This window comes from Mustela erminea, chromosome 10, assembly GCF_009829155.1.
Source record: "Mustela erminea isolate mMusErm1 chromosome 10, mMusErm1.Pri, whole genome shotgun sequence".
In the NCBI taxonomy this organism is placed as follows: Eukaryota; Metazoa; Chordata; class Mammalia; order Carnivora; family Mustelidae; genus Mustela; species Mustela erminea.
The window spans coordinates 54296973-54441151 of NC_045623.1; the positions used below are offsets into that span (position 1 = coordinate 54296973).

General features: G+C 43.6%; 1 protein-coding gene and 2 long non-coding RNA genes across 3 annotated transcripts; 1 reads left to right on the plus strand and 2 right to left on the minus strand.

The window, feature by feature from the left end:
- The first annotated feature begins 377 nt into the window (after positions 1 to 377).
- On the plus strand, positions 378 to 5970 carry LOC116567447. The gene is made up of 4 exons (XR_004276222.1): positions 378 to 449; positions 1270 to 1384; positions 4345 to 4498; positions 5050 to 5970. It is a non-coding gene; the product is annotated as an uncharacterized LOC116567447 (long non-coding RNA).
- A 19-nt stretch (positions 5971 to 5989) lies between these two features.
- GADD45A (growth arrest and DNA damage inducible alpha) lies at positions 5990 to 9151 on the minus strand. Its single transcript, XM_032302502.1, has 4 exons — positions 8887 to 9151; positions 8240 to 8341; positions 7750 to 7987; positions 5990 to 6673 (listed from the first exon to the last, which is right to left on the minus strand). The coding sequence occupies exons 1-4, from the start codon at positions 8928 to 8930 to the stop codon at positions 6560 to 6562; spliced, it is 498 nt and encodes a 165-aa protein (XP_032158393.1). The 5' UTR covers positions 8931 to 9151; the 3' UTR covers positions 5990 to 6559.
- A 3811-nt stretch (positions 9152 to 12962) lies between these two features.
- Positions 12963 to 85855, minus strand: LOC116567448. The gene is made up of 4 exons (XR_004276223.1): positions 85579 to 85855; positions 33557 to 33648; positions 24160 to 24232; positions 12963 to 13442 (listed from the first exon to the last, which is right to left on the minus strand). It is a non-coding gene; the product is annotated as an uncharacterized LOC116567448 (long non-coding RNA).
- Positions 85856 to 144179: the final 58324 nt, after the last annotated feature.

Consider the following 144179-nt stretch of genomic DNA (forward strand, 5'->3'; position numbering starts at 1 on the left):
CCTTTCTGTGGGCCTATCTGGCTTACTGGGGGCTTTTCCTTTTTCTTTGGATCACCCTCTAGTTTACAAATACAGAATAATTACATAGAATACATACATAGCATGAATACATAGAAAATGACTCATGGGAGATATAATTATCTTTAGGTTACATATAGCCAGTACTTCCAGGAACCGACCTAAGTGTTTTCTACACACAATTCCTTTAATCCTCAGGACAAACCAAGGAAATATGCCTTGTTTGTTTTCATTTTGTGGGAGAAATAACTGAGACTTAGAGAAGTTACACTAACTTTCCAAAGTTCTAATGAGGATCAAAGATCCAAGCCCAGATCTTTCTGGCTATAAAAGCCCATGGTCTTAACTACTACACTCTTTGGTCTTTATTTTTGCCAGCTGAGTCTGTAACAGACCAAGAGGCGACCTGAAATCAGAAGGCTCTTCTCCAGGTGAGCCATTTCTTGTGAAATGATTATTTTGATGATTGTAATACAATTGTAATAGGGTGACATAATCCGGTGTTAAGTGGCAAAACTAAGAAAGTTTGCTATTTCTGTGCATAGTAAGTTCTTTCTCAGACACTTAATTGTAAAAAAAATGTGTTAGCCTAAAAGCGCCTTAGGAACATACAGATCACTTTTCCCAAGATGAAGTTCCAAGATGAAAGAGAACAATTCTTAGAATTCCCTCCTGGTTTCTGTCTCCTTTTGTTTTCCTGAGGCTCTGTCCCACTTATTGGATAAGTAAGTGATGAGATCCAATTAGTTTCACCCTCCCCCAGTCTAACCTCTGCTGTCTTGGTTGGCCTCTTTGAGAGACAGCTCCAGGATACAGAAGACTGAATTCACAGTAAAACTCTCTATTCTTTTTCTTCCTTGCCCTGTGACTCTGGAGGTGTCTCTGGACCTCTCTAAGCCTCCGTTGCTTTAGCAAGGAATCAAATTAATAAATGTGAAAGCATGCTCTAAGCCTGAAAGTGCTAATTGATAGAAGAAAAATATGATTTCAATTCACTTCCCAAACTCCTATCTTGTGCCTGACACTGAGCCGTACTCGGGTTGTTTTGATCATGCGGTTTGAGTTCTTCCTTGTCTCACTCAAAGGGCTCAGCACTGTGCCCAGCATCTAACAAACAGGTCTGTTGGTCAGCCATTTCAAGGCAGCGTGCTGAGAGCCGTTCTGTGTGTGGACTCTTTCTGCCTCTTGGAGTCATTGTAACTTGTGCAATAAACACCGTAGTAAACTGGTAAATTCTTACTCTGTCCACAGGTAGCAAGTATTTCTGGTTATAGCTCTTCCCTGAAAATAATTCAGCCTTTGCAGAGAAATGTGCGTTTTTCAGCTCCTGGCCAGCCGCATCAGGGAGGCTGGAAACTGTTCAAAGGTGAGCTTCTCCTCCTCCTCTCCCCGCCAAATTGGTAGAATCAGTCTGCTGAAATTCACCTGGAAGAAGGCCAAGAGTGCTTCTCAAACTTCCCGGATAAGAATTACCTGAGGTGCTTGTTAAAAAATAAATTCTGAGCCGTATCTCAGCTCCCACTTAATCTGAAGCCCCCAGGAAGGGTCTTGAAGCTGAATTTTTAAACAGACCACTGTAGGTCTTTATTAGTATGAGAACAATTGAGAAATTCTGATAGTGCAAACACCTCCCTTTACACAGGAAAATTCTGAGCCCCAGACTGAGAGATGTGAATTGTTGGGGGTGAAGGGTGGCCCCCACATACTTAAAAGGATTACCAAGGGAAGCCTAAATGAGTCCAGCAGGCTTGAGTTGACAAGTGGGAGGGGTGAGGTCTGTAGCAAACAGGAAATCTTTGTCTAAGAGAGGAGCCTCCTCTCAGCAAGCCAAGTTTTTCTTAGCTGAGTTTTTGCATTAGGACTTTGTGAGCCATAGCATCTTTTCCCTGCCTCTCACACTAGTGATAGCACTCTGTCTCTTCCCTCAGTGTTAATGGTTATTTTTAAATGGGTTTAAAAATCATTTTAGTAAGTAATCTCTGTACCCAATATGGGGCTCAAACTCATGACCCCAAGATCAAGAGTCACATGCTCTACCAACTGAGCCGGGCAGGAGCCCCTAAATGATTTTCTATCACCTAATTTTAAAAAGGGTGACTTGTAGGACCCTTCCTGGTCTCGTTCCTACCACCCTTCCCACTTCATCACCTATCATTGGAAAATATGGTTCCTGGAGCCAGATTGCCTCAATTTGCATCCTGGAGTTGCTACTTACTAACAGTATGACTGGAGGCAAACTTCTCTCTCTGTGTGTCCAACTCTTTGGCTTCCAAATGGCAGCAATAGTACCTACTTCCACAGAGTTATTGTGAATCTTAATGTGTTACCATCAAGAACTTAGAACACTGCTCAGCATGTAATAGACCCTATGTGTGTTATGGTATATATATATATATAGCCCTCCAAAGCTAGCCTCAAACATGCCTTGAATTCGCACTTTCAGAACCGCAGTCCTCCCCTTCTGGAACAAATGTTCTTCACTGTCCCCTGGCAGAGCTCTTCATCCTTCAAGTTTCACTGATCTGGCAAAGCTTCCTGTCCCCCAGGAACTCTTACGCCTCGAATATAACACTTCACCACTTACCACTCCATATCGCATATGTCAGGCGTTTCCACTAAAGGCAGAGACCTTGCTTTTCCACTTTTGTAGCCCCAGGACCTAACACAGTGCCAGGGACACACTTTCAATAAATAGTGTTAAAGGAATAAATGTGCTGATCTTGATTTCTTATTTGATTATAAACTTAAGGACAAATGCTCCCATTGGCTACATCTTATGTAATCTCTATAGCTCCTAGCAGAATTATATTCAATTGTCAATCAATTAAGTAATTTCTGTGGTTTGCAAAATACAATGCTCACTTCTGATCAAAGAGCTTCCTACCTTTCCTTACTATGCCATCCCCTATGCCCTCCAGAGATTTCTAAGATTTGAACTCCCATTAGTAGTTCACTGGGCCTTTCATCTGTTACTGGGCATTTTTTGCTTTGGATTATATCTACTGATGTCCATGTCTCATTGCTTGGGGCTCCCTGAGGCCAGAGAACTTGCCTGATTGATTGATTGATTGATTTTTGCACACTTCAATACAACCAGCATAGCTCTTTGCTCATAATAAGCACTCACTAAATATTTCTTGGTGGTTTTCATGAATATGATCTTTTCACAGAGTTTCTTGTGTTTTCCTAAGGATTGTTAAAAAGAAAGAAAAAAGGTTCAATTCCATTTGAGGGATGATGGCCCCATGTTAAATCATGCCACTGAGAGTTTGGTTCATTTGAAAGAAACACATCTCACTGCTTGCAGCCTTTACCACATGGAAAAGAATAAAATTTAACTTACATAGTTGAAAATTGAGGAAACCAAGGATTTCACAAGGGTTACAATAAAGCATCACAAAAGATGCTTTGGAAATGTTTCCAGTTGATAGTATACAAATGCTCTTTCCTAGAAAGAACGCTTTTTTTATTTAATTGGGAAGTAATATATGTATCACAGGAGATTAGTTATCTTCATGAGTCCTTTTATTATAGAAGTTTAACTTACTAAGGCCTTGGTTAATTGTAAAAGGAGGAGGCAAGGGTATTTACAACCCTGGGGTGAAGTTGCCGGTGGAAAAGTAGGTATTTTCCAAATACAGCACACCTTAGGTAGATGAAGGGATTTTTGTTCTTGTTGTAACATTTCCACCTACTTGCAAGAAGTAGGCTTAGTAGCATTTAAGGCAATGACTGAAGAATATTAACATCAATTAGAGGTAGAAGTTGCCCAGGTAATTGCACACTTGTTTACAATTAACTGCTTCACGGTTGGGTTTTTCAATGCCATGTTAACTTTGTGTTATATTCAGTCAGGAAAGAAAAGCAAAAGTTACAACTTAAAACCCCAGATAACACTTTTGCATTAATTATTGGTCTCTTCCTGAAACAAAACAATCTGAAGAATGGATACTACCGCTTTCCATCTCTAGGAACTATGAATATAGAAGAAAGGTTTGAAACTCCTTTCTCAAAATTAATAGATTTATATTGCGTTTTAAAGCATCAGAGAAACCCGACTGCCTTCGCCTGCATTTTAGGGATAGACTGTAACTGAGCACCCATCACGTGCCAGCTCATTTGCATTCATTACTTCTCATTCATTGAACCAACAAGTATTAATTCAATGCCTACCGCTTGCTGAGAAGTGTGCTAAATCCTGGGCTACCATTATGAACCAGACATTAGCCCTTAGCTTTAGTTTTATAGTTTTGCAGAAGACAATTGTAGAATCGCCAAAGACATTTTGTAGAGTGATATTCTGGGTCATTTACCTCCATTTTATAGCTGAGGGAAGGAGATGCAGAAGAACTAATGATGATCTTCACACCTAGCAATATGGCTGCTTTCTTCTCTGTGTTCTTGGCTTAATTCACTCAGTTTTGCAAGGGTTTTCAGTCAAGCAACTGTAGAAGAGGATTGAAAATCCTTACTTAAGAAGGTAAGAACATTCTATTCAAAACCCACTGCTCTCCCATCTTTTGGTAAAACAAAGGTTAAGTACCGGTTATGTTTTGGATCAGGCACCAGCTTGAATAAAATACAATGAGCTTAAGGCCTAACAACCCACATTTCTGGCAGATGTGGAAAAACAGAAACTTAACTGTGAGGTGAAGTGCTTCTTGGGCCTGTGTTATTCGTAACACAGAAACTTGGAGCTTTGTATTACTTACTATCAGTTGGTTTGGTTTTCTCTCCTGACTTCTATCTTTTCCTAATGACCTGTAGTCATGACAAGGATGGGAGACACATGGTGGGGGGAGCCGTGGGGGAGGGGTGCCATTTGCCAATTAGGCCAAAAAAAAAGAAAGAAAAAAAAAAATCTATGTTAGGCTTCTCCTCAGTAGGCATTTTTTGCTTTCTTTGGCTATATACCTAGAGGAGATTGTTACAGTTAATTATCAAGTGACTGTTCCAACTAAGAGGGGATTGTTCTGCTAAAGCCTTTCATTTTTGCTCTTTTCTTCCATTTCTCTCATCGAATCCAACCAGACCCCTTGAAACCACAGCGGAAACGTGCAGCTGGAAGACATACAGCTCTAGAGAGAAGAGGGGCACGGGAATTCTTTACCAGGCCACTTCCCTGTTTGTTCCTTAAACATGGTCTGCAAACTGCACAGCCTTGGCCTGGTCCAGTCACTTCCTGATTGGCGTCACCTCCAGCCTCTTATCCCAGTAATCTCTCTTTCATGGGTCCTGAAGTTATCTTCCCAGAACACTGATCACGTCACTCCCCTTGTGAAGGCCTCTGCCGAATCCCCAGAGTTTACAGAAGGAAGCCCTAATGCCCTTCAGAGTCTGGGCCTAATCCCCACCCCCTTTTTTCGCCTTATCTCTCCCTTCTCTTCCACCCCAGAGGCACACAGAATCACCCTTTGTTCCCTGAACCAGGGTGGGTCTTTCAGGGAACCTGCCTTTGCACAAACCAGGGTCACTGCCAGCAACATCCTTTTCCTCTCTAGCTGGGGAAGTGAAACCTGAGTTCAAAGACCATGTAAAATGACCTGCTCTTGCAGGTAACTTTGGTCACTTTTGCTTCCTTAGCATTCTGCATATATTCTTACTATGACATTAATGTCACTGCATGGTAATTATTCCAATGTTGCAAGTGAAATCTCAAACACTTCTTTCCCGAACTGCAACCCCAACGCTTCTTAAATGAGCTTTGGCTTTTGGACTTTGGACATAGTGTAGAGTAAGGCACCAGTAAGATGTCTGTTTAAATAAAGACTAAGAAATAAAATTATGCCATGTCCAGCCCAAATGCATAAAAGTGGAAAAAATAGATACATGACACATGCAGGTCTCTACCTATATAGAGAGATAGACACATATACTGTAGATACATGATTTCAGAAGGGCTTTTAATTTTTCCATATAAAAAAATTTAAGATACATTCCAAGTTAAAAGAAACAAAAGCACACATTAAGAAATGATGCAATTATTCCATACCAGTTTATTGTAGGTATTGTGTTTCAAAAAATTTATAGCATAAATAACTTTTCATGTCATAAAATAACTTAGTACAATTTATAATAAAACTTTTGAGAATTTAACATCTCATCAAAATACAATAAAATATGGTTTTAAAATATGATTAACCCTTTCTGCTTTTCTTTTACTTGAGGGCATATAAACCAAAAATACCCAAACTACTGCAGCACATTTGAACTTTAACAAAGCACATTTGGTTTATGTAAATGTAACTCAACCATCCTAAATTAATACATAGTTTGTTTTCCTTCCTGCATGGTTCTTTGTAATTTTTTGTTCCTTTTGACTTGTATTTGTTGCAACACACCTTCCTTCTTCATTTTCACCTCTTTCCATCTGCAGAGTCATCTTGCTCTGGCCCCCAGAACATGTAGTTGAACTCACTCAGCCCCTTGACATCAGTTTCTGTAATCCTTGCATCAGTGTAGGGAGTAACTGCTTGAGTAACTACAAAGGTATTTCAAAACTTCAGTGCAATTTGGTTCAGTTATTTTCATTCAGATGCCATCACCGTTCAGGGAGATTAATCACTGGAACCCACTGATCCATGTAGCGACTTTCCCGGCAAAAACAAATAAGTTGACTTAGGGCAGGATCCTTCCACTGTGATGAATGTGGATTCTGGAAACGAAATGAGAAAAATAAATTTACTATTTAAAAAAATCAGCATCTGCTAATAATGACACTCATGTCAAGAGGAAGACAACTTCCTCTTGAACATTCTTTACTTTGGCTGTGTGACAGAGACTAGTTACAACCATAAAAAATAAACTTTCTTCTAGGTAGCTGGTTTCCTGCAGAATCATTAAGGGTAATTCTCCACTAACCCATACTCTGAAAGGATGAACACATGCAACCCTCCGAACCATATACATATGGTTGCATGAGACTTACTTAGTTTTGCATGACAGTATCATTCACAGGTTTGTCCTGTGTAAGACACCTGAGTGAAACAGCTCTGAGACATATTTCCATGCTCTGTGTACAATGAGATGAGAGCTGCGTAACAGTTAACAAGAGCTGCCACCTGATATCCTCCCTAAAGACAGAGTAGTAATTTTCCGGAGTAGCAAAATGATTGGGCTGCCACTTAACTAGACCAGCCAAAAGGTAGTGAACTGTAAAAGACAAAGCTATCAAATTTACCTTTGGAAACACAAGTAATTTACCTATCAAAGGCTTTTATCAGAAAAAAAAGTGTCCATTAAAAAAGGCACAATTGCAAAGAAAAAATTCTCACTCCACCCTCTTAATGTATTTCTAGGGAATTAATAAGGTCTGTCTCCTACACCATTTCTATTTTTAACTTTGAGTGGTGGAGACTGAAGCTGACTCCTTAATGAGGGTGAGCCAGGAATTTATTTGGCTTTATCTAATCTGCCCTACTAAAGAATTAGTCACGGGAGGTAGTGCAGATGTAGGTAGGGAGTAGCTGGGCTGACAGTGCTGACTCACAAGGATCTCTTCCGCTGCTGGCAGCCTCCAACGTGCTTAGACATGTTCTGTACCAGAGAAAATCCTGATGATGAAACCAGCACATCTCGGCTGAAAGTCCAGCCACGCTCTAATGGTGCAAAGGCAGCCACGCTCCAGCCCTCCCCCTCACTGCAGATCCGCAGTCAGGCGACTCTCAACCCTCGGCTCACTTCCCTCCAGGACTCTTAACTCGGACGGGCCTGCAGACCCCTTTCGCTTACCGTCACCAGGACGCAGTGCAGGTCCGGGGGCTGCTCAGCGCCCTCGCTCGAGGCTGGGCTGGCGTCCGTCTCCAGGAGCAGCAGCTCGGCCAGTCGGCCCGGGTTGCTGACGCGCAGGATGTTGATGTCGTTCTCGCAGCAGAACGCCTGGATCAGGGTGAAGTGGATCTGCAGAGCCACATCCCTGTCGTCGTCCTCGTCCGCAGCCAGCAGACACAGCACCACGTTATCGGGGTCGCTGAAGGCAGCGGGAGGGGCGGGTGAGCGCAGAGGCACCACCCGTCTGCGTAGACGCCCACAACACTCGCCAGGGCCCCGAGGTCGCGCCCCGGCCTGCTCGCTCCCCGCACCCCACCTCCGGGGCAGGGGGCCGAGAGGCAGATGGGAAGCCTCAGGAAACTGCGCGGCAGGGCGAGGGGTTCTCCGCGACGTCGCCTCCGGGCTGGGGCGGGAAGGGGTGCCACGGGGGACGCGAGAGGGCCCCACTTACACGTTGAGCAGCTTGGCCGCCTCGTACACCCCGACGGTGATGGTGCGCTGACTCAGGGCTTTGCTGAGCACTTCCTCGAGGGCATCGCCCACCTTATCCATCCTATCCGCGAAGAGAGCAAAGGGGGTCCCGTCAGCCCAGGTCCCTTCGGGGCCATCGCCGCCCCCTCACCCGGCACCGCGACCCTTCCTCCCGAGTCCGTGCGCCGCCGCGCCGCTGGGTTTCTGCAAACGCCAAGCCTCCCCCGGCCCGGTCACCCGCACCCCGCACCCCCGTGACCCCTCGCAAGCCCAGAGGCCAGGAGGCCTGCGAAAAGCCCCGACAGGGCCACCCGCCACCCTCCCCCGCGGGCGCTGCCAGTCAGTCCCTGGCGCTGGGCGCAGCCACAGGCTGCCAGCCGCAGGAGCCGCAGGGGCAGGGACGGTGCCTTCTGCCCTTTGCCGAGGCCCAGAGGGGCTCGGCCGGGTTAGGGGGCACGCTCCTTCCGTCCACCGGCGCCTCTGGGAAGGTTCCCAAGAGAGACGGGCGGGAGGTGCCTCTGCAAACTTTCAGCCGCTCGCTCGCCGGCAAACCTTGCACAGCCGGGACGCGCTGCGGTGCGCGCAGTGGGCGAGAAGGAGTTCCGGGAGAGGCTCCGGCCGCCTTACCTTTCAGTCTTCTGCTCTCCAGCCGAGAATTCCTCCAAAGTCATATTGCAACTGCGGGTCCCCCACAGAGAGAGAGCGGCGTGCCGGCTGCTCCTGCCACTGTGAGCGCTCGGGCGCCTGCTCTCTGCACTCCCTCACAGGCTCCTCCAGCGCCTGCCGCCTCAGCGTCGTCCAGCCGGTACTCCCGCCCCACACGCTCGCCCGCCGCCACCCCTCGCCTCCCTACCGGCAGCTGCCTCACAGCCACTGAAGGACAAAGGCCCCGCTCGCCGGAGTTATCCGGATAACCTCCAGCCAACCACCACCCGCCTTATTTGCATATACACAGCCATTGGGTTATGCAAATAAGCCTGCGCCGACAATTTGACCCTAGCCCCTAGAACCGTGGGGAGAGGAGCGGAAGGGGGTGGAGCCAGGCGGAAGGCGAGTTTAGGGGGCGGGGGCGGTGCTGGGATCGCGGAGGGCGGGGTCGCGAGCAGACTCTTGCCCTGTTCGAGTGGCGGGTAGGAAGGTGGGGGGTCTTCGCCGCGGCGGGGGAGAGGGGGTGTCTTCCACTTGAGGCCGGAGCAGGCTGCCAAGTGTTTTTCTAGTTGGTGCACATTTTTTATGGTAGTTTCATGTCCTTTGTTTTTAGGGGTTGCTATTAAAATGTATTTCCAGGGCGAATGCACCCAAGTCTAGTAATTATTAGTAAGCAGGTTACATAAAAAGAGTGTTTCAGACCTCTGGGGCAAAGTTTACCTCAGAAGTGTTGTTTGTGTAAGTCTAGGCAAAGCTGCTTATTAGTAGTAGTATTATTTCGGTGCCCTGATGGCTGGTTTGATTTATTTTTGGAAGGTTGCAAGGGTTGGAAGCTCAAAAAAGAAAAATCAACACATTTGTGTTTGGCGATGGCACGGAACCAAGTTGGAATCTTTTCCACACAAAGCAGAAAGCCTTCCCACCTGCCGAGGGTAACTCTGGAAAACCATGTTCGCGAGGAGCTGGTTACCACATGTGTGTATCCTAGCCTTGCAGATTCACCTTTCTCAGAGAGCTTTTCCCAAAGGAGGATCCTTCTGCACCGCACCAGCCAAGAGACAAATGTCGGACATCCACACACGTCTAAACTCAAAATACTCTCAATACGCCCTAAGCTTCCTTTCATAAGGCAAGTATGTCACTACCTTCCACAGAGAGCCTATGATCTCACTGTGAATTATTGATGTTAGATGCTGAATCATGAAGCTGCAGCTATAGGACCTTTTAGTCATATGCTAAAATTTCACCTTTGAGATAATGGCAACATGGGGGTGGAAAGCAAGCAGAAGTTACACATTTTTGAGAGGCAAACTTCAGTATATAGACTTTGACTTAATAAGTTGAAAGTTCTCACCTTTGTTTTATGAGTATATGCAATAAATGCAAAAACATGTCTTAAACCTTTTGAAGTCACCAAATGTGGTGAAAATGCCTCCATACACTCTCATTCAAAACCTTGCTTGCATTACTAAGGTCTCTGTACAGCCAGAGGTCAAAGAAGTAATTTTTTGCAAGGTGCATAGGAGTTTTTGCACCTGAATGTTTGTATCATTCTAGGCAAAATATTCTCCAGCTCTCTTGATCCTAATTTAGTGGAAAAGAAAAGTGATATGTTGGTTTTCTGGCTCATTTATTTGAGCTGACATTTTGCACTTAATCCTTAACTGCATTGTCAGCAAGGGGCAACGTTTGAGTAAAGGAATGGTCGTGGCCAACGTATAATTTACCCAAGGATGCATGTGTATTTCATATCTGTGCCCTAAATCCTAACATGTGATGCCTTTGTTAAAGAATTCCTTAAAGTTGAATTTTTGGAGGGTGCTGAAATACTTTCAGTTGTGCAAACAAAACATGAATTATACAGTATGGCCTGAGTCATCATTTGAAAATTGTTGAACTGTGTTCTGTGAAACTCCAAGTTTCTATCCACTAGGTATTTCTTACAGGTTCTTTGGAAGAAAATGTGATCACAGCAGGCTCACAAAGAATTAGGGAATTGTGTGAGTTCTTGATAGCAGGGACTGTGACTTCATGAATGTGGTGTTCTCAGCATCTTGTACAATTTCTGCATTTAACAGAACAGTCAGTGTTTATTAAGTTGAATAGAATTTGAGAGCTGAACGAGATCTCAGGATCCTGCAGTCCTGTGCAGTGCATGAATCGTCTCTAAGATATTACACCTGTAACTTTAATTCAAAAATGTTTCTTTGATGTCATACTATATACCAAGAACTATACAATTTCTGATCCTTTGCCTTTAAAGTGCTTGCCATCTAATTGGTATGCCCATGCTTGGATTGGATTTTGGGACAAAATAGTGTGCACTGTCATCAGCTAGCTATGCTGAAAGTCCCATGACTTTAGTCATCTGAACGGAAGCTGTAGGACAGTAGAACCCGTGTATTGTTTACGCCAATTCAAATGAACCATGGCCCTAATAATGCCCCTCTCAAGTCAACTATATACAGTGAAAATGTGGTATAAAGTGGTTATTTCTTAATATAGGCATAGACCCTCACTCTAAAACTGTATTTCATGCTGTATTTGGCCTCATGGGAAGGTAATTTGTTCAAGTGTTGTGGGGTTGTTCTCTGTGAGATAAGCCTAGCTTTCCAGTATTCAAAAATATTCACTTGTCATACTTTCTGACTCAGATGTGTTATATCATTTCCCCTCACTGCTGAGTCTACCTAGAATGTTTCATCAGTGATTATCTTCCAAAGTGGTCCTCTTGGCTGAAAGTGGAGGCTGCCATTTCACTACAGTCAGATTACAGTTATATGTTGATGATGATTGAACACAGATGATTTATTTCATAAACACTTATTAGTCCTAGGGGATGTTGCTATCCAATGACAGACCAAAGGAATTTCCCTAGATCAGGATAGAATATGCATGTATACATATTTGTAAAAATAACTCTTGATATGTGAGATCATTTTAAAAACTACCCCAAGTACTTCAACTGCACAGGACTGGAATGATCTGTAGTAATATTTGTAAGGATGCCAAATGGTTATATTCAGAAACCAGATGAAAATGTACTCAAGAATAGTTAAATTATCTTAGTACTGCTACCTACTTTGTATTTTAAGAGTCTTTTTGAAATTTTCTTCCTTTTATCATACATGTCTTCCTACTAGTGGTTGTACAGAATAACTTTTTTTTTTTTCAAAACTTAGTCCTTTAACATCCAAAAGAAATATGATGCTTATTGTTTCAGTATTAGATGGATCACTGTTTATATTAAAGATCAATTAGATTGTGACATAGTTTTATAAATATAACTATATAGCTATTATATTTTATTAAAAATCATACAGTTTCTGATATATTTTTTGTGTAAGTCTGGTGAAGCTAGTTTCTGAAGTCCAGCTGTGAATTTTCTTCATTTTTTTCTCCCAGAGAAGATTATTCAGCCAAAATTTACTGTTACCTAAAAATGTCATGTTTTTAGGGTCAATATTTCCATTTGAATTTAACATAAATGTTTAGCATCTTGGACCATCACTGTGGTAGGCAAATTCTAAGATGACCTCCATGATCTCTAACCCCTGGTATAAAGCTCTGTATAATCCTCTTCCCTTGAATGTGGACAGAACCTATGCCTTGTTTCTAACCACTTGAATATGGCAGTGGTGTTGCACTAACACATCCACAATGGTATTACATTCTATGGCAAAGGTGAAAGGATTGCAGATGTAATTAGGTCCCTAATCAGCTGACTTTGAGTTAATTGAAAGGGAGATTATACTAGTTGGACCTGACCTAATCATGTAAACCCTTAGGAGAGGGCTTAGGCCTTCTCTGAAGAGAGAATAGAAGCATCAGAGATTCTCCATCACTGGTTTGAAGGAGCAATTTTCATGAATTCTACAATGGCAAGCTAATTAACTTTGCCAACAACCTGAGGGAGTTTAGAAATGGATCCATCCCTAGTTGATCATTCAGAGGAGAATGTAGGCCTGAGTAACACTGATTTTAGCCTTGTAAAATTCTGAGAAGAGAGCCAAACTGAGCTCTGCCTGAACTTGTAACCTGTAGAAACTGTGAAATAATAAATGAGTGTTGTTTTAAACCATGAAGTTTGGGTAATTTGTTACATACCATCAAAACCTAATTCAATCCCCTTAGTGCCATCTTGTGTGTTCAATAAATCCTTACCCTATGCAAATTCTCTTCAGTTATTTATATTCATGAGAGTGGAGTCCTGCTGTTGCTTTGAGCCTTACTCCAAACACCTTGTGTTGACATCACCTGTTCCCATCTCACCAGCTATGAAGGAACAACCCAGTTGAGGTATCAAGGGAAGAGACTCATTAGAACATTCTTCAAGAACCCCCTCGCTCCATTCCTCACCTCCTCACTGAGTGAAGTAATGTCAGAAGGTTTCTATTAGAGTAGGAATGGTCTCTCTGTGAATGTCTCTGAATGGTAGACCAATCACTGGTTGAGGAACATAGGTGGTCTGAGGTGGTAACTGGCCAATGGTAGTTTGTTCGGGTACCTTGAAAAGGATTCTGAATTTTCTATCTCTGAAAGAGAAGAGATAATTCTTTTCACCCATCACTTCATCACAAAGTTTTCTTCTTCCTATCTCTTAATAGCTCCATCCTTGGACCTCTTCTCTTCTCAGTCTATACTCATTTTTACAACGACCTCATCCCTGGCTTTAAACATTTATATGCTGATGACTCCCACATAAACTTCCAATATGGCCTGTCATCATTCTTGAACCTCAGGCTTACTCATCATCTCTGTTTCCATATACAATACTCATCTCAAACTTAAAATGACAAAAGTTGACCTTCTGATTATCCTCCTATAGGTCAATGGCAATTCCATGCTTCCCATTGTTCAGCCTACAAACCATGGTGTCATCCTCGACTTCTTTCCTTCACAACCCACATCCAGTCTGTCAGCAGATCCTATCAGCTTACCTCAAAATGAAAAATAATTCAACCATTTCTCAGGGCTGCCACTGCTACCACCATCATCTCCCACCTGGATCACTGCAACAACTGATCTCTCTCTTTGCTTTTGCCCTTCCTTTGCTCATGTCCAGCAGCCAAAGTGATTCTATAAATAGCAAGTCAAATCACAGTCAATTCGCTGGCCCAAACTTATAATGGACCCTCTTTTCACTGAGAGTAAAAGCCAAGGTGCTTACTATGGCTTACAAGAATCTACAAAATCTATTCATCATGATAAAAATGTTCTAATATTGATGGTAGTGACAATTGCACAACTCTATTAAGATATTAAAAACCACTGTACTTGCTTTGGCAGCACATATACTAAAATTGGAACAATATATTAAAAACCACTAAATAGCATATGTAGGTGGATTATATGGAATGTGAATTATATCTCAAGAAAGCTGTCATGAAAAAAATTATATCATATCCCTACTTCCATCTCATCTTTTACTATTCTCTCTCATGCTCATCCCCCTCTGGCCACACTGACTTTCCTTTTGCCCCAGGGCCTTTGTACTGCCTGCTTGCCTGAAATATTCTTTCTCCCGATAACCACATTGTTCACTCCCCTTAATGAGGCCTGCCCTGACCTCAAGTTGCAATAGCCAGCATTACTGATCTCCTAAACTCCATTCCCTCTTTATTTAACGAATTATATCCCTGATCACTTTCTAATAGATAGATCGATTGATAGATTTTATTTAAATTTAAGTTAGTTAACGTATAATGTATTATTAGCTTCAGGGGTAGAATTTAGGATTCATCAGTTGCATACAAGACCCAGTGCTCATTACATCAAGTGACCTCCTTAATACCCCATCCCCCAACCCAGCTCCCCTCTAGCAATCCTGTTTGTTCCATATAGTTAAGAGTCTTTTGTGGTTTGCCTCCCTTTCCATTTTTTTTTTTTAAGATTTTATTTATTTATTTGACAGAGAGAGATCACAAGTAGGCAGAGAGAGAAGAAGGGAAGCAGGCCCCCTGCTGAGCAGAAAGCCCGATGCGGGACTCGATCCCAGGACCCTGGGATCATGACCTGAGCCGAAGGCAGCGGCTTAACCCACTCAGCCACCCAGGCGCCCATCCCTTTCCATTTTTATCTTATTTTATTTTTCCTTCCCTTCCCCTATGTTCATCTGTTTTGTTTCTTATGAGTGAAATCATACGGTATTTGTCTTTCTCTGGCTGACTTATTTCAATTAGCATAATATCCTCTAGTTCCATTTACATCATTGCAAATGGCAAGATTTCATTCTTTTTGGTGGCTGAGTAATATTCTAATATATAAAATATATATATTTGTGTGTGTGTGCGTGTGTGTGTGTGTGTATCCCACATCTTCTTTATCCATTCATCAGTAGATGGACATCTGGTCTCTTTACACAGTTTGGCTACTGTGGACATTGCCGCATAAATATTGGGGTGCATGTGCCCCTTTGAATCACTATTTTTTATCTTTTGGCTAAATACCTAATAGTGAAATTGCTGGATCATAGGGTAGCTCTATTTTTAGCTTTTTGAGGAACCTCAGAACTGTTCTCCAGAATGGCGGTAACAGTTTGCATTCCCACCAACAATATAAGAGGGTTCCCCTTTCTCCTCATCCTTGCCAACATCTGTTGTTTCCCTGAGTTGTTAATTTTAGCCATTCTGACTGGCATCTCACTGTGGTTTTGATTTGTATTTCCCTGATGCTGAGTGATGTGGAACATTTTTTCATGTGCCTGTTGGCCATTTGGATGTCTTCTTTGGAGAAAGGTCTATTCATGTCTTCTGTCCGAGATCTCTTGACTGTATTTTTTGTTTTTTGGGTGTTGAGTTTGAGTTCTTTATAGATTTTGGATACTAGCTCTTTACCTGATATGTCATTTGCAAATATCTTCTCCTGTTCCATAGGTTGCCTTTTAGTTTGGCTGTTTGCTATGCAGAAGGTTTTTATCTTGATGAACTCCCAATAGTTCATTTTTGCTTTTGTTTCCCTTGCCTTACTTCTGTGTGTTGTCTATCATGTAGCTACCCCCTTGGCCTACTCTAATCCCCCAGTATAAAATCAATGCAGTAGGATTTGTTTTATTCACTGGTTGGTCCCTAAGTGGTTAAAATAGTGCCTGGCACAGTGTGGACCCTCAATAAATATCAAATTAGACATTGTTGAATGAATAAGTTGTGTAGGTTTAAAGATGTAATTAGCAAACAGAACTTAAAGTTATAAATCAACTTTTGGTCTCCCTGTATATTGGAAAGGAAGATGTCTTGATCGAACACTATTTTTGAACTACAGAGAGTTATGCATCTTTATCTGCGTTCTATATTCTTCCAGAAACTTTCTCTACCCCCAGCCTGAAAATTTTTAAAGTATTTTCTTTAGGAGCTATAAACTGGTTCATTTTGTAAACTGAGGATTTGTGACCTCTTCCAGTCTGTACTGTATACACATATAAAACCCAATAGATTAAAAGGTCCTTAATTACCAAGCTTCAAGTCTTGTTCTTTTAATGTAGCATAAAGAGATTATAATGACGAGGAAAATGACCTTGAACGGTTTTATGAAGGTGAGTTTTGAAGTGGGAGATTTAAAAGGGCAAAGATTGGGTGTCTTGTTATAGAAGCAACATACAAGAAACACAGTGGAGATGAACTTAAAGAAACTGAATATCATTTAGGACACTGCAAACAAAAGAAATAAAAGGTAAAGGAAAATAAGAGCATTCTTTTTTTTATTTTAAAGAGCATTCTCTACTATTTAAAAATTTTACCTTTTTTTTTTTTTTTACACATCAGTGCTTGCTTATAAGCATTTAATCTCTATTCACTGAAAATTTTTGCCAGTATAAATTGAAATTGCCTGTAAGATCTGTTCTGTACATAATATACATTTTTACATTTTGCTTTGGTTCTCTTTTACTTTGGCAATGAAATGTCAGTCTCAAGATCTGGAAGGTATTAAACAAGATAATTTACAATTAAACCCTCTAAGACTGATCTTTCAAAGAGGGTCGAGGACCTGGTCTTTTGAAGCACCCATTTCTGGATGGCTGGTCTTGGAGGATGTCTGACAGTACTCTGGCTACTGTTTGACTTTATACTGTAAAGGTCCAAAGTGGCCTCCTTTTTAGCAACCAAAGAATGTGGTGAGCAGACTGTTATCTGGCTGCCCATTATGAACACTTTACTCCTGTGCTCTGTGGACCATATCAGTTTGTGGCAAAGTGATGGATTGTGTTTAACATTCTGCTGTTGACCTATAAGGATTTTTGCCATATGTTCTAGCTCATGCCCTTCAGATCTAGGAGGGGGAGGGCGTATTATCATCGCTGACCACTAAGCAGAAATGTGTCAGAAAGCTTGCTTTCTCAGCTAAAACACCACCCTTGGCAAGCCATCCCTCCCTATTCTAGGAAAACATCACCATCAGATACCAGAAGGCCTGTTTATAGATTCATATGGTTGTCTACCTTTTATATCTGTATGTTAGGGAAATTTTGAAATAACGCTGTAAATTTAAGATTTATGTGGCTACTTGGCAGGCACAGCCAACACAAATCTAATTTGATGTCCTTTTAAGAATGTGGCCTGAATGACGCACATGAGGCAGGCTGCTCACCCTCTCTATACCTCAGTTTCCCCATCTGTCAACTATTTAAAAAAATGTTTTTTAGAATTCTCCCTCCAAAACAAATAGTAGGCACAATCCTTACATATAGATAGAAAAAAGCAGAAGTGTTCTCGCTGCAGTGGCCAGAGAGGGCTGGGGTAGGGGAGGTAGAGTTCTGCAGGTTTCAGCCTCCTCTCATCCTCTCTCCCAGCTCAACCCATAGTCTCTGAGACACACGTTAGTCACAGTTGGAAACTAAAAAGTTTGTCCTGTAAGGCACTTCCAGCTGTAGCATTTTCTTTTCGCTTAATAATTTTGTTATTCTATAATTATTTTATAATTTCCACAGCCACTGAAAAACTTCTATCTTACTTTACCACAGAAATGTTTTTCTGGGCCTGACCAATTTAATCACCAAGTAATCTGTGTCAAGAATCAAAAAACGCATTTGTATTCTTCTGTTTTTGATATCAATTTTCAAAAATTTCAACCCATTGCAATAAGTTTGTTGAGATTATGTTACAACTTGCCTTCTTCACCTTAATATATTGCCTGGTTACCAAATGCTACGGAGTATGGTTTGGCACTGTGTCTTAATAAACAGGTCGCACCTGGGAGCTAGTGGGAACTCTCCCTTCTGAAAAGAAACAGCTACAACAGATGGTAAAACGAGTGAAAACCAGGTGGGGTCATTGCTTAATGACCATTTGAATTAAGTTTGGTTAATTTGGCGTGTCTCTCATTATCCCTGGCAACTGGACCCTCTATTTTATAAGTTTGGATTTATATCTTTTACATAAACTATCAAAACAAGTCCATCTGTGATCCCGAAGCTACACCCGCCTTCCATCCAACCACAACGTAAATCCTGATTTCTTTGGTTCTGGCTGAGAAGAGCCCATAAGCACGGGACCTTGGAAATACTCTGCAATTTACTTTTCCTCGAGTTACTTCTTATCATCCATGACATGTCCCCTTCACTCTTTTCTAAGTTTTCGTTTATAAAAATAACCTAATGTTTAACCTAAAAACCCTTATTAGCTCAGTTTCCAGGGGTCTGAGAAATCAAAATTTCAACCCATGTGTATCCCTTTGGAAGATTTTTCTTCTGAAATCTGTGTGTAACAGCAAATTACACAGGGATGTTTCAGAACATTTCTAACTCGACTTGTGATTTATTCATAAAAACAGCAAATTTGTTAAATGCTTATCATGCACTTGGCACTAGGATAAGATGTTTATTTATATGACATCACTTGACTGTCATGACCCTCTTTGAGGAGGCTACAGTTATCTTCATTTTATTGCTGAAGAAGCTATAGGGCCTTTTGGAGATGGGGAAGCTAGTTACTAGCTCAAAGGCCCCACAGCTAACTGGCAGGACCAAAATGCAGGCGCACATCTGTGGGACTCCAGATCTTACCTTCTTAGCCACAGAGCTAAGTTCTTCGTCTAGAACCGCTGTGGTTCATGCAGTATCAGAGCGTTGTAACCAGAATCCCGGCTCCGGAGCCAGGCTTGGGCAAGTCACCCACCCGTTCTGATCTCTTTCCTGAGTAATAATAGTACCCATCTCATAAGTTTAGCTGACGAGATACTCTCTGTACAGCATTTACAAAGCACAGAGCCTAGAATGCCATATATATTAATTACACAGTGCCCGTTTTCCAATTCCCATTCTAATTTTCTTCCTTCCAAAGTCCTTTATCTGAGTCAAATATCATATCTCCCTTTTCTCTCACATTTGAGGCATTACGGGAGAGGGTAAAAGCACTGGGCTTCCCTGTCCCACCTAACGCTGTAAAAAATTCCACTGCATTTTAATACGGCTCCAGATGAATCCAATATACATGTTCCCGCTCTAACTGCCGACGAACCAAGTTTTCCGCGTTTGTGCCCTTTAGACCTCTCTGCAGTTCTGCTAGCGGCAATGAGGTAGTTCTGCACGCTAAGGAACCGGGCTTGATGTTATTCCAACCCTTCCTGTGTGTGCGCGCGTGCCCGTGAACTTGGGCTCATGTGTTTGGTACAGAACAATGAGTTTCTCAAGTTGTAGAATACCCTCACATTTCTTTTATCCTCTGAAAGCTTCCTGTATTTGTGACCTCCTTTCAAATGGGCAACTGCAGCCTCAACATCTGGGTCCTCCCTGCTGTAGGGAACATAAATTAACTGGTAGCGTCCTGTAAATGTTATGGGTGGGAGCCCCGGAGTACAGAGAGGCAGGCCCGGGTGCTTTCAGTATCTAACAGCTGGTCCCAATGCAGTGCCTCAGAACTGGTTTTAGCTGACGTCAGATAACGCTGATGTGCACCAGATTGGCTTGTAGTACCAGTAAAGCTGTCCCCTCCCACTTCCCCTACTGCCCCCGTGCTTGCCAGAACGCTGGAGACCATTATGAACTCACAGTTGTCATTTGATCTCCATCTGGCTGCTGTCACTAAAGCTGCCTTTTATCGCTTGCCAGAAGTGTAAAGCTAAAGACGTTTCTCTTTCTCACAGATCTTTGCTTCTAGTCCTTACTTTTCTAATTTTCTGGGTAGTTTCAAGTAATTCTCCTTCTGTGGGAGTCTATGTATCACCATCGGGAAACTGACAAAGGACCCACTGGAATATTTTCCCACATGTCTACTTGGTGAACTAGATTTAGCAATAGATTTTTAGGAAGTGTTAGAGGTGGGCTGTGGCTTTGTTGACTTCAAATATTATGTCTCAAGTTTGATGTGGTTTGAATTTCTGAGATAAATGTGAGATTTGCGTGTATGATCTCATGCAGTGGTAAATTTTATGGAGCTGTAGATCACAACAGCCTAGCCATGCAATTACATGGGTCCCTGTACTGAATTAGAATCTACCCAAATTAAACAATAAATATAAGAGGAACATGCCATAAATTGGATCTCATAACAGCTTAATAATCTGAGGAGGACAGAAGAATGAATTCTGAGGTGATGTTTAATGTACTTTGTCACTAGAATGTTCTTAGTGAATTTTAGTAAATCACTGTAAATCTGGTACCAACTTAAAGATGTACTGTTGGTGTGATGGTCCAGTAGTTAGGATTTAGCCATCTTAGCACCATAGCCTGAAGATATTCCTGGTCAAGAGCCCTCTTGAGAAATGGCATTTCACATTCAATAAGCATTGTTGAGGGTGATGCATGAAAAGTGGGCTCTAAAAGTTTTGGAAACAAATTGAGGATCCTGATGTTTACTTAGTTTAGGAAATTAATCCATTAAGAAGTAATTATAAAGAAACTTTTGTGTATGTTCTCAGGTTACTGTTTCTAAAAAAAAAAATTAGGAGTCACTACATTCCGTATGAATCCATGTTGTATATTTGCATGTGAAAAATGAAATGATGTGGAGGGACATACATCACTATGTAAACATGTTCCTCTTTGAGTGATGGGATTGCAGGCCATGTTGATTGTCTTATTTTTACTTACTTTTGTTTGATAATGTTTCCTAAAACAAGCATGTGTTACTTTCGTAAAAATATTTTTAGTAGAGGTAAAGCTAGCTTTCTGTGAAAGACACAGAGTAGGAGTATAAAATTTAATGATTTTGACAAATCCATACACTCATGTAACCCAATCAAGATATAAAGTCCAATGGGGTGCCTGGGTGGCTCAGTTGGTTAAGCAACTGCCTTCGGCTCAGGTCATTGTTCCGGAGTCCCAGGATCGAGTCCTGCATCAGGCTCCTGGCTCCTTGGGGAGTCTGCTTCTCCCTCTGACCTTCTCGCCTCTCATGCTCTCTCTCACTGTCTCTCTCTCAAATAAATAAATAAAATCTTTTAAAAAAAGAAAAAAATATAAAGTCCAATGAAGATATAACTCCGAAATGATATAGCCCCAATCAAGATTTATAACATTTCCATTTTCCTAGAAAGTTGCCTTTTACCCCCTACCAGTCAATCCCCACATCCCATAAGCAACCACTGTTCTGATTTCTATTTTTCTTAGAAGGGGAAAGGGACAGAAAGAGACTGGGGGAGAGAATCTTAAGCAGGCTTCATCCTTAGCGCTGAGCCTGATGCAGGGTTCGATCTGACAACCCCAAGATCGTGACCTGAGCCAAAATCATGAGCTGGACACTTAACCACCTGAGCCACGCAGGCACTCCTGTTCTGATTTCTAACATAGATGAGCATGCCACTTTTTAATAAAAAATTTTTAAAAAGCACAGTTTTTTTTTAAAAGAAATTTCTGTGTAGACTATGATAGGACCTAAAATTAAATAAAGAAGTTGAAACATTTCCTTGCATTTAAATACCTGACCTTGTCAGTGAGGAGATGAAAAAAATATTAGAGAAAGCATGGAAAAGAGAATTTAAGAGCTAAATCAAGAAAACTCAGAGAAGAACAAGATAATAGCCAACATTTTATAAGATCTTAGAGCCATTATTTTATTTCAGTAGAAAAAAGGGGAAAGTCTCTTAGACTGTAAACTCTAAGAGGTCAGGGACTGTGTTCCTTTTGTTCACTGTATCCTGAGTAACCTGCACATTACCTCACGAAGGTACTGACTCAAGAAATATTTGTGGACTGAATAAGTGGATATTCAGTTATTCAGTTACACAGTCCACACTCTTCCAACAAATATTTGCTGACCTCTTACTATGTGCCATGGATTATGCTCAAGTCCTGGAGACAGAATGATAGACACTGGTCCCTAAAAAGGATAGACATGGTGTCTAACTTCATGGACCTCACAATGCGTATTGTCAGGAAGACTGATATTCGCAGTGTTTTAGAGGCAGACAGAATGGCTCAAGCGAGGGATTAAAGAGAAGTGAGCTTGGTGAGCCTGAAACATGAGAGAAGCGAGAGTGAAGAAGCAGCAGATGGGGCTCCAGAGTTAGTCAAGAAGATGGCGCAGACGGGACCTTGTTGGTTGTCACAGGAAGTTGATATTTTATCCCAAGAAGAACCAAGGGAGCCCTTGAAGGATTTTAAGCAGGGGAAGGACACGGTCAATTTTGTGTGTTTTTTTTTTTTTTAATTTATTCATTTGACAGAGAGAAATCACAAGTAGATGGAGAGGCAGGCAGAGAGAGAGAGAGAGGGAAGCAGGCTCCCCGCTGAGCAGAGAGCCCAATGCGGGACTCGATCCCAGGACCCTGAGATCATGACCTGAGCCGAAGGCAGCGGCTTAACCCACTGAGCCACCCAGGCACCCCGATTTTGTGTTTTTAAAGTATCATTCTGGCTCTTGGATAGAGAGGGAACAGCTTGGACGAAGGCAAGGGCAGACACAGGAGGACCAGTCAAGAGGTTGCGGTACTAGTGTAAAGCCCGGGAGACAGAATGGCAGGGAGGGGCCCAGAGAGGATGGCAGCAGAGGGAGAGAAAAGAAGTGGAGTTAAGGCATATTCAGGGTGGAACCGAGCCTTGGCTGTGATGAAAAAATGAGTAGAGGTGTCAGCAGTGACTCCAGGTACTAGCATGAGCAGCTGGGTTGATGGGAGACCCATTTAATTTTTTTTTTTCCTCAGATCAATATGCAAAAGAAGTCACGCTTCTAGACTGGCCCTGGCGAGAGTCAGACCTCTGTTGAGTGGGGTCCAAATCATGGGTCTATGATGTGTCCATTGCACACCTGAGCACAAGCTGGTGATCTGGAGTGGCTGGTGTAGGGCAATGGTGATGGTGGGAGGATTTTTATGCCCACCCCCTTTTCTCTTGGGAGCTCTTCTTTGATCTTGCCTGTGTTCCTCCCTTTCTTCCAACAGTCCTAGTATCTTTTTCAGGTGTCTGATAATTCATCTCTACTAAGGTAATTACTGATACTTGTGACTCGAAGGTAGGGCTGCCTTTTCCCTGCCTCCTAGACCCCACATATCTTGAGTGTTTGCTCTTTACAAGTAATGGGATGGATATCAGAGAGATAGGATGGGTCACAGAGTCAGTCATTGCAATTGGAATTTCTTAGAGAAATGAGGTTGTTTTTAGCTTCTGTAGACTGGGCTGCTCCTATTGTTCTCTGCTTCCCCTATTACTTTCTTCCTGGCCCTTTTCCAGTATTTTCTTTGCACTCTCTATCAGTAATTTTTCCTTTGGGTCCTAGCTGTGTGACCTGGGGAAGTTTATTTAAGATCTCGGAACCTCCGTTTCTTTGACCATAGTTGGGGGATAATCTTAATGTCAGTGAGTTCAATGCCTTCTACATGATAATTCTTCACCATTGATTGCTTTCCCCCACCACCCACTCATTGGCTTCATTGCTGAGCATCCTAAGGAAATTGCTGTCGGACATATTCAGTGTCTGTAGGCAAGATGAAAGGTACTACCACAGCTGGATTTGGAAGAAGTGTCTCCCATCTCTATTCTCTTCCTCACTTGCACACTACAGGAGGACTGCCATCATTTGTCTCACTAAGTGATAAGCATATCTCACTGGACGCAATAAGGATTAAGGAAAAGAGTGTGGCTCGATGCGCACAAGTCATCCCCATGACAACAAAAGCAATTCCGTAAGTGTCCTATAATGATCACCAATCACAAATGTCCTTGTGTATAAAAACGAGTCCTTTGTTTGAAGAGTACACATATGAATCAAGCAAACTAATTCATATCATTTATGTCTGTGAATAATACATGTGTTTATCCAAATCAGTTAACAAGGGTCCAACTCCACTCACTTACTTAGTCATACGTGGTTGTTAATCACCTACCACAGTCAAGAAGTTTGCCCAGGAGCTGGGTCCATGGTGATGAACAAGACAGAGCTCCAGTGGAGTTCACATTCTGTTGAAGAAGACACACGTGAAACAACTAATTGCAGAATTAATTGATCAGTTATAATTGTGATGAGTTCGACAAAGAAGCAATTATAGGTTGCTATGACAGTTTATAGCAGGGGATCTGATCACTTGGAGAGGTCAGGGAGGCGGGGAAAGACTTCTGTGGAAATTACTAGTAAACACTAAATATGAAGGCTAAAAAGCAGTTCCTGAGACAAAAAGAAGAGTTCCTCAGTTACCTGGGAAATGAAGGTTCTGAGTTTCCCAGTACTGGTTGTATCTCAGGGTCTGACCCCAGCAGAGCAGACTTCAGTCTCAGTGACTCTGGTGTTTTGAAGCTGGAATCTTACCACTTGGTTACACCCAAAGGGAAGAAATGTACTCAGGTATTCTCAGAACCAAGCAAGGAGAATTGTGTAGAGAGTATAGGGGTATCAAAGACACACACAGCCTACTCAGGAAACTTCACTGTATGGCAAGTCTGCTTTGGGACATTAATCTGCACATCCGAGGGCTCCCTCAGCCCTATACTAACTTTGCAATGCAGATATAAACCCACTTCAAGCCCAGGGGAACTGAGGGTTAAATAACCTGCCCCAAATCACACTTGTACCAACCCTCATTCCCATGAAAGCCCATGACCTTCCAGCTACACCAAGCTGCCCCATTCTTAGCATGTTGTTAGATGACTGCTGTCCTATTTAGGAGCACTTAGAACATTAAAGAAATGGTTTAAAAGTGACAGTGAGCCCTGAAACCAGATTGTGAGCCCAAGTACAATCTGCAATGTTCCCATTTTTAAAATATAGTTTTTAAATAAAGATAACGATGGCTTTGTGGGCAGGTCCAGGCTTTGATGTTTTAAGTTTCTGTATGTTGATATTCTGGTTCCTTAAGTTTTAGCAGCCAAGAGGTGACAAAAGGAGGTTAATATGATTAGAATTTCTACAAATGGGCTGAAACTTGAAAACTAAATAGAACACACCATCAGAGGGTTAAGGAGAAGTAATTTAGTTGTGTGAATCATCGTCAGCTTCCCAGGATCTGGATGTTTACTGTCTTTGTGTAAATGAAACTAATACTGCCGTATTTACACTGAACTTCCATTTCCAAAGCACTAATGTGTTATTTAATTTTATCCTTATTATATTGGAGATCACATTCAAATAGTGCCAGAAAGCCAAAGAGAACTCAGGAAGCTTCTTGAGAACAGTTTGGCAATTGAGAAATCACATCGGAAGGGTTTAAGGATTATTTCTTTTTCTATTTCATGGGAAAATTTGAGTGACCCAAAAAACCATGGTTCTTTGGAAGGAGATCAAGAAACAAATAAATAGACTCTTCATGTGCCTTTTTGCTTGTGGGAGTTGGAAAAATGGAAATCCACACAAAAACTTTTCTTACAGTTTGTGCATTTTCCTTCTCCAGAACTGGAGGTGCCCCTGATTCAAATGATGCTAAGTAATTATATCAAGCCCTACTTCAAATTGGTCTGGCAGGACTAAGCAAAATGCTGTGTTCTTCTGAACCCCACACCCTTTGTTGAGCCTTGGGTCCGTCCAATCCTTTTTCCTCACAGACTCCTTGTGCACCTAGAGTGTTAACTCCTACAAGATGTGCTCCTACTCATTTCTTAGACATCCCCACTGAAAAACATAAGTTCAAGGCTTGAGCCTCTCTGGCCCCATATAATTGCTACAGCTGCTGTGCCCCCCTCCCACCCCTTTCCTCCCACCCCTTTCCTCCCTATGGGAGTCCCCATGGGAGTGCCGGAAGTATCTTTTTGCAAACTAATCCAATCAGGTTGCATCACTGCTGAGAACCTCTATATGGCTTCCTTTAACTATGGGGCAAAGTCCAGGTTGCACAGCATAGCAAATGCTCTGACCTCCACTGGCCTCCCCGGTGTCATTTCCTGTCTCATAAAGTACTTATGCCCTCAGGTACTTCTTGTTCCAGCCATGCTGGAGCATTTATGGTGCCCAATGGGTCTGGCTGGCTTCAGGGAGGTGCAACCTGTGTCCTCACATAAGACCCTGAGCCTAGAAGAGCTATTTGATTTAATGGTCCGCTATAGTGGTTTGAAATTCTTAATAATTGATGAACAAGGGGCCCCGCATTTCCATTTTTTTCTGGGCTCTGCAAGCTATGTGGTTTGTCGTCCTGTGCCCAAACATTACCCTGTTTCCGTTTGCTGTGCATTGCATGAACTCTTCTATCTACATGGCATACCTTTCCTCGGGTCTCCATCTCATGTGCTCTTTGTAGTCTTTCCAACCTAATCTGAAGGGTGCCTGGGTGGCTCAGTAGGTTTAGTGTCTGCCTTCGGCTCAGGTCATGATCCTGGGCTCCTGGGACTGAGACCCCCATGGGGCTCCTTCCTCCGTGGGGAGCCTGCTTCTCCCTCTGCATGTTACTCCCCCTAGTTGTGCTCTCACTTTCTGTCTGACAAATAAATAAATAAAATCTTAAAAAAAACCCCACAAACCCTAATTTGAGTACTATTCCTTTAGTGAAGCGTTTCCTGAACCCTTGTCTCTTTACCCTCTACCACGTTAATCTGTCCCTCCTCTGTGCTACTCTTTATGTTGTGCTTAAGCTATTATAGTCCTTCCATCCTGTACATAGTGCTTAACCACATATCTGTCTATCACCCTCTACCAACCTTTGAACTTCTTGAGGACAGAGTCCATGCAGGGCCCAGGTAGTGGAGCGCCAGAGCCAGACCACGTGTCTCAATGTCACCCTGGCCAAGTCACCTGGCCTGGGTCTTAGTTTTCTCACTTAACCAAAGGAAGATAATCACAGAATCTACTCTGAAGGTCTGTCACTGTGAGGTTTAACAACATGATCTATGTCAAGTGCTCAGAGCTGGGCCTGGCACGTTGTAAGTGCTCAATAAGTATTTCCTGTTCTTATACGTTATTCTCTTTTGATTTCCTGGAATGTGTTTCAATGACCAGAACACTTGTTCTTGAACATTTATTGAAAACCTACTGTGCACCAGGTTCTGTGGGGACCTCCTGAGATACGAAGTGAAATTAAACATGACTTCTCCTCTCAAAGAATTTCATTTTAGACAGGGAGAGAGGCAAGCAATGAATGCTTATGATTCAGCATGATAAAATACTAAAAGTATTTAAAATGCTAAGTGCAGATTACCCTGAGAGCACAGAAGAAAGGCATCTGAATGTGACTAAGGAGGTGAAGCTTGATCTGAATTGTGCAGAATGAGTAAGAGTTAGCTAAACATGGAAAAGGAGGAAGATTATTTTAGGGAGAGGGACCAGCATATGCAAAGGCAGCTAAGAGTGAAAAGCTTGCGTGTTTAGGGAACTAAACGTCATTTTCTGTCCGTGAAGCACGTGGTGTTTGGTGATGTTCAGAAGACTAGAGATAGCCTGCAAGACTAGCAAATAGGTTAGAACTCTGGTCTTTTGGTGGTAGCTGCCTGGAACATTGTGTTGAGAAGGAAGGATTCCAAGACCATGTCTATTCTGTGGGAAATGTGATGAGATATATTAACTCCATTTGTCAGAGAAGTAGGACCTCTCCTACATCATGGGAGCCTGCCTGTCACATATCTGCCATTAGTGATAGATTACATAGGGCCTCACACTCTGTATTAAGGAGGTTGGATTTTATCCTGAAAACTACAGGGAATAATCAAAAGATTTTAAGTATGGCAGTGACATGATCAGATTACATACTAGGTGTTCTATAAATGCTTGTTGAGTTGAACTGACTATGGGCCTCTCTTCACCTATTAAAGATTTAGTGTATCAAATGCACCCAAATGATCTGAACCCAGCAAATGAAACATGCATAACTGAGCCTAGCGTGCTCAGAGGCGCTGTGCTAAGTGCTGAGAGAACTAAAGCAGCATCTAAAAGGTGCTTAACATGCTCCCAGGGTGTGGTTTACACAGTAAAACAGTCTGGTTCACACTGCAGTTTCAAACAGAGGATTAAAGTGGTATTAATAATTTATGCAGCTATAATATTTCATCTTCTGAGTTGGCCATATCCCAAAAGAACGACTTCTAGGGGCTTTTTGAACCTTTGAGCATTCTGTTGGTTATAAATCAAACAGTAAGGAAACAATTGGAAGAAATAGATTATAATGTTCTTAAACATAAATATACTGATATGTGTTTTTATAAATATTTCTGATAGGCATTTCATTTATAATTAGATGGAAAGGGTTCTGAAATTTGGGCTATTAAAAAAATACATATCCATACTTATTATTCTTAAGAATAGGCTAAAATCCTATAAAATTGCAATCATTATCTTTTTAAACTGTGGTTTAAAAAGTCTTGTGAAAAGCTGTGCTTCTGATAGACTACACAACGGAAAATATCCTCAGCAAATCTAGTATAGTAGCCAAAGGCATAGATTATCTACTTATTTTCCTTGACTCTTAGCAAGGAAACATTAATTTAAAATAACAACAAAAGATGGGGTAAAAAAAAATTTGAATGTAAGAAAATCCAGAGTGGAATTAGTGCACAAAAAATAAAGAATTGTATGCATCTCAACACAGTCAAGTCAAACAACACTTGAATTCATATTAGTTACCAAAAAGAAAACTGTAAGAATTGACATGTCTGCCTTAATTGTTATAAATAAAAAGACTAAAAGCATATGTCTCAAATACTGCCTAGAAATGATTAAAAGAATCAATGAAGAAAAAAAATCAATGAAGATATCAAGATTAAAATTTCACTTTTTTGGAAAAAAAAATTAAATTCTCTTTCTTTTTGAAGTATATTTGACATCCAGTATTACATTAGTTTCCGCTATGTGACAAGACCATACCTTATGTTATGCTCACCACAAGAGTAGCTACCATCTGTCACCGCAGAACACCATTACAATACCATTGAATATATTCCCTATGCTGTATTTTTATTCCTGTGATTTCACTTTCTTTCTTTCTTTCTTTCTTTCTTTCTTTCTTTTTTTTTTTTTTAAAGATTGTATTATTCATCTGAGAAAAAGTAAGTGGGAGAACATGAGCAGGGGGGAATGGGAGAGAGGCAGAGGGAAAGGGAGAAGCAGACTCCCACTGAGCAGGGAGCCAGATGCAGGGCTCCATCGCAGAGCCCAGGACTCCAAGATCACTCTTAGAGCAAGCGGAACACAGAGGCTTCAGGGACTGAGCCTCCCTCTTTCTTATGAGTCTATTTGTTTTGTCTGTAACTTTCTGGCATTTCCCCCCTTTGACTTCCTATCATTATAAAGGCTGACAATGGTCATAGATCGGTATGGAAGAGTTTTGTCTTTGTGTAAATATATTTGTTTGCAGTCACATTTCAGGGGTTGAGGGTAAGGGAAAAGGATTTTTCTGCAAACAAGTTGAACAGTACTATGTCTGTATCTCTAGTATCTAGCACAATTGCTAATTCATAATCGATACTCAATAATTGTGAGAAATTATATAATTGTGAGAAAGAAGAAATGAACCTTCCCAGATTTTACTCGTCCTTACAAAAATGTGTAACCACTGAAGATTTTTGCCTCTATCTTTATCTTAGCCTATCTTAGCTTTATCTTACCTTCAAAGCTCAATTCTTAATTTATATGGTCAAGTTACCTGGACATTTTCTAGAAGCATCTCAGCTACAGTGAAGAAGGTACATTAGGAAGGCAAGGAATGGAAGTCAAAAAGAAATAAAGAGCAACTTCTCTTGCTTTGCTATTACTCCATTTGTTGTTTCTTTAATTCATGCTTTTGTGAAAAACAGGAAGAGCTCCAGGGCCTGGGACAAGACTCTTCCACTCCCACTCCCACCCAGTGGCCTCTTACTTTCAGAAAGGATTTTTTTTTTTTTTTTTTAAGCTTCCTTCCACTGAGACTCTAGAACTCTCAAGAGATTTGGGAAGAAGATCATTTTTGGGGGGAGGAGGGTCTACATTATGCCAGGTATTGCACTAGGCAATTTAGCAGGGATGATATTATTTAATTCTCACACAAAAAAATTTGAGAGGCAGGTATATCCCCACTTTGTACATAAAGGAACTATCTAGCTTCAAAAATCATAAGTAATGGGATGGAGCTGTAATTCAAGTATGTGCGTACTCTGCTTTCTCCCCCTGTGCTCTGCTCCCACTCTCAAGCTTCATTCAAGGTCTTTCTTGTTTGGATTGTTGTTCAAGACCCTTTACGCTCCATCATGATGAGGACAGAGTATTCTTACTTTAGAATGGGCATTTATGTTGTTGTTTATCTTTCTCCTACATCTGGCATGAACTGTTATCATCACAGAACAGTCCAGTGACCCATGTTCTCCACAAAAATCTGTTGTTTGAGTAGAAAAAGGAGGCTGTAGCCAATATATAGAAAAAATACTGCTGTACTGTCATAAAAACAAGAGATCTCCCATTCCATGAGCTGACCATCAGTGAGTTAAGCCGCTGCCTTCGGCTCAGGTCGTGATCTCAGGGTCCTGGGATCGAGCCCCGCATCAGGCTCTCTGCTCAGCGGGGAGCCTGCTTCCCCCTCTCTCTCTCTGCCTGCCTCTCTGTCTACTGTGATCTCTCTGTCAAATAAATAAATAAAATCTTTAAAAAAAAATGTGTTACTCCAGTTATCAATATAATGACGATGATGGCAGTAATAACTCTCATTTATTAAGCATTTAACATGTGTCAGAGTTAGTTTCCAATACTCCTATAATGTCACTTAACCTTAACAATAACCCTATAAAGTAGATGTTATTGTCCTCACTTTTCAGATGAGAAAACTAAAGCTCAGAGTTGGGCCTTGCTGAGTTCTCACAGTACTAAACGACAGAACTGAGTTTGAACCCAGACTGAGGCTCCTGCCCCAAATTTTTGACACGATGCTGTACAGCCTCCTACAAAAACAACTGGCATAACATTGATACCTTAGATTTAATTTTGCTTTCTTTGTGTCTACCAGAATTGCATTTATTCGTCTTTTCTTTCTGGTATATTTGTGTGTGTGCACGAGTGCGTGTGCACACACGTGGGCATATGATACGTGGTTGTAGTGAAACCTGCCATAAGGGAGAATTCTACTGATAATGCCACACCTGCAAGAGTCTTCTTGGCCAAGATATGCTAGCTTGTCGTGTAACTTAATTTTATTATAGCTTACAATGCTCATTTTTTTGTAAAAGTCTTCAGAAATGCTATTGTTTTACTTCATTCATGTGTGTGTCTATATATTTACATATGTAATATGAAAAATTGTGCACATAATGTCGGTGGCATTATTTACCTGTAAGGTGACATGGTCTTTCCTCTCACGATCCAACTTCTGCCACTTTTTACTTATTTAATATGTGTTTGAGCACCCACTATTAGTTGGATACTCTGCTAGACATCCAGGACGCACTGATACAAGGATATGGTTCCTGTACTCAAGGAACTTACAATAACTTATGCTAGTTTATGTTTAAAACACAGATAAGGTTAATCTTAAGTCAGTGGATGAGTCCCAGCTTAATTAACTGAAATATATACCCGTAATCCTGTTCCCCACCCTCCGTTGAAACTCTTCTATGATGTGGCAGCGATTTATAGAGTATCTATGCTTAGTGTGCAGAATAAGAGTTGCCCAATATCCTGAGGGTGAGTTCTAGTTGGTTCCTTCTCAAGAAGTTCCCCAAAGTCCAGAACACTAGGTACTGGAGGGATTTCAGAAACTAAGGGATTGCCTTCACAGCTATCGGAGGATTCTGTTATTGTAAATGCGTTATCCAAAGCCTTGAAAACCATGTCCCACAGTCAAATTCTGGCTTCTCCAACCACTATCTGTATCATGTTGCTATGTTATATAACCCTTCTGAACATCAATATCCTTATTTGTAAAACAATAATTAGATAATAGAATAATGATAAAACAATAATGTAATAAAAAGAGGATAATGCCTTATATTGGTTTGCTTATGTATTTATTCATCCAGAAAACGTTTTTTAAAAATATCTACTACATCCCAGGCCTTGAGCTAGGCACTCTATATGAATAATGTTCAACAAGATAGACCCTGCTTGTGCCCTCATGAAACTTCCAGCCCTGGGAGGGAGAGACGCAATAAGTGAACCAGATGCTAGGATAGAGAATGAGGAGAGAAACCTGTTTTTGGGTGGGTGGTCAGCGAAGGTTCTCTGCAGAGGTGGTGTTTAGGCTGACATCTAAAGACTTCAAAGGGAGAATTTTTAAGTGGCAAGTGGGAAAAGTGTTTCAGGTAAGGGCAAAGGCCCTGAGTTCTTGAAGAGGGGTCGAGAAACTAAACATAGCCTAGTAGATTGGACAATGAAAAGGAGGGCATTATCCTAAAAAGTGGATATTAACTACCCCCAAATCCAGTAATTCCACTTTGGGTTTATATCCTAGAGAAGTTCTTACATGGGTCTACTAGAAGACACATCTAAGAATATTCCCAGTGGCACTGACCTTTGCTCGTGATAGCACAAAATTAAAACAATCCCAACACTGACAGAAGAGAAGTCAGTCTTGGGAAAGTCATATAATACAATGTTATAAGCACCAAAAATGAAGGAATTACAGGTACATGGACCAACCGAGATGAATCTTCTAAACATTACTTTAAATGGGGAAAACAAATCATTTTTTAAAAATTTTTATTTATTTATTTGACAGACAGAGATCACAAGTAGGCAGAAAAAGACAGGCAGAGAGGGGGGTGGGGGAAACAGGCTCCCCGCTGAGCAGAGGCCCTGACTCAGGGCTCAATCCCAGGACCCTGGGATCACTACCTGAGCCGAAGGCAGAGGCTTTAACCCACTGAGCCACCCAGGTGCCCCAACAAATCATTTTTTTAAAGAACAGCATGTGGTATTATTTACTATGCATTTAAAATCATCTTGGAATACCCACAATTTAAAAATATTTTTTTCTGGATACATATTACACTGTAAAAGTATTTTCAAAAAGCAAGGAAAATGAACCTTCTACTTCTGGCCGAGATACTGGAACAGAGAATAAACTTAGCCTTCTGCCTTAACTAGGAAACTAGATTATCAGAAACAATGGTTTTTAGAAATTGAACAACAGTAGAGCAGGATTCGAATGCCGGAGCAAGGAAAACAAACAAGGTGAGCTCTGTCATTGAACCAGCTGATCCCTCCGGAAGGAGTTTCCAGGTGGTAGTGCAGGAAGGGGGAACCCAAACAGAGTCCAGACATCTTGCTGAGTGGAGGAAACAGACAGGAGTTAAGGAAGAACAAGGCAGCCAGTTTGCGTGGTAGTATACTGCAGAGGAGGAAAGCATACAGAAGGCGAGCTGCGGAGATCTCTAGAGGGGTCACCTTCATGTCTTTGGCTGAGTACTTACCTATGCTTGAGTGAGATGGGCTTACCCAAAGTCAGGGAAACACCTATTAGAAAGACGTGGGTCTCACCCAGGACTGGGAAAAGTTCTTGTTCCTGCAGGTTAGAGTAAAAAGTTCTCATAATGTATCGGGCACCAGGTAGGGACCTTAGAAGTCAAACACCTTAGCAGTGGGCTTCAGATGTGACTAAAGGCTGGTATGGACCCCCAAATAACAAAGCTTAAAGCAAGCTTGAAAGGATCCAATTATGATCTAAATAAATTAATTGTGTGTCAGAAAATCACCACCACCGCCACCATCACGATTTAAAGGAATGTAAGCAAATCTAGCAACCAGCAACATAAATTTATGATGTCCCACATTTGATAATAATAAATAACCAGGAGGCATGCAAAGATGGGAGGAACACAATGAACATAATGACCCAGAACCTAGACAAAACCAATCCATAGAAAAAGATACATTTCTGTATCTTTACAGAAAGTAGTAGCTAAGGGCATGAAGAGAGCTAATATAAATGTGCTGTGAGTGTTCAAAAAGTGGGAGAAAGTACAGCTATAGTGAACAGAGAACATGAAAGCATGAAAAAGACCCAAGTGGAACTTCTAGAGATGAAAAATGTAATAGCCAAAATGAAGAAGACACAGGATAGTATTAGTGTCATTGCATTTAAAATGCATTTCGGGCAGAAAGTGTCTGTTGAATCTTGTTCTTTATAATATGGTTTGATACTCTCTGAATTTTGGAGTGTTTAGTCCCATGTATTAATGTAATCATCAGTGTGGTTGGATGAGGTAGGCCATTTTGCTGGGTTTTTTCTGTTTACCTCATCTTTTTTTATCATTGCCAATCTCCTGTTCTTTCTTTACTACTTTTTTCATGCTTAAAAACTTATTTTTTGTATTCCATTTAAATTCATCTGTTAGCTTGATTGCTATATTTCTTAGCCTAATTTTTAGTGGTTCCTCTAAAAGATATAATATGTATCTTTAACTTACACCAATCTACCTCAAGTACATACTGATAAACTTCTGCTAAAATACAGGAATTTATCACCAGCCTAGTGCATTTCCATTCCTTTTGTACTGTTGTCATATGACATTCATATATGTTGTAAACCCCATAATAAAGTATATAATGTTTGATTTAAAGATTCATATTCCTTTTAAAAAAATTAAAGAGAATTTAAAAAATACATATTTTAAAAGTGAGTGTGTTGCAAGTGTAATCTTTCATGCTTATGCTCATATTTCCCAATTCCAGTGTTTTCCACTTCTTCCTGTGAATCTGAGTTACCATCTGGTGTCATATTCCTTTAGCCTGGTGAACTTCCTCTAGCATTTTTGATGGTGCAGATATGCACGCAACAAGTTTCATTGGTTTGTTTATTTGGAATTGTCTATTTTGTCCTCAATTCTGAAAAATAGTCTGGATACAGAATTCTCGGTTGACAGATTTTTCTTTTAACATCTGAATCATCATTCCAGTGTTTTCTGGCTTTTGTTGTCTCTGACAAGGAGTCAACCATTAATTGTAGTTTTCATTCTTTATTCATTTTGATAAGCTTCCTGCCACTTTCTTTTTCCTTCCTTTGTGGAATTATGACTACATGTAAGATGAACCTTTCATGAGATTCTGTTCCTTTTTCTTTAATCTTCTTTCTCTCTGTTCTTCAGATGTATAGTTTCTATTGATCTATCTTTAAGCTCACTGACTTTCCTCTGCCAGTTCAAATCTTCTGTTGAGCTCCTCTAATAACATTTTTCATTTCAGTTTGGTACTTCCCAGCTCTAGAAGTTCCATTTGGATCTTTTTTTTAATAGGATCTGTTTCTCTGGTGGGGTTTCTTATTTGTTCACTCATTATTAGCATATTTTCCCTTATTTATTTAAATATATAAATTTAAAAAATTCTTTGGACATATTTATAATAGCTGCTTTGAAAATTTTTTGTGCTAAATCTAACACCTGGGACCATTTGGACTCAGTTTTCATTAACTGATTTTTATTTCTGTGTATGGGTCACCCTTTTCAGTTTCTTTGTGTATCAAATAATATTTTTGGTTAAAAAGCAAATGTTGTTAATAATCCATTTAGTGATTTTGGGATCTGTTTTATTCTTTGTATGATTGTTGGGTTTTTCAGTGGGTAACTAATTCATCTGCATTCAAAATTGTAAAAACTGCCTCCACCAGAGCGTACAGTCATCGGCATCTCTGCTTAGTTTTGTTTTACTTTCTCCTAGAGGAGGAATGCTTGGCTCCCTAAGGGCTACCCTATACAAACAGTTTATTGGTAAGTCAATGATCTGGGTACAGGTTTATGCTCATATACCTGAAGCCAACAAGGCTTTCACTCTCTGCTGAGTTGTGTGTAGATTGAAGAACACATTTAAAGGTAGAGCAAAGTCACAAATCTCCCCAGACTTTCCAATTTCACTATGTTCTTTAGAGTGCACATGCGATATAGCACTCCAGAGCTCTGTGGAAATTTTATTATGTCAGTCCTTCTAGAACTCTCATACTTCTAAAATGTCCCCATCCTTACTTACTATTCTACCATTCCCCCAAACCAAGACAACCATTTTATCCAGCTGATAAGACTATGTTTCTGTTACTTGACATGGGGTAGGTAAATGGGAATGCCTCCAGCAGGAAGGCCATAAATTCATTCTTTTTGTTTGGTATGGTTCTCATGAATAAAACTTCTTGTTTCCCAACTTTGGTCACTTTCTAGTGCTTTGAAATCGTTGTTAATAATTTTGTTCCATTTTATATTAGTTTGCTGTAGAGGGGAATTTTTCTACCTCTTTTTCATGCCACCATTACAGAAAGTAGAACCTCCAAGCAGGCTTTTTAAAAATAGAAATCGACAAGTTGATTCTAAGACTCATATGGAAATAGAATGGACCTAAAACAGTCAAATAATTTTGAAAAAGTAAAAGAAACTTACTCTACATGACTCCCAAGACATACTATACAACTAGTATGATTTTATCATAAGGAGAGACACCTAGGTCAGCAGAAAAGAGTAGATCCACTCCAAAAATAGACCTACTCATATATGGTCAACTGACTTTTGACAAACATGCTAAGGTATTTCAATGGGGAAAGGATAGTCTTTTTAATAAATAGCACTACAATAATTGGCCCATACATGATACCATACACAAAAAGTGACTTGAAATGAATCATAGACCTAAACATAAGAGCTAAAACTATTAAAATTATAGTGGGAAAGGTCTTAGGTGAAGATCTTTATGACTTTGTAATAACAATGAATTTTTTTTTTTGGATGGGACACAAAGTATGAACAATAAAAGAAAAAAATTAATAAACTGGAGCTCATCAAAATCGAAACCATTTATTCTTTGAAAGACATTGTTGAGAAAATGGAGATGCAAGCCACCAACTGGGGGGAAATTTTGCAAAACATGCATCTGGTAAAAGACTTGCATCCAGAATATACAAAGAATGCTTAAAACTTAGTAAGAGGACAAACACCTAATTTAAAAATTGAGCAAGCAATAGGAAAAGATATTTCACCAAAGAAAATATATGGATGACAAACACATAAAAAGATACTCAACATCACTAGTCAATAGAGAAATGCTAATTAAAACCACTGCATACTAGAATGTCTAGAGTTAAAAAGACCAACCATACCAAGTGTTAATGAGAATAAGAATCAACTGGAATTCTCATACATTACAGGTGGGGATGAAAAAATGTGCAACCACTTTGGAAAAAGCTTGGCAGTTTTTTCTAAAGTTAAATATACACTTTCCATAGCACCTAGCAATCCCATTCCTGGTATTTAACCAAGAGAAATAACAACATATATTTACAGAAAGACCTGTAATTAAATGTTCAAAGCAGTCTTAGTCATAATAGCCAAAACCTGAAAGCAACACGAATGTTCCTCAACTGGTGAATAGATAAAGACATTGTGGTATATCCATATAATGGATTACCATTCACCCTAAGGAATTAACTATTGGTATATATATATATAACAACAGGGATAAATCTCAAAAGTATTATGCTACCTGCAAGAAATCAAACAAAAACTCTGTATTATGTGATTCCGTGTATATAAAATTCTAGAAAAGTTCAGACTACAGTCAAGAAATCAGGGTGGGTGGAGATGGACTACAAAGGGGCAAGAGAATTTTGGGGGTGAAAGAAATGTGCTATATTATAGTTATGGTGGTGTTTATATGATGTTAATGTATTTAGCACAATTCATTCAATTGTATTCTTAGGTTATGTGCATTTTACTGTATATAAATTATTTAGCAGTATATCTGATTAAGAAAAACCAAGGGAATAATAAAAACAAAATTCAGATAGGGCTAATTTTGGAGGAGATGAGGGGGACTGACTATGAGAGGTGTACATAAGAACCTCAAATACTGATGATATTTTTATTATTTTTGTGTATATTAAGTTAAAAAAATAGGGGGGAATGAATGAATAGAGAAGAAAAGATGTGGACACATGCAAATAACCTTAGGGAATGAAGGCAGCAGCAACAGAAGGATGTGATGCCAAGACTTTTGTTTGTTGGTAAATGTAGGGGACCTAGAGCATATTGTTATGTCAATAAGTATGATTCACTGAAGAGGGAGAGAAATAGTGACAGAAGAAGGGGGAAGCAAAGGAGCAAAGTCCTTGGGAGAGCTAGAGGGGATGGATGGCTTTGGGAGTCAAAAGGAGGGATTGCCTTTGGTCATGGGAAGTGCTCTTCCTCCATGTTAAGAAGGGAATAAGGGGAAGATGGAGACAGAATCAGTTAGGTTTCAGATTGTGGTACTGAGAAGATGAAGCAATTTCCTTCAGAAAGCTCCAATTTTCTCAATGAGGTTAAGGCCATCAGGACAAGTGGGGAGGGCAGGGGTTCAAATGGTCATCTGGAGGGAGCAGTGAGGATCCCACCAGGGAGCTCATGTTGAGTGCCTGCTGGTACATAGCACCCCCCCCATGTTGGGGTTCACATTTCGGCTACCCTCCTGGCCTCCTCTGGTGGAGGGTTATTGACTCCTGCTGCTGCTGTGGTCTGGAGGGGAGAAGTGCTCAGTAATGAGTAAGAGTCAGAAGAGGAGGCAGCTGTCTCCCTGGCAGTCTCCTTGTCCTGGATCTGCAGTCAAAAACATTGCTAGAGATCTGTTTACAGCATTTTGCAATCCATGGAGGGCAAAGGAGGCCTCTTCTGAACATTTTGCTTGCTAATCTAATGTTTCCAGCTAGGCCACCGCTCTACGGAATGTTTTCTGGGGTTGTTTTGTTTCGGGCCTTCGTACATGGTGTTTTTGATGGGTACTGAATGGATCAGTCCACTGTTCCTTCTGCTATGCTCTCGCTCTGTGCTGTGCTGTCATATAGCTTATACTGTATATGTGGGAATAGGTATACTATAATTTAGAATTTACTATAATAGTATTTCCTACTTACGATTTGAGCTTTTCCTTTCTTTCTGTCTGAGCTTGTAGTATTCATTCAGTGTGGAGGGAACTAATCAATTGATCAAAATGTGCCAGTTGAATACTTGTGCAGAGTTGGGAGATAGGAGTGTTGATGGACACTGCTCTCAGCTCGCCCACGATCTGGTTGGTCAGACATTTACAGACTGAGGAGATGGGGTGTTAGAATACCAGCATACAGAATTTGGATTTGAATTTGGAACCTATAGACTCTAACTACATTTATGACGTTAGGGCAAAGTGCTTTACTTTCTGGATCTTTTTTCCCTTGTTCCCTTGTTTATAAAAAACATGAGGGGGGGTGGGGCTTGGCTTGTTGGGAGAAATAACTAAGTTAATACAGGTAAACCTACTAGCGGGGTAACTGAGTGTAGTCAAAATTCAGAGGAGTTGACCATGCCACGGGAAAATACCCTGTTAGTTAAATGCCCCATCCTAGGGCAGACTGCTGTTTTCTGCTCTATAAAACGGAGACCATGGCAACACCTCCTCCTTAGGGTCATTATAGGAATCGTGACCACAACACTAAGTTGATTGCTTACATTATTGCATTTGCTGTTCATAAGAGCCCTGTGAGGTGGGTGAAGCACTTCCCATTTTATAGATGAGGAAACTCAAATACAGAGAGATTGATGAATTTTCTCCAAAGGTCACACAACTAGTGCGTGGTAGAACCAAGAGACACCAACCCACGCCACATTTTAACTAGATGTGAAGGTTAGTAGTGGTATTAGTAGTACTAGCAGTACTACTAGTAGGAGTAGTAGAAGGAAGACTCAAAGAGGGACCGCTTTGGTGGTGGTGGGCACAAAAGACTTCCTGGCAGTGGGTCAGAGATTGGCTTGTAAGTGTGCCAAGATCTCTGTAGGCAGAGAGGGATGGAGGCTTCCCAATGGAGGGTGATTGTCAGAGAAAGTTCAGGCTGTGTAGGCTCAGGTTTGCTCACGGAATTTGGCCTTTCTGACCCCGGGAAGGGTCTGCCTTAGAGGGAAGTCCTGTAAGACGCTGCCAGGAAAGACAGGTAGGGCCTGCTACGGAGAGAACTAAGTACTGGAATAAGACATTTGCTTACAAGTTTTGCTGTGAACACAGGGAGTCTTTGATTGGGTGCGCCAGCCTGAAACTCGGGACATAGGCCAAGACTGAAATAAAGATTTGGAGTCTATGTGTGCAAAGGCGGTGAAGACATACATGTCTTCTACTCTTACAGAGCTTTAGAGTTTGCCTAGTGCTTTCAAATCTGAGGCCTTTGCTGATGTTCACAATAACCTTGCCCTTGGGGTGGACACGTAACTGCCCTTGAGTTGTCCCAGGTGAAATGCCTGCTTTCAAGTAGATATTTTAAGTCACTTCTTGTTTATTGACAAGAGGATAAAGGTCAAAGATGTTAAGGAACTTGCCCAAGTTGGAGCTGGGGCTGGAACAGTTCCTTAGCTCCCAGCTTATTCAGTTTTCCACACCTTCTATTGTCAGCCCAATAACTACTAATTCTGTATAATTCGCCCAACCAACCACTGAGCACCTACCGTATATCTCATACAGTATCATGCCCCAGGGAGGCAGAGACAAATATGTGTAGTAATGCTCACAAACCATTGGGAAAAAAAGACTCAAAACACCCCCAGAATCTGGTAAGTGCAGAGATGGTCACGGGAGCACGACTGTGATCGGATGCCGGCCTGTCGGGGGAGAAGAGCTTCACAAAGTGGGCCAAGATTGACTGAGCCACGTATGCCAAGTGTGCGCTCCCAGATGGTCTGTCTTGCACTTGACCCTCCCAGGATGTCAAGCAGTTGTGGACACGCTGGAGCTTCTAAGAGGAAAAATAGTGTGAACAAAAGATAAGATGAGAATGGCTATGGTTGGGGGGGGGGTGGGGAATGCACCCTTGGTCTCCCTCCAGAGAACCAGATGTGAGGCTTACGGGAGCTGACAGCCTCCAGCTGCTTCCTTTTTAGGATCCATGCAGGGTTTGGTCCCCAAGCTGCTCCCCAGCCAGCGGCCTGTGGCAGAGTCTGATAAAGGTACTAGAGTCAGGTCATTCTTTCCCCAGCAGAAGAGTTGTTCAACAGATACTCTTTGCTCTGGAGCTCATCAGCCTGACCAGCCCCTTTTCTGAAGCTGCCTGGCAGCCTGGGGCACTTCCTACCAGATCCTCCTCCTTTCCCTGATGTCATATCTGCAACGTGGGAGGAAGTTCTCCAAACCCGCTCTTGCTCCCTCACCTTGCCCGACCGTCAAGAGTTAGACAAGGAGAGACACCAGGGGCAAAATGCTTGGAATACACTTTTTTTTTTTTTTAATGAGGGAGGAGGAGAATGAAAACACCATGGACGTAAGAGGAAATGCAACAGAAAGCCTTGTGATCACAGCGCAGAGAGAGCAAATCTCAGGAGGATGCTGGATTCTGAAAAGAAAATGGGGGGAGGGTGTTGGTGAGGATACAGCAACGTTTCCAGGCACAACAGTCAGTGCTAGAAAAGTGTTGACTGCATGAATGGAGAATTACTTGGGCATTTAAAGTCAGCAGCTATAACAGAAAAAAAAAAAAACCCCAAAAACAAAAAAACAAAAACACCCAACTTCTCAGTTGGTTTAACCCAATAAAGGTTTGTTTTTCACTCACAGAGACCTGCGCTGGTCAGGATACCCTTCTCTGTGGTTGTTGTACTTGTGGCCAAGAAAGAGGGGCTGAGAGTTGGAGCATGGGGACTGAGGAGTTTCGAGGGTCTGCCTTAGGACTGGCCTGCGTCACTTCTCTGCACACCCCTGTGCCAGAACCTGGGCTCAGGGCTACCACCTCACTGGGAGGGAGGGTGGGAAGGAAGAGTATCCAGGAGGAGGGAGATGGAACAAGGCTGGCTAAACCCACGCCATTACCACTGCGGTATGGACTATGCCCCAGTGCTTGGCAATTAGGATAAACCTTGGCTATAAACCTTCACCAAGATGAGTATATACCTGAGGGGTGGGGGGAACCATAGGGGCAATTAAACACATCAAATGTCTCAGTAGAGTGAGCGGACAGCCCCGGAGCAAGGAGTGAGTAAAAGAGCGGAGGCTGGAGGCGTTGGCAGGTACACATAACTCAGGCTGGAGGTGTTGGCAGGTACACATAACTCAGGGCTGCCCACCTCTCTTCTCCCTTCCTGAGTCCAGGGCCGAGAGCTGTGCTAGCGTTTCCCACAGCCTCCGCACTCATCCTTCCTGCAGCTCTACAGAGAGCCTGCCTGCCCTTCACAAGGCCCTGAGCTTCTCAAGGAGGGGAGGAGGGGACAGGAGGGGACAGTGGTCTGTGCTGCAGGTCTACCTGGGACAGAGCTGCTGTCTGGCAGAGGACTGAAAAGTATTCTCCACTCTGGGGATTCCGAGGCGGGAGCTAGGTGAAGAAAGTGCATCCTTCTTTTTTAAACATACAAAATATAAACTTTACCATTTTAACCATTCCCCCCCCCCGCCATTTTACCCATTTTTAAGCGTACAGTTCTCTAGCATCGAGTACATTCACATCGTTGTGCAACCGGAATTTTTTTCCTCCTGCAATACCGAAACTCAAACCCTAAGTCTCCTCCCAGCCCCCGGCCCCCACCCTTTCACTGTCTGTCTCTAAGAATTTGACTGCTCTCAGACCACAGATAAGCAGCATCATAGTATTTCTCCTTTTGTGACTGACTCATACCATATAGCAAAATGACCTCAATGTCCACCTGAGCTGTGCAGAGCCCAGAACATCCTTCCTGTTTCAGGCTGGATGAAAGTCCATTGTATGGTTTCCTTTATCCATTCATCCATGGGTGGACGCCTGGGGAGCTTTCACCTTTTCACTATTGTAAATAATGTGGCTGCGACCATCAGGGTCTTATTTCTTTAAGACCCTGTTTTCAATTGTTTTGAGTCTATCCGTCCTCTCTTTTAAGGCACCTCCAGTGATCTGAAGTACAGGTAGGGTTGAGTATCTTTCATGCAGATAAGAAGAGCAGAGAGACTGATGAGGATATAGGAGTTTGGGGCAATGAGTGACAGTGTGAGAGCCAGGAGTCTCCTGTGGCTAGGAACCAAGGAAAGAGAAGGAAGAAAGTCACAAGCCTCTGAAAAGCAGAGGATATCAGATGACCTAATTCCTTAAGTAGAGGTGATGTCAGTTGCTGACCAGAGCAGGGGCAGGAGTGGAGGTGAGGCTGGAGCTTGAGGAAAGAGAAGATTCCTGGCAGCCAGTGGGAGGGTAGGGGATCCAACGACAGAGACAGGTAAAGGTCCCAGCGGGTGTGTGTGTGTGTGTGTTGAAGAAGGAGGGGTAGAAGTAGTAGGAACTCTTTTTTATTAAAATCAAGCTCATTTGAGCAGGGAGTAAGGAAAGTAGGTAGCAGTGTGTTCAGAAATGGATGAGAAATCCTTTAGGGTCTGTAGGGTCTGTAAGCACCCAGGCAGATGGGCGCCTGGCAGATCAGGTCATGTGCTGGGCTCAGGGGGCTCCAGATCGAGGTGGGGAAAGTGGATCATGGAAATGATCCAGGATTGGAAATGGGCCAGAGGATGTGGCAGAAGGTCAAGGGAGGGGAGGGAGGCTGAATGCCAAAGAAGTGCTGAGCCTTGCATACCTAAACAATCCCATGGCTTTGCAGAGGTTTCCTGGTACCAATAAGAAGAGTCACAGTCTCCCGTGTAAGCACCCTTATCTTATCCCACCAAAGCAATCACAATGTCTCCTGGAGGGCAAGCTTTAGGCTTAGACTGACTCCCCAGCAAGGGAAACTCTGCCTTATAGATCAAGGTCTTCCCAGGGGATCCTCAGGAACTAGAATTCTCCCTTGTCCCTGCCTCCTCGTTCTACCAATGCAATACTCAGCGCAGTCCAGGACCACCGGGAACAGCAGGCTCGGTCAGACCTCAGGGAGTCCCCCAGTAAGTCGAGGCAGGCCTAGAAATTCTAGAAATCCTCACCCTTCCTACTTGACTGTGGCCACTGCGGGTGGCAGTGACAAGGTCGCCGGTGATCTCGTATTGAGCTCATCTTTGTAAAAAGGAACAATTGCTTAGAAGTTTTCTAAGCAATTGTACCGGAGATCCATTCCCCTCATCCTCCCTTCCTCCTAGATGACCCAATCTGTCTTTTGGACCTGGAACTTTATTTGGAATCTATGACAAATAGAAAGCTATATAGGAATCTATGACAAATTGTTCACATTTCCCTCTGCTGCCCCATCTCCCCCTAATTCTTTGTTGGCCTTTTTCCCGTCTCCTCTCATCGCTCTGTGGGTCCCCGCTTCATCCCTGTGTAATTGCTCAGTCGACCTCCTGCCTGCTCTGAGAAATCTGTCAGTTGCTGCCTGCTGCTTGCTGTCTGTTATCTTTTACTTGCTCCACTGGGCTTTTGGCTGCCCTCTGGACATTGCTGCTGTTCTAGGACTAGATATAGATCTGTTTGTTTTTCTAAGTAGCCTCTTACACTAGCATTTTGCTGTCCACATTTTACTGCCTTTCATTTTTTTTCTCCCCCTCCTTGTCTACTTCCTGCTGAGACAAGGCACGTCAGAAGCACTCCAGAGAGCAGGCAGCCTAGGGAAACCACCAACCTACTGGAGTCCTTGGAAGTGTCCCAAGTGACAGGGTCCTTCAGTTGCAAACGTGCAGCAGCCTGGCAAGGAGCCAGCTGATGCTGGGCCACCTAGTCCTTAGAGGATAAATATGGAGGACATTCACTTTGTTGACAACATACAAGAGCCAGACGAAATAACTACAAAGATGAGGGGATGGGAAATGAAAAAGGGATAAAAGGAAGTGTCCCCTTTCTTTTCCGTGTGCCATGTGGCTTCTAATGGATAACAGGAAGGGAGGGCACTCTAGCTCTTCTTGGAAACACCCAGGACGCTCCTTACACCTATTCCAGCCTGATTCCATTTCATTCCAGCTTCCGCAGAGGCTTTGAGCCCTGTGTTTGCCTCCAGAAACTGATGCTGGCCCTTGGCTTCCTGTGTCTGTACTTCCAGCACCCCCCGGGGACTTAGCTGTTTCAGTGCTTGGCTGCCCCAAACAGAACACCCCACACTCGCTTTGGTCCCCTCCCGAACCAACTCTAGAGGCCATGCCCAGGCTTTTCCCCTCTGTTCAGGCCTTTGGAGACTGTCATGTTTGGGAGATGAAAGGGGTGGTAGAACGTAGGTCACAAGGAGTATTGGAAGGATTCTTGTCCCTACGTGGCAGAAATGTGGGAAGAGAGAAGTTTCAGGAAAGGAATGGAAAGTGGTTCAGATAAGGTCTTTGCAATCTGAATAAAAGAAATAGAGGGGAAAAATAAAACATCAGTCAAGTGGTAAAGAGGATCATGAACCCCAAAACTGGTAAGGGTCTTAAGAAATAGGGGAAAATACTGAGTCAAAGATTGGTGTTGAACACAAGAACCCGTGTCAGACTCAGATCTTAATAAAATGCAGTTGTAATAGTCCAGACCATCAAGTCACAGCTGCCTAACACTATCTAAGGTAAAGACCATTCCATGATCAAAAGAGTGAGATGATCTGGTCATATTCTCTCATTCCTTCACTGGACTATTTTACAGATATTCTGAATCCCATCCAAGTGCCTGCCTGGTGCTAGATGCCATGGAAGATATAAAGGATGCCTGGGTGGCTCAGTCGATTAAGCATCTGCCTTTGGCTAGGGTCATGATCCCAGGACCCTGGGATTGAGCCCTGCCTCAGGCTCCCTGCTCGGTAAGGAGTCTGCTTCTCCCTTTCCCACACCCCCTGCTTGTGTTCCCTCTCACCCTGTGTATCTCTCTGTCAAATACATAAATAAATATAATCTTAAAAAAAAATAAAAAATAGGGGCACCTGGGTGGCTCAGTGGGTTAAGCCGCTGCCTTCAGCTCAGGTCATGATCTCAGGGTCCTGGGATCGAGCCCCACATCCTCCCTCTGCTCAGCAGGGAGCCTGCTTCCCTTCCTCTCTCTCTGCCTGCCTCTGCCTGCTTGTGATCTCTGTCTGTGAAATAAATGAATAAAATCTTAAAAAAATAAAATAAAAAATAAAACATTTTACAAAAGAAGTATACCACATTATATGGGCCCTCAAGACAGACACAGAAAAGAGAAGTTAGGATAAAGAAACAGAAGGTGCTGCAAGAGAATATGATTAAGTGCCAACTGGATAAGTACTGTGTGTCCTCATGAGGAAACACCCCTGAGACTGGAGGGAATCACAGAGGGTTCATGGAGAATGGAAGCCGCCAGGAACCTTCATGAAGAGGTAAAGGAAAGGAGGAACCATGCTTACCAATGGCTCAGTGGGTTCCCATTCCATATGACAAACTGTGAAAGAGCTGCCTCAAGATCAAACCAACAAAGGACATCTTTGCTGTTTTCCCAAAACGAGAGAAGAAAAAGAAGACTCAATGACAAACATCTGGTTTCTGGGTGTTGGGGTGACTGGCCGGTCGTGGTGTGTTTCAGAGGCTGTGTGGTATCTTTATTGTGGTATGTATCTGGAAGGTGTGTTCTGTAGACTGGAGAATGAACATACAGGCTTAGGATGCAGTCACCTTCCATAATAAAAAGCTTAGTTAACAGTGCTTTCATTAATAAAGAAGTTTAATTATCTCACAAAACAAGAAGTCCGTGGTTACTATAACTTCCCACATACATCGTGTGGGGCCTGAGCTATTATTTCCTTCACTCTGCTAACTGCAGTGGAATTTTTTGCACGTCCTAAGGCTAATTTCCCCGTGGTCACAAGATGGTGGCTGCAATTCCCACAGAATTGCATTTCAAGTGTGAAGAAAAGGGCGAAGGCCAAGGACATTCTCTTTTTTCGAGGCTTTGTCTTCCCCTCTAAGAAGAAAAGTCTGGCGGACTCTCAAGCTCTTTTCCCTGAAATCTCATTGGTCAGAATTGAATCATATGCTTACCTCTAGTGAATTACTGGCAAAGATTTAAACCATTCATGATTCATCCCCTCAGTCTGGGGTAGACGGCCAGCTTCCATGAGATCAGGGATCTCTCCTCACTTTCTGAATAAAACCAGGCTTCTTTTAGGCAGAGAAGGGAGTGGTGGTGGTGATAGAGGAGTAGACAGGGAACAGCGTCTGCCACATTCGCCAGTGCTAACAGGGTCTGCTCCCGTGACTTCTCCGGGGGCTGTAGCCAGCTTCTTCCTTTGCTACAACCTACAGCCCCCAACCTTGGCCTTCATTTACAACTCTGAATTTTTTCCCCATTTCTTGAAAATTACTGTTCTTGCAAAATGGATCTGACTTATGCCAGAGAGATAACTGAAAACTCCAGCCAGTAAATCCTTACTCAGAGAAATCCTCCTGGTCATACCCCCATTAAATTGGTGAATGAATGTACTTTTATATGTTTTAACTTTAAAGCATGTTCGAGTGAGGTACCCTTTTTATGACTCTCCTCCTTAACTAGACTGGCTCAAAGTGAACCAATCAATCTCTAGACCCAGCTGCTTTAGACAGCAGGGTTTCTTATATTGTAATTATTAGCTTTTTTGCCAAAGTCCCTACTGGATTGAAATCTAGAGGACAGAGTTCAATGTCTTAAGCAAGTTTATATCGTGAATTCTAGAAGTATGCCGTCTAATACAGTAGCCACTAGCCGCACATACAGTGACTAAGCATTTGAGGTGTGGCAAAGGAGACTGAGCAACTGAACTTCTAATTGCATTAGATTTTAATTAATTTGAGTTTAAAATCTAATTCAGTTATTGGAAAACTTTTAAGTATGCTTGGAACAACTCAGAAGTGTGACTCTACTTCTTCAACTGCCAACTTGATGAGATCTAGGTACAGAATGACTATTTCCAGTGAAAACTTAGCATCTGAATTGAGATGTGCCTTCAAATGTAAAACATATATGGGATTCTGAATGATATCCAAAAAAAAAAAGTAAAAAAAAAAATCACATGAATAATTTTTTATAATGTTGCATGATACAGTGGTAATATTTTGAATATATTGGGTTCAGTAGGAGGGCCTGGGTGGCTCTCAGTCAGTTAAGCAGCTGCCTTTGGCTCAGGTCATGATCCCAGAGTCCTAGGATTGAGCCCCATGTCTGGCTCCTTGCTCAGTGGGGAGCCTGCTTCTCCCTCTGCCTGCTGCTCCCCTGTTTGTGCTCTTTCTGTCTGACAAATAAATAAATAAAATATTTTAAAAATTAACATACTGGGTTCAATAAAACACATGAACATTAATGTCACCTGTTTCTTTATACTTCTTTAAAAGTCATTGCTAGAAATTTAAATTACACACGTGGCTTGTGATACATTCCCTTTCATTGGCGATGCTCCAGTAGGTAGCACACTGGAATGTTCATTGAATGAATGAATGAGTTCAGGGTCGCGACCCAGGTCACTTAGAGAAGCTCAAAACCGAGTCTCAGTTTCCCTTGACCCCCACTTGGTTTCCCTTCCACCATCCACCAGAGCCTCCTCTGCACCACACTGGGCCTCCTGGTCACATTCTTCTGCTCAACTACAGGACAGAAAACTTCCTCATGGAAGTGAGCTCTGGAAACTACGAGAAGCTTTCTTGTGGAGGTTCTGTGAGGCAGCGCCTTGCAGAACACGGAGCCCTCTTTGATGGACAGCAGCCCATAATTTAGGACGCCAAACCCCACTCCTTTGTTTCATACTTTGCCGTTTCTGGGTATCTCTTCTGCAATCTCTAGTCGCCTCCATGTACACTGCCATTCTGAAAATTCTTTCAGTCAAAGGGCGGTTTTACACTTCGGGGCAGATTTCTTGCCATGCCCAGGGCTCTAGTGACACAAAACAGACAGGAGTAACGTAGGCTGTGTGCGCACAGCCGGAGGAAGGCCGAGAAACTGGGGCCACCCACGCTGCTGCTGCTGCTGCTCGCCAGAGAAACCGGGCTCTCCCACTCCCGGGGCTCCTTGGCTCCGGGAGCAGCTGCTTTGTTAGACCCTGCGCGGAGGATTTGCTCAAGCTCTGCTGAGACCGCCCTTCCCCCCCACCCCAGACTGCCATCCTGACACCCTGGCGCTTCTCCCTAAACCCTGCACGAAGCCATCTGGGCCTGTGAATCACACCCTGAAGGGAAAGCACTATCATTTCACATTTTCAATTTTAGGTCCCCATGTTCACGCTGAGCGTGTCTTTATTTATGAAAGATTTCATTCAACAGACATCCATTCAACACATGTTCATGGAGTACCTGTTCCGAGCTAAGCAACGTGAGCTGCCAAGATGAAACAATACAGACTGATCTGCTGGTCTGAACTCTATATCCATTACTTATTTAGCTGACTATAAATACATTATGTATACATTTATCTGAACTCTCAGAGGCCAAAGAGGCACAGATGATTTTTAAGACCATAATCCAAAGATGCAGCTTTATATAAAATAGTATACCTGCCATGCTGGCTTAAAGCTAGAGTTCTCTTGGGACTGATTTTATTTATATATATATATATATATATATATATATATATATATATATATATATATATATATATATCTCACCAAATGTTTTAAAGCCAGAGACAAAAAAAAGTGAATATATATATACATATATATATATATATATATATATACATATAGCCAGAGACAAAAAAAAAAGTGTATATATATACCCTTTTTTTTTTTTTTTTTGTCTCTGGCTCTAAAACATTTGGTGTAATTATAGGAACCTATTCTAGGGAAATAATCAGGTATATGGTCAAAGATTAATAATATACGGGTGCTCATTACAGTGTTTACTTAAAAGAGGAAAAAATGCAAACCCACTAAGTGTTGAATAAGAGAGTTTTGATAAAATGTGTGCTTGTCTCTGGGAGGGAAAATCACTACAAATCATTACAAAGCAAGTTTTAAAGAATACTTAGTGATGTGGGAAAATGTTTCCTTTATATATTAAATTAAGATTTTGAACTCAGGATATAAAACTACATATGGTTTACATTTTCAGTTTGAGGGAATAACTATATAGTAGAGGAAAGAGACTGGGAGGATGGATACTGAAAATAACAATGTATCTCTGGCGTGAGATCATACATAGCCTTTTATTTTCTTCTTTCACTGTTTTTTTTTTAATTATTTATTTTAGAGAGAGAGAGATCATTTGCATACACACACACACACAGTTGAGCAGGGAGAGGGCTGAAGAAGAGGGAGAGAGAGAATTTCAAGCAGACTTCACACTGAATGCAGAGCCCCCACATGGGCCTCGATCTCACGATCCTGAGATCATGATCTGAAATCATGAGCTGAAATCAAGAGCCAGATGCTTAACCCACGGAGCCACCCAGGCTCTCCCTTCTTTCATTAACTTTTTAAACGTTCTGCATACTGTTTACTCTTTTTAGAATAAAAAAAATAAAACTTTTAAAAATTGGTGCGCTTTCCTCTGGGGAATTAATTTTTAAATATTAAAAACAAACAAACAAACCACAAAACCCCATCTCCATCCTCTTCAACATCTCCACCTTTCCTCAAATATTCATTCTGGTTCAGTCACACTAACTCTGTTAAAACTTTTGAACCGATTTATAAGATAGTGGTAAATTGTATTTATGACACACTGTATGGGCAATTAAGTCTACAAATTTACTTTCTGATCACATGAGGTGTAATACTTTCACCTCCCTGGGCTTTTGGGCAGTCTGGATTACACATGGAAGGGAGGGACGGAGTTCCTGGCCCACAGTGAGCCCTCACTACCTGTTCCCTCCCATCCAGCCAGCATTTAATCCTCTCACGCCTCCCTGCCTTGTATAGTGTTAAATTCTCTTATAATAAACATTTCTTTTTTCAGTGTGGTAAAATATACATAACATTTACCATTTTAACCTTTTTTAAGCACCCAGTTTTGTGGCATGAAGTACATTCACACTGTTTCACAACAATCACCATCATCCATCTTTGGAGCTTTTTTCAGCTTCCAAAACTGTAACTTTGTCTTTGTTGCAAAATAACTCTGCATTCCCTCCACTCCCGAGCCCCTGACAACCACCATTCTGCTCTCTGTCTCCATGACCATGACTATTCTATGCATCTCATGCAAGCAGAATCTTCCAGTACTTCTCCTTTTGCAACTGGCTTAAAAGCACTACACTTAATTGCTCAAGGTCCATCCCATGCTGTGGCATGTGTCCGAATTTCCTTCTTTTTTAAGGCTAAATAATATTACATTGTATGTCCCTAGCACATTTGGTTTATCTGTTCATCTTTTGATGGATGCTAGGGTTGCCTTCACATTTGGTTACTGTGAATATTGCCACCATGAACATGGTGTTTGAGCAATTTTCTGCTTGAAGTAGTGATCATTGGATCATACGCTAATTCTATTTTTAATTTTCCAAGGAATCACCCACCTGTTTTCATTAGTGGCTGCACCATTTTATATTCAATAGTGTTATTCTTATTCATTTTTCTTCTCCCTAATTAAGTTGATACCTCCTTGAGATCAGGCGCATGCTCTCCTGATCCCTCAAAACAACTAGAAAATTGCCTCAAGCATTGCAGATGCTCAATAAATACTTGATGAATTTAAGTTCTTTTCCCCCCTAACTTCTAGAAGCTCATTTCCACTGTTGGTGTGTCCTTTTTCTCCTCCTCATTCTTCCCTCTGCTCTCATACGTGGTGATAAAGTTGACATCTGCCAATAATCTCCATATCTTTAATGATGTATAAACTTTGGTCATGAAGCTTCCTCTTCAGTGTCAACTGAGCTGTTAAGAGCTTGGGCAATGGAGTCAGAAAGACCTGGCCTCGAGTCCTGGCTCTGCCACTTGCACGGCATATGACCTTGTTTTAGATATTTCTTGCTCTATAAGAACACACTCTGAAACTTAGTGTCTTGAAACAATAACCATTTCATTATTCATTACAATTCTGTGAGTCTGCTGAGTCAATTCTTGGACCCCACATGGTGTCCACTGGGGTCATTCACATGGCTGCAATCATCAGTGAGCTTGGCCAGGGTTCAAACAACCAAGAAGTCCTCACTCACATGTCTGGCCCCTCGGCAGGGAGAGCTAAAAATCACTGGGGACTGGCTGACCTTTTCTCTATTTTTTGAGTCTCTCTTAAAAGCTGGGCCTCCTTTTTTGTGAGGTCTCTCTCTCTCAACAGGTTAGAGAGACTTCTGTACATGGCAAGTGACTTTCAAGAGAACAAAAATGAAAATTGCCAGTCGTCTCATGACGTAAACCAGAATGGGCCCAGTTTCCCTTCCAATTCATTCTACTGTTGAAAGCAGCCACGGCTCAATGGAGAATCGAGGGGAGGGGAAATACTATGGAGAGTGATGCTTGGAGGGATAAAGGTCATGTGCATCCTGGGATGGGGGGGATTGGTGGCCATATTTGCAGACAACCCATCTCCTAGCCTCCGCTTCCCCATCTGTAAGATGGGAAATAATAATAGTAGTTATTTATAAAATTATAGTAAAGAATCAACATGATAATGCAGGTAAGATATGCAGGAATCATGATTCCAATCATTATTATTTGATTTTACTCCAAGGAGGGTGGAAGTTGTTCCTGGCTCCTTCTGAAATTCACTTCTCTTCTCTTTTTTTAAGTAAGATCAATAGCACACTAATCACCACCACATACAGTACTGGAATCAACACAACAATCCCTGCTCTCACTGACACTTGCCAAGACTGGCTTCTTGGGAATCCTCAGGGCTTTGCCGTCCCCACACCCCAGGTCCTCACTTCCCTCCTGAGGTGCTGCTCTTGGAATGAGAGGTCATCACACAGTCTTTGGAGTTCACGGTCAAAATGCAAGAGCTTTTTGTAATTTGTTTTCATGAAATCAGCATTTTGCTTATTGAAACATTTTAATGCCTTCTTTGATCTTTGAGATTGCATTATGTACTTTCATGAAAGAAAAATAAAAAACAGAGGGTAGCACAAAATGCACTCACCTCATAACTCAGATATTCAAAGAAAAATGTCATTTCCACATTGATCTGGTTTTTCTCACGAAATCGTATCCATTGGTGAGTAGGAGGACAGATCTGCTTGAGTCCATTGGATTTAAGAGTAGTCTAATCTGATCGTCCAAACAGTTCCTTCTAGACTATGTCTTTTGGATAAAATGCTCTTAGAATCTTAGTCTTTCCTTTCTTTTAAGAAGGTCTCTGGTTATAACAGGGTTGACATGCCTGTTGGTGCTTCCTGGACAAATGCAAGAGCCAGAGTCCTTGCAGCCATGTTCTCCCCCTCCTCTGGTCTCCATGATGATGCCCCTTGTCCACTTGCTTGCTGCTTGCCCTGCAGGCAACAGGCAGCTGAAGCGGAGTCTGATAACTGTCCATTTACCTCTCTGGGTTTCTGTAGCACTCGTATTGCCACCCGCCCGATTCCATTTTAGCTGCATCCCTGTGGCTGCTGTGGCCACTTGGTGACTCCGGCATTCATGCTTGACCACCCTCTCTCTGGAACAACCTCGCTCCAACCCAGCAACCTCTCTGGCATTCTCCACTGCCCAATTCTCAGCCCATTCTGGGTTCAGCCACCCTCTGGTTGACCACACTGCCAGTGCCATCACCTTAGCCTTTAGAAGTCTTGCTCTCTTAAATACTGCTTTGATAAACATATTGTGCGTGGCTGGTAATTTCCAGGAACAGATACAGAAGAGTGGAATTATTAGATTTTAGGACAGTCCCGTTTACCTCCAAAGTCACTATTACCAATTTATACTTTATTTCCCTATACCCATGCTAATTCTGAAGAATTTATAAACTTATATTTATAAACTTTATAAAGTTGGCTAATATGATGGTTCTCAAAAAGGGATATGAGTATTGCTAAGCATGTTTTCTTATGTTTATTAACCATATCTACTCCATGAATTTTCTGTTCATAACTGGACTTATTTTTTTTTATTGTTTTTGATTTTTTCTTCTGGTTTTACATATCCAAGTGTCTCCATTAGTTTGGGCTGCCAGAACAAAATACCCCGACTCTGTGGCTTAAACAACAGAAATTTGGTTTTTCACAGTTCTGGAGGCTAGAGGGTCCAAGATCAAGGTGCCTGTAAGGTGAGCATCTGGTGAGAGCCCTCCCTTAGGATACAAAGTCTTCTTGCTATGTCCTCACAGGGCCTCTCTTTGGTGTTTGCATGTGGAACATGAAAGACCTCCCTCTTTATAAGACTACCAATCCTATCAGATTATGGATTTAACCATTTAACCATAATTACCTCCTAAAAGCCCTATCTCCAAATACAATCATATTGTGTGTTAGGGCTTCAACATATGAATGAGGGGAGGGGACGTGGTTTAGCCCATAGCACCAGGGTAATCATCTGTTGTTATATATGTTTGCATATATTAGTTTTGCTGTGTCAAATTCATTCATCTTTTCTTTATAGCTTCTTATTTTTATGATTTAAGAAGACCTTCTATACCCCCAAGGTCATAAACAAATGATTTGTTCTTCCATAGTTTAGAAGAACTTTAGCATTAGCCTTTTGAGACAGATGCCTTTTGTAGGGACAGGAAGGAGGTATAGTTTTAACTAACAGTTTAATTACCTTAATGGTTATTCATTTAAGGTTTCTACTTCCCGAACACATGTTGGCTGTTTGTATTTTCCTAAAAAATCATCTGTCTCATCTGGGTCTCTAATTCATTGACATGAAGTTGTCCCTAAAGTTCTCTTTAAAAATAACCCTTTATATGTGTACATCTATTCTTTTTTTTTTTTTAAGTTTTTTTTTTTTAAGATTTTATTTATTTATTTGACAGAGAGAGATCACAAGTAGGCAGAGAGGCAGGCAGAGAGAGAGAGAGGAGGAAGCAGACTCGATGCGGGACTCGATCCCAGGACCCTGAGATCATGACCTGAGCCGAAGGCAGCGGCTTAACCCACTGAGCCACCCAGGCACCCTGTACATCTATTCTTTACACACCTACTAGTGCCTACTATTTTCTCTTTTTTAATTAATTGTTCTAGCAAAATAATTTTTTGCCTTAAACAAACCTGTGGTTTTATTGATGGTTTTTTTTCTCTATTTCACTAATTTCTATCAACTGATTAATTTCTTTCTACTTATTTGGCTTCATTTTGTTTTTCTTCTCAATCTTTTTTATGTTCTAATAAATAAACATTAAGGCTAGAGTTTTCTTCTGAAAATTGCTTTGGCTGTATCCCGTTGGCTTTGATGTGTGCTGTTTTCATTGTGGTCCAGTTCCAAGTAGTTTATTTCCTCTTTAAACCAAGAGATCTTTAGAAGTGTTTTTATATTTCAGGAGTATAGACTTATTTTGGCTCCCTGTTTGTTAATTTCTAAATTTATTGCATTCTGGCCAATGAATGTGGCCTGTATAATAACAGTTTTTAAAAATATGTTGCCATTTCCTTTGGGCATAGAACAGAGCCAAATTTGGTGAGCTCTGTATGTGTGCTTTTAACTAAGAAAAAAAAAAAAAAAGCTTAATATTGCATTATTTCTACCTTCCAGTTTTGTCATAGCTTCTGAGATGGGCGATCATTGAATTGCCTTTGATAAAAAAAAAAAACTTATTATTGACTAATTGATTCAACAGGTATTTATTGAGTACCTTCATGCTCTAGGTTCCACAGGCTTCCGGGGACACAGAGGTGAGCAAAAACAGACATTATCTGCCTTTATGAGTTTAGAGTCTAGAGAGAGAAGCAGACAAAACCACATGACCCGTCAGTGAGACAATGAACCAAAGCAAAAATATTTGATTCTGTGAATGCATATCACAGAAGATCCTGACCTAGAGAGACCTTTCTGGATATCTGAGCAGAGTCAAAGGTGGAATAGACATTCACTAGGAAAAGTCTTGGGAAGGAAGAAGAAGAGTATTGTAGACCAAACAGCATGTTGCAAAGCCCTTTTGTGCAACGTGAACAAGGTGTCCCAGGCCCTGGAAGGAGGCCAGCGTGCCTGCGGCACCCACAGCCGTGTGTTCATAGCGTTGGCCAAAGCCCAGAAGGGCACGTGCATATCTGTGGTAGAGGGAGAGGGAGTGCAGACCGATCAAGGCCTTATGAAGAGTTTTTGTCTTCATTAAAAAAAATGGGAAGCCATTAAAAGAATTTAAGGAAGCTTACAGGATCACATTTGTGGTTTTAAAAAATAAGTTGAAGAGCAACTGGTCATGTTTGCTCTGGGAAGGTTTGTTATTCCTTGATGTTGTACACATAGAGGTCCTACTTCCTTTCTTGCTCCCTCCCTTTATTGATGTTAAACTAAAAATGCTTGAGAAAAAGAACTGCCCAATGCCTTGTCTATTAGAAGCCTACAAATTACCTTGGACATCTGGAACCAAGCCTGCCCTGGTGATAGATTATAATAATGGTAACAACAATAGTCACATAATAAAGAATAATAGCTATCATTTCTTTAGGCATTTACTATGTGTCCTAGCTCCGTGTCCTAGCTCCAGATCCTCTTCAAGTCTGATCTCAGTCTTTATGACCTTAGGTTATTTATTTATTTATTTTTACCACATCTATCTATCACTGTATCAGCTATACCTTCTAAGGGAAACTTCTTGCCCACCACCTCAGCTGAAGGAGGGCTGACCCCCGTGGCTACAATTTGTTCAATGTAATAATCTTCGAACACACACACACACACACACACACACACACACACACACACCTTGATTGGGTCGGAGGTGGTACTTGGACCCAATATCAACCAACCCATTGGGGAGCCAGTACTTTTCAGGGTATCACAATACAAAAGGCCTTGTCCAAATAACTTCTTGCTTTTAGAAAGTTCAAGTTGGGGGTATATAAAGGAAATCATTTAATTGTAGAAAAATGAATTTGGAAGATGAGAAGCCAGAGAAGCCATGACAGGCCTGAGGGAGTTTAGGACATGAGTATGTAAAGGTACAAGTAAGCAGAAGCTGTGAGGTAGAGAAAAGATACCCAGGAGGAAGATGGAGAAACTGGTTCACAGGGAAGAGAAGTAGATTCAAGAAGCAGCCAGCTCTTGCAGAACAGCTGAGCCAGGTGAATGATGGGCCCCAGAGCAAGGCTCCACAGACTCATACCCTGGGATCCAAGGCAGCCAGTCTCTGAAAGCCCAGCTGCAGAGTGGTTCCTACTCTAGGTTTTGCACCAGATGCCTGCCTCTCTCCTCAGGCCTTATGTGAAGCTCGTTATGGAGTGCGGCTGAAGGAATCTCTGCTTCATGCAGCAGCATATGGGACTCAGCATTCTCATGCACAAATGAGGAAACAGAGGCTCAGAGGTTAAGTAACTTGTCCAAGTTGATAGAGCAGGAAATACGACTCAAAGTAACGTGACTGTAGAGTTTGTGTTCTTAGGCATAATATTATTCATATGGCAATGACAGGAATTACCTGCTCAAAAATGTTTGTTCAAACCTTTAGTTTCTCTTGCCTTGAAAACAAACACAAGGGACATAGAACTTTCAAATTATCAAGCCAAGGGACTTAGCATTATTGGCCTCTTAAGTATCACTGCTTAACAATAGCTAACACAAGAAGATCCGTGCTTTTGAGGGTACTGCACAAAAGCAGTGTTTTTGGGTTTTTTTCCTCTTTTTTTCTCTTTTTTCTTTTTTTTAAATTTTAATTTATTTTCAACATAACAGTATTCATTTTTTTTTAAAGATTTATTTATTTATTTGACAGACAGAGATCACAAGTAGGAAGAGAGGCAGGCAGAGAGAGGAGGAAGAAGCAGGCTCCCTCCCAAGCAGAGACCCCGATGTGGGGCTTGATCCCAGGACCCTGAGATCATGACCTGAGCCGAAGGCAGAGGCTTGAACCCACTGAGCCACCCAGGCGCCCCCAGTATTCATTGTTTTTGCACCACACCCAGTGCTCTATGCAATCCATGCCCTCTCCAATACCCACCACCTGGTTCCCCCAACCTCCCACCCCCCACCCCTTCAAAACCCTCAGATTGTTTTTCAGAGTCCATAGTCTCTCATGGTTCACCTCCCCTTCCAATTTCCCTCAACTCCCTTCTCCTCTCCATCTCCCCTAGTCCTCCATGCTATTTGTTATGCTCTGCAAATAAGTGAAACCCTATGATGATTGACTCTCTCTGCTTGACTTATTTCACTCAGCATAATCTCTTCCAGTCCCGTCCATGTTGCTACAAAAGTTGGGTATTCATCCTTTCTGATGGAGGCATAATAATAGTGTATATGGACCACATTTTCCTTATCCATTCGTCCGTTGAAGGGCATCTTGGTTCTTTCCACAGTTTGGCCACCATGGCCATTGCTGCTATAAACATTGGGGTACAGATGGCCCTTCTTTTCACTCCATCTGTATCTTTGGGGTAAATACTCAGTAGTGCAATTGCAGGGTCATAGGGAAGCTCTATTTTTAATTTCTTGAGGAATCTCCACACTGTTCTCCAAAGTGGCTCCACCAACTTGCATTCCCACCAACAGTGGAAGAGGGTTCCCCTTTCTCCACATCCCCTCCAACACATGTTGTTTCCTGTCTTGCTAACTTTGGCCATTCTAACTGGTGTAAGATGGTATCTCAATGTGGTTTTAATTTGAATCTCCGTGATGGCTAGTGATGATGAACATTTTTTCTTGTGTCTGATAGCCATTTGTATGTCTTCATTGGAAAAGTGTCTGTTCATATCTTCTGCCCATTTTTTGATATGATTATCTGTTTTGTGTGTGTTGAGTTTGAGAAGTTCTTTGTAGATCTTGGATATCAACCTTTTATCTGTACTGTCATTTGCAAATATCTTCTCCCATTCCGTGGGCTGCCTCTTTGTTTTGTTGACTGTTTCCTTTGCTGTGCAGAAGCTTTTGCTTTTGATGAAGTCCCAAAAGTTCACTTTCGCTTTTGTTTTCTTTGCCCAAAAGCAGTGTTTTTGTGTCATCTATTTGGCGAGTGGGCATGGGGGGCTGGGGGCAGGGACACATCAGGAGCTAGGTTTGTAATTCCCCTTCCAAAACTGGTTAAAGCCTTGTGAGTCTTGGCTCTGATTTTCCACTGACCCAGGGAATGGCTCTGAGTGAACTAGATTGTGCAAAAGAAACTTCAGCGATCACTGAGGAGTATATTGCTGCTAATCTAGTTTTTGGTATTGAAGAGACAGAACTGGGTGCCCAATCAACCTTAATTGTGGCCCTCTATGTAGACTGTCCTCTTCCTTATGAAAGGATTTCCAAGTGAAGTGATAAGGAAAATAAATCCAAAACATATTTAATGAGGGCTTAGGAACAGGAGTCCTCCTGCCCAGGTAAAGAGCATAAAGAACAGAGTCTTAGGTCCACAAAGTCTGAAGTAGGTAACCTTCACTGTGACATGGCAGGAGGGGGGGAAAAAAAATCTCTGAGGCTGCAGGCTTCTGGTAAACCCACCACCCTTTCTTTCCTGAGAACTTTCTCAAAGTGTGTGCACTGACCCAATCCCTGTCTGGATTGTTCCAGGTCCTGTGCTGAGGGCCGTGGGGATACTCCTCTCTGGTAACCCTTTCCAGCCAGCCCCTAAATATCCTGAGCCAACTGCTGCTGAAGACATTTCCTCTCTCGACCTTTGCCAAACCACCTTTTACCTAATTCCTGTGTTTACTCTCTTGAGAGGGGTTGTGGCTAGTGCTGAGAGACCAGGCGGCCCTCCCAAGATAAGACAGATAATGATTAGAAACTCCCAGTGGGACACAATAAGCCCCAGCTGTATGCCCCATGAGGGTCAGGCCACTAACAGAGTCACAGGGTCCAATGGCAATGATCAAAACCAAGCCTTGACAGTGGCCTCAGGATTCCACAGATTATTACCTGTGTCCATCCTCACTCTTCTTTCCTTGTCTATGCCCTTATCCATATACCCATATATATATATCCATATATTCATATACCCACTTACTTACTTCACATTTTCTTTTAAAATTTTGCTTTTTAACTTAATTGAATGAAATGTTCTATCAGCCACAGCAAAGGAAAAACGAGGTTCACTTGTCAAAACTAAAAAAGGACACCTTAAAAATGGATTCCACTCTTCAGGTAAAAATCATCTGTCCTTGTTTCACCTACAATCGTAGCTCAGTGCTGTTGGAGAATGCCTGCCTCAGGCTGGGGTGTCTGGGCCTGACCTAACGTCAGCTCTGTGTGTGGATCCTGTTTCTACCATCACCAGCTGAGAGACCACAGAGAGGTGATTTAAACTAGCTGAGCTTGTTTCTTTCCCTGTCAGCTGGAGACAATAATAGTACCTGTTTTGTAGGGGTGTTGACACGTTGCAGTGAAAGCAGTTAGCATAAGAGCTGGCACATACTATCTACCCCGTAAATGCTGTCTGTTTTTTCCAGAGTTCTCCCTGTATGTGCACTTGTGATTTTCAGACCATCTATCACAATGTTTGTTTGGGAATATCAGTAAGAACAACACTCAATTTGAAATAGAAAGTATAGAAGTTAAAACCAGTAAGAAAGATAAAATTATAGAGCTCTTCACCTATAAGGATGAGAAACTAGAACAATGGTTTGTGAGGACCAATTAGCCAAGATTAAATGCATCGTTGTGAAGGGGTCCAGGGCTGCCTCCAAACAGAAGGCGTCATCCAGTTCCTCCTTAATACAACCCCCTCATTCAAACAGTTCTTCAGAGAGACCTAACTCTAGACCCTTGGCAGCACAGGCTGGAAGCAAATCAGGTCTGCTTGGGTCCAGAGTCCAGATCCTCAGTCCCACTTGACGCAGCCGCAATCCCAGGTCTGAGCCTCACCGTATGCCTGGTTCAGGCCAGAGGCATGGAGTCAGGATGCCTCTCAGTCAGGATGCCTCTCAGCCCAGGTCAGAGGAGCATATTTGTGGCCTGTCCCCAGTCTCCAGCAGAGCAGTTCCAGACACTCTGCCACAGAATTTTCCCGAATGAAACATCCCTCTTCCTGTACAGCTTAGCTCTAGCCGCCTTGACCTCTCCTCACTTCTAGCCACTTCCTTTCTTTCCCAATACCAGCTTCCCTTGACATGCCCTGTCTTCCCTCTGCCTTTCTGCACAGTGCTGCTTTGCATGTCTTCCAAGAGACTTACCCACCTTTCTCCTTTCCTCTTCTCTGTCTCCTCTCCCCCATTCTCTCTTTCTTTCTCTTTTTAATTCATCCTACCTTCTCCTTCGCTCCTTCCATCTTTCCCTCCATCTCTTCTTTCCTTCTTCCACATGTATTTCTGGGGCATTTACTGATGGCCTAGGAATTATGCTAGGGGCTATAGTGGTAACAGGGACCTGGTCTTTACTGGACATTTACTCGAAAAGAAGAGACTAATATTAAAAATCATTCCTCAAATAATTATTTAATTGTAACAGCAATAATGCTATGAATAAGGAATCCAAGCAGGCCAGATCCTACAGAACTCATTTGAGGTTTTCCACATCCAGTTGGCATATCCGATGTACTAGAACCTGCTACCCTATAGAGTAAGGATTATGTTCACTTTGTGTCATATCTCCAGCATCCTGCATGGAGCCTGGCATAAACATAGTATACACTCAGCATTACTTGTAGAATAAGTAAATAAAATGTTTTTAAATATAGCTTATGCGTGCTCGTTCCTATATGGGAAGCACAGGGGAAATCAGAGTGGGCAGACACCACCTTTCTCCAACCCAAGCACCCCCTGCCCACCACACACACCAGCAGCCAATTAATTAATAGTCAACCACTGACAAAAGTATGAGGTGTCAAGGAATGGATGAGGCCATGTGTCCTCCTAGACTCTCCGCCTTCTGCTCTCCCACTGAAGAAAACCTACCTGGGAACTCCCTTCCAGGAATCCTCAATTTGAGGGACAAAAAAAGGACAATCATTCTGCCTGGCTCTGTAGCTTCCTCTACATGGAGGCATTTTGACAACTCTCACTATGGCCAAAGGTGTCTTTTCAATTCACATCCACTTTGGGACTTTTTATTCTGATTATCTCAGTTATATAGTAAGCAGTGGGTTACTGAAAACCCTGTTAATAGGATCAGCTGTGAAAAGAAATTATTAATCCAAAGTGGGGGGAAGGGTACAACTTTCAGCAATAGCCACAAGGAGAAAATATCCAGCAGATATTTGCCACCGCATGTTGCCGCTTCAGACTAGAGAGTTCTTTTTTTTTTTTTTTTTTTTTAAGATTTTATGTATTTATCTGACAGAGAGATCACAAGTAGTCAGAGAGGCAGGCAGAGGGAAAGGGGGAAACAGGCTCCCTGCTGGACAGAAAGCCCAATGCGGGGCTCGATCCCAGGACCCTGACACCATGGCTGTGCTGAAGGCAGAGGCTTAACCCACTGAGCCACCCAGGCACCATGAGGACTGGGGAGTTCTAATATGGTACTGAAGGTTGGGAGAAAACAAGCTGAGGAAGCAAAGGAGAGCTTTCCATGATAGTAAGGCACCTTTCATTGGCAGGGTGCTGAGGAAGCACAGGATCAGTTCCCCCTCAGGCCTTCCAGAAGATGCATGGAGGTCATGGTGTTTGAGGAACAAGACCAGGCATGGTGAGGGAGACAACTGGCCTCAGGCTCGGCCTGGATGTGACCTGGCTCTGATAAGAATCTGGCAGTGATGTGACAGTAAATTCCGCAGGGTTGAAGAGCACAGTTCACGCCAAAAAACTTGATTGCTTTTTTGGACAGAATTATCCTCATTGTTATTGTGTGTTGGACTAAAAAAAAAAAAGCAAGAGATGCTGCATCTCTAACTTTCTGGCTCACAACACAATCAGCCCATTCGCCTGGGACCCAGGGGAAGTAGGCTGCTATAAGGGCCGCAGAGGTCACCTTCGACGCACGGACTGCCCCGGCAAGCATGTCACAGTCAAAGACACAGGTGCTCAGCCCACTGCGGGATGAGCAATAGCTCCACGTGCTCATAATTTTTTAGCTGCTGAGGATATTAACGACAGCCCAGTCCCAAAGCCCTGAAAGAGTTCAACTCCATGGTTTCCAGGGTGAGACCGAGGTCAAGACAAGGGAAATGGTTTACTCGGGGAACACTACTAAGTTAGCAGCAGAACAAAGATCTGCTCGCAAGGTGCCTTCCTCTCACTTTCATTTCCTCACAGTAAGTCCTCAGTAAATGTTAGCTGCCATCATCATCATCACCACCGCCATCATTTACTATTACGGGTACTTCATATACTCTGTGACAATTAGGTAGGGTCTTCCCACGCTGTGAATGCAGAAACCAGGTGACTGACTGAGGACCGCACAGCGAACAAGTGAAGCGGGCCTGGAACCCAGGGGATCTGATTCTACTCCTTATACTGTTTGTTCTATGATCGGTATATTGTGAGGGTACAAGCTACGAGCTTTCCCCCACACAAAGGCCATGTGGTCATTAACTCTAGAGAATAACTCTGCCAGCTTTGTTTATGCAGCAGCTGGGCTGGTAGGATGCTCTCCAAGAGTTGCTTCTAGACTTGGAGATGAGGCCGAGCAGCTGTGAGATGGCCCAACTTGTGTTTCATTCATATCTCTTTCACACAAGTCCATTGTGATTTTCTAGGGTAACTGTTCTCTGTGCAGTGACTCGGGGGCCCAGAAGGCTTCACCACCTCAGGTGGCTACAGGAGAAGAAGAGGAGAAAGACCAGACACCTTGTGAAGGGCTTATCAGCACTGTAGCTTGGAAATGACCTACCACACTTTCTCTTAGGCCTCACCTAATGACAAGGAGCCTGGGGAGTCTGGGGGAGCAAATATTTGGGGAGCCTGACACTCTCTGCCATATGGGAGGAAACAGTTTATAGATATAATAAATAAATAAATTTTACACTACATAAGAAGACAGTAAGTAAATTGAAATAAGGAGGATTCGTTTCTGGGTTTTCTTTTCTGTTCTTTCGATCTAGGGTTCTGTTTTTGTGCCAGTACCATATGGTCTTGATTGCTACTGTTTTGTAATATAACTTAAAGTCCAGAATTTGATGCCTCCAGCTTTGCTTTTGTTTTTCAAGATTACTTTGGCTATTTGGGGTCTTTTGTGGTTCCATACAAACTCTAAGATTGTTCTAGCTTGGTGAAAATGCTCTTGATATTTTGATAGGGGTTGCATTAAATTTATAGCTTGCTTTGGGAGGTTGCTCAAAAAGTTAAATATAGAACTACCCTATGATCCTGCAATTGCACTACTAGGTATTTGCCCAAAGGATACAAAAAAACTAATTTGAAGGGATGCATGCACCCCAATGTTTATAGCAGCATTATCACCATAGCCGAATTATGGAAAGAGCCCAAATGTCCATCAACTGAGAAATGGATAAAGAAGATGTGGTGTGTGTGTGTGTGTGTGTATCTCCATAAATATAGATATAAATATATATATATATATATTCCATCATATATAATGGAATATTACTAGCCATCAAAAGAATGGAATCTTGTCATTTCCAATGACATGGACAGAGCTATGGAGTATTATGCTAAGCAAAACAAGTCAGTCAGAGAAAAACAAATACCATATGATTTAACTCAAGTGGAATTTAAGAAACAAAACAAATGATCATAGTGGGTAAAAAAGAGAGAGGAAAACCAAGAACCAGACTCGTAACTATAGAGAACAAACTGATGGTCCCCAGAGGAGAGGGAGGAAGGGGAATGGGTGAGGTGGGTGATGGGAATTAAGGAGGGCACCTGTTGGGCATGTGCACCCAAATGTTTATAGCAGCAATGTCCACAATAGCCAAACTATGGAAAGAACCTAGATGTCCATCAACAGATGAATGGATAAAGAAGATGTGGTATATATACACAATGGAATACTAAGCAGCCATCAAAAGAAATGAAATCTTGCCATTTGCGACAACATGGATGGAACTAGAGCGTATCATGCTTAGCGAAATAAGCAGAGAAAGACAACTATCATATGATCTCCCTGATATGAGGAAGTGGTGATGCAACATGGGGGCTTAAGTGGGTAGGAGAAGAATCAATGAAACAAGATGGGATTGGGAGGGAGACAAACCATAAGTGACTCTTAATCTCACAAAACAAACTGAGGGTTGCTGGGGGGAGGGGGGCTGGGAGAAAGGGGGTGGGGTTATGGACATTGGGGAGGGTATGTGCTTTGGTGAGTGCTGTGAAGTGTGTAAACCTGGCAATTCACAGACCTGTACCCCTGGGGATAAAAATATATGTTTATAAAAAATAAAAAATTAAAAATTAAAAAAAAAAAAAGGAGGGCACCTGTTGTGATGAGCACTGGATGACGAATCAAAGTGTTGAATCCCTATATTATACACCCGAGACTAATGTTACACGGTGTGTTACCCAATTGGAATTTAAAGAAACACTTATATCTTTAAAAAAAAGGAAAAAAAAAGTAGGGTAAGGAGGATTGGGGATGTGGGGTGGAGGGGGAAAGGGTAGCATTTTAATTTTTTTTTTTACCATTTTTATTTTTTAATTTTGGGGGGAAGATTTTATTTATTTATTTGAAAGAGAGAGAGATCACAAGTAGGCAGAGAGGTGGGCAGAGAGCGGGGGGTGGGGGAGGAAGCAGACTCCCTGCTGAGCAGAGAGCCGGATGCGGGGCTCCATCCCTGGACCCTGAGATCATGATCTGAGCCCAAGGCAGAGGCTGTAACCCACTGAGGCACCCAGGCACCCCATAGGGTAGCATTTTTAAACAGTAGAGTCTATCGTGGAAGGCCTCACTGAGAGCTAGCATTTGAACAAAGCCCTTAAGGAGATGATGTTGTTGTTTGACTATCTGGGAGAAGAGTGATCCCAGCAGAGGGAACCATGTGTCAAGGCCCTGAGGTGACACTGTGAGGAGGAGAGAGTAGTAGGAAGTGAGGTTAGAAAGTTAAGGAGGGGCAGAATGAGAAGAGGAGCCATGTGCAGATAGTGTAGAGCCTTCGAGGTCACTTGTCAAAGCTCTGTCTTTGACTCTAAGGGGAAAGGGAAGACTCTGTAGGATGAGAGCAAAAGAGCATGAATCTTTGATGTGACCATTCTGGCTGCTTGTAGAGAACAGACATGGGGCAGTGGACTTCAGGGAAATTGGGCCGAAGGTTGTGATAGCCATCCAAGAGGGAGATGATGCTAGCTTGGACGGGTGGTAGCACTGGTTGAGAAGCAATGGAATTCTGGAAATGTTTTACCAGTCTGTCCCATGGGGTGAAGTTTCCAGAGCTCCCATGCTTCACCAGCCCTGACTGAGTAGATCCTGGCAGTCCAGAGTCCCTGAGAAGAAAGTACGTCTGAGTCTGTGGTGGGGGAGGGGTGGAGGGAAGGGCTAGGCGTGTGTCCAGCACCAAGGCTGAGAAACAGGCAGTTTCTAAACCAAGTCCTGCATATGGGGCCTCTTGAAAGACTGGCCGCCAGAGCACTGGATATTTGCCACAGGAATGACCACACGCATTTCCCACAAGATCCCAGCTCTGCTGCCTTTCCACCCATCTTCCATCATACGTACACACACTGAAGAGTAAGGTGAAGTGATTGAGGCAATGTAACCCAAAAAGACAGTGTCACGGTCAGAAGAGGAACCCACTGCACTGCCTCCCAGCTTAGAACTGCTGCTTCCTTCCCTTACCCTTCTCTCTTTTGACCTTTCTTAGTGAGATCAGGAGCACTGGGGCTGGGGAAGGAGTGTGAACCAAGCAGAGTGACTCGCAGCCAGGCCCCACTCCCCTGCCCTGGGCCAGGGGCCTAGGCAGGACTGTGTAGACCTAGCATGGTGAGGTAGACAGGATATGTCAGGAAGGAGGGCAGAACAGCCATAGTCTACACAGTGGGCAGAGGTGAAAAGCACAGGCCATTAGAACCAATTCCAGCCCCAGTTTTGTCACAGATTAGTTATGGCATCTCGGGAGGCTACTTAAGCCTCAGTAAGCCTCCATTGCTTTACCTAAAAAATGGGGATACTAAATCTCCCATAGGATTCTTAGAACAGACATCATATATATAAGATGCCCGGCTCAACGAGGAGGATGTGAGACCCTGTACATTGGTTCACTCAAAATCTATTCTCAAATATTTTCTTCTTTGCCTTCCTCTTCTTGAAAGGGTAGGAAAGGAAATCATACTCAAAATCCCAGGTCCCCTGTAGTTAGGGGTGACCAAAAAACCCAGTTATGGTCAATGAGATGTTGGTCGAAGTCCTTGACTTTTATGAATGAAAAGGTAGAACTTCTGAGCAGCAGGTCCTTACCTTTCTCTCCCTCCCTCACACCTTGCCTGGAACTCAACTGTGAGGGCAGAGTCTAGTAGAGCAGCTATCCTGCAATCATGAGGTAAGAGGCACATGGATCCCAAGTGAAGAATGATGAGATGGCAAGATAGAAAGCACTAGGTACTTGATGACATTTTTGGGCCACTATTTTACTCCATGACTACCTGCCCAGAAATTTTTGTGTGAGACAAATACCTTCTTACTGATACATACCAGTGTCTGTTGGGATTTCTGCTATGGGAAGCAAACGCAATTAAATAACAATAACTATCACTACCATCACCATCATATCTGTTCACCTACATCTGTAACAACCTCCAGCTCACAGCTTCGGAGTTTATTAACTAATTGGGGAGCCAATTAAGATTAAACAAACCTCTAAGGGATCACTTCCTAGGGAGTATTCCAAGAAGCATTGGTTCTTCATTATTAAGTGTTCTGAGAAAAGAAAAGGCTCTATAGCCAAGTGAACAAGGGGTAGTACCTGGCAGATCTCTTTATAACAGTGGTTTCAAACTGGTATATCATTTGAAGGCTTTCCAAAGGATCCGTGTAAAAAACATAACGTTAAAGAATCAATTTCAGACGCTCAGTTACCATAAGTCCTCTTCCCCAAAATTAAGATGTCCAAGGGCTCCTCACTATGGTTCTCTCGGTCTTGACACCATATCCATCCTCCCACCTTACAAAAGAAAGACACATCTCCCGCGTGCCCCCAAACTACCCTGATGTGTCACATTCAAGTGTCCAGCCTCTGTGCCACAGAGGGACAGTTCCAAATACTGTTGTTCGGCTGGATCCTAATGGCTAAGTTATGAATCCTTTTGCAATCCATGTGGTACCCAATTCTCTGCTTTCTACAGAATTAAGGGATGTCCTAAATGAATCATCAGCTGACAGATCATTGAAGCCTATTTTAATGGTAAATGACTATGAGATCTTTGTCTCAAATCCCTGCCATTCAATCCATCCTTACCTACCTATTCTTGTGAACACAGCTTCTCAGTGCCTGTATCTGTAAAATTCCTAGGTAGGAATGGAATGGATGCTGCATCCTCTCCCATTCGAGCAACATATTCCTCACCCATGGATATAAGAAACAATTGAGAAAAGAGCTACTCAAATTATTGAAAGCAATTCCCGTAAAAATTTACCTTTTACGTCTCATCATTATGCATCAATTGATCAGTTGATTTCACTCATTCTGTGCTAATGATAACTAAATGCAGAAGAAAAAAATTTAGAACACTTTGAGACTACAAGTTATGTGTGTGTGCATGCGTGTGTATGTAGGTAGGGAAGTACGTGGTAGGGTGACCAAAAAGAGACTTTCAAGTATCAAATCATTATTTAAAAACTCTGTTAGTAAAGTAGGCCGGAGGAATCATGGTGAAAATGTTTATTAAATAAAAGTTTGTTCAAGTACTTTTAACTAGGTAGTGAGAGATTATCTAATCGTAGTGTTTGGTGTCAAATTGTTGTGATCTTTCAAATTCCTTGGGAAACATTGAAGACAGTAATAGAAGAGATTTATTTTTATTTTTGTAAAAAAGATTTTATTTATTTATTTATTTATTTGACCGAGACAGAGACAGCAAGAGAGGGAACACAGGCAGGGGGAGTGGGAGAGGGAGAAGGAGGCATCCCGCCAATCAGGGATCCCAAGGCAGGGCTCGATCCCAAGACCCCGGGATCACGACCTAAGCCGAAGGCAGACACCTAATGACTGAGCCACCCAGGTGACCCAGAAGAGCTTTCTTTTTGAATGGCAATATCTATATTATGTCAGAAGTCACATCCTTGGAAACTATTTAAATGTATTAGATGTTTACTTTAAAAACGGATTGGGGCATAAAACTATGAGAATTTTTGGAAGAGTATGGCAGAAATGTAAGGATCATTGCTTTAGAGGATCCGTTTTCATGAACAGAGTAAAAATTGCAAGTCAGGAAGAATGATATTGTGGAAATAGTGCTTCTACCACCATATGTTCTTCTTACAAGGGCTGATTTCATTACTGCCGTGCACATCGTACATGTACTTGACACAGTTTTACATGTTGATAATGCCTGGGTAAACTTAACCTCTTCTTTCTCTCCCATTTAATCACCAGTGACAGGTGTTTGGAATCCAAAGTTATTAGACTGCTATAATAGTTCATCTAAACCGTGAACAAGAAGATAATATAGTCCATAATCAAGTAGCTTAAAAGAGAAATGCATTTGAAGAACAAAATACAAATAAATAAATAAATACATGGAGAAGAACGAGGATAGAACTCCTAAAAAACAGTCAGTTAATATATTGTCAGTGAGGGCCGTGTAGGAAAAATGGGCAGTGCAAGGGGATGATTGTTAAAGGTTCAGTTGTAGCTGTCTTTTGTAGAATGCATTGTCTACTTTTATGGGATAGATATGTTGGAGCCAAGTATATCTAGAAAGAGATGGAAAAGGCAAAGAACTGCAATCAAGAATAATGTAGCACTGACTGTCCTGAAAAGTCTGGATACACTTTAAAGTAGTACATTCATTACAAGATTGGTTTCTTTCTAAATGTAGCAGGAAGGCAAATAGTAACCCAGTGGAGATCTTAAGAGTCAAACTTCTCCCACAGGAATTGCTTAGGGTATACTAAGAATCCACCAAAACAGTTTTTGAAGGGATTATTTATTTTTTGGTAAAGGATCACGAGTGATCAAAACTCCTGCTTAGGTTTCTTCCACTATGTAAAAGGGAAGATGGAAAAAGAAAACAAAACTTTGGGTTAACATTGCATTGCCACTATTATGATGATCAGATTGTAGCTTGAACCAATTCTAATAACTAAAGCCAACTTTTGGTTAATAGTAATGATACATGTTGTTAATTAACTGCATTTATTGGTTAATAAGTAATACTAATAATGAAATAAATGATCCAGTTTCACACCCAATTTTCAAGCCTCATTTAAGCCAGAAATCCAAACATATCCTCTGGTAGAGTTTCAAAATGATCTAAAGACAAAAGATAAGTGGGAAATAGATGACTGATTCACAGCAGGGGCTCTTGATAGCTGAAAATAAGGAGTCAAGTGAATATAACAGGAAGGTTGATTTTATAATCCACACAAGAAAGAAGACCTTTAAGAAAACAAAACAATCCTCTCAATTCCAGCCCATGCCAACATCATATATTAAGTGTTAGTTACTGTGACATGAAGAATGAGACCCTTTCCCCCAAATTTGCTCCTCCTCCTACATTGTCTCACTTGTTGTGAGTCTACAACCTGTGCACCTGTACATGGTAGCTCTGATCAACTCTCCACCCATTTGCTTAAACTAGAAATCTGAGAATAGGTCTTGATTTCCTCTATTTCCCTTGTCTACTTCACTCCCTTCTAACTGCTTCTTCCTAGTCCCCAGGCTACTCCTGGGGGTAACAGCATTTGTCTCTTAGCAGAAAGCTCAATAAACATGTGTGGAATAAATGACCTGATTTAATGTGGTCTGTGGTCGACCTCTTTCCTCAAGGAGTGTTCTGCCAAAATAAGGGGATGGATATAAAAAATCCCTGTCCTTTAGGCAAAGCTCTTCAGGTGCCCCCTCCTCCAGGAAGCCTTCCAGATCCTCTCCCACAAATCAGACCAGGGTATGTGACCCTTCTCTGATCTCCCAAAGCACCCTGAGTTTACCTTTACAAAGTGCTTATAATTCTGACTTGCAACCGTGATTTACCTGTCTGAGTCCCCCACTAGTTAGGGGCTTTTATAACTGGATCCCCACTGCCTAGCAGAGTACCCAGTGCAAAGTAGAAAGTCACTGAACGTTGCATGCATCAATGAACGATACAAGGAATAAGTTCAATAAGGGGTACACACAAAGTAGTCCTAGGTGGAGACAGATGAAAGAGTTGCTAATTCCGTTATTAGAATGAGTGGTGGGTGGTGGTGAAAATGCCTTGTTAACTGGTCTTGAAAGATGACTTAGAATTTCCCTGGAGATCAAGACAGGGAAGGGTGTGACAAGCAGAAGGAATAGCATGAACAGAAGCATATGGATGAGAGATCACAGAAGGTATTTAAGACAATGAGAGCCTGGCAAAGCTCAGGAACAGCTTTGAGTGGGAGCAAGTGGGGCACATGTAGCTGGAAAGCTTGTTTTAAGTGAGTTGTGAAAGCTCTGAAGAGTTACCAAAAGGTTCAAAGATTATAAAGTCACTGAAGTTTTGAAGAAGAATGACATGATCAGATCTTTAAAAGAAAAGCAATAGTATCTCTTCCTTTTTAGTACCTTCAAACCACCGATCTAACCTCTTCCATTTTTATATTTCTTGAAACTACATAAAAATTAAAAAACAAAAAACAAAGACCAGCTGAAGCAATTCTTCTTTCTTTGCCTGATCTGAACTAGGCGTGCTTTTTTTTTTTTTTCCTTCCCTTGTTTTCTGGCCAATCATTTGGTGAAGCGAGTGCATCATACAGCTGGGAAAACACGAGCTTCTCCAGCTTGTTTGGCTTCAGAGCTATGTGGGTGAGCGCGAGTCTGGGCAGTGTGTCAGCTCCTTCCTGAAAGTCTGGGTCAAGGAAGTCCACAACACAACCTTGTTTACTTGATTTTGCTTTCAGTGTCGAGAACACTGGTTCTGAGGACTGCAAAGGTGTATGTGGTCACTGTTGGCTCACAACCCTGTAATTCCTTTGAAAAGATGATCTGATTGGGACAGCTGTGACCTTACTTTAATAACTCAGGGCCTTTTGAAACATCCAGATGAAAAGTGATGCATTATTTTTCTAGTGGCTTTTGTTCCTGGCTAACCCTATGGTTTGCTGGGTCACTGGGAGTAATTCCACGGGACTGAGTTTGCTGGACTGGCAGATGTGGAGGGGTGGACGAGGAGTGACCGGTCTGAAACAACTAGTCTGGATTAGACACGTGAAGTTATAGTTAATCGACAAGTATTTACCGAAAGCCTGTTCTATGCCAGGCATTGTCCTGGGCACTGCAATGCCAAGAGGAAGAAGACCATTTCTAGCAGAGTCTGGTAACTAGACTGAAAACACATCAAAGGTAAAAGAAAGCTCTTATTTCTCTGTACATTTTCCCATGTCAAGTGCAGTGTCTTAAATTAAGGCAGAACCTCAGTCATTACTGAATGCATGGACATACAGGTATGTTCTTTTAAAAAAAAATTTTTTTTTAAAGATTTTATTTATTTGTTTGACAGATCACAAGTAGGCAGAGAGGTAGGCAGAGAGAGAGAGAAGGAAGCAGGATCCCTGCTGAGCAGAGAGCCCAATGCGGGGCTGGATCCCAGGACCCTGAGATCATGACCTGAGCCGAAGGCAGAGGCTTTAACCCACTGAGCCACTCAGGCGCCCCCAGACAGGTATTTTTCAACTGTGCCCAACAAACATCGAGTGAACACCCACGATGAATCGACATTGTCTTCGGCAGTACAGAGGTGAAGATGAGAGAGAGCCCATACCCTCTAACTTCTCACAGTCTGGTGGAAAAGACAGACATTAAAACAATTATTCAGCCTGTACAAATCTGAGCCTCAAGGAACCCCAGAACCCCTAAAGATTCTCTTGACACGGGGTCCCCTTCTGGAATCTGCAGGCCTCTCTGCAAAGGTGGTGATGGCTCCCATGAAAGAGAGATTTCCAGGATGAAGACCCAGCACGGTGTCTATTCGGATTGGATTTTGCAAGCCTTTTGCAAGGTTGATAATACTTTTTTTTTTTGGTTTGATAATACTTCACTTTTTTGGTCGAAAATACTTTATTATCATTCCTGTAGGTAGTTAACAGAGGCACAAGACACTCACATATGGGAATCAGAGGAAGAAATCACTTCAAGAATGGGAGTGGTTCCTGATTAAATCTGGAAGGGGATTTTGCCATTTTTAACAAAACCCAACAGAGCAAGCAAGTGTTCATTTCTAGGCATCTACTTAAAAGCCCTGTCCCTGTGAGCTTGATTCAAGGAATTGTGCCAAACAGATGCAAGGGGCCACCTAACCATTATTTCATGTAAGTAATTGTGGATTCCAGATACAGAAAACCATTTTGAAAAGGTATTATAAAACATTTTAATTTGACGGGGGGGGGGGGGGCACCTGGGTGGCTCAGTGGGTTAAAACCTCTGCCTTCAGCTCAGGGTCTGGGATGGAGCCCCACATTGGGCTCTCTGCTCAGTGGGGAGCCTGCTTCCACCTCTCTCTCTACCTGCCTCTCTGCTGACTTGTGATCTGTCAAATAAATAAATAAACCTGTGGGGCACCTGGGTGACTCAGTGGATTAAACCACTGCCTTCAGCTCAGGTCATGATATCAGGGTCCTGGGATCGAGCTTCGCATTGGGCTCTCTGCTCAGCGGGGAGCCTGCTTCCTTCTCTCTCTCTGGCTGCCTCTCAGCCTACTTGTGATCTCTCTCTCTCTCTCTGTCAAATAAATAAATAAATAAATAAAAATCTTTAAAAAAAAATAAACAAAACCTGTGATCTCTGTCAAATAAATAAATAAAATCTTTTAAAAAAATTTTTAATTTTTAAAGTGAATTTAAGTATTGTTTTAATTTTTTCCTATTCTAGGCCAGCCATTATCCATGAGTCTAGTTTTGCAGCCGTCTTGGTTCAAATAAGCTTGTTATTTACTGAATCACTGGACCCACTCATGAGCAGTTGTGATCCAGAGAACCTTCCAAGAACAGTTTAAGAACCTTTAGAGCTAATCTTCCAGGCAGGGGAACGAGGAGGGCTTTTGTCTCCTTTTCAACCCTTGCAAAGCTGATGTTTAGAGCTCAGAAATATTATGAAACCTTCAACAATTTGAAGAACTGAAAGAAAGAAATGGGGAGGGAGTGAGGCCAAAAGTAAGGAAGAAAGAAAAGAAGGAATGAGAGACGAAGGAAGGGAGAGAGAAAAAAGGAAGAAAATACTTAACCACACAAAAAACAAACAATGCTTCCCAAATCCTTCTGATGTTCAAACTACAGATTCATAAAATCCTCCAGCTAGAAGGGTCAATTTCCCACTTGTAAAAAGCATCAGACATCACCTGAGCCAGTTTTTCAGTAAGAACCACAATTATTCCATGGAAACACGTCAACAGTTCTCTGCTCAATTTTATGAGCAAAAACAATGAGGCAAATTACACTTGTCTGTGTTCTCTAGATAATTGAATTTGGCTTCTTAAAATTCAGGTGGTGTTCTGTCGAGAAGAACATGCTAGTTCCTTTATTAACTCTTTTGTTTTTACCCCCTTTCACGCAAAGCAGGATTTCATAATGTTGATTACTTCAAAATAAATGACTGGCGCAAGACTAGACTAGTCTCTAGTCACTTGTTTGGTCTCAACCTTTCTTCTCAACTCTGCTTGGCACACAACCTACGGTGTTTGGCTCCTGGGCAGACACCACACCATTTCACCTCTGGGCATTGCTCATGTCACCTCTCCGAGGACTGGCCCTTTCCCCAGTGTTCCCTCCAAGTACAGCCTTTTCCAGAGTGACTTTCCCCCTCTACTTCCCTCTCCTGGGTAAGGAGCCCTGCCTCTGCTCTCCTATCTCCCTCTCAGCACATCTCCATAATGTAGTCACCACCTTGTGTTGTTAGTACTGTATTTGTGCACACACCTGTCTCCTCCTCTCCTCACACATGGTGACAGGCATTACTCCTTTTTCACAGTCTTAGGACCTAGCACAATATCTGAAAATAGCAGGTACTCGTATCAGTTATCTATGGCTGCATGACAAATTACCTCAGAATGTAGCAGCTTAAAACAATATTTACTATTCCACAGGTTCTGAGGTCAGGAATTCAGGTGTAGGCACTGCTTAGCGGGATGACTGTGGGCTCAGGGTCTCTCATAGGTTAGCGGTCAAGGTGTCCGTCAGGCTCCGTCATCTCAAGGGTCAACTGCAGGAGAATCTGCTTCCAAGTTCACTCATGAGGCTGTTGGCAGGCCTCAGAAAACTGACTTCCAAGCTCAATCACATGGCTGCCAACAGGCTTTAGGGCCTTGTTGGCTGTTGACTGAGGATATTATTTCCTTGCCACATGAGATTCTCCACAGAGTTACTCAAAATGTGGAAGCTGGATTCCCTCAGTAAGGGCTCAGAGGGAAGGAGGCAGAGACAGTGACCGACAGAGACAGAGTGGAGGCGTTTAAGCAAGACAGAGAATCAGAGTCTTTTCATCACCTAAACTCAGAAGGGACATTCCATCACTTTTGCTGTATTATTATCTGTTAGAAGCAAGCCACGAGGTCCAGTCCACACTCAAGGGGAGGGGATTGCACAAGGACGTGAATACCAGAAGTTGGAAACCGCCGGAGCCATCTTGCAGGCTGCCTATCATGGTGCTCAATAAATATACCAAATAGATGCATCTCTCTCTAGTCAGAACGAGTCTTTCCTTCCCTGAAGAGCCATAGCGTTTGAACTCCTTATTAGGGAACACACCACAATGAGACTTTTCAGCGGAGCATATGTTCAGACACATGAGTGAATTATAGACAACTGTGTGAAGACAATGTCAAATATACAGCTGGCACTCAATACATAATTATTGATTGGATGAATAAATGAAGGAAAGGTTGACAGAGACTAATACATGTCCATCTGTATCCATTCTTCAATAAAGGAATTTCTAACTTGTAGCTAGGTGCTTCACTGGAGACTACATTTCTCAAGACCCCTTGTAACTCAAGGTGGTCATGTTACCAAAGTTTGGCTCGTGGGATGTGAGTGGAACATGGGGTAAGCACTTTGTTTTCTCTTTTCTGCCTGACTGGAATATAGAGGTTTGGGTAGGACCCTAAAAAGGAAGAAACACAGTGAAAGTGGCCAACCACCCTTTAGATCACCTCCTCTGGACTAGGACATGAAGCTCTATTTCACAAAAGTCACTGCATTCTAGGGGCTTGTTGTAATGTAGACTGTTCTAATATAGGGTATGACCTGTCTGGTACAGGAGTTAAAAAACCAAAGAAGATGGGGGCGCTTGGGTGGCTCAGTCAGTTAAGCGGCCAACTCTTGATTTTGGCTCAGGTCATGATCTCAGGATCCTGGCGTCAAGTCCCAGATCAGGCTCCCTGCTCAGCTGGAAGTCTTCTTCAGGATTCACTCCCTCTGCCCTCCCCCTATTTGCTCACTCTCTCTTTTTCTCTCTCTCTCAAATAAATAAATAAAATCTTATATATAAAAAAAAAAGACAAGGAAGAAAAAAGTCTTCCTATCCCAAAGTTAGTCCCATGTTTGAAACATGCTATAGGAGTTCCTTAAATACTGTTAGATTAAATTGTGCCTATAGACCTGTTGGGCTGTGTTGGTAGATAAGAAATGAACAGTTATTATAGCATAGGGAACATAGTTAATAATATTATAATAGTAATTATGGTGACAGATGGTAGCTAGACCTGCTATGGTGATCATTTTGTAATAGATAAAAATATCAAATCACTATGTGGCATACCTGAAAAACATATAATATTGAATGTCAATTATAATTCAATTAAAAATAAATTTAAGTAAGAAAGGAATATCAACACACACAAAACAGATAATCATATCAAAAAATGGGCAGAAAATATGAACAGACACTTCTCCAATGAAGACATACAAATGGCTATCAGACACATGAAAAAATGTTCATCATCACTAGCCATCATGGAGATTCAAATTAAAACCACATTAAGATACCACCTTACACCAGTTAGAATGGCCAAAATTAGCAAGACAGGAAACAACATGTGTTGGAGGGGATGTGGAGAAAGGGTAACCTTCTTACACTGTTGGTGGAATGCAAGTTGGTGGAGCCACTTTGGAGAACAGTGTGGAGATTCCTCAAGAAATTAAAAATAGAGCTTCCCTATGACCCTGCAATTGCACTACTGGGTATTTACCCCAAAGATACAGATGGAGTGAAAAGAAGGGCCATCTGTACCCCAATGTTTATAGCAGCAATGGCCACGGTCACCAAACTGTGGAAAGAACCAAGATGCTCTTCAACGGACGAATGGATAAGGAAGCTGTGGTCCATATACACTATGGAGTATTATGCCTCCATTAGAAAGGGTGAATACCCAACTTTTGTAGCAACATGGACGGGACTGGAAGAGATTATGCTGAGTGAAATAAGTCAAGCAGAGAGAGTCAATCATCGTAGGGTTTCACTTATTTGCGGAGCATAACAAATAGCATGGCGGACAAGGGGAGATGGAGAGGAGAAGGGAGTTGAGGGAAATTGGAAGGGGAGGTGAACCATGAGAGACTATGGACTCTGAAAAACAATCTGAGGGTTTTGAAGGGGCAGAGGGTGGGAGGTTGGGGGAACCAGGTGGTAGGTACTGGAGAGGGCACGGATTGCATAGAGCATTGGGTGTGGTGCAAAAACAATGAATACTGTTATGATGAAAATAAATTTAAAAAATGATAAATAAATAAATAAAAAGAAAGGAGTATTTAAGTTACCACCTTTCCCCTTGGTCAGGCAAGCGTAGGCTTCTGGGGTCTACTCTTATAAAATTTAGAGCTGTGAGCCTCCTCAGAGAAGCAACCCAGTAAGTGGTCTTAACTTTCAAAGCCTGAGGCAGAAAGCCACCATGGAGAGGCATAAGTCAGGATGGATTCTTCTCAAGGAAAATCTGTCCAGATTGAGGTTTCCTTACAGGAGGTTGATTTGTTTTTCCCCAAAAGGAGAAGAGTTCTCAGTACAACCTCTGCAAAGGGCTAGGCAAGCAGCTCCTCCAAACTCCTGTGGCTATGAAGGGCAGGTGGCCCACTGGGCAGCAGCAGCCTCTGTGGCCCTTGCTCCCCACTTCTCTGCTCTTGGACACCAGCCAGCACTGGATCCTAGATGAGAGGGGCCCCTGCCTTAATCTGGAACTGGACAGGATCCATGGCCTCAAACTGAACGTTTTTGTTCTGTTTGTGTTCTTTACAGTATACAGACAGAAGGCTCCAACCAACACCATCCTCAAATGCCAAAATAATATGCTCACCCAGCCAAATCGTCTCTGCTGAGGCCAGCTCAAGGAGATGACAAAACCTTGTTAAAATACAGGAAGGGGGTAGGAAGGAAGTGGGATAAGCTTTTCTTGCCTGGATTGAAAATCTGTTAATAGGATAGATATATGCCAAGTATAGAGTCATTGGAAGATGTTTCTTGTTCATAGGAAGGTGAATTTGAGAAACCAGAAAAGAAAGATTGGGTGAGGAACTCCAATTGTGTCTAGAAATCCAGGTGTCTTAAAACGTAGGGAGGTTTAAAACTACCTGCTGTTCTGTGCCTTCAAGAAGCATTCAAAGTACTTAAGAAGACAGCCATGCTGGGCACCAAAGATGATTCCTTGTGAAAATGTTCTCATGCTGTTGGTGCTAGAGGGAGGCAGATAGTAAGTCAGGCTGAGGGATAGTTTTACAAGAGTGGACTGGAGGAACTCAGCTTTGAAGGGTGATTAAAATTTCCAGGTGGTCACCAGCACCGGGATGGAGCAGGGTGGGGATGTCAGGCAGGGAAGAACAGGAGCCATACTCCAGAGGTCTGCAAGGACAAGGCATGTTTCTGGAACTCCTGGTGTCACAGGAAGATAGAATCATAAGGTACTCAAGTCAGGCCTTTCATAAGGAAAGTAAGGATGACTTCAATTAAAAATATGTCGAAAATGCCGGGGGCGGGGGGCAACTGAGTGGCTCAGAGGGTTAAAGCCTCTACCTTTGGTTCTTTTGGTTCGGGTCATGATCCCAGGGTCCTGGGATCGAAACCTGCATCGGGCTCTCTGCTCAGCAGGGAGCCTGCTTCCCCCCGCCCCCTCTGCCTGCCTTTCTGCCTACTCTCGCTCTCTGTCAAATGAATGAAATCTTCAAAAAGATAAAAATATGTAGAAAATAAAGGTGCCTGGGTGGCTCAGTCAATGGAGTATCTGACTCTTAGGTTGGGCTTTGGTTTGGACTCAGGCTGTGATCTCATGTTTCATGGGTCATGGGTTGGAGCTCCACATTGGCCTCAGGCTGTTGCTCAGCAGGGAGTCTGCTTGAGATTCTCTCCCTCTGCCCCACTCCACGCTCCTGTGCACATGCGCTCTCTCTCTTTCTCTCTCTCTCTGTCTCCAGTAAAAAAATAAATCTTTAAAAAATATGTAGAAAACACTGTCAAGGAGAGGGAAGGAGATGAGGAAGCGTTCACAGAACAAAGAGAAAAGAGAGAGTCTGTTCTGTGGAACCCAGCGGTAACAGTGGCTGAGACTTTAACGAAATGGCCACATAATTTGGTGATTTCAGTCTCAGGCTCTCAAGTCAGCTGCTGCATTTGTGTCCTAGCTCTGCTGAAACCAGCTACCCCAAACTGAGGGGCTTAAACATCAGAAATGTATTGTCTTCCAGTTCTGGAGGCTGGAAGTCCAAGACCAAAGTGCTGGCAGGGTTGTCTCCTTCTCAAGCCTACATAGAAGAATCTCATGCCTCTCTTCTCTCTCCTGGTGGTTTGCCGGCCAGCTCTGATGTCCAGCTTTGGTGTCCCTTGGTTTGTAGGTTCATCATCCCATTCTCTGCCTCCATCGTTAGATGGCAATCTCCCCGTGTCTAAGTCTAAACATCCCCCTGTTATAAGGACAGTCACCTCCGATCTGGCTCGTCCTAATGACCTCATGTTAATGACCTCTCTAAAGGCCCTCTCTCCAAATAAGGTCACATTCACAGGCCCTGGAAGTTAGGACTTCAACATCGTTTTAGGGGGGACACAATTCAACCCCTCCCAGCCATCTTGGTTTGAAGCCCAATGTGAACACTTCATTGGCTGTGTGGTTTTAGGAAAATTACTAGCTGTGTAGTCTTACAAGAACTGCTTAATATCTCTTGGCCCTGGTAACCTATTTAAAATGGGACAAAGAGCACGGCTGGTGCAAGGATTAGCACAAAGGGCTTCGTAAGCATCAGCAGTGACTACTGTGTGCACTAGAGGACTGTATGTGCCAGTCCAGGTCAGGCCCTGGCCCCATCCCTGGTTCAAGAATGTAGACAAAGGGGCCACGGACCGGTCTTTATTTTACTCATTTCTTTCTTCTAAGCTCCCCACCCCCACCCTGGATGCCTCACCTAGTCCCTAGAATCTTAAGGGCTCAGTTAATATTTTCTGCAGATGATGACTCTATCCCTCATCTTAAACTCAGCCCATTTGGAGTTTTGCTCTCCATTTTCCTAGGACGGCATCTGAATTTCAGTGAATCCCATCCTGCCAGGACTTGCCGCTGAAGGCATGGGAACTGGTTCTTATTTCACGGGTCTACCATCCCCGGTGGGTCCTAAGGTAGCAGTCCCCTCGGGCCTTGTTCCCACGTGGATGCTCCCTGAAGTCTGGTGGGGTTCTCCACCCTCTCCTATGCCTCACCAGAGCACGGGTTCCTTCTGTCGCTTCCACATCAGCCTGGAATACAGAATTCTTTCTGAGTCTGTCTGAAGCTTCATCCCTCATGGAGTCTCCCTGTTTCCTCCATGGTTCTGTCATGAAAGAGGTAGACTACCTCTGCCCCTCAGCTCTCCAAAGCTTTCTGAAGGTCTGCTGCCTCTCCCTGTGCCAGCCCGCCATTCAGAGACCATCCTACCCCTACTCTTATTTACTCCCCATTCTGTGTCCCTAAACCCAGCTAGATTGGAGGGATCTTTTCTCTCTCTTTACTGTCTTTTCCTCAGACATTTTGGGGATACCTCCCCAATCCTCTCCATTCCCTTAAGGGCTCGGGCTTTGGAAAGCAAAGACAGTTAGAGACCTGTGGGCTCTTTGTGCCTTCCTCAGAATACCTCTCCCAACCCCTGGTCAGAACAGTCAGTTGCCTCAAACGGGAAATGCTAGGAAAGGGGGGGAAAAAGTTAATATTTAAAAAATATTATCCCAACTTGTTTCAGTGAATAAATAAATGAATACATGGCACCAGGCCAAGGACCTCGATCCTAAACCAGTTTCATGAAAACCTCTCTCCTGAGTTTCCACAAATACCTCTGTGCCCCCACAGAAGGACTGAGAGCCCCGCACCTTTCCCACCCAGGAGTCTGAGTGGAGGGTTAAAGCTTCTGTAGCGTCTCGGTGCTGCCTGTCCTCGGGGCCCATGTGGAAAGCCAGGTTTCTTCCCTTGTGCTTCCAAGCGTGGCTGGTGGTTCTAATGAACACTTAGCCCTCTGCCTGGTATTATCACAGTTAATATTTTACATGGCTGACCTCCTTACTCCCTGGAACCAGTTTTTACTCAATTGGTGCAGCAAACTGGAAGCTTTTGCCCCTTACTACCCAGTGACCTTGGGTGACTTGCCTAAGCCTCTCCCAGCCTCATTCTCCTCATAAGTAAAATGGGGGTAAGGCCACCCCCCACACACACACTGGGTTGTTCTCAGGCGCAGCTGGTTGCAGGTGGCTGCTGCTGTCTGTGACGGAGGCTGTGGTTGGCTTGACCCGGCTCTCCTGAGCCTCCCCCGCAGAGAGAGGGAGAGGCGCTCATGCTGACAATGTCACTGCCACAAAAGGAGCCCTGTCTGTGCACTTCACGCAACAGAAGAGCGCGCCCTGAAACGCACTCATGCACAGACCACCCCCTGTTAAGTTCAGTGTTGATCCATTCAAGAGCTAAGCACTTGGGAAACAACTACTGTGAGGCTGACATGTTCATACACCTGAAGAAAGGGGCTCCACAGGGAGACAGACGTGGACAGAATAATACTGAAAGGGGCTCGGTTCGAAGTACTGTGGGATCATGGAGGGAAATCACTGGTCTGCTTGCGGTCATTCATCTCTTCACAGCCCCTTCACAGCCACCTGTTTCCAGAAAGGAGTTAAGGAGGCCTGGGAGAAATGAGGAACTTGGCCCATGAGGCCATCTTTGAGCTCGGCCCCAAAGCATATCACTAGGCATGGCAGTGAGGACAGAGACTCCCTGGTCCCAGGAGCAGCATGTGCAAGGTCCTGGTTCTGTGGACCCACCCGGCCCAGGAAGGAAATGGAGTGCTCGTCCCCAGATATTCACACACTGTACTCTCACATGTCTTACAGGCTCCCAACCAAAGAGCACTGTCTCCACAAGGCCTTCCCTAACTACCAGTGTCTTCTAACAGGGTGCATCACTTGTTCAGCAGCATTCTTCTCTGTGTCATCACAGCATGTAAGCTCCATGAGGGCAAGGACTTTTTCTCTCATGTCCTTCATGGATGCCCACACCCAGAGGAGTGGCCAGCCCCTAGCTGGCTCTCAGTAAGTCTGTACTGAATTCACGCCAGGGATGGCTGGCCTCTTTGTGGGCACGAGTGGTGGGGGTAGGTGTGGGGTGGGGGCAGGGGCCCCTCCTACCACCTTGCCTTAGCCCAGCAGCATCTTCTGACACATGTACACTCCTGATGTGAGGCCCTCGCTTTCTCTCCTTCCTTCCATCAGGCCCTGCTGTCTCCCTGCTGCCTGCGGCCTGAGGAAAGGCTTGACTAAATGTGTTCCTCAAGAGCCCAAGTCAGGGGATTTCTCTTTACCTTGCCAGCTCTAGTCACAGACCAGAGGCTTTCAGCATATTTCTCTTATGTTCCCAAGACCAGTGCTTTGACATCTCGACGGCAGTGGATTTCCAGTGGCCCTGGACCAGAAGCCCCAGAAGGACTCTGTTAGAAATGCAAGTTCTCAGCCGTGCACCCACCCCTCCCCCAGTCATACTGAATCAGAAATTCTGGGGACGGGATTGACTTGGTCCAGCTGGGCTGCTGGAGCAAAATACCACAGCCTGGGGAGCTCATAAACAACAGAAATGTATTTCTCACAGTTCTGGAGGCTAGGAGTTGGAGATTATGGTGCCAACTGTAATCTGTCAGGTGAGGGGTCTCTTCTGGGTTGTAGACTTTCTGTTGGATCCTCACATGCCAGAAAAGGCTAGGGAGCCCGGGGTAGGGGGGGAGTGGGGAGGGGTCTCTTTGATTAGGGCATGAATCCCATTGATGAGGAGTCTGGTCTCATGATGTAATTACTTCCCCAGAGCCCTAACTCTTAACACCAGCACATCGGGGGTTAGGTTTCAACACAGACACTTTGGGGGACACATTCAGACCCCAATGGAGGCCCAGCAATCCACGTTGCTGAGATGTCAGTGTGCGAGAGCCACAGGGTAGGTAATGGCTGGAGACATGCTTGGTTATCACAACTGAGAGTGGTGGTGCTGCTGGCATCTTGGGAGCAGAGGCCCCAGATGCTTCAAGCCTCTTAGACTGCACATGGCAGCCCCCATACAGCAAAGAATTAGCCAGCCAGACGTCACCAGTGCAGGTAGGAATAACCGGCCTGCTCTAAGGGATTCTCACTCCCTCACATCCACCAAACCCTCCCTTCCTTCTTTTCTATAATGTTTTCTCTGCTCCCAACAGCTGGCAATAATCCACACGCCAGCCTCTAACAGTCAGCTGTGAGGAGGACAGATGAGACCAGGGACCTCCTTCATGATTCCCTGCGCGGAGGAATACAGATACTTCAGATGACATTTACAGCCCAGTGGGTTATGTGTTATGACTGGGGAGATATGAAAGAGGTTATTAAACCCAAGCTTGGAACATCAGGGAGGACTTCCTGGAGAAAGTGGCATCAGCATTGAGACTTCGAGGCAGAGGAAGACTAAATCAGGGAAGGTGGGACTACTCCTTATGGAGGACTTTCTAGGATTTGATCCTTATGCTGAGTATTCTCCTATCTCATTTAATCCCCAGAATGTTTTCTGAGCTTTATACTACTCTATTTCCATTCTACAGATGGGGACACTGAAGCCCAGATACTTAAACAACTTGCCTAAAGCCATACAGCTAGGAAATGTTGAGGCAGGGATTGAACCCAGGTCTGTAGATTCCAAAGCCAGACGGAAAATGATTGCTATTTACAGAGAGCAAAACCATCAAGTGGGAATTTTTAAAAAACACAGTTACTCCTTGTGTTATTAGCCAAATTTTGTCACCCCAAAGTTTGTATGTTGAGGTCCCAACCTCCAGCACCTCAAAATGTGACTATATTTGGAGAGAAGCTGTTTTAAGGGATGATTAAACTAAAATATGGCCATTAGTGTAGACCCTAATCCAAGATGATGGGTGTCCTTACAAGAGGAGGGAGTTTGGACATAGAGACATAGAGACAGGGTGCACATATGCAGGACAGACCATGTGAGACATGGTGAGAAGGCAGGCATGTGCAAACCAAGAAGAACAGGCTTCTGAAGAAGCCAAATCTGAGGAAAACCTTGAGCTTGGACTTCTAGCCTGCAAAACTGGGAGAAAATGAATTTTGATTGTTTAGGACCCCTAGTCTCTGGCATTTTATGATAGAAGCCCTAGCAAACTTAAGGACCCCTAGTCTCTGGCATTTTATGATAGAAGCCCTAGCAAACTTAAGTGTCCTGGATGTGGCCTTGATGGTGGGAAAACTTAAGGCATATTAATTGTGCTTTGTTTTCTCTGCTGTACAATAAAAGGGAGTGAGAAATCTAGGTCTTTGCCTTCCCGCACCCATGATAACACCCAACCCCAGCCTCAGGGGCCATCCATCGGCTGGGCCAAACCTGCTGGGAGACCATCCTCCTCCTGGCTTTTTTGTTGAGAGCCAGAATTCATTGGGGTTTAAGCAGTGTAGAATATTTGAGAAGGAAGAGATGGGAGGGCCTCAGCAGGCAGAGGCAGAGTCTCTGAGGTTGAAGAGGTGATAGAAAAAGGACGGTGCCACCAAGCGGGACCTAGGCCTCATCTTGCAACAGCGCAGGGAGTGGCCATTGCCCAGCCAGGCAGCGTTGGCCGATGCTACTGACCCCAACTGCCAGGCACCAGAGCACTGGCACCCGAAGGTGTAGATGACAGACATCTCGGCACCTGCCAGCAGGGAACAAGGCTGCAGACAGGGGCTGCTGGGAAGTTTCTCTCTACTATGGATCCCAGAACTCATACTGCTTCTGGAGGACATGGGGTAACTTTAGCACCAGAAAAGCTGAGATGGACTCTCCCATAAGCCCAGAGACAGGGACCCAAGTTAGACTGAGCTGAACTTAAAGCTAAAAAGAAATGTGATCTATTTTGCCCATCCAGGCTCATGCATTAAGATTCAAACTGACTACACTTTATTTTCAGAATTGGGATACAGGAAAACAGGCAGAAGCCAGTTCAAGGCAAACTGAAAACACTTCTGTCAGCAGGAGAGACCATGAACCAGGGAGAAGGAGAAAACTACCCCGTGTTTTCTTCTGCCTCTGCCGCTGTCTTGGCTCTGTTTTGTCTCCTGACTAGACCTAATTATGCTTGTCATCTGCATCAGAAGGATGGGGCTAAGATTAACAAGTTAATGTGGGTAAAAGCCCTTGGAGCTCAGTAGATGAAAGGAGATCTAATTAGCAAGGCCAGCAATGACCGCAGGCGGCCCAGCCAGGGCGGACTCCGCCCTTTGTACTCACCAAAGAGCTACTTATAGCTCCTGGGAGGGGCTTCTGCAAATTCCACCCAAGCCTTCAGTGTGGGGAGAAGAAGCTTCCACGTTTTCTTCCTGCCCTAGAATTTTGTGATTCTTCCTGGGTGGAGAAAAATGTGGACTTCTTTAAACTGATTGAGAGAAGGAAAAGGCGCAACTCTCAGCCCTTTTTTTCTCCAGGCAGAGTGATCTGCACAAATAGGGGTTCATGATGCACGGAGAGGCAAGCAGAGCGTCAAGGTCAAGTGAGTTCTGCCGGTGCATGAGACAGATGAAGGTTCAAATCCCAGCTGCCATGTACTGGGTAGGAGAATTTAAGCAAAACACTCAATACCCTGGAGACTCTGGGTCTTCTTTTGCCTTCCTCCGTCCTCCTTGTGAGACTTTGATTGTTCACGCGGGACCCCAAAATTGCGTGTTTTAATTAACAGCAAACTAATTAGTAGTAGTGCCTGGCATATAATAGCTATTTGAAATATTGACTGGATTGAACTCTTTCATCTCACAAATACGGAGTTACCTATTATGAGCCAGGGAGAATGGGCCCTGCAAGCTGGGCGCGCAACCATGAGCCACAGACAAGTTTCTGTCCTCAGGGAGCTGATGTGTGTATCCCATGAGAACCCCCGTTGGCTCCCAAATCTTCCCTCCACGTCTTCCTTCTACTTCTAAAGGCAGCACTTGAGAAGTTTTTTTAAATTAAAAAAAAAAAAAGAAATTCCTAAAACCTGTTTACAGGTATGTTTGCCTCAAAGAAAAAGACTGTTGATTATACTCTAAGAATCAAAGGGGTTTATTCCTTCAGAATACCCAAATTAGGCAAGAATTTTGAAGGCTAAACCAAGTCTTTTAACCTTTCCCCTTCAACTCTGTGGTATAGTCACCAGACTTGCTGTTTTACCTGTTATGTAAATGGCAGACTGGTGGGAGTAGAAATGGGGGAAGAGACAGTGTGGAAAGACTGGTTCCCACTGGCCCTTCTCCTTGGGGTGCTCACTTATTGCGCTGCCCCTGAGCACAGGTTTGAGTAAATATTGAGTGAATGGCTGTGCCCCGCACTGAGCAGTGGGCTGCAGGGTTGAGGGGCCAGGACCCTGATGCTGTGTCTGGGTTGATCCTGGCCTGGTGCTGCCTTCTGTGCACGGGTTTGTGGCTTGAGACCATGACTGGCTGTGATTCTACAGCTAATGAGTGCAGAGCTGTGCCTCAGAGCGTACAGTCAAGCTCCAAAATCCTCACTCAGGTCATCCGCTTCACCGTGTGGACAGACATCGGTAGGCTAGGGATAGGTGGAGGTTGGGCTGGCTGGAGAGGGAGTGCTTGGATGCAGCAGGACACATTCTAGATCTACGAGCTTCAGCTGCTGCACAGCAGAACCACCCCCAAAACAGAATGTAGTGCATTCTGTGTGGTCTCTCTACAGGGACACTGGATAACCTTGGGCAAATTACTTCGTATTTAAGCCTCAGCTTTCTCTTCTGCAAAATGGTGATTAAAAAAAAACAAACCAGTAAATCAAAACCACCATGCCACTTCACACCCATTAGGATGGCTACTATTTTTACAAAAGAAAATAAAAAGAAAATAACAAGGGCTGGCAAGGCTGTGGAGAAATTGGAACCCTCGTGCACTGTCAAGGGGAATGCAGAATGGTGCAGCCAACGATGGAAAAGAGTTTGGTGGTTCTGCCAAAAATTTAAAAATAGAAATACCAGGGGCGCCTGGGTGGCTCAGTCGGTTGCGAGTCTGTCTTAGGTTCAGGTCATAATCTCAGGGTCCTGGTATCGAGTCCCGCATTGGGCTTCTTGCTTAGTGGGGAGCCTGCTCCTCCCTCTCCCTCTGCTGTTCCCACTGCTGGTGCTCTCTTGCTCTCTCCAAATAAATAAATAAATAAATCTTAACCAAAAAAAGAAATACCATATGATCCAGCAATTCTACTTCTGGGTAAAGGAATTGAAAGGAAAGTCTCAAAAAGGTATCTGTACACCTCTCTGTTGATAGCAGCATTATTTGGCATTGTAAATCATGCCAAAGGTGGACGCAACGCAAGTGTCTGTCAAAGGATGAACAGATCAACAATGTCAGGAACATACATACGACTATCAGAAAGCCTTAAAAAGGAAAGACACTGCGACAATATGGATGAGACTTGAGGACATTATGCTAAATGAAATAAGACGGTCACAAAAGGACAAATAGGATGTGATCCCCCTCATAGGAGGTACCTACAACAGTCAAGTTCATAGCAACAGAAAGTAGAAGGGTGGTTGCCAGAGGCTGGGGGTGGGGAGGAGGGAATGAGCTATTGTTTAGCAGGTGCGGAGGTTCAATTTTGTAACATGAAGAGCGTTCTGGACGTTCACAACCAAGTGGGTATACTTAACACGACTGAACTGTAAACCTAAACATGGTCGAGCGGGTAAATTTTATGTTATGTATTTTACCACAATTTTTAAAATTAATTAATAAAAAAAGAGACAAACAAATCTCCTGGGAGGAGTGCCGTGGGGGTCCAATGAGAGCAAGTCCGGCACGTGAACTCTAGGGCGGTAAGGGGTTAACCCAACTACCTCAGGATCTCCCTCAGACTTTTCACTTTAAGAGGTTTCTCTACCTTCAGCCCTAAAGAAGTGATGAGTGCCGCAAGACTTTTATCCCGTGTGGCAGGCCACACAGAGAGGTTTATTGTTGGTGGTAGTTTGTTGTTGTTGTTGCTTTTTTTTTTTTTTTTTTTTAAGCTGGGAGGACTTTGGGTGCAATTTCTAACTTCAAAGCAGATACCTCTTACCACCGACAGCCCACAGGCCCAGGGAGTGTTTGGAACTAGCCTGCAGGCAGGGCAGGGTAAGAACAGAGCCTGACGGGGTGAGGTCCCATTTTTATGTCTCTGCCAGACACTGGTGCCAGTTTGCTACCAGCTGCCGACATCTTTCAGCGCTGCCAATAAAAGGTTCAGGAATGCTCACCAAGCCAGAAATGCCAGGCCTCCATCCCGGCCAGCGCCCAGCACAGCCATCCGCACGAACTCCCTGGTCTGTCTGCGGAGCAGGAACAATAGCCGCCATGTTGGAACCCAGGTGTTTTGCCTGTTTAATCTTCACCACAATCTAACAGGGTGAGGGTGATGAGAGCCAAGGTTTAGGTGTGAAAACTGAAGTTCACAGAGGTAAAGTGACGTGCCCAGACTAGTGAATGGAAGAAACCGGACTTGAACGTAGGTCTGTCCAGAGCTGCTGTCCCTTTCGTCATGCTGCCTTGGGACTGAATGGATGATTGACTGACGGGCTGGCGGGCTGGCTGGGGGACTGCTGGAAAATTACAACAATTGTTATTTCCAAACGTCTTTCGCTGGAGGATTTTGAAGCACTTTTCGAGAATTCAACAGTACTTTGTAGAATATCTCCTCTGCAGGTATCACAGGCCACTGGATGTATGTATACAGTCAGGCATGGTTGCCTCTGTCCTTAGGGAGGTGACAGCCCACTGGGGAGAGGAAATATAATAATGAGCACTAGCTAACTTCAACTGACATACTGGGCTAGCTTTGACAGGGCTTATTTTATTTAATCCACACCAAAAAAATAAACAAACAAAATAAAACAAAACCAGCCTGTGAAAGAGGTGTTATTAATAGAATAAGTCCATTTTTCAGTTGAGAAGACAGGCTTTAGGTGGGTTGAAAAACTCACCTATGGTACTAGAATTCACTCTTGCTCAAAGTGTTGTCCTTGGAACTGCTAGTCAGTGGTCTACTAACAAGAGGAGTACAGAAACAGAGTATCTGTGTTTTGTAGCAACTTGATAGAACAGATTTATATTTGTTGAGGATTCTTGTATTTTATATATTCATTTCTTTTTACTTCATCTCATTTTTAATGAATTCACTCTACTTTATCTTATAAAAGTATTTTCTGCAATGGATTGCAGGGGACGGGGTGATTTGGATCCCTGTCCCTTTGCCACAGATACTTGAGGAACCAGTGACACAGATAGCAATAGCAGACTTGGGATTTGATCTGGGAATCTAACTCCAGAACCTACGCTTGTCCTCAGGGTAGGAAAATGGCTGCTGCCCCTCCAGGCATCACATGTGCATTCCAAGGAGAAAGAAGGGGAGACAAAGGGCAAAAAGGACATGCCAGCTAAGTTACATGCTTCCTTGAGGTTTGGCTGTCATGCCAGCTCATAGCCTTTGTTCTTGCTATCTTCTCTTCTCTGGATAACCAACTTGCTTATTCCTGCACTCCATGCAGATCTGTATTAGAATGTCACCCTCGTAGAGTAGAGGCAGTCTCTGGCCACCCTGTCTAAAATAGGACTATGGTCCTTTTCCTCCCAAGCCCTGTGCTGTCCAGCAGAGTAGCCACTAAACAAAACTCAGGGAGGCCCCACTGCAGAGACCCAGCCCTGGGGCCACCGCCCTTGGCCGGCTCGGGTACCACCCGCGTTCTAAGCATTGTCTGTGGGCTGAAGAAACAGGTTTCTCCCATGCATACACAATAGTCTGCATACTTACCGATGAATAAAATACATTTTGATTGGGCTACCCCCTTTGTAGAAACTTTATGTCAATATCTGAGTCTGAAGGAATGAACATTATCCCTCAGGGTCACTGTACTTCGAGTCTGGAGCCGTAGAGCTTATAAAATCCTGAGCTGGAGTTCAGAGAGCACCAAGATTTTCAAATTTGGGGAGGCAACCTCTTCTTTTTCTAACTTAAATGCAGTTGGAAAAAGAGACAACAAAAGTCCTAGAGGTCTCTTTAGCTAAGCATACACAGGGGCTGCCTCTCCCCATACAACCGCTGGCAGGTCTGAGCTGAGATACCTCATCATCTGTGAGACACACACAGTGGCAAGCCCTGGCCCTCTTCAGCCTGGCACCCACTACCCCTCCCTCTGAAGGAGTCATCCATGCAGTCTGTTATCCAACAAACATTTAGGCTCACCTACTGTGTGTTGGGCCCCGAGAAGGGGTTCATATACAAGATTGCAAGGCTGGTCAGACAAGGGCATGGTGGTAAGGTGGTGGGGCAGGCAGCTACAGGAAGTAGAGCCTGGGACCCTCCTTCCGGGGGGCCTGGGAAAGCTTTCTGCAGGAAATGATGTCCCAGTGTCCCCAGAAGGTAAGTGGGTAGAGGGGAGAGCAGGGACGGAGGCGGAAGGATGTCATGAGTCTTCCAGGCTAGGGAATCTTGGACAGAGGGAATACTTCCTACAATTAACTCACGTGACAAAGGTCTAAGCGCCTTTGTATCTATACAGCTGCCTAAGGTAGGTTCTATTATTTGCCCCATCTTGTAGAGGAGAAAACTAAGGCCCAGAACAGTTGAATAACTTGCCCAAGGCCATAGAGCTAGAGAGTGGTAGAGGGAGTATTTGAACCCAGGTTGTCTAGAATCAAAGTCTGTGCTTAATCACTGCACTATACTGCCTGAGATATCAGGGAAAAAAAAAAAAAAAACAACAGAAAAATCCAATTTGACTGGGTTCGGTTTGATGTGACTGGCTCAGAGGTGGGCCGGGGAGGAAGGAGGGACCCAACCAAGACAGCTTTGTTCAGTGTTGAGGAGTCTGGACCTGCTCTTAAAGGGCTTTAAACATACGTGAAATGAACAGATTTCACTAAATTTTCTGCTACCAAGCCAGATTCTTAGGGGACCACCAACACTATTCTCATATTTTCCCATCTCCCTGTTCACCTCGGTCACCTCCAGAAGGTCAAGGCCCCCTCCGAAGTCATTCGCCATCACCCCAACCCTTAGCCCCACAGCGCTCCACACGGCTATTAACCTGCCCACCTTTGCAGCAGCCTCCAGGCCCATGTCCACCTGAATGTTTCCCTCGCTTCTTGCCTTGACTAGCGCCTGAATTATGCCCTTAGAGTTTTACTTCCATTGTTGCTACTTGAAAGTGGGTTGGCTTTTCCCCTCTCAGACCCTGCTCATGCTGCTCAAGAGCAGAGGGGATGGGTGTGTGCCCCACCCACTCCTTCTGAGCCTCTCTCCCCACTTTCTGTTGAGACAGCCCTTGGCAAAGTGACTGGTGACCCTCAACCAAACTCAATGATCACTTTATGCCGGGCTTACTAGAACTTTGCAATAGCATTGCATGCAGTTTAAGCGATCTCCTTTTTGGAAAGACTTCTTCCCTTTCTTTTGGTTTCTGTGACACCAAACTTCTCTGGTTTTACCCCACTTCACCGGCAGCTCCTTCTCTGTTTCCTTTGCTGGCTGCCTCCTCCTTGACTTCCAATATCAGAGCGTTTTTCTGTATTCTTTCTCCCACTTCATGATCTAACTCAACCCCCAGATCATATACCAATTTAAGTCTGTGTTTCTGGAATCTAAATCTCCAATACTAACTTCTCAGCAGATTTGGAGACTCACATATCCAACCCTCTCTGTGATGCCCCCAGTGGTTAACAAATAGACCTTTCAAATGGAATGTTTCCTTTCCTTGTCACCCTGAACTTCACCAGGCTTCCCAAGCAAGATCAATGACACCGACGTCCACTCTACTGCTCAAGTCAAAAACCTAGGAACTCTCCTGATTTCCTCCTCTCCTTTATCCCCATCAGCCAGTGCTCTTCACTTTCTGTCCCAACATATTCCCAAGTCCCAGCATTTTTCAGCCCGCCTAATGCCTGTCAGAAAGCTCCTTTCAGACTCTGCCTCCTCTCTTGCCCCTTCTCTGACAATCCACTCTCCACACCTCTGCCAAGACTATCTTTCTGAAAAGTAAAGAGTAGTATGTCACTCCAATCCTCCAATACCTTCTCACCTGACCTAGAATAAAATCCCCACTTCTTGTCCCAGCTCACAGAGTCCTCCATGACCTGTTCTCTGCCAAGTCTGCCCCTTGTTCACTCAGCACCTCTCAGGGATCTTTTTGGTGCTTTGGACCAAAAGGTGGTTCTAGCCTTGGGATCTTAGCTCTAACTCTACTCTGCCTGGACCCCTCTTTCTCTGGACATTTGCATGCATGGATCCTTGTCAAGCGTCCACTGAAGTGCCATAACCTCAGAGAGGCCTTTCCTCATGGTCCAACCTAAAGAATTGGCCCCACCCCCATCACCCCCACATACACATCATATGCAATCACATTATCTTGTTATATTTTCTTCAAAACTCATGAAGAAAAGATAGCACTTGGCATTTTCATATTTATTTGTTTTCTTATCCAGTGTCTGTCTACCTCCCTCCTCTCTATCCTTACCACACACACACACACACACACACTCTGAACTGTAATCTATACCTTTTTCTATTTACTAGCCTAGAAGAGTAACTGAAACTTGAAAACATACTTGAGTGAATAAATTATAAGCTATGTATTCCACATTCCGAAGTCTAGACTCTGTCCCCATAGCTAGATACATTGTGAGGAAGCATGAGTAATCAAGAGAAAGATTTTCAGGTGAGATAAAAGAAGGCCTTTCAAATCATTAGAACTATAAATGGACTGAGCTCCTCTAGAAAGAAGGAAAGGTTCAAAGAACTATTATTGAATAACTTCACTATTTAGTACTAAATAGTGAAGTTACCTATTTAGTCTCCTTCTCACAACAAGCCTGCAAGGTATGTATCATTCTGTGTCTCATTTACTTATGGAGAAACAGATTCAGAGTGGTTAAGTTACTGGCCCAGGGTCACACCGTAAGAAGTAGGATCTGAATCAGGGATGTGTAATTCCATAGCTTATGCTTTTGCCTGCCACACCAACCTGGCCCCCTTACTTTGTTCCTCCAGCCTCACAGTCCTCAACTGCAAAATGATGATGAGGACATGCTTCAGAAGCTGTGGTGAGGGTTGCAGGAGGTAATGCTGTTAGAAGAGCCTGGGTAGAAGAGCCTGACACATGGAGAGTACTTGTCACCCATTCATGATGAGCAGCATCCGCATTACTGTTAGTGACTGGGAGAGCAAAGACATGAACAGGCCTGGCCAACTCTGAAGTCTCTGATTTTTCCCAAGGAGTTGGGTGGGAACTAGTCAGATGTGCTGTAGGAGGAAAAACTACTCAAGGACAGACAGACCTCATAGTCCCTCCTGATTGAGAGGGTATGGTCCCTGGCTCTCTATTTACTGGCCAACAGTAGTCCCAGTGAGTCTGGCTAGGGAGGACGGTCCTTCATCTGAGCAGACACTGCACAAGGGGAGCACAGGTGAGGTCACGTGGCCTGCGGCTCCTTAGTCAATCCCAGATGGGTGTGGATACCACCCCACATGGTCTTGGGCGAGCAGGCAAGTTCCTTCATCCACAAAATGGGGAATAATAACGGGACTTACACTCCAGGATGGTGAAGATTAAAAGGGTTAATACACACACAGTACTATTTCCGTGCCCACAGAGCCTTGCGAACACTGAGAGGCGCCATCTCTAATGGCGGATCTCTAATGGCAGACATGACTGTTAATTCCACCTGGGAATCCAGCGTGAGCAGCGCATTGTTTCAGGACCCAGGGCAGCCATGGTGGTGCAGAATTCACTTCCTATTGTTGGACCTGTAGGGCTTGTAATCAGCCGATCAGAATTTGTTCACGCTGTGTGAGGGCCAGGATGTTAGAGCGCACTGGATCCCTGTGCACGACGCAGAAAGAGGCAAACAAGTTGTGCTGTTCCTGTTTTTGAGCCGCAGGGAAAGCCCGAGGGCTATTTTTAGCTATGGTAGGTTTGGGTTCTGGGGAGGGCACCGGGCAGTGTTTGTTACATTGCGTTTTAACATAATACAGAATCAGCCGGCTGAAGGGAACTGTTTCAGGTTGTTTTTATTAATCAAAAAGTCTTGTTTTTTTTCCAAGTGGCGATGTTCAGACTTACTGGGCAGCAAGCAAACACCACCCGACCCACACGGATTTATCCTCATAAAAATAATTCCTTTGTTCTGTCAAGTTTCCATGAGCTATCCTAAAAACAGGAAAGAAATGCCATAAATATAGCATTTGCCTTCACTTGAGTAAGTTGTTCTTTCAGGGAAAACATAGTTTGTGATTCTACTATTGTGTATCTCACACAAATGAGCTCTGGAAGCGTGTTTTGCGATTCAGGAACAAGGGACGAGCAAGACCTACCCAGAGAAGGCTTTCTGAGCTCTTTCAGATGCAGGCAAGATGTTTATCTTTCTCCTGAGATGACAAGCCGCGCAACAGGACAGGGGTGGGGGATAATGACAGCAGGCACAGAGAACATGGGTTTGGGAAATTAGAAACAAAAAGCGTATTGCTGGGATGTAATAAATATTGTCCTCCCAAGTCAGACCCAACAAAATCACCTAAGAACCGATAGCTGAGTACCAAGGATGGCCTTGCCACCGGAGGTGCAAAAGGAAACAAGGCTGACCCCTTCGGCCCAAGGGAGCTTGCAGCTCAGAAGGGAAAACAGATCCAAAAACAGTGTGGCAGGTGCTCTGCCCAGGGAAAGACCCTACGAGAGCAACTGAGCGAGTCCCATGTTGCTTAATATTCTTGAACTTCAGTTGCTTCATCTCTGACATGAGGCTGAGAATTCCCATTAAAGATGGCATGAGAAACATGTTGCACATATGGTCAAAACAAACAAAACCCTCCCATGGCTTCTTTCCCACACTCCAAGCTAAAGGAATAACCCAGAAAAGAGGAAAGCATGGGGGGCCCACCAACGAGGAGTTCCAACCTAAGAGAGAGGCACAGGGAAGGCCTGCCGGATACTGAAGGGATCTTGGGATGACAGCTGTACCCCAGGCATGGGGGCCACCTGTCCGGATCGGAGCCAGTCAAAAGGCCCCTGGGGAGGTTGCTTCGAAAAGATGAACTTGATAGAACAACAAATGTATTTGAAGACATTTGGAAAAGGTTTATGCCACTGTGGACAGCCTTGAGGCTGAATCAGAGAGAAGTACACGGAAAATTAAGCAAGCTTTAAATATAAGAAAATGATTCCAGGGGAAATAAAAAATTATGCAGGAAAGTGAAAAATGGAGTGCTGTAGATGACACAGGTCTGCAAATACTGACCTGGCTGAAAGTCGGTGATCTCTCTGCGGGGAAGATAGGAGAACAGGGAGAAAGTACACGGTGTAGGTTGAGTATGGGCGGTGGCCAGGTGTCAGAGCTACACCCTCACCTTCTCAAGGTAGAAAGGTAAGAGATAAGGCCGAAAACTGAGAAATCACAGAGTGGCAGTACAAGCACGTTACAGAGGGACGTGGGGTGAAGAGAGTAAAGTGCTGAGAGTGGCGGTCTCTGGACCACAGGCAGCTGCCCTGCGTGCATTCGGGGGAAGAGCGGGGAACCCGGAAACAGGTCCCACCTTTTGCATCAGAGCTTCTTCTGACTCTCCAATGATATGCACCTGCAACTTGAACAACCATAAAACTCACTTTAAAATAATAGCTACATAAGAACAGAACGTTCTGGAATGCCTTGCCATGTTTGTTAACAAATACGAAAGTCATGTGCCCATCACAGGAGAACTCTTCTGAGAAGGAACTGCCATCACATGCTGCGTGCCAGGCTAGCTCTTCACATTAGTTCTCGGATTTGCAAAGTTGGCTTGTTGATAAAACATCCTTTGCTTCAAAATGGGAGAGAGGATTAAAAACAGCATTCACCCCCATGAGGGTGTTGAGAGAGTCAACGGAGAGCTGGTGTTTACTCAGCACAGTGCTCTGTGCATACTGGCAAGTTTGCTGTCTGTTCTCCTGCTCTCTGTTCTAATGATATAATCACCCCCAGGCGACGCCCTCCCAGCGTCTCGGAGAAGGGGCCTGCTCTCTCTACTTCTTCCAGCGCTGTCTTAGCTCTGGCTGCTGTAAGAGAATACCACAGGCTGGGTGGATCAAGCAACACTTTTTTATTTCTCACAGTTCTGGAGGCTAGAATTATGAGATCCAGGTGCCAGCACAGGTGGGCTCTCGGGGAAGGCCATCTTCCGGATTGCCAGACTGCTGGCCACCTCCTCGAGAGAGAGAGGGAGGGAGAGGAAAGGAAGGAAACAGAGAAGGAGAGAGAGAGAGAGGGAGGCATGGCATTCCTGTGTTTCTTCTTATGAGGGCACTAATCCCATGAGGGCTCTACTCTCATGATCTAATCACCTCCCCAAAGCCCATCTCTCAATACCATCACCCTGGGGATTAGGATTTCAACATACGAATTTGAGGGGACACAAATATTCAGTCCATAGCAAGCACCACAGTGCTGGATGGCTGGAATGTCAGACGTGGCAGTGAGGTCATCTGGGACCATGCCAACAGGCAATGCCTCAGGATGGTGAAACAACAAGATAGAAGGACACTTGACCAGCTGTCTCACCGTCTGACCTCCAGTCTGTTAAATGAGAAAGAAATATACTTTGATCTTGTTTGAGCCCCAGGCAGTGTCTTATATTCTCAATAATATTCTTCTTCATTTCATTAATATTAGCAGCAGTAGCAGAAGCAATCATGGATGGTGTGCTAAGGAGGAACCACTATCTCAGACCTGGGGAACCTCAAGCCCTGACATGTAGGCAAGATTGAAGGGACCATTATGCATTCAGGCAAGGAAAAGGACAAGAATGTTCTGGGCAGAGAGAACAACATGGACCCCAGCACTGAAGAGGAGAGACACATAGCGTTTAGGGAACAGGAAGAAAGTAGGGATGGAAGAGGGAGGAAGTTATAAGAAGTGAGGCTGGTAAGTTAAGCAATGTCAAGGCCTTAGAGGTCACCTTAAGGTTTTTTGGTTGGTTGGTTTGTTTTAAAGATTTTTATTTATTTATTTGACACACAGAGAGAGAGAGAGAGAGCACAAGGAAGGGGAGCAGCAGAGGGAGACAGAGAAGCAGGCTCCCTGCTCAGCGGGGCTCGATCCCAGGACCCTGAGATCCTGACCTGAGGTGAAAGCAGATGCTTAACCCACTGAGCCACCCAAGCACTCCACATTAAGGGGTTTTGACTTTCATTCCAGGACAGTGGAGAACCGCTGAAGGAAAGATGCTGGGACTTATTTTTTAATGGATAGTGTTTGTAGACTGGAGAATGAACTGGAGGTGGGAGACGCGGTCAAGGAGGCCAAAAAGGAAGCCAAAAAGGAGGCTGTTTCAGTAACTGAAGTAATTGAATTTGACACCAAAGGGGCCTAGACCATGGTAGGGGTAGTGGGGATTGAGACAAGAAGATGGATTTGGACAGATTCAAACCATCAAGGGTAGAATCAACTGATTCAGCCGGAAGATAGAGGGAGAAGTGGGCGTTGAGTATTAGGCCCAGATTTCTGGCTATTGCCCTGGAAGGATGACTGAGCCATTCTTGGAGGCAGAGTACAAAAGCAAAAGAGTGGGTTTGAGGAGGAGCATGGAAGACGCTGATCTCAGTTCAGACACACTCAGTTGGAGGAACCTGCAAAACATCCAAATGTTAAAGTTCAAGAGAGTATCTGGGGCTTCCAGTGGCTTTGTACTCAATCCAGAAAGAGTCTTTTCAAAGTATTTCTAAAAAGTGAATTAGACACACTTCTGAATAGCCACATTAAGTCAGTCAAAGGGGAATCACCATTTACAACAGGGGAAATGGAGAATCCAGAACCATCCAAAACCTACAGTCAGGGCAGTTAGATGGTTAATTCCTTAGTTTTGCTAAAAAAGTAAATTAAAATAAATTAGCATCAAAACCATACAATAAAACACAACATAAAACCCTGGATCTTTGCCAAACTGCTAACCTGTGCCAGTCAATCCTCTCACTAACTCAATCATTTATTCACCAAACAACAAGCGAGAACCAAACTGTGCTTTGAGTGGTCCTGGACGTTGCAAACATATAAGGCAAACAAGGCAAAGTCTCACCTGAATGACTTCTTATATTGAAGAGGCTATTTTAATTAGGGAAGACAGAAAGTCAACAAACAACAACCAAGAGAATGTCAGATAGCAAAGGATAAATACTGTGATTAAAAATAAAGCCAGGTGAGTAGGATGGAGAGTGACAGGGGAAATACTTTAAATTGGGTGATCAAGAAAGACCCGAGAAGGCATTGTGAATAAGAGCCAGCCATGCAAAAAAAATCTAGAACAGTCCAGAAGCAGAGCGATGCATCAGTGTAGACAGCCTAAGTTGAGACTGAGTTTCATGTAGAAGCACAGTAAGAGGCCTGTGTGGCCAGGCCGGGTGAGCCAGAGGGAAGAGCCACTGAAGATGGGGTCAGAGAGGAGGAGGAGGTCCCGAGCTGGGAGTCTTGCAGACCAGAGCTGGGATGTCATTGTAAGTGTGACAGGGAGTCGTCAGGGGGTTTGAGCAACGGAGTGGCCTTGGTGCATGTCCACATGCCCTATCACACTGGCTGCTGTGGGGAGGGTGGATTGGGCCAGGGGGCCAGGGTGGCTGCAGACGGGCCGGAGGAATAGCAGCCCACTCCTGCTCCCACTCACTTCTGTGCTGCCTGGCATCTTACCCCAGTCTCTGCCTCAGGACAGCCCTCAGGAGGGGTGGGGGTCACCAGCCCCAGTTTTCCCTCAGGATCCTATTATCATATTCTTCTACAAAGACAAGCACAGTTTGGAGCCTGTCGCTGGCCCTTTAATAATATCTGATGTTTGATTAATAAGTTAAACAACCCATTGATTCCATGCATTCAAGGGCTCAGACAAACCAATTAAAAGGCCTAGAGACAAAGGCCAGACATGGCAGCTGCGTGCCGGCCCAGTCAGTTGCTTGACCGAGAAGGCTTGTCAAGCTCAATCAACAGGGTAAAGCTAAGAGTTCACAGTGACACAGAGTTCCCCAAATCGGCCATTGTTCTCCTGCTACTCTCAATCTAAGCCTCGGCCTCCTCCAGGAATCTGGAGGAAAACAAAACATTCTTTCTCAAACCTGGTGTTTCCAGGTCCTTCGCCACACTGGGAGCAGCCCCAGGCTTGGGTGGGGATCAGCAGGGCTCACCCAGCAGAGGCTGCTCCTTCTTTATCTGCTTCCTCCCAGACTCACTGGTTATTAATGCAGGACCTTTGGGCTTTCCTCACAAACAGGGCCTGAATCACCGTGGAAGCCCGGGAAAGGCATAGTCATATGTCCTGTCCTGGCTATCCACTTCCTGGGCCGGGCTGAGGCGTCCACGCCAACCACTGGATCCCTGCCACCCTCAGACAAAAGGCACGGCTCCCGGAGCCACCTGCCCCACACAGCCCCTCCTGGGGGAATCCCCGTCCCAGCCCTTGTGGAGAGAGTCTGCCATCCCATGACCCTGTGGGCCAGCAGTGAACCCTGACCCCAAAGGGTTTTCTAGAGTGGCCTTTAACTTGCAGCATGGCAGGTCAAGATAAGTGAAATCAACCGAATTACTCTCCTAGGAATTGGAACCCCAGAGCAGAGGCATGACTGTCCAAAGTGGGCCCTGGGCTGGGAGGTGAAGCCAGTAACTGTGGCTGACCACGTGAAGAGGCTACAGAGGAAGTGGGGTGGGGCGCACACGTGTGCACGAGAGAGAGAAGCAAGGTCTAGAGCTCGGCGGATGGGGCTTTTTAATTCTCTTCAAATAATCACTCGATTGGGTTAATTTGTTTAAATTTAAACTAACTTATTTTAATAACATCAGTTCCTCAGTGGCCCTGCACAGATCTAGACCATTTCCACTGTCACAGCTAATTCTGCTGGACAGCCCTAGTCTAAGAGACCCACTAGGATAGAGAATATGAAGCCTTAGTTCCCTGTTTGCAATTCCTGGTTCCAAGGCACACCAGGCTCAACTCTGCCTCCTGCCCCATATTCCATAAGGCATAACTAGTGTCCTTATAATTCGCATCTACCACTCAACCTCTCCTGCCACTATCTTTTTCTTGAGCTAGATTTTAATCCTCATTTTACTTTTTAATATTTTTTTATTAATTTATTTGAGAATGAGAGAGAGAAGCACAAGTGGGGAGAAGGAGAAGCAGACTTGGCCCTGAGCAGGGAGCCAGACTCAGGGGGCTCATCCTAGAACCCTGGGATCACGATCTGAACCGAAGGCAGATGCTTAACTGACTGAGCCACCCAGGTGTCCCAACGACCTCACTTTACTTTTTATATTCAAAAGAATCTTAACTAAGTACACTGACTGACTGATATGAATGGTTTAAAAAAAATAGACGCTACAATTTATTGAGTGCATATGTGTATGAACACTATGCCTTAGCATTTTTTATGCATGCTTTTATTTAATCCTCACAGGAACCTTACAATATAGGTCTTTTATCTCCATTTGACAGCTGAAGGAACCAAAGCATAAAGAGCTTAAGCCAGTTGTCCAAGGTCACAGAGCTGGTAGGTCAGTAAAGCAGGAATGGAATAGATCTTTCATCTCCCATGACGGCTGCCTAGGAGGCGGGTCTGACTTTAAACCATGGAAGCGGACTGAAATGTAGCAGGTAGCCCAGTCTGGGACTTGGTGAAGTCTGGAACTACAAGTCTGAAACTTTTTAGCTATCTCTGGATTCTAGGACACCTTCTGAGGGCAGCTGATCTGGATGCAGTTATCTCTCTGCCCAGCATTTTCTCCTTTCCCTTAAAGAACAGAATGTTGGAGAAGTGACAGGCCATGGGCCCAGGCTGACCCAGCTGAGAAAGAGCCCATCAGGAGAAAACCGTATGTCCTGTGAACCGAGGGGCCTACCAGCAATAGCTCCCTGGTGCTAGAACTCTGGTTAGAGAATGTAAGTCGTGTGCTGATTGTCGTAGGAAGTCAAGTTGTGGGGGGCGGCGGGGGAGGCAGGGGAGTCAGCACATACTTCTCTGCTGAACTCCATTTCCCATTTGGTTTGGCAGCTTGTTTTTCATGAAATGAGGCCAATCCAAGAATTCCATGTCAACATTGCTCCTTTTACTGGAACCACAAATGCAGCCCCCCTGGGACCTGGCTGTATCTCTGGGCAGACATCAAAAACAGCTCCTTTTTGCTTTGAAATTATAACGGTCTTCTAAGAGCTACCCACTTCCTTACCTTTTTTTTTCCCCCCTCTCTGAGATAGAAAGTAAGGGCCAGGGTTTGTGGGCTGTAGCACCCCAGGATTTACTGTTGGCAGAGAGAGCCTCCGGGCCAGGCCCCCTGGCCAGGCCAAGGGGGTTCTCCTGGACTTTGAGGTCATTTTTCCTTTCTTGTGCTTCCAAGGCCTCCTGGTTCCTTCCTGCCTGCTTGTCTCCCTTTCAGGACCAGCCTGATGAGTAGGCATGGTCTTCCCCAGCCTCCCCGTCACTCTCATCATGAGTTGCCCTCATGCCGTGACTTCAGGGGGCTTGCAAAAGAGGCTGTCACATCCGAAATCCTCTCCCCGTCAGTAACTCAGGGAGTCTGACATGCCTCCATTAAAACGTGTGTTGCTCTCCAGGGCTCCTTTCCTTGAGGGAGAGGGGCCCCTTTTTAGCTGCTCCAACATTTGAGAGCCCAGCTGGGGGTGGGGACGCACAGGAAGGGAGGGGGGAAAGCAGGCATGTTTGGGGCAGGGGAGTAATAGAGGCTAGTGATTAGTGAACAGTTAAAAGTGGGTCTGTTGGCAACACTACGGACTGACAGGGCCTGTCAGCAATGGGGCTTGCTACAGACCAGGTTCTGTCCCTCAGAGGGGCGCTGGGAAGACTTGTCATGGCCGGTCCCCTGGGGCATGGGATGACCTGGCTCCAGGTCACCTTTCTCTAGCAAGTCTGCAACTCCTGACCCACTGAAGCCTGGCTGAGTGTCCTCTTCTGTGTCCTCCTAACATCCTCTGCTCCTCTCCTTCGTGGCTCTAAGCACCCAGGCATTGCCTCTTCGCTTTCCTGCCTTCCCAACTGGATTATCTTCCTGTTTGTGCTGCGCACCTGGTGCCCTGATGTGTACGCAGCAAGAGTAATGCACACCTCCCTTTGCTGAATGAACGAATATTAGCTGCGCCTTGAAGTGCTAGGGGAGGAGCGTGTGGGAGGCAGGGAGCACGTTGGGAAGGGGTGCGGTTATGACTGCAGGAACCTGTGGAGGCTCTCTCCAAGGACTGCAGGGTGGTTCCTGGTTACATAGTGTGGGCTCCATCAGGTACTAACTATGTGTGTGGGCAAGCTGTTTCATCTGGGTGCCTCCATTTCTTCATTTATAAAATGGGGATGATCATAATACCTGATATTCTTTTGTGAGAAATACATGAGTTAATAGATCTAAAGTCCTTGAATCAAAGTCTGATATGTAGTAAGCTCTTAATAAATGTCAGCTTAAGAAATTTTTTGAAAGCCTTAGAAGAGAGCCAGCTCGGTAAGCTGTCATCATCTGTGGCTGACTTCCTTTGTTCCCACCTCGCCAGCCTCCTCCTATTGCTCTAAGGTCCTGGCCCATGCTTGCCTCAGGGCTTTTGCATCTCCCCTTACTGGGCATGCTCTCCCCCAGAGAGTCATATGATTTCCTCATTTGCTTCAAGTAGGCCTTTGCTGAAGTATCAGTTCTTCAAAGACTTCCCTTTAGACTGTATCTAGGAGAACATAATCCTTGCCATGCTTTGGGTTTTATCTCATGTGTATAGTGTATAGTATAAGGTGCCAGACATGGTATTTATGCATTACTTTGAGTTTTGTTTGTGTCCACACTAAAATATCACCTCCAAGAAGATAGGGACTCTGTCTAACTGTATCACTCCTAGTGCCCCATAGAGTGTCTGCCAATAGCAGGTGCTTAGAAATAGTTGTTGGATGGATGGGTGGATGGACAGATGGATGCATGGGTCGATGGGTGTAGGGGAAGGTGTAAGTAGCTGGGTGGGTAGATGGCAGATCAGTGGGTGGATGGTAGATGGATGGATGGGTGGGTGGGTGGGTGGGTGGGAAGATGGGTGGATGGATGTGTGGGTACATGAGTCTTTTGGAAGACTTCCATGCCCATTTCCACCAGCCTTCCAATCCTCAATCCCACATGCCTCCCTTCCCTGACTCCTGCTCTATGCCAGACTTGCTCTCTTGCTCCTTTCTCCCCAGATGGCCCAGTTTGCCAAAGCCATGAGCTCTCCTGGAGTTGGGGTTCTTGCACAAGCAGTTTGGGATTTGTCGACTAATTCAGAAAAACCAGCTGCCCGATGTCAGCTGTTAAGGGGACACAGTGAATGAGATAGGTAGTACAGTAGGACAGACAATGAAGAGAGATGATTACATCTGCATTGGAGCTGAGTCAGAGAGAAGCCCAGGAATGGGGCCACAAAGAAGGGCTCATAACTCACACTGAGGGCAAGACTCCCCCAGAGAACTACAGCTAAGCTCCATCATAGAGCCTCATCTTAAATAAAGTGCATGTGAATAAAACATAACTTGTATGTTGGATTTATCTTGAGCTGAAAAAATACCTGAAGAAGCAAACTCTTGTGGAACCAAAAGCTTTTATCAGTCGCAGATTTGATATCATCAAAGAAATATTTTCAAGACCATGGGTAATGGCTGGCAGTATAATCAGCAGTGAGTGGAGCACCTCTGGATTTCAAGGGAGGAGAGAGCTTGGGCTCCAGATACTATGGGCCCAGAATGGGGCAGAGAGGGGACTTTCAAATTCCTGGCTGGGAAAGGAACATTTCCTCAACTTTGGTCCTCTGCAAATCACATGCTCACAGACACTAAAAAAAAAAAAAAAAAAAAAAAAAAAAAGGAAACAAAATTAAACAAAACCACTCAAAGTTCCTTGATATGATTTTTGAAATAGAAGAGCATTGGGATTGAATTGTATCTCCCTGACCCCAAATTCATACGTTGAAGTCTTAACTCTCAGTACCTCAGAACTTGACCTTATTTAGAGATAGGCTCTTATAGATGTAATCAAGCTAAAATGAGGTCATTAGGATGGGCCCTAATCCAACAGGACTAGTGTCCTTCTAAGAAAAGGAAATTTGGTCACAGATAGACATAGAGGGAAGACATTATGAAGAAACAGAGAGAGAAGACAGCCACCTACAAGCCAAGGAAGGAGGCCTGGAACACATCTTTTCCTTAGTGCCCCTCAGAAGGAAGCAATCCCATGATACGTTAATTTTGAAATTCTAGCTTCCAGAACCGAAGCAACAAATTTCTGTTGTTTAAGCCACCCAGGGTGTGCGACTTTGTTATAGTAGTTTTAAGAAACCAATACAGAGAATTAATAACAACTCTTCCTTACATCAAGAAAAAAGGACTCCATCCATGTCTTTCCCTAATCATTGGCAAATTCAAGTATTTCACAGGACAGTTTACTTTCTCTATGACAGTATATATGTTGTATGCATATTATATGTATGACGTGGTACAAGACAGCTAGTAACCACGCCTTTAAAGTTCTTGAGGGGACTGGTGGTGTGTTAAGCATGTGGGTTCAGCTTAATTTAACAAGTAATCTATGGATGCTACCATGTGCCAGGCACTGGCCTAGAAACTAAGAATATGCAGTCCCTGCTTTCAAGGAACTCACAGTCTGGTAGAAAAAGCACAAGGGTAAAAATACATAATTCTATCTCAGAGCGATAGTGAGTGATTAAAATGTGTAGAGAGTGAAAGGTAACAGGAGGGAAAAATGTCTAATTCAAGGAAAGGGGGCTGGTCAGAGATGGTTTGTCAGGGGCGGTTCCAGAGCAGAGTTAAACCTGCAGTCTTCTCCTTGAGGTTACAAAGCATGGAGTGCTACAAACCTGAAAATTAATGAAATAGATTGATAAATGTCATCAGTCTGAATATGTGTTCAGAAGTTGAAAATCACTTGTGGATCATTGCAGTTTTGCTTATAATAGCAAATAAATAAATAAATAAATAAATAAATAAATAAATAAATGGAGGTGTCCCGAATCTTTAATAGATAGAGTTAAGTGAATTATGATATATTCATATAGTGGTCACACTATGTAAAATTATGTAACTGTTTAAAAATGCGGTAGAGCCATATATATCATCACGGAAGGATGTCCCAGACGTATTGTTAAGTGAACAAATGAAATGTTAGAACAATGTATGTAGTATGATATCATTTTTGTTATAAATACAAGGATATATGCATGGTTACTTATATTTGTGAATGCATAGACAGAACTCTGGCAAGAGAGATAAGGATATTATATATATATACACATATATATAAAGCATATATTCATTTAATCTTTTACAACAAAAAAGTCTTTAAGGCAAAACAAACAAAATTTTAAAACATCCCTTAAGCAAATGGCTAGGCCACCTGTGTAGGCCTGAGGCTCTGGGGCCCTGGAAATCTACTCTATATGTCTGAGATAACTAGTGAGGAACTCAACTCCCATCCTTTGTCCTCATGCTCTGTCTACCTGGCCAACATGTCCATTTATGCAGTGGCCTTGTCCAGCTCCCCACAGTCATGCACATGCTGTTTACCTTGCTACACCTATAGCTAAGAGCTTTGGATTCAATGTGGGCAGACCTGGCTTCAGACCCCACACTTTGCACTCACTAGCAGGAAAGGTCACTGTGTGATCTTGAAAAAACCAATCCTTATTCTCTGAGCCTCTGAGTTCTCCCACAGGATGACTGCATGAATTAAAGGCAATTCCCATTAAAGGCCGAAGAAATCACAGCTCCAAAAAGAGAAATGACAGAAATCAGCTGTTGACTATGTTCTCCACTAACATCAGACCATCCCCAGGTTATCCTCACCTGTGGGCTCTCTGCCTCATCTTTAGTGACTATACTTTCCCAGTTTTAGTGAAAAATTATGACAAATCAAACCAAAAGGAAACGAACAATGGACCTTACATATCTGATCAAGACTGCTCATTTTCAGTAACTCAGATTCTACCTTCCTGTGTCCTCTGTTTACCTTCCATGACGCACACACATACACATGACTTTAAACCAAGAGAAGTTTGCACAAGTTTCTTCCCTGTTCCCATGGGAAGAAAACCTAGTATGACACTATCCAAATGTGCAAATTTGCTGTATCTTTTATCAGAGCATTCATCAAGAAGTTTCTTTAAAATGAGGCATGCTTGGGGCGGCTGGGTGGCTCAGTGGGTTAAAGCCTCTGCCTTCGGCTCAGGTCATGGTCCTGGGGTCCTGGGATCGAGCCCCACATCGTGCTCTCTGCTCAGTGGGGAGGCTGCTTCCCTTCCTCTCTCTCTGCCTGCCTCTCTGACTACTTGTTGATCTCTGTCTGCCAAATAAATAAATAAAATCTTAAAAAAAATGAGGCATGCTCAATAGCATTTAGCATGTATTTATAGAATAAATGCAATTACCAGATATGTATTCAGTCATCATGTTATTAAAAATAATAGCATAGTAGACTCATCCTTTTCAGCTACCCAGCATCTGAGTCTGCTTCCTATTTCAGAGAATTTTCTTTCTTTGGGTTTGGGGAAGACGGAGGAAACCTCCATCCCCCACCCCCCACAGAAGCTGAAAGAAGGTGGGCATTTTCCATCCCATTCTCTGGCACATAGGGCTCCGATCTGTATGTCGGACTCAGCCATTCAGATGCCTCCATCTGGAATTATGAATCCGGAGCAAATGACACAAAGACAGGGGATGGCCGAGATGATCACAGGCACACAGTCTGGGGGGCTGGCAGCAGCAAGGCCTGGCCACAGGTCCCAAGCTGACAGCTCCTGGGCCAAGGCTGGGCTGTGTTCTTAGCTGCCCAGCCTACGTTGGTTCCTGCCCATTTTCCACACCTGGTTCTCTAGCCTTCCTGTTGATTCTGTAAGCCACCCAATATCCTTTCAGTGACTTCCTATTTTCCTTAAGTTAACCAGAGTTGGTACCAGCCCATTTACTTGTCACCAAGAACCCTGACAGGAACTAATCACTCCAAATTACTGAGCAGCTATGGGCTAGGAATTATTCTAAGCTCTTCACACGGAGTATCTCACTTAAAGTTCGTAACAACCCTAGGAGCATGGAACCTGTTATTCCCATTTGACAAATGAGAACATTGAGGCTGGCTAAGGTTAAGTAGTTTATTCAAGGTCAACACTAAGAAAGAGAGTCAGGATTCAGATCCATCTGCGAGACTCTTCCTCCGACTCAGCTCCCAAGTATTTGAGGATCAGTTTACTGGTTACTCAAAGTCTCTCACGAGTACTTAGGGTTGGAATTTTTCATTCTTATTTTAAAAATGAGGAAACTGAGACTCAGAAGGATTAAAAGTGACTTGCTCAAATATTTATCATAAGCCTTAAAACTGCACATACCCTTTGATGCAACAATTCCTGGTCTGAGCATTTCTCCCAAGGAAACAATCAAAGGCATGGCCAAAGATTGTTCACTGGATTTTCATTTATTACAGGGAAAAATTAAACACCATCCTGATGGTCCAAGAATCCGACAGCAGCCAAAAAATTAGTGCATTTTATGTGACGGAACCTTAGGTGGTCATTAAAAATCAGGCTGTAGAAGCAGACGAGGGGTTGCCTAGGTCCAGGGGGAACATGAGGGCTGACTTCAAAAGGGTATTCAGGAACTTTGGGGAATGACAGAAGTGTTTTAAATCTTGACAATGGTAATGGTTACACAAGTGTATGCAGTTGTCAAAAGTCATCAAACTATACACGTCAAATGGGGGCATTTATTGTATGTAAATAATTCCTCAATAATTTTTTTTAAATCTTCCTATAGAAAGATTTTTATCAAAGACAATATCCACAAAATATTAAGTGAAAAGGTTACAAAATAATATTTATAGTATATTTATTTCCGTGTGTGCTACGTGCCTAAAGAAGGAAATTCCCAAAAGAACAATAGTGGTTATCATTGACTGGTGGAAATTATGGGTAATTTAGACTTTCTTTATACCTTTCTGTATTCTTTAGCAATCAGAAGAAACAACACAAAGAAAAATGTAATGACTTGCCGTACGTCACAGAAGTATTAAATAGAGGAGAAAGAGGCTAGAAATTAGGACTTGGCAGCCGAACTAATTGTACCTTCTACTGTGCCTCAGAGTTTCTGCTTTGTACCAGGAATTGCTATAATGCACACTTTGGAAAATTGCCTATAAGACATGTTCTTGCCTGTGAGGGACTTGAACTCTGCATGGAAGGGTAAGGAGGGAGCGACTGCGTCTGGTGAGGGAATCAAGAGAGGCTTCCTGGAGGCAGATTCTATGATGAGCCAAGAAGGATGAATGGAGCTGTGTAGCATGGGAGGGAGGGCCAGACAGTGACATGCTTGTGGGAACAAGGAACCTTCAGTCTAGACCAGGAAGGTCATGTGGAGGGTGGTGCTGGGTGATGAGGGTACAGGGGAAGCTGGGGTTGCACAGGAAGGGGCCCTCAAATAAGGCCTGAGCCTTGGGGCCCAACCAACTGTGTTACAGATGACAGGCCAGAGGAACCCACAGATCAGCAGGGCTTAATCCCCATTCCTGACAAAGAACCTCTGAGTTATAATGAACATCCATGAGGAAATAAAACACGGTAAGTACAGAGATATCTAATCCAGGGCTATTTTGAGGGTTACATACAATGCATGTGCCTGTACCATAGCAGAAAAAGACATTCAGGGTACCTAGCTGGCATGTGGTTACTCACCTACCTCTCCCCACTGCACCATGGGGACCCCAAGGGCAGAATCGGGAGGGAGCTTATTGGCTTCCATATTGCTGGTGCCCATCAACAATGTATACCTGTGACTGGAACAGAGTGGAAAGTCAGCAAATGACTACATAATGAGTGGAGACATTTATGTCTTAGAAAGAAATGTAGGAGAGGAGGTATAGTGTAATGATTAGACATAGTCTCTGGAAGCAGACTGCTTGGATTTGAATCCAGGATTTGCATCCACTTAACAGGATTTGAATCCACTTACTGGCTGTGTAGCCTTGGGAAAGTTACTTAATCTCTCTGTGCTTTGGTTTCCTGTTTCTATAAAATGGGATCAGGAGAGTGGCTGCTTCCTAGGGTTGTTGGGGGGATTAAATGAGTAAGTAGATGGAAGCATTTAGGACCATGCCTAGCACAGAGTACAGAAGTGTTAGATATTAAAGGAGATCTTGCTAGTCTGACCTCCTTTAGAGATAAGGAGACTGAAGTCCAAAAAAAGAATAGTAATTTGTCCAAGGTCATAAAAGGAGTTGGAAGTGGAACCAAGGGCTCTGACTCTGTAAATCAGTAACTGCCTAGAATAAAGGACTTCTTGGTGGCTTCTTGCCATGTGCCTGGCATTGTCCTAGATCCTGTCTGGGGAACATGTTTCCAGCCTTTGGATTGGAATGAAAAGCTATGCACACAAGAAACAGCTCCAGACCAGTGCAGTGCAATAGAATGCATTCCTATCCAGGCAGGCTAGGGAAACTGAGGCCTCTTAGAAGCACTAAGATTTCAACGTGGGACTTGTTTGGGTGAAGAAATAATTAGACCAGTGGCTTTCCCTATTTTTGGGTGAAGGTTGACTGAGAAACATCAGACACTCCTTCTCCACAGACTCTCCCTCCACATTATAGTGAAAGGGGCAAGCCCTTTGGGATCAGACTACCCTGGATTGAAAATCTGTCTCCCCTGCTTATCAGCTGAGTGACCTTGCAATAAACACTTGCTGTCTCTGAGCGTTAGTGTCTTAACATATAACACGGGGGTAAAAATACCACGTTCACTGGGTCATTGTAGGACCAAAGGAACTAGTATATGAGAGACACCAGCTGATCAAATAAAATCAATCCCCCACCCTACTCCCTTCTTTGGTTCTCTTGGCTGGCTTCCCAGATTGAGGAGGCCTTTAATACCTCTATAATTATAATGAGGGACAGGCTGTAAGCTGCAGACAGAGAACAAATCAAATTAAATCACTGGAAGAGTTTAAATTATCTTCCCCTAAGACCTGAGACCAGGGATTTTTCTTCTTCCTCTCTCTCTCTCTCTCTCTCTCTCTCTCTCTCTTTTTGGCAGTGGGAGGAGGGTGTTGAGGATAGAAGGAGCACGAAGCTTTGGAAAAGGGTGTGGTAAGGATTACAGAGGAAAGTCCCGGAAAGGGAGAGGTAGGCACTGAGGCTACTAGGTATGGCCAGCCCCACGCAGGATGTCAGCTTTCCTTTGGTGGAAAGGGAGGATACCAACATATGCTGAGCATGACCACGTGCCAGTTATTGTGCTAGATGCCAGGGATACGGCCTTGAACTATGTATGACTCTTGCCCGAGAGGCTGCAGTCTCACAGTGAACACTAGCATGAAAGATAAAGTATTATAATCCAAATAATTTTAGCAAGAACAAGAGAGACCCCAGAAGTCTGGTATGATTGATGCTAGAAGGAGATCTTATGGAAGGTGGGTCTTGAAGGCTGCATAGGAGATCAATTCAGGGAGGCAATCAGGAGGGGGAAATGACATAAGGTTCACCAGTGCTGCAGTAAAAAGGGTTTGGGCAATGAGTCTGGGGAGGGAGGGAGGGGAGAGATGAGGAAGGATCATGTTAGCCTTTATCCTGGAGTGATGGGGACTGATGAATGGTTTCAAAGGAATGGAGGACTCTGTCCAATTTTTATGTTAGAAAGACCTTTCTGGAAGCAGAATGTGGGGTGCACTGGAGTGGGGGCAAGCCTGGAGGCAGGATGCCAGTGAAGACACAGTTTCTGTGGTCCAGGAGACGGAATGAGGGTCTGAACTCAGAAGGCAAGGGACCATCTTCTCCCAAGCCCCCCAACCACATGCAATCTTGTCCTCTTCTAAACCCACAGCACACACGCTCCTCACTCATGGCCCCGTGACCCTGGGCCCTGTGTTGTGAGCATCTGTCTCTTTGTCATCCCTCCAGTGCCAGGCTGAGAGCACTTTACCCTCTCCTCGACCCTGAACCAAAGCACTGGCTCACAGTTGGCGCCGATGTGTTCTGTGGGTCAGGGGGTTCGAGAAGGAGGGCATGGGGTGAATGCTGCATGTGGTCCCGTTCATGAGCCAAACAAGACCTCCAGGCCTGCTACTCACTTCCCCTTCTGTATTTGTCCTTAATCAAACTGTGCAAAGAAATGTCTTAACCGACTTCTGTATTGTTTTGTGAATCAACAAAAGACTCTTGCATGTTTACCAACCAGAGCTGTAAGGAAATAACATATAATCAGGGGAGGAAAGGCCAGCTGGTGGTAGCTGGAGTCCGCCTGCACGGCTGTTTGCCTCTCCCTTAACAGAAAAGTCAGTTGTGGTTTATAGCCCAGGGCATTTTCCGGAGGTGAATTTGCCAGGACACAAAGACACTGGCTTGCCGTGTTTTCTCCCTCCCTGTTCCAGGACTTTCCCTTTGCCGCCTTCAGTTGCCTCTGCGTGGGCACAGATAGGGTGGTTTCAGGTTAACCAGGGCCGAAAAGTTGTTATCACCTGACGCTCGCGCCAGCGGCTTCTGTAAAACGAGCCGACTCCAGCAAGCACATGTCCCGGGCAGGAGCCCGCCCACCGCTCCATCCTCCAGGCGCCGGGGAGCCGTGCGCTGCCCAGGGCCAAGAATGAGGCAGCGCCCAGGGCTGGGGTTGCGTGGAGCGGCCTCTGACAAGGGTTGGGACACGTGGGCAGAGGAGTCAGGCAAGAAAGGATTGTGAGTCCCGGGTAGCACCTGTTCCCAGGGAGTAAATAACACTTGGCCCTTGTGTCATAACGCCTGTCGCCCAGCAGGCATCCCGTTCATCCTTCGTGGTGGGCCGCCAGCCTCACACCATGCTGCTGGTTTCAAATGTGCTTTGGATAGGCAGCGAGAGTCCTGATAGCTTCTGCTCAGCGGCGGGTCCCTCCCCAACTCTCATCTCACAGCTGCTGTCCAACTGCAGGGTGCACGGGGTGGGCCGGCTGGCAAAGTATGTGGATCTGGTGCCCCCGGCTCTGGAGAGAGGCGAGGGGATGGGGGCAGAGAGCCCGAGACGGCCCTCGGCTGTGGTCCCGCGGGGACAGGTGCTGGTGGCTGAGCCTCATCCTCTCCCCCATCCCCCCCTCCTTCCTCTCCTGGACCTTTCTCTCGCCTCTCTGTTTACAGTCTATTCACGGGACAATATTTGAAGTATTTGAAATATGGGCATTGGAGCCCAAGACCGAATGCCCGGTTCCCGGTGCGGAAGGAGAATTGGTGAGTTGAGAGACAAGGAAGATGAATCGGTCTGTTGGAAAATGAATCAGCACTTGGGCAAGGACTCTGTTTTGCAAGGACATCACTTACTGGTTTAAGTTACTAGTGCAGTGTTTTTAAGAACTCGGGTGCTGAGGGCGAACAGGCCTGGGCTAAAATTCCAGCTCGGCCTCAGCCCTGCAGCAAAACTGTCCCTGTTTGTTGGGTGATCAGTTCATGAGGGTTCACACAGGATTTTCTGAGTGTGGGGAACCTCCTCATCGTGGACGCACATAGAAGATCATGATCGTGCTTAGCTTTTCCACTGTGGACAAGATACAGACGGCGTCATCACAGTCCCTGCCCGGCACACAGTGAGTGCTCTGCTAGGAAAGCTAGTATGATCCCCTACGAGGACCCAAAAGTCTTAGAGTTTTCAAGTCACCTGGGGCTCTGCTGGAGTGCAAGGGACACGGCTGCAGACATGCCTGTCTCTGCACCAACATGGCAGCCGTTTGTCAAGGAGCTAGTGTTCTCCCTTCCCCACTGATAAGGAAATGACATCTCGGAGGGGTAGGACTTGCCAGATGTCCACAGCTAGAAAGGGAAGGACATAAATCTTGAACCCAGCTGTCCTACATCAGGCCCTGAGTTCTGTCCTACATCATTCCACTTCCCACGAGGCCATTTACAGTACATCTTGAGTACTGCACAAGCCCTTGCTAGAGCTGTCACCTCTCCTGGAATGCTCCTACCTCACTGCCATGGTCTTTGGGCCCTCTGTCTCTCCAACTGTCACACTCCTACTCTCCTCGGGTGCCTACCTCAGGTATCACCTCCTCCAGAAATCTGGACTTGATCCTTCTTGTGTATTTCTACTCTCTTAACACCCCTTACGTATTTTGCTGCTATGTCTCCCACACAGCGCTGTAATCATTTACTAATGGCCTCTCTCCATGAGCTCCTCGAAGGGCTTCTCTCTTTCTACCTCCCCCAGAGCAAAACAGCATTCTTGACACATACCAGGTGCTCCAAGAACGTTGTGGAACTGAAGGTATGACCTGATTGTTTTGACATAATAGCCATCATTGCTTGAGTGCTTATGATGTGTCAGGCACTATGCTGAACATACATATTATTTCATTGAATCCCCACAACAAACACATGAGGTTTGACTAAGGACAGATAGGAAAACAAGGCTCAGAAAGGCTAATTATCCTACCCGAGGTCACACAGCGAGTAAGCGGCAGATCCAAATTTTGAGTCCAGAGTTGCCTAGCAAACCATTAACCAAAGGCTTGTCTATTGCCAGTGCCTAACCCAGTTCCCTGCTCCTGTCAGGCACTCGGTACCAGATGGCAAGTTGTGTGGAGGCTGTGGGGTGGGGACTAGCAAGCTTTCCACAGGACGTGAGGCACCGGACCCAGGTTCATTGCCTCTCTGTCTTCAGGAGCTCCAGCTCCCTGGGCTGGTGTTGAAAGCTCTTCCTAATTCCAGAGCTTATTTTCACCCTCATACCTTCCCAGCCTTTCTCATCCTCCCAGGGCAAGGTGAGGTCTGAGAAAGCAGAGGAATGTCGCTGGATTGTCTTCAACAAATTCTTTTGTCGATAAGACCTGGGGGAGTTTCCAGACACTTTCTTATGACTGTTACAGCTCAGAACATTGAGCTAAGCTACAGTGACTCAGCCCGTGGAAAACCAGGGCCACTAAAGTGTCCCAGGAAGTCAGGTCATCTGCGTGCAGCCAGGGCAGGAAATCACAGGCAGCCCAGCCGTCTTGGAGACTCCTTGTGGGCGAGACGGTGGATGAGTTCCACCTCTCTCAGGGAAGAGAAGCTAGATCTGGCAGTGCGTTTCTCCCCTTACCATGACTTCTGATCTGCAAGAAAGCTTGGGGATGGCCTCGGGGGACAGGTCCTGGCTTAGCGTCCTCCTCGAAGTGAAACAAGAGCCAGTGATGCGGCCTTTCTGAGCTTCTCAGTTCTCTCTGCAGGATGGGGAGGAGATGGGTACCTACTTGCCAGGGCTCTTGTGCAATGAAAAGAATGAAGGTTCACACGGTGCTGAGCAACTCTCACATCTAGCAGATGCCTGATAGTGGTTCTTATCGCTTGAGTGAAGGACGGGAAATCAGTGAGGAGAGACTCCCGCACTGGGGGTGGTCAGGATTCTAGCCCATTCCTCACTGTTCCTGGACCGAGCAGATCTACTTGCTGCACCATTGTGACCGCTCTCTGGCAAGCAGCACGTATGGCGTTCCGCTGACCAGCAGCTCCCAAAGCGTGTTTTCTGCAGGCTGGTATCTGCAGGAAGGACTGGTTCAGCCTGAGCCCATTGTGTTACAGCACGTGTGTTTTGCTTTGGCAAGCTGCAAGTGCCTGACCCCACGACGTTATCTCAGGGGGACTTTTTTTTTTTTTTCTCCCCAGAGGTCAACCTGGGTGTGCTTTCTTACCCAAAGAGGGCCTTGAGTTTGAGAAATTTCTTCTGGACCCATTGCATGAGGGTTCATGAGCTCCACAGTCCTGGCTGTGTCCCCTTCCTCTATTATCCATCTCTCCCCCTCACCAGCTTTTGGCAGAACCTGAGGTAAATCGATAATTTACGTCCAGGTGAAGAAAGAGGTATAAATGTCTTAGATAATGTCTTTTCTTCTCTGACTTTGAAGTGTGTCAAACAAAAGCCAAACGGCCTCAAATTGATAGTAAGTAGACTTTTAGTGTGGTTGTATCTTCTTATCAAGTCAACAAGTGTCTCTTAAATTCTAAGTATTGGAAGACCGGGGCTGTGAAGACTTTTTGGACAGAAAGTCCTGAAGAACAGATTTAACAGTCAAGAAATGAACTCAAGAGAAGTGACATTCTGAAGATTATTAGCCGGCTGGAGGGATTTAAATCCAAGACTCTAATCTTTGGCTTAATTCTCTCTTCCTTCTCCTCCTCCTAATGGCCACCCCGTGGTGTCACTGGTGTGGGGCCGGGCAACATAAAGAAGTCAGGGAAACGCCTTCTATCTTTGAGGGGCTTTCCATTTAGGAGAGAAATGAGCAGGTTAAAGGATGAGCAGATAATCTTTAAAAACATGCCCAGGAGAAAGAACAAATGCTTTCATACAAAACAACCATATCCTGGCTTTCTATCCTCCAAAGCCCCACCCTTCACCCTCCCTCTGTGGGACATGGGGCATGTTACCTAACCTCCTAAAGCCTCCATTTCCTCATCTAGAAAGCCACCTCTTAGGGCCCCTGTGAAAGCATTTAATATAGAGCCTAGCACATACTAGGTGTTCAATAAACGGAGCAAAAAACCAATCCAACCCTTCAAAAATCCAACTTCCTCCTCTTTTATTTCCCTCTGGGTACCCTGTCATTTGCAATGTCGATTTACATCCAATGTTCCCTTCAGTCCTCATAAGAGCTTTCAAAGGTAATTAGGGAAGATTCTGAATAAATAGTCACTGAATGAATGGCTACATGGGTGGATCGGTAATAAAACTAAGAAGCATAGAACAACTTATGATAGGCCAGGGACTGCTCTAAGCACTCTAAGCACTTCCCCTGTTCTGTGTAACTTCTATAATATATACATTATATCTTCACAACAACTCTATTATCAACCCCATTTTACAGATAAGGAAACTGAGGTCCAGAAGATATTAAGTACCTTCCCTAACATCTTAGCTGAGGTGAAGCCAGTTAAGCTGGCTCCAAAGTTTGGGCTCCTACCCTAAACACTGCACTGACTGACTGACTGATGAAAGAATGACTACAGAGGCCAGGTCACTCTCCTTTTTTACAGATACCGAAGCTGAGGCTGACAGAGTATATGACTTGCCTGAGGTCCTACAGCTGGCTTAATAGTAAAATGGGCATAACATGGCAGGATTCCCCTTTCCTGCCCCCTTCAAAGGTAAATGTAGTCATGTGACTTATTTTATCTGATACGAAGTGGGTAGAAATTGCATATAACCCAATGGAAGCTTTAAGAACCTGCTACATTTCTTAGAAGCACACATTGAAATGAAACCTCTATCTGCCAAGGTCAACTGAGTGACTAAAAACAGCAGAATCTCCCTGCCTACCCATGATAGCATTAAATGAGAAATACATTTTTACCATGTTAAGGCACTGAGATTTGGGAAGGTTCGTTAGCACAGCAGAACCTGAGTTCTCCTGACTGAGATAGGTAGGACCAAGAATGAGAGCTTAAGTAATCAAATGTCTCATACAACTTCTGTTGCATTCCCTGAACCAGTCAGCAATAAACCTTTGGGAGTCTCACCTACCAGTGGCTTCTCCCCCTCACCCACTGGACTATTCTTGGATTGAATGAGCTGGATCAGTTATGGCATGAGGGAAAGACAGCTGCAGAATTCCAGCCCCTGACAGAAGGTTTTAGACAGACGTTGACAGCTTGGCTCAGCCGGTTTGATACAACAGAAACCCCCTTCCCAAAAGTGCTGTCTTGTATAACAACTTTTCTTAGTGAATAGAATATTGCAGAGAGTGAGCTGTTCATAAAGTATTGAGATTAGCAACAGTACATCCTAAAGCTAAAGATGTAAAGTCAAGTTCAACTGACCAGGTTTATATTGGACTGATTTTTTTTAAAGGTTGTAAAGATTTTATTTTATTATTTTTTATTTTTTTAAAGATTTTATTTATTTATTTGACAGAGATCACAAGTAGGCAGAGAAGCAGGCAGAGAGAGAGGGGAGGAAGCAGGCTCCCTGCTGAGCAGAGAGCTCGATGAGGGGCTGGATCCCAAGACCCTGGGATCATGACCCAGCTGAAGGCAGAGGCTTTAACATAGAGCCACCCAGGCACCCCAAAAGGTTATAAAGATTTTAAACAATAATTAGTTATATAACCTAATAGACTTACTACTTTGTATTTGGCAAATAATTAACAAATAATTGGTATTGACATAAAATATGCTCAACTAATTTTTCAAAAACATTTTTGATTGCTTAAGTGAGTCCAACTAGAATTTCTAAAAAGCAGTTTCTGCATGTAGAGAGTATCATTTATATTATAGCTAACTAATGAGAGAAGATTATATAAAAGAAGAGAACCAGGATTTTAAACACCGATTTTACATATATTCTTACTAAAACTGTTTGTTGACTCACACCAAAAAAACAATAATGTCTAGATCTAGATGAACTTTACATTCAGCCTTTAATTTTTCTGCATCCCCAATTTTACGTATAGACTATATTTTTCTATATCATCTGGATTTTTCCATAAACTGTACTTACAACCAAGTAGTTCAATTAAGCTTTTCTCTTATAATTACGTTTCCTTGCCTGAGATTGGCTGGCTATCTTTGGGGCCACTGGAGGCCATCTTGAAAGTGAACCTGAGCCCAGCTGCGATGTCAGGTGAAGGCAGACCCAGAACATGACCATGTCAATGATACGGCAACTGAGGCCCAGAGAAGGGATGTGCCCGCAGCCACAGAGCTAGAGAGTAGAACAAGAACTAGAACTCAGGCCTGACGCCAAAGTTCATACACTTCTCAGCAATCCCCAATTTTGAGGAGGTTGTAAGTGCCTGATTTGCATTATTAGACTAGATGATCTTCCAAAACTTAGATGGATATAACTTTACTGGACAGAACAGCAACTGGACATAATGTTCTGGTGCATTTACCATTTACCGTGCACTTTACTGTTGCAGCATTTAAAAATGAATTATCTCACTTTAACCCAGAACAACCCTGTGGGGCCACAAAGGACACTTAGCGCCGAAACTCAGTCCTGTTTTCTTGGCCTCCCTTTCCACATCAGCATGCCGCCTCACCTTCATGTAGTCACTGTGGAAAACCCTAGGTATCACCATATCTCAGTGCCTTTAATTTCATAATTTTGTACTTTACTGCAAGTGACTTGAACTTCCTGAACTTCAGTTCCCTCCTCCATAAAATGGACATAGTAATGTAAGTTGTCCAGATGCCCAAAGGAAACTACACACATAGCATGCAGGGTTCACATCCAGTTCCCTGTTGCAGCTTATCAGGTCCTCCCACAGATGCATTTGATCAACGGTTTCGCGGCATGCCCTTTCTAATCCCTTCTACCAGGTCTTCTCCATGTCATAGGCTGGTGCCCTCTGCCTCACCAAACCCTGCCCCTCCAAAGCAGTGTCACCTCCTCTGAGAAGCCCACCCTAACTCCTTCAGTCAAACAGAACCCTCCCACTTTTGAATTTCTATTGAAATTACGGTTCTTGCCCCACTTGACTGTACTTTAGGCTCATGACACTAACTGGGTGACTGTCTTCTTTTTCTACCATACCACACCAGTCAGGGATCTTTTATAACAGATAAAGCTGAATCTTTAACTCGGGCTTTCAAACATTTTTGATATCTATACATCTCTCTCTACCTGACTATTCATCCTCACACACAGATATATGATGTTGTATATATATATATACACATATATCATATAGGCACCTGTATTTATACATGTATATCAATATGCATATGTATATATTTTTGTAACTCAGCTCCATTTGAAGAATAGATCAACATCTGGAAGACCTTTGTTTTTCTTCCCTAGCTTTGAAAAGATAAAGAAATGGATGCTAAACTGGGGCAAAGGGAAGAGAGGGAAAGGAGGCAGATAAGCTTGCGTGTGGGGAAAGGAGATAAGAAAAGCTAAATATAGTATCTCATTTAACTGTCAGACCCACCCTGCTGTGCTGTTCGCTTTACAGTCGGGAAAGGGAGGCCTGGGAACGTTAAGTGCCACACCCAAGCTCACAGAGCCAGACTGATCCTCGCTCTGCCTGGGTCTGAAGTTAGTGCCTTTCCTGCATCTCCCTCACGCAGCGGGTCTGCACACGCTCTGAGCCAGGCCGTGTGTGTTGAATTCTGGTCCTACGGCTTGCTCATTATGTGACCTTGGGTAAGTTACCTAATTCTAGGCCTCGGTTGCATCACCAATAAAATGGAGTGGTACACAGAGGACAGCTTTGGGAAGAGTTTGTCAACCTGAAATGAACCTCAGCAAGTAGAACACTTAGGAAAGTTCCCAGTGCAGAATTAGGGCTCTGTCAGCATGAGCTGTGATCTCAGGTCTCCCCATGAAGGGAGCAATGGCCCCAGCAGATCCAGGAGGAGCCCACTTCCTCCACACCAACTTGTCCTCTGTCCCCCTTCCCCAAGCTCAGGACCCTGCCAGGAGCCCAGCTGCTCACACCATCACAGCCTAGATTCCCATCCTTTCTGCAGGGGATTTCAGCTAGGGCACAGGTGAACTTTTGATGACAGGAAAAAAGATCTTGTAGAAAACCAGTGAAAGCAAAACTCTTCAATATGCTCCACTTTACCAATATCTCCTGGATTTGCAGTTCACACAGTCAACTTCAGTTTCTGCTTCATTTTCACATCTCCCTTCTTCTCCAGCATGGTCAGGAAAATGCCTGGGATCACAGGGCTCCTAAGTGCAGCAGCTGGGATCTGAACACAAACCAGCTGGCTCCAGACCCTGCCTGCTGAATGACTACCCCACAGAGCTGCCCCCTTTCCTTCTAGAAAATGCCTCGAAGACAGGCATCACCTCCAACCAGACATCTAGCAGTAGCCGGCACCTAGCATCTTGTTCGTCATAAATCAGCAGGACCCAATGACAGACTTGTTGCCTGACAACGTTAAATGTTTTCATCTTTTCTTTTCAGAGTCAGTTAGGCCGGGTTGAGTTGAGGAGAGATTAAAATATTCATTCGTTCATTCATTCATCATTCATTCATCAAACGCATACTGAATACCTAACCTGGGCCAGACTCCAAGCTAGGCACTAGAGAAACAAAAACAATAAGACAAGAACCCTGCACTCCAGGGGCTCAGAGTCCATGTTGGAGTGGGGGTGGGGGTGGGGGAAGTGCAGGGATTCTCAACCCTGGATGAACATTTTCATCTGCAGGAGAGCTTTTAAAAAAATAATGATGCCTGGCCCTTACCTCCAAGTGGTTTTGATTTAATTGTTCTGAGATGGGGCCCCAGGGTCTGTTTGTGGAATTTTTTAGATTTTTTTTTTTATTATTATTTGACAGAGATCACAAGTAGGCAGAGAGGCAGGCAGAGAGAGAGAGAGAGAGAAAGAAAGAGAGAGAGGAGGAAGCAGGCTCTCTGCTGAGCAGAGAGCCTGATGTGGGATTCGATCCCAGGACCCTGGGATCATGACCTGAGCCGAAGGCAGAGGCTTTAAACCACTGAATCACCCAGGCACCCCGGTTTGTGGAATTTTTAAAATAAACTTTTTAAAGACAGGTTTAGATTTACAGAATTATTATGAAGGTCCTAAAGAGAACTGCAGTCTACACCACACCTAGTTTCACCTACTGTTCACATCTTACATCAGTATGGTACATTTGCCACAGTGAATGGACCAATATTCATGCATAGTTACTAACTAAATTTCATACTTTATTTAAATGTCCACACCTTTTTCCTAAGGTCCTTTTCCTGTCCCAAGATCCCATCTGGTAACCTCACCAGTACATTAATTATCTTGTCTCCTTAGGCTCCCCTTGGCTGGGACAGTTTGTTGGCTTTGATGTTTTTGGTCTTTTTTAAAGTTCTTCAGATTCTAATACATAGTTAACGGGGTCAAAAGCTTGGAATTTCTAGAGGCAGGCTGTCTGGGGTCAAATTCTGGTGGCGCCACTTGACAGCTGTGTGACCTTGGTACAGTAACAAGTAAGGCTGTGGGGCCTCCATCTTCTCACTTGTAAAATGGGCATAACAATAGAATCTATACCTCTGAGCTGGGAAGGTCCAATGAGGCCAACCTTTCAAAACCTTCTCACATCATAGCACCTAGGGAAAATACATAGTATTTGGTATTATGCACTGGCATGGTATACAACACAAGTTATGCTGGTATAAACGGATAGGTCTGCTCACAATGGAGAACAAGAGGATCAAAGAGTGGGCCACCTGTAGCTCTGGGACACCATTGTAGGAAGTTGGGGTTGACACACGTGAAGGCACTCATTCTCCCTGGATCTGCACGGGCCCATCATCAATGGCTTCTGTAAGTACAAGGGAGGAGACAGACCCGTGAAAAGCAGGGAGTAGCACAGACCTGGGCAGTGAGAGGGGGCAAGGCCAGCGCAGCTACTGCGGGGGCCCGTTTGTGTCTTTCCAAAGGGAATGTGCATTGTCTCAGCAGCCAGAGGGAAATGCTCTAACTTCCTGAGAAACGCCGGGTGACCAGCTCTGGACAAACCCCAGGGCACCTCATTATACCGCGAGGAACAAGAGCAGCCAGCCTGCTGACACATGAAGAATGCAGAACGCCTCGCCAATTAAGCGCTGGCACTCGGAAACTGAAGGCTCAAGATTCCTCGTCCGGAGCCTCTAAGGCCAATCCCTCCTGCGGCTGCTGCCTCTCTAGCGCCACCACCTGGTATCTGCGGGGTGGTTTGCAGCCTGCAGAACCTGCCAAAACTGGTACTGTTTTTTCTTTAATGGATTTTTCTTTGAGAAATACAAGACTTGTGGATATTAAATAAAATCAATTTCTAGGGGAGAAACTTAAAAATCACAATAGGGGGAAAAAAGCTAACACTGTGTAGGCTATAGCAGAACCCAGAGAATATATTTGTATCATTAAAAAATTCTAGGTGCTTCCTAATTGACCTTTTGATACAAAATGAGCTATTAAATTTGTAATTGGTGGTTCTTGGTGTGGAGGTTCATAGGACAAGCTAGGGAGCCTTCAAACCTTGAGCTGACTTCCCTGGGGAGTTAGTTATTTGGCTTTTGAATCAGGTTTTCTTTGTTTAAGAGGAAGCAGCTGGAACAGCAGCCAACTTCCGGGCAGTTTCTTTCTTGGGGTGGGGAGACTGCAGAACTACCACAGCTTCATCCACTCGGGAGCTGGGAGCCAGGAGACAGTGGCCATGGCACAGGCAGTAGCCTGGGGTTGCCAATGTCCAGCAACGTTCCCTGAATCTTTCCAGCCAACTTTGAATGCAAGTGGGAGCCAACTTTCTCATAGCATCTGCTTCCATTCCTGAGAAAGTGCTGTGGCCCAGCATGGAGGCAAGCAAGGCCTCCTGCTCTCCATAGATGCCACAGTCTGTGGTGCCTATAGGTGCCTGAGGGTAGAATGAGAGCAGTGGCCACTGAAGGCATGTTTGAGTGATGCAAAGACACTGGCCATTTGGATTCCAGCTAAGCTTTGTTTCCTCAAAGCAGACCTGGGGATCAAGTTCCAGATTCAAGTGTCCAGTGCATCTTCAGTTACAGGACGTCAACCCCTCCACCCCCCTACATTTGCTAGGCATATATTTCTTGAAGCTAAAGAAATGACAGATGCAAAGAACTTTTAACTTGAGATGGTTCTCTCAGCAGTTTGGCCACAGATAGACCACTACCATCCCTATCAGACAGTCCTGGCACCTTTGAGACCCAGAGAGATTCATGGGCGATTTAGAAGTCATGATAAACGCTGATGTGCAGAAAAGACTTAGTGCCATGAAGTGCTGTGTTCCTCATCTTACAGTGAAGTGTATACATTCCAAGAGTGTTATAAAGGACACATCAGGGGTTGAATTTTAGCCCTACCGTGTGACCAGGGGTAAATTATTTAACCTCCCTGGGCCTCCATTTCCTCATTCGTAAAATCAGGATTAAAAACACCATCCTCGAGGTGTTGCATTGGGAGGATGAAGAAGCATAGTAAGTGCTAAACTTACCACCCGGCACATGGCAAGACCTCAGCCAAGGGTAGCTGGGACTAGGAGGAGTCCCACCATGACTTTGTGAGGCAGGACACACCTGCTTCACTGAGGAAGAAATTATAGCTCAGAGACAGGGGTGACTGAGCCATGGAAGTGGCAGAGGCTCTTGGGGCTCAAACCATGATTCTCTAGACATTGAGTGCAGGGCCCTTTCCTCACACCATAGACAAGGCACCTGCCAAGACTGTAGACACTCAGCTGAGGCAGAGACCTCAGGGCTGGAGAAACAGCCACATCAGAGGAAACAAAGCAGGCAGTGGGGGACCCCCAGACAGGCGGGACCTGGACACCCAGACCTCAAGGCTTAGACACAACCCTGGATGGGTGGCAGGGAGGGCCAGATGGGTGTGTGATGCCAAGGCATGAGGTCCTTGGCATGAAAGGACAGGTGGTCTCACAAGCAGCCAGTGAAGCCTGACTCAGGGAGTGGCATGAGGACATGAGAGACCAGAGGCAGAAGACCAGGAGACACGGAGAACTGAGAGATTAAATGGCGGGAGGAAAACCTGACCAAGAGCCCCACAATAGCATTAGCTGAGGAAGGCATGTGCCTTTTTGGGCAGGACAGGTGAAAACAGTCTGTGATAAAGTCAACTAAGGAGCTCCTTTAGAGTTCCTTCTGAGGACATTAAAAAAAAAAAGTGTTTTTCCTTATCAAACCAAGTAACATTCCCTTTATCTCCAAAAACAAGTCAAATTCCTCCAAGTCCACAGTCAAGTGAAATTAGCTGGGAGAAATAGGACTTGATATGATTTGATCTGGGAGGCTCTAATATCCATGTGTTGTGTGTCTGTGATGTCCACGTGTCTGTCCAGATGTAAGCAGAATCTCTTTAAGCCTGTCTTCAGAGTCCAGGAGTCAAGGAATTTGGGAATGAAAGGTCATACAGCTCAAATTTCCCTCTAGAGCCTCCCTTCCAAAGGAAAGTGGTCTGCCAGGCTTTGCTTGAACATCTCTGAGCTTGCTCCCAGCCAAGGAAGCCCCTTGCATATATGGACGTTTCTAAAATCTGAATTTTAGAAAATGTTTCCTTGTTTGCCTGTCAGGATTCCTTCAGTTGCCAGTGACAGAAAGTCCAGCTGAAACTGTCATTACCAATAAATAAATAAGGAATACACTGCGTGACAGACTCTTGACATGACAACCGGAAGCCCCTCCAATGAACGATGTTTAGCCCCAGCTGATGGAGAGCAATCTTTAATCCTCAACCCCTCCAGGAATTGCCTTGCTGCCCCAGCCTTTCCTGGGGTAACCCAAAGCCAATGAGTAATCAATGCCAGAGTGTAGAGGTCTGGCTCATCTCCACCCAACTCAGGGCGCGGCTAAAGCTGTTTTTAGGCCTGTGTTTGGCTTTGGTCCTCCCTGGGCAACTTCTACTTCCTTCCCTTCCTCAAGTATTCATACCCAGGACACACACCAGTAAAGATCCCGCCCCCCAGACTCCAATGGAATCCACTTTCCAAGAAACAAAATTGTGACATACCACCTCACTTAACTGAAAGATCTAGAGGACATCAGGCTCGGCTGCTTCCAGGGGCTCAGAATGAAAGAGTCGGGGCGGAGTATTACCCCTTCCTTTGGCTGCGAGTTCCTTTGTGTTGACTTCCCCTGTAGATATATGCACTTGTGAATGCAGTGAGGGAAGAAGATTTTTACCAACAAATTCCTAGAAACTCAGAATGTACTTCTCATCAACCTAATCTGAGTGACAAGCTGATTCTTAGACCAATCATTGAGGCCAGAGAGGAAGGGGTATGCTGATTATCTTAGGCCAGAGCCATAAGATCCCCTGGAGGAAGGAATAGAGTTAGCCCACCAAAATAACCATGTTGACCAAGAGGAAGAGAGACCTATTCCCTGAACAAGATGTGAGTTCTGTGAATGAAAGAGAAGCAGACACTGTGCAAGCAAACCCTGCAAAGGTCTATCACAATTTCGCCACGAGGGACTTGATCCCCATGCTGTTCCCATCCATGGGGCCCCCTGATGCCAGTCCAAGCCCTCAGCCACCAGACAGCCCTTCAGATATCTGGAGAAACCCACTCCAGCCCCACCTCCAGTCTGCTCCCTCCTGGTTCCCGACCTTCCATTCTCCTATGGCCTGACCCTGAACTCTCTCACCTCTCAAGCCATTTTCTTCTAAAAACAATCTATCTTTTGTCTTTGGTTTCAAAGTGTGCTCCCGCGGTAAAATACAAAGCTCTTAGAAAAGTACAAGATGATCACTTCTCGCCTATGTATTCTGCTTCTATTAGTGAAGTCTGAAATCCAAATAATGAGCTTTTCTCAGTAGACAAAGAAAAAGCGACTTATAACAATGTTAGCTCTCTACTCACAAAACCCTATTTGCTGAAGGCACTTACTGCTCAGCTGCTCTCCCAAGCGCCGAAGGCCACACTCCACTGCTGTGCAGCTGACCTTGCACAATATCATGTATAACAAATTGCAATCCTATAGGTATTGATGGAATATTAGAGCTTGTGCTGCCTTTCCTCAGTGTGTAAGGGTATAGAAATTCACATGAGTGAGACAGTGTACTAGATCAGAATCCTGGATTCAAGGCCTGAACTCCAACTTCTACGAGAGGTAGGACCTTTGCAGGTCACTGAATTGCTTTATCTCCCTTTCATCACATCTACAATGGGTTAAAAATAGCTCCCTCGGGTGCGGTGTAGATATCAAAGTCCAGTATACAGGACTTGAAAACTATGGGAATGTGTGTGTGTGTGTGTGTGTGTGTGTGTGTGTGTGTGTACACACATGCACAGGCATGCACACGTGGTATAAGACACTTTACATTATAAAATGTTTTTCCTTACCATAAAAAAATGTTACAGTTTAAAATATTTCTCCTACTGTGGGTCATAGTTTAAAAATCTGAAGGAAAACACTCCTTCACACCATGTGCTCCTAAGTGCCCAGGCCTAAGTCTGTCTTATTCACCATTGTGCATGTAGACATACACACAGAGACTAAAACAAAAGCTTCATGAAACAAACCTTACTTGTTAACATAGATGTAAAAAGTAAAGCTAAGTAGCAAACATGGATTTATTGCTATTTAAATGCAACCTAGAAAAAAGAAATCCCAAGACAAAGATTACAAAACCTAAACATTACTGGTCATGACCCACTATGTTGATTTCAAAGCCCATCAGTGATTGCAGCTCAGTCTCAAAAGCTCAGGTCTGGTACAAGAGCCAGACAAGCAGATGGGGAATCCAAGAGAGGTAAATATAGCCTGGAGGAAAGGACACTAGCAGAGGCCCAGGTGGTCGGAGGGCTCCCCAGAGAAAGTTGCACTGAAGCTGAAGTTGAAGGATGAGTAAGAGTTGCAGACATTGGGAGTGAGAGAAGCCAAGACAGGTGTGGAGAGCGACTAGCAGAAGGATCTATTTGTGCAGGGAAAAAACAAACCCCTGGCCCCTTGCCACATAGGACAAGGGAAGGCGAAACCAGTATTTCCTACCTAAAATAACACAGTGAGCAGAGGTCGCTGAATTGAATGGTTGCAAGATAAAAACATAAAAGCATCTTTATAAAAATCTATGTCTTCTTTACAAAACTATTTAAGTGTACAAAAACACTGGTATACATAAACCAAAAAAAAAAAAGTACTTCAAAACTCTTAGGAAATAAAGAAGGCAATTATGCCCAAGATAGCTGATAGGTGGGATGAAGTTCAAGGTTATTCTCTCACACTTCCTTAGGGACTACTCAATCAGGCATAATTTATCTAATTGCTCACGCTTCATTTTAATCTCAGTGGAAATGAAACTGCTTAAGTTGCAAAGGTGATAAAGCTTTGAAAAACGTAGACAGGTGTGGTTCCTGGCTCCAGAGAGTTCCCCTTTTCCATGTGCCCGCCATTCTCAGCATTACTCACACCTGCAGAGGAGGCAGGGCCTCGGGCTGCAGCTCCCAAGTGGAGCCAGGGCAGGGCTGGCTCCTGTAAAAAGCAACTCAACCACAGACCAACCACCTTCCAGCTGACTCTGCCCCCACACTCCACTTTCTGGCACTCTGATAACTGGGCCTCTCACTGACTTGTTTCCTGGTTCATGTCCATCTCCCTCATTGCCAGGACCTGGCTCCTACCTCATCCCCATTGGCGTGGCATTTCAGCAAAGGTTTTTCTTTCTCCAGTTGGCTCCAGCCTCTACCTCCACCGTTTCCTCTCTACATAATCCTTCCGTGCACCTGCAACAAAATTATTGCCCCAAAAGGTCCTAAGAAACTAGATGATCTGAGAAGGGGCATGCATTGTCATTCATTTTTTGGATTCATTAAAGAAGCCCAAGGGGCTCCAAAGGGTGCAGAATAGATTAACTCTACATGCCCAGAAAAGGGGGTTAGGGTCTGGAAAGTAGCAGTCCTGTGCAGAGAGAGAAAGAGGGACAAAGAGGGAGAAGTCTCAGGCATCTAAGAGGTAGCATGAAGATGGAAGATTCCAAGTGAATGATTGAGGTGAAGAAAGGAAGGAGCCTATACAACAAAGCTCTTCCCTACATTGAAGTTTTGCTGCATTAGGCTTCAGCTACCCTGGCCTTTTGGTTGCTCCAAACACAATTATGATGTGTTGTCCCTTGGCCTCGGCAGGCCGTCCCCCCACCTGGCTCCTCCCTACTCATCCTACAAAGTCACCTTCATGTCCCCTATCATGAACTCTTAGCCCGCCTTTTCCTAGTACCTCCCATTGGGCCATGACTACCAAATTGGATACACCATTATTTAAGACCTCTCTTCTTCATTAGACTGTAAGGTCTGAGAGGGCAGAGATCATATTTAGCTTAACTTTCTGGTATGCTTGATAGCCCCTAGATCTTTCATGTAGGTGAGCCAATATGTCACAGTTTCATTCCCTGGAAAGTGGAGCTCAGGGGAAAGATATTTATTAGGGAGCATCCTAGAGATGAACACTTGAAGAAAGGAGAATAAGGGAGCCAAAAATGCAGAAGGAGGATTCAAGCCAAATGTAGGACAGCATCATATGAGGCCAGGAGGTGCCCTGTCACTAGAATAGCCTTCAGAGCTATTGGAGCTGGGCAGAGATATAGGCATTGATTACTCCTTGACTTCAAGTCACTTCTGGAAGTGGTAGGAAATAAAATAGAGGTAGAAAAGTCACCTACCTTTTAGGTAGGAAATACCCAAAGGTGACTAAGCAGCAAAGCCATCCCTGAAGGAGCTGATAGTTAAGGGTTGTCTGCTGATTATGGCAGAGTGTAGTTAGAAATTAAATTTTTCAGGGGCGGCTGGGTGGCTCAGTCATTAAGCGTCTGACTCTTGATTTCAGCTCAAGTCATGATTTCAGTGTCCTGGGATCAAGCCCCATGTCACCCGCCACACTCAGCAGAGTCTACTTGAGATTCTCCCTCTCCCACTCCCCCCACTAGCACACATACTCTCTCTCTCTCTCTCTCTAAAATAAAAAAGTAACATTTAAAGAAAAAAAAGAAATTAATACTTTCAGAGGGAGTGTTTACACAGATTAACTGTGTAGGAAGACCCTAAATTCACCTCCTGCTATGGACACAGCCAACTTACAGCTACATACAGAACAATTTTCTCCTGAAAAGGACCTGAGAACTGGATGAACACCATCTCCACAACAAAGGACTAAAGAAGTCCATTGAGAAGAGTAGGAGAGGCAGACATGGCCTTGCCCAGGACCTCACCCCAGAATTGAGAGGGATCACAAAATATGGAACTATACCTCAAGGAGTAGGGGGATTGGGCCACACATGAGACACCCAACCCTGGGAGTTAGCATCAGAAAGACCAGCCCCTAAAGCATCTTGCTTTGAAACTCAATGAGGATTAGCATCTTTTAAACTCAGTGAGGATTAAGACCAGAAGAATCACAGAACTATAGGGAATGGAGATGCAGCTCTTCAAGGGCTTGCATACCAACCCACTCACCCTGAGACCCAGCACAAAAACAATGAATTGGAAAGCATCTAGAACATAAGTGAGGGGAGTCCAGTTAACTAATTTTAAAGCTGCTACCAGAGAGGGAGGAACCCTCAGGGATTTTATCCAGGGATGGAAGTGCTGGAGGACACAAGTTTTGCAATCTCATCCTTACTTGCTTGTAATGGAGCAAACAGGTGCCATTTTGGTGCCCTCCCATTGGCCTGCTAACTCCAGAGGACGTACTCTCCCTATCCTGTACTATATCCTGCGTGGCCCTACTGGAGCAGATGAGCCTCAAATGGACCAGACAAGTGCTCAGAGCCCTGCCCATCCCAGACAGCAACCTAGCTGGAACCAGTTCAGATGAGTGCCCCGATCCCACCATCCCTGCATAGCAACCATAGCCCAACCACACTCGCAGGCACACACAACCCACATGAGGGATGCCCACAGAGTGCCTAGCTTTGCTGGCCAGGGGAGACTGTACCTCTGGGCTACTCAGAAAAGCTCCTACACAAAACCACTCTTAAAGACTGAGTGAGGTAGCCATTTTGCCTAATATGTATACACATATTGTCTATACACAAACACAGAGACATAGGTAAAATGAAGAGACAGAGGAATATGTTCCAAACCATAGAACAAGCAAATCCCCCAAAAAAGACCTTAATGGAGATAAGAAAACTTCCCGATAAAGAATTCAAAGTAACAGTCATAAAGACACTCACCAAGCTCAAGAGAAGAATGGAAACACAGAAAGAACTTCAACAAAGAGAAAATATTAAAAAGTACCAAATGGAAGTTATAACTGAGTGAAAAATACACTACAGGGGTTTAACAAGAGAATGGATAAAATAGAAGCACAAATCAGCAAGCTAGACAACAAAACAATGGAAAACAACCAAGGAGGGGTAGCAAAATGGAAAAAACAAAACAAAGAAGTGAGGATACCTTAAGGAACCTCTAGGAATCAAATGGAATAACTTTTACATTATAGGGGTCTCAGAAAGACACGAGAGAAAGAAAGAAATAGAAAAACAATGGGAAGAAATAATGGTCAAAAATGTCCTTAATCTGGAGAAGGAAACAGGCCTCCGGATCCAAGAAGTCTAGAGAGAATTCCAAATAAGATGAACTCAGAGAAACACACTGAGATGCATTATAATAAAAATGCTAAAAGATAAGGATAAAGAGAGAATCTTAAAAGCAATAAGAGAAAAGCAACATACTACATAGAATGGGAAACCCTATAAGGATATCAGCAGATTTTTCAGTAGACACTTTGCAAGCCAGAAGGAAGTGACATGATATATTCAAAGCACTGAAAGGGAAAAACTGCCAACCAAGAATTTTTTTTTTTAACCCAACAAGGTTATCATTCAGAATTGAAGGAGAGATTAAGAGTTTTCCAGCTAACCAAAAGACAAAGAAATTAATCACCACTAAACTGGTCTTATAAGAAATGTTATAGGGACTTCTCTAAGCTAAAAAGAAAAGGTACCAATTAATAATAAGAAAACAGGTACAAGTAAAATCTCACGGGAAAAGGCAAACAAAGGCAGTGGATCAACCACTTAAAAGCAGGTATGAAGAGTAAAAGATAAAAGCAGTAGAAATAATTAAAATACAGTAACTAGTTAAGGGATACATAAAATAAAAAGATGTAAAATGTGTGTACAGGGATAAAATATAAAGTTTTGGCATGTGTTCAAAATTAAGTTACTGTTAACTTAAACCAGACTGTTATATACAAAAGATATTACATGTGAACTTCACTGTAATCACAAAAAGAACATTTATAAAAAATACACAAAAGAGAAAGGAATCTGAATATAACAGCAAGGCAAACAAGCTACAAGGGAAGAGAGAAAGAAGAAAAAAGGAACAGAGAGGAACTACATACACAGCTAGAAAATAATTAACAAAATGAAAATAAGTACATATCTATTGATAATTAAGTGTACATGGACTTAAGTGCTCTAATCAGAAGACAGGGTGGCTGAATGGATTAAAACAAATAAGACCCTTCTCTGTGCTGCCTATAGGAGACTCACTTCAAACCTAATGGAACTCGGAGAATGAAAGTAAAAGTATGGGGAAAATATATGCCATGCAAATGGAAATAAAAAGGAAGCTGGGGTAGTGATGCTTACGTCAAACAAAATCAACTTTAAAATAAAGGCTACAACAAAAGACAAAGAAAAGCATTATATTATAGTAAAAGAGTCAAATCAATGTTTGTAAACATTTATGTACCCCAAATCGGAGCACTTATATATAAAGCAAATATCCACAAAAATAAAGGAAGAAATAGATAGCAATACAATAATGGTGAGGGACTTTATTATATCACTTACATCAATGAATAGATTATCCAGGCAGAAATTCAATAAGAAAACATTGACTTTAAACAACACATTAGATCAAATGGACCTAATAGATATATACAGAACACATCATTCAAAAACAGAATATACATTCTTTTCAAGTACAGATGGAACATTATCCAGGAGAGATTACATGTTAGGCCACAAACAATTCTTAATAAGTTTTTTAAAAATGAAGTCATATCAAGAATCTTTTCTGACCTTGATGGTATAAAACTATAAATCAATTATAAGAAGAAAACTGGGAAAAAAACAAAAATACAGAGATACTAAAGAACACGCTATTAAACAACCAGTGGGTCAATAAAGAAAGCAAAAAGAAAAACAAAAAAAATACCTTGAGAACAATGAAAATGGTCTACCTTAAGAAATAAGAAAAATCTAAAATACTATAACTTCATATTTAAAGAACTAGAAAAAGGAGAACAAAGTAAATTCAAAGTTAGTAGATGAAAAAAATAACAAAAATCAGAGCAGTAATAAATAAAAGAGAGATTAAATAAATCAGGTCTGGTTCTTTGAAAAGAAAAGCACACTGTACAAACCTTTAGTTAGACCCACCAGGAAAAAAAGAGAGAGCCCAACTAAATTCAGAAACGAAAAAGGAGAAATTATGATAGATACCACAAAAATACTAAGGATCATAAGAAAGTACTATGAACAATTATATACCAACAAATTAGATTACCTAAAAGAAATGGATAAATCCCTGGAAACATGCAATCTTTCAAGACTAAATCATGAAGGAATTAAAAATGTGAAGAGACCCGTTACTAATAATGAAAGTGAATAAAAAATCAAAAGCTTTCATCAAACAAAAGTCTAGGTTCAGATGGCTTTAGAGATGAATTCTACCAAACATTTAAAGAAGAGTTAATACCTATCCTTCCCAAATTATTCCAAAAATATTGATGAGGAGGTAACAATGCCAACTTCATTTTACAAAGCCAATAACATCCTGATACCAAAACCAGACAAAGACACTCTAAGAAAATTTCAGGCCAATAGTCCTGATGAACATAGATGCAAAATTCTTTAACAAAAGATTGGTAAACTAAATTCAACAATATGTTGAAAAGATTATATACTATGAACAAATGGGATTGATTCCAGAGATGCAAGGATAGTTTAACATCTGAAAATCAATCAATATGATATACATATTAACAAAACAAAGGATAAAAATCATATGACCATCTCAATAAATACAGAAAAAGCATTTGACAAAATTCAACACCCATTTACGATAAAACCCTCGCAGACCTGTACCCCTGAGGCAAATAATACATTATATGTTAATTAAAAAAATTCTCAACAAGATGGGTATACTGGAAACATGCCTTAACCCAACTAAAGCCATATACAGCAAACCCACACAGCTAACACTAGACACAATGCTGAAGAGCTGAAAACTTTTCCTCTAAAATCAAGACCAAGACAAGGATGCCCCCTCTCTCTACTTTTATAGTACTGAATGCTCCAGCCATAGTAATCAGACAAAGAAAAGAAATAAAAGGCATCCAAATTGGTAAGGAAAAAGTGAAACTGCCACTATTTGCTGATGACATGATACTATGTATAGAGAACCCTAAAAGACCCCCCAAAAAACACTAAATAAATTCAGTAAAGTTGCAAGATACAACATTAGCATACAGAAATCTGTGGCATTTCTATATATTAATGATGAACTACTAGAAAGAGAAATTAAGAAAACAACCCCAGTCACAATTGCATCAAAAAGAATAAAATACCTAAGAATTTAACCAAGGTAAAAATCCTATACTCTGAAAACTATAAGACTTAATAAAAGAAATTGAAAATGACACAGATAACTGGAAAAATATGCCATGCTCATGAATTATAAGAATATTGTTTAAACATCCATAGTATCCAAGGCAATCAATAAATTCAATGCAATCCCTACCAAAATACCAATATTTTTCATAGAACTAGAAAAAATAACTTAAAATTTGTATGAACCATAAAAGACCCCAAATAGCCAAAGGAATCTTGAGAAAGAAGAACAAAGCTGGAAGTATCACACTCTCAGTTTTCAAACTATATTACAAAGCTGTAGTAATCAAAACAATATGGTACCAGCATAAAAATAGACAAACAGATCAATGGAACAGAATGGAACCCAAAAATAAACCATGCTTATACAGCCAATCAAACTATGACAAAGGAGTTGAGAATATACAATGAGGAAAAGACAGTCTTCAAGAAATAGTGTTTGGAAAACCAGATAGCTACATGCAAAAGAATGAACTGGACCACTTTCATAGACCATATACAAAAAATAAGCTCAAAATGACTGAGGACCTAAATGTAGCGTGTAAAATTAAAACTATAAAACTCCTTTAAAAAAAAAAAAGGCAATAAACTCTTGGACATTGGTCTTAGCAATATCTTTGTGGATCTGTCTCCTCATTCAAGGGCAACAAAAACAAAAATAAATAATTGGGACCACATCTAAAAAAAAAGCTTTTGCACAGCAAAGGAAACCATCAACAAAATGAAAAGGCAACTTTCTGAATAGAAGATATTTTCAAATGACAAATTTGATAAGGGATTAATATTCAAAATATATTTTTAAAAACTTACACAACTCAACACCAAATAGACCACACAATCCAATTAAAAAATGGGCAGGTGATCTGGATAGATATTTTTCTAAAGTAAATGTACAGATGGCCAACAGGCACATGAAAAGATGCTCAACCTCACTAATCATCAGGGAAATAGACTTCAAAACCATAATGAGATATCACCTGAAACCTGTGAGAATGGCTAGAATCAAAAAGACAAAAAATAACAAGTGTTAGAAAGGATGTGAAGAAAAGGGAACACTTGTGCATTTTTGGTGGGAATGTAAATTGGCACAGTCACTGGAGAAAACAGTACAAATTTTCCTCAAAAATTTAAAAATAAAAATAGCATACAATTTAGCAATTCTACTTCTCAATATTTATCCAAGGAAAACAAAAACACTAATTTTGAAATACATATTGTTCCCTTATGTTCACTGTAGCATTATTTACTATAGTCAAGATATGGACACAACCAAAGTATCTGTCAGTGAATGAATGGATAAAGATCTCTCTTTCTCTCTCTCTCTCTCTCTCTCTCACACACACACACACACACACACTCCTTGTCCATAAAAAAAAAAAAAAAAAAAGAATGAAATCTTGACGTTTGCAACAAGGATAGACCCAGAGGGTACTAGGCTAAGTTTAAAAAGTCATACAGAAAAAACCAATACCATGTGATTTCACTTTTATGTGGCATCTCGAAAAACAAAACAAATGAGCTAAACAAACCAGAAGCAGACTCATAAATATAGAGAACAAGCTAGTGGTTGTAAGAGAGAAGGGGAGTAGGGAGTGGGCAAATGGGTGAGGGGGTTAAGAGGTACAAACTTCCAGTTAGAAAATAAGTAAATCACAGAGATGTAAAGTACAAGACAGGGGACAGTCAATACTATAGTAGTACTAGGTATGGTGACAGATGGTAACTAGACTCACCATGGTGATCACTTTGTAATGTATATAAATATTGAATTACAATGTTGTATGCCTGAAACTAACATTGTACATCAGCTATAACTCAATAAAAAAGAATGAATACCAAGTATAGAGGGATACTTCCCATATATTATTTTATCTCCCCAGTGAGTGACAAATATATACCTGTCTCATTTACTACAGAGGAAATGAGTCTCAAAAAGTTGACAAAAGTTGCTTAGAATCATGGAGCTCTGAACAGTGCCAGATACAAACCCTGCCCTGCCTGAATGGGGTCTTATGGTTCAACCTTTCGCCTGAGGACCTTGGCTTAGCCCTTAGCAAAGGCCCTTCTCAGCCCTTGCTGAGAAGTCGTAAATCTGGACACTGCGGCTGCAAGGGGGTCTTGGGGTGGCCATGAAGAGGATACCAGGCCCAGCTTGGCCTTTGACAAACCGAGTCTGAGCACCCATCCTTCTCTGTGGCTGTACCCTTGTGGGTGAACCCTAACCTGCTAACCTCACTTGCCCTGGCTCCTGATGGCTCTCTTGGCAGAATGAGTCAACTTAGCCCTCCTGACCTTGGGCTGTACACTGACTGTAATTAACCTGGCCACAGCCAGAGTGGCTCAGCCAAGAGAGCCCATAACCCTTTCTCTGGCAACCTGCCCATTCTTAGATGAATGATCTCATTGAGTATAACAGGTGTAGGTGTTCTTGCTTTTATGAAAATCCCCAAACCTCTCATTGTAGCCTTCATAGGAAATATAAACTTGAGCTATCCCCTGCTAATTGGTAAACTCCTTCTGGGCAGGATCAAAGTCTAATTCAACTTTGATTCTGGGTACTTAGTGCATTATCTGGATAGAACAAATGCTTATGGTCCATTCAATGAAGATGTAAAACCAATCCACACACAAACAAGTAAAGCTAGTCCTACTACACTAGAATGGCACTGGCTACTAATGTGTTCCACTCCATCAGAAAGATCTAGACTTAGAACATCTTTTATTCATTTAGCAAATACCTACGAAACACTTGCTAAATGGCAGACATTGTACTAGGTGCTAGAAAGACATCACTGAAAAGGAAGATACAGTTCCTAACTTCATGAAGCTTGCAGATTAGGAAAAGAAATTAGTATCCAGCAAATCATTGTTCAAACAATAGTCATTGTGATCCACAATACAGAGAAGCATGGTGTTTTGCCAATGAGCATAATCAGGGGCTAATCTGATCTCAGGTACTACAGAAGATATTTCAGTTGGAACCTAAAAAAGATGAATGGGAATGAGCCAAACAGAAAGGAAAGAATAGAAGGAGCTCGGTCCATCCATGCCATCGAAGGACTTAGAGTAGGCCTGTGCAACACGAGCACCAAGAAAACAGGAGAAGGGACATGAAGACACTGAGTGACACTGATGAGAAGAGTATGGCCAGGTCACTCATCGCACAGTGAGCCATGGCAAAAACTTTGAATTTTTCAATAAAAGACCTGGGAAACCACAGACAGTGTTTAATCAGGGGAATAACATAATTAGATTGGTTTTTTTAAAAATCTCTGACTGCTCTGTAGGAGCTAGATTAAAGAATGCAAGAAATGGGAGGGGGGTTGCTGGTGCCTGGATGGCTCAGGTAGTTAAACATTTGACTCTTGATTTTGGCTCAGGTCATGATCTCAGGGTCATGAGATTGAGCCCTGAGTTGGGCTCTGTACTGGGTGTGGAGCCTGCTTGAGAGTCTCCCTCTCTCTGCCCCTTCACTTGTGCTCACTCGCTCTGGTATGCTCTCACTCTCTCTCTGAAATAAAAAAAAAAAAAAAAAAAAAAGATGTGGGGAGAAAAAAAGGAAGGCTTTTTTTAGCAGTCCAAGCAAGAAACTCTGGAATCTGGGAGCAGAGGGCCAGCAGGAGAAATGCAGAGCCATGGCTGGAATTGAGAACTTCTCAGGAGATTATTAAATCATCAGGGCTTGATGATTATCCAGTCCTATAGCGGGGTAGGCTCTTGGTGGGGGGGTAGTGAAAGGGAGAGGAGGTATCAATGACGACACAACCCAGATTTCATCCTTGAGTATCTAGATGGCAGGTGTGATTATCCTCTAGATAGGAAAACAAAGAGGAGAAATGAGTTTGGGAAACAGCTGACAAATTCATTTTAAACCTGGGCAGATATGCATATGGCAATGACAAGTAGGTGGCTGGACACGTGAGACAGAGCTCAGAAGGAAGATTTGAAAGGGAAATAGAAATGTGTGAGTGGTCACCATACAGGTGGCATTAAAGGCTATGGGAGTGGATGAGATCACTCAGGGTGAGACTAGAGTGAAAAGAGAAAGTTAAAACAGATAGGAGTCACTCTAAAATGAAGTCTTCATGACTCTTGCATCATCAACAGCAAAGGCTTGAGCCAGAAGAGGACCACCTGCACCCAGCACTGATTCTTCTGTGTAGGGCCTGGAGCTTATGGGATCAACAATGGATGAAGGTCAGCCAAGCAATCTGGTAAGGCAACCTCAGTGCAGGAGGAAAAGAAGTACAGTTTTACATCCTGATAACCCTGAAAGAACTCAGTTCCGAAGAGGGGTATTACCGAAAATCTAAACTTCTCTTGGGTGAGTCTCCATGTCAACCTCCTACCTACTGTGCTCCTTACTATTTTTGCAGTATTGAAATGGTGGGCTCCAACAGGGTTCATTCTAAAAGCTGAAAAATCCAATTTCCCAGATATTAAAGGGAGTCTGGACCCTGAATGCCATTGCTTTGGACAGAAGAACTAACCCGGGAAATCCAGTTGGTTAAATACGAACTTACCCATAATCAGCACACCATCCTATTGTTAAGTCTCACGGTGCCAAAACTGAGTTATGTAAGCTCAGTGGATTTATTAAGAGCTATTTGTTAATTTAATAGCATAAAACCAAGGAGGAGCCAGATTCTCGACTGAGGTGGACAGGTTTGTGCAGGGTGTGACTCAGGTGCCTTTTCCCTGTAAGCTCCCTAACAAAATGCCATGGTTGACTGAAACCTATAAATGCTGTAGGAAGATTACCTTGTGCCTTAGAAGTGGCAGCTTCCAGAAAATAAATTGCAAGATTCTTGATACATATATATACATGTATATGTGTGTCTATACCTATATGTGTGTGTGTATATATACACACACACATAACTACATATACACACATATAACTACATATATATACACACACATACATACCTACACACCCACACATGCATATATATCTCTATGTACATACCTACATAGATATGCAGATATATACAAATACTTTACAGAAATGAGAAAAGCATCTGTGGCAGTGAAGCCCTAGATCATAAGTCTGCCTCATAACTAACCCTCTTTTTCACAATTTATCATCATATATGTTGGTATGTGCATGTCCAAAGTATGCATGTCCAAAATATGCTTTAAGCAGTGACAGAGGTGTGGTAAATGATCTCCCCTACCACTCCCGGTGAGACAAGCACTTGGCTCAGTGCCAAAAACAATTATTGGAGAGGAACAGCCTTTCTGAAGAAGGTAGCATCAAGCCAGACCTGGAAGTTGGCCTGGGGTTCCCATAGCTGGGTAGCTGGTGGGGATGGTGTTCTAAGTGGAAGGGAAATGTCTGAGCAGGAAAGGGAAAGGCATGGTGAGGATCTAGGGGTCTTGGGAAACACCAAGTTTCCATTAGAGCATTAGGACATTTCGGAAAGACATGGAAGGTAAAAATGGACGAGGAGTTTGGGAGCAGGGTCAGGTCATGGAGGGTCTCCAATTTTAGGCGACGTAATTTAGATTTCATCTGTGGGAAGTGAGGAGTGGGAAGCATTTGAAAGGGTTTCAACAGGACAGGGACAGGATCGGATCATGCTTCCGGAGCAATACTTGGTCACAGGGTGGGGAAAAATTAGAACTGGAAAATTCAGAAGCTTGTAACACCGGGCCAGGCCGAAATTTAAAATAGTGACGTTGATGAGTATCTACTGACATAGAAAGGGTTTAATAGACATTTCTAAGCTTAAGTCAGTTGCAAGTTGATATTATATAAAATCTCATTTTTTATAAAATAAATACGCATACACATACCGGGTATATCTGCGGAGAAAAAGTCTATAAAAAATATCCCAAAATACAGCATTGTTGTTGGTGGGATTATGGAAGACTTATTTCTCATTTGATTCTGTGTATTTTGTACTATTTCCTACAAAAGGTTTAAAAAGAGGGTGGGGAGATGGAATCTGCCTCTTTCAACCAAAAAGTCCAAGAGAGTACTTTTCTAAACAATAGAATCACCTAGTTTGGAGCTGGGTTGTACCTCTCCCTTCATTTAATAGCCCCAAATAAAGGTCAGAGTGACCTGAACAAGGGAGGAAGCCACCAGAATGGGAAGGACACAGGCTTTTCCTTTTTCCTTCTGAAGTTTCTAAGCCCTGGAGAGCCATACGATCTAGTTTACGGAGGGAATGCCAACAGTCATGAATCTAGGCTTAAAACAGATCACTGTGCCGCTGACACGCCGTGAGCACCTTATCACCAGAAGAGGCTTTAGAATTACCGAGACCCACCATACCGCGGAAGAGCAGTGAAAAATCGGGCTGCACACCGGCTATCATGGATCAATGGCATTCTTGCAAGCGCTCAAGCACTTGGGAGCGCAGGGCTCGCTCACCTGGACGGGGGTGAAATCCCCACACATGGCCCAACTGCACCTGCTCGCTGATTCCGATCCATCCGCAGCAAATAACGCGGGAAGCTCTTTGCGCTTGCAGGGCCGGGTCTACGTGGGGGAGGCGCCACCAGGATCCAAATTTCGCTGGGTCAGACCTTTACGTTTCATTTCCTTGAAGACACCCACGACGCTTTTTCCTTCTTTGGTTCTTTCTGCTCAGCTCCTTCTGGCTGTTTAAATGTGAGCGTTTCAATAGCTGTTGTGTGTGTGTGGTTTTTTGTTTGTTTATTTGTTTGTTAATATTTTATTTATTTGAGAGAGAAGGTCAGAGGGAGAAGCAGACTCCCTGTGGAGCTGGGAGCCCGATGTGGGACTCCATCCTGGAACTCCGGGATCATGACCTGAGCTGAGGGCAGTCACCCAACCAACCGAGCCACTCAGGCGCCCCAATAGCTGGGGTTCTTATTGGTTCTCTGCCGTTTGCGGGGAACCTAGAACACCGGCTTGGCCCATAGCAAGGTCACAATGAATAGTTGTGCAGCCAGTGGCCTTCACGTGTGTTACTCGCTCCACAGGGATCATGCTTCCCCTAAATTTTTGCCTAGCTTGTTCCTATGATTCCCTCTTTGCTCATCTCAAACATCACTCTCTCTGAGAGGCTTTCTGGAATTCACCAGAGTCCTCTGTTAATTATTCTCTTGGTATCCTGTGTTTCTCCTTGGAGCATTTTATCATCATTGTAATTACATAATTACTTAATCTGCCTCTCCTGTTAGTATCGAAACTCCATGAAACCTGGGACCCAGCTGGTCTTGTTTACCACTCAGTCCCCAGTTCCTGCCACAGAGCCCAGCGCGCTGGAGCCCCTCCATGAATGGTTGTCCAGTGACTGACTGACCAAATACTTAAAATTTGATGACCGCTGAAACTTGGCTGGAAATGAGATGATTGTTGTTACTGTGGTTATTGATGTTGATTGCAGACAGCTGGCGACCAAGCAGGTCACAGCCCCCAGGCTAAGTAAGTCCTGGGACATTTCCCCACAACCCCCTCCCCGCAGGAGGTTGTTTCTGAGAGCAGATTCACAGAATTAGTGGATGCACGAATTCATTCAACAGATGTTTGAATAAGTTGTCAGGTGGGGTACCAAGGTGAGTGGAGCAGTCTCTGTTTCTGAGGGTCTTACAGTTCAGTGGGGGTAATAGTCCCAGAAGGAGAAAGGCAGCGACATGTTGGAGGCTCTGAGTTTTGTAGGGGTGGTAACCAAGTACCACCAGCTGAGTAGCATAGACACGTATTGTTTCACAGTTCCGGAGGCTAGAAGTCCAGGATGGAGGCGTCAGCAGGGCCATACTCCCTCTAGAGGCCCTTGGGGGGGATGTGTTCCAGGCCTCTCTCTTCATGTCTGGTATTTCCTCACTTGTGGCAGCAGAACTCCAGTCTTCACATGGTGTTCTCCCTGTGCGCACGTCCCTGTGGCCAAATTTCCGTTTTTTATAAGAATACCAGTCATACTGGACCAGGGCCCACGGTGATGACCTCATTTTAACTTGATTACCTCTGTAAAGACCCTATTTCCAAATAAGGTCACATTCTGAGGTAGTGAGGGTTAGGATTTCAACATAACTTTCCGGGGGACACAATTCATCCCAGAACAGAAGCACTCTGAGAGGAGTCTGCAAGGGGACTCAGTGGGGCAGCAGAAAGACATAATCCACTCTAATGGAGGTAGGGGTGAGCTAAGGGTACAGAAAAAGCTTCTCAGAACAGGTAAATCTTGGACTGAGTCTTGACAGGTGAATGGGCATTTTCCAAGGAGTGTGGGATGGATGTGGGGTAGGGTGGGGTATACAATGCAGACAGGGTGGGAAAAGGCGGGCAGAAACCCAGAGCAAAAAGACTTGTTATAACCAAAGTGTTGGTCCTGCATGACCCCCAAGTCCTCCAGCCTTCTAGAATCATCCTTTTGTTCAATATTCAAATGGCAATGCTGAGGCAGCCCTGCCGTGAACAGCGGGAAGCTCGGTATCTCTGAGGATCCCTGTGGTTCCAGGGAAGGGGAGACTTACCTGGGCCACTTGGCAGTTTGCTGCCCACTCCCTGTCACGGAGAGCTCACTGTGGCTCTCGGCCTCTGCTGCTGGAGTCCATCTTCTGCATCCCCTCAATCTTTTCTGGGCACTAACTCATTTCCCATAACTGTGGCACAGCAAGCTGAGGCCGCAGGCTGGAGAGAACCAGAGGACACATCACAGAACAGGGAATGGCTTCTTATGAAACACTAGCCACAGTTGCCCCAGCTTGCCTTGGCTACCTCCACCGATGGGAAGTTCCTACCAGCCAACTTCACCTCCTTAGGCTCCTGTGACCACTCCTTCTCTATCTCAACAGTTAGAATCTTCTAGAAGCTTTTAAAACGACCAATACCCAGGACCACCTGAAAACATTTAAGTCAGATTCTATGGGAGTAGGACTGGGCAGGTATACACACCTTAAAGCTCCCAGGTGAATCCAGCGTGCTGCCAGCCTTGAGAATACCTGCTCTGCATCTAGACCTTGCTCATCCCACCCCTTCCATGTTGTCCCCGCAGCTAAGGAAAGCTCCAGGTCCCATTACCTCATTATACAGACCAGTTCCGCTCCCTGTCTGTCTCTTTCCCTCTCTCTCTGACTTGCTCTCACTTATCAGGCTTAGGCACATTCTCAAAACAAACAGACGAAGAGTCATCATGATGTGATCCCACACAACAGAATCCTTTTCCTCTAAAACCAATTGTGTCTCTCCCTTGAGAGGGAAAAAAATCGCAACTCCCAGATTTTGTTTTCAATACCATATTTCAGCAATTTTAAAACTCAAATGTTTTCCATATTTTAACCTTTCTTTCACTGAATATATCTTATCCTCAATGAGGTATCTCAGTTTGACGATTTTTGTAGTACTTCAAATAATAAAATACCCAACAGTTATAAGGGGATTTGATTTGGGAAAATAGGGTGGTGATCACCTTTTTATTCCTTCTCCACAAGGGCTAGCTTTGCCAAGGAGTTTGTACTTTATGCTGTGAGTGGTAGGGAGGTTTTGAGTGAAGGAGAAACACGGCAAAGTTTTGCTTCCTCCAGCCACTTTGTCTCAGGCGCATGAGAGTAAAAGCAGGGATACTCCTCAACTAGACTGGAATTAGCAGTCCTGCTGAGGAGCCAGGGGGTCCAGAGTTGGTTCTTTGAGAGCAGAAAGAAGTTCCCTGTGTTAAGGCCCAGGTGTTTCTGTGGTCCAGGAGCTATCCTCAGAGACGCACAGCCAGCTTTCTCCCAAGTGACCACAGGACATAGCATTCACAACCTTGATGAATTCTCCCCCTACGGCGCCCACTCTCTTGCCAGCCTGAAGACCTGACTTTGTTGGCACTCCCCACCTGGGTCCTTCTTACCCAGGCATCCGGGCATTCACTAGGCACACACAAGAGGCTGATGTGTAAGTTACAGAACATCCTTCATTAATTTTCAAAGAAAAATAAAGCTGGCAGGCAGACAGCACACACTAGCAAGGAGATCTGACCATTCCCTCCCTGAAGGCAAATTACTGCAAAAGCTAAGCTATAATGAGAAAGCCAATGTATTTACTTAAAATGAGAAAATCAACTTTCAAGAGTACTGGAAGTTCACATTGACCAGAACGGCTTGTTCTTTCCCTTTTAAAAAATGAATCGCACGGATGCCAAATTATCCAGAAGACCATGAACAAGGAATGGGGCCGGGCTGATGGTTGAACATTAGACTTATCTTTTAAGTCCAACTGCCTGTGGTGTTCTCACCCACTTACCAGGTGGTTGTGCCCAGTCAACCTCATTGCTCAGGTCTGCTCGCCAAATTAGCTTCTTGCTGAATGGATGGACACAGCCAACATTTGTCCTTGAGACTTGCCATTAAGCTTCCCAGGCTGGCCAGTCCCCATCTCTTTCCCTGTGGTCCTCCTGCTCCCCCAATAACCGGGGCTCTGTTGACTCCCTCATAATCACAACCAAATTCAAATCCAGTCTCATCTACTGAAGAACACATGTAAACACAATCTCCTAGATTCTTCCCACAAATGGTTTCTTACAACTCTGTTTGTATATTCCAGTGTTTAACCCTTTATACATTTATTCACAAATACTTCAGGACTCCTGGATGTCACTGCCTGAGGAATGGCACCAGGAGGCAACTGGCCTTCTTCGTGATAAGGAACTTAATTCCCCTTTTCCATCCTAGGCATGGAAGCCCTTCCTCCCCCTATGGTTAGAGCAGCCAGTAGGGTTTGTCGCCAGGACCCCGTGAAGTAAGCTGGATTTCGTATGAAGGGAGTGGAAGACAAGAGCAAGTAGCCCAGGAAATTCTCCTTAGTAGCCTCACAACAGGAATGGATTTTGTTGGGTCTGCAT

Coding starts and splice junctions, on each gene's coding strand:
- GADD45A (XM_032302502.1), bottom strand. CDS start 8,930: ATGACTTTGGAGGAATTCTCGGCTGGAGAGCAGAAGACTGAAAG. Junction 8,342..8,886: donor GGAGAGCAGAAGACTGAAAG/GTAAGGCGGCCG, acceptor CTTCGCGGATAG/GATGGATAAGGTGGGCGATG. Junction 7,988..8,239: donor GCGGCCAAGCTGCTCAACGT/GTAAGTGGGGCC, acceptor CGCTGCCTTCAG/CGACCCCGATAACGTGGTGC.